This window comes from Benincasa hispida, chromosome 2 (genome assembly GCF_027475165.1).
Source record: "Benincasa hispida cultivar pf3 chromosome 2, pf3_genome.v1.1, whole genome shotgun sequence".
NCBI lineage: Eukaryota > Viridiplantae > Streptophyta > Magnoliopsida > Cucurbitales > Cucurbitaceae > Benincasa > Benincasa hispida.
The window spans coordinates 52,456,857-52,579,587 of NC_143479.1; the positions used below are offsets into that span (position 1 = coordinate 52,456,857).

Genomic DNA, 122,731 nt, shown 5'->3' on the forward strand with positions numbered 1-122,731 from the left:
TAAAGCTATGTTTTTATATGTGTTATACTTTACATGCTTTAAAGAAAGTTATTTATGACCAGTTTTACTTAAAATACGATACCGAAGGACGTTTGAGAAGGTATCCGCCCAACTAGATACTAAAGGACATTTGAGAAGGTATCTATTGGTACTGAAGGACGTTTGAGAAGGTACCAAACCAACCGGATACTAAAGGACGTTTGAAAAGGTATCCTAGTAGCTCGATACTGAAGAACATTTGAGAAAGTATCTGAGCAGAAGTACCTAAGGTATGATGGTACTTAGTATGGCCACGTGCACGTAGGTAGATAAAGTCAGAGATTGAGCAAAAGGGTTCTCTCTTGACTAGCAGTTGGTGTTGGGATTGTTTTTACCCACAGTGGGGTTATTCTCAACTGAGAAACAGTTTTACTGTTTTATGATTAAAACAGCTTTATATACTTTATGCTTGGAAAATGTTTATACTGCAATATAAGCTTATATTTCAGTTAAACTCTTTATTGAAATTTTGCATGAGAATCAATTATCTTTCTTAAGTCACTCACTGGGCGCAAGCTCACCCCATTTTCAAATGTTTTCCTTTCCCCCCCCCCCCCCCCTCCTCCATAGGTAGAGGTCAAATCTTCAGAAGATAAGCTCTGCATCTGCTCTACCACTAAAGGATAAAGATATTGTAACCCGTTTGTTAGGTGGTTACTATAACTATTGTACACATGTTAATGTTGTTCATATAGGGACTAGGGTTTTGGGCTTTGAGACTTGTGAATCTAGTGTTGTAATGACTCTAAACATGTTATGTTTTTTAATTAATAAATTTTTGGCCTATAGACATTCCACTGTATATGAGTTATATTTTGGTATCAGAGTTATTTCGCAAGAGTTATTAGGTAGTAAGTATCAGGCAAAGGGTTGATAACTACTGCAGTCACGCCCTTTCCTAGGCTAAGAGGGTGGGCTGGGGCGGGGTATGACATACAACCACCGTGAAGCAGCCACCATTGGAGCCAAGGAAGCAAGAAGTTGCAGCCGGTGGCTTCATACTCTCCACCCTTGTCTTTTATTTCATTCTTCTTATCATTAGTATTTGTATTATTCTGTAGAGATTGAAAAACTCTTATTATCAATATGAATGTCATTGCATTCTTCCATCCATCCATGTTTCTTCTTAGCATGAGCAACTAAATTCATAATGGGTTGGGAAGGATAAGACTAACATGTTACTAAGTAATACATAAGTAAGCATTCATCTTGTTTAGTGTATACTTCATAAACTATTTTAGATCAAATCGAGAGATTGCTCTAAATAGAATTAATCACTACTTGAGAAAGTAAGGGATTTTAGAACTCATTAAACAAGAGAAGAAGTAGCTTTGGAATTAAAAGTTAAGCTTCTGCATGAAATACTCATTGCATGCATCTGAGAGATAGGGTATTGTGGCTCAAAGCACTGAGAGGTGAAGTTTATAATTTATGAATAATTTGCATAAACGTGTGGCTTCAGCATTGCTCAGAAAATGTTAGTAGAAATATTTCTCAACCCTACTTTATTTATTGAAATCCCATCTTTTGACCCTCGTAAGCTGCTTCATTTCACGTTGTAATTGTCATCACATACCTACCATTGTCCATTGCATCTTCACTCACACGCCCACCATCATTCAGGCACTATAGTTGTAATTAATAAGGTAGATTAAGTAAATTCACGTCATCACATACTTGAAGAACAATTCGCGTTAAGATCGAAATAATTTCATCACAAAATAAGGTGTGATCCCTGTGCTCAATCCTAGACTATCCAAGACTCTGATTGAGCTTGCTCTTGGATTCAATTAGATAAAACAATGTGTTTATAAGTTTATAAGGTATGACTTAAGATTAATTTTTATCGCATCATTCCAAAACGCATCACTAGTAGAGAATGTGTGTGGTTGAGGTCAATGACTCATCATATTCGTGGAACATGTGGCTGGTCTTTCAGTAAAAATTTACCAAGGCATTATTTGAAGACAATACCGCATGTATGGCCTAAATTAAAGGAGGGTATATAAAAGGAGATGGAACAAACTCACCAAAAACTCTTCTACATGCATGACCTTGAAGAAAATGTCGACATTAGTGTTCAAAAAATTTCTTCAAAAGACAACTTGACAGACTTATTTACATAGGCATTACCCACACCAACATTCAAAAAGTTATTCACAATATTAGAATGCGACAACTCAGAGAACTCAAGTGATGTATTCATGAGGGGGAGTAGAAATACTGCACTATTTTTCAATGAGGCAGTCATTAACGTATATAAAATAATGTACTCTTTTTCATTCACTAGGATCGTGTGAGCTTGTCAACCGTGGGTATTCGCAAGTCGTCAAATGTTGTTGTTTTGAAGTTCGCCAAAATGTTTGTCAAGTTCCAAACTTACCAAAAATTTCTCTCCTTTTCTTTCCTTTACTCTCTCAGTCTTTCAATCTCCCCTCTCCCAATCTTTTAATCTCTACTCTCAACCTCTCATCCCCTTTCTTTATTTCCTCCTTTTTCAATCTTTGATTTTCCCCCACCTCTCCTATGTCAATCTTTTATCTCTCCCTTTATCCAATGTGTGAGTTCACAATTTTATGAGGGAAGTGTAGAGGTTGGAGTTGAGTGTTTTAAAGGAGATTTAAATGAAAAGAAGAGGAGAAATGGAGGAAGAAGTTTGAAGAAAAGGAGTGAATTGGGGAGGAAGGAAGAATAACGTTCAAAGAGTGGAAAGAGAAAATAATAATAATAATAAGAGAAATAAAATAACAAAAATAAAAAATAAAAAATAAACTAATAATAATAATAATAAGATAAATAAAATGACAAAAATAGAAAAATAGAAAATAAAAATATGGGATGTTTTAAATAGTAAAACTACTAAAAAAAATATTTTCAAATATAGAGAAATGTTACAGTCCATCAGTAATAGACACCAATAGACACTGATACACATCTATCAATATCTAACAACGATAGATGATAGTAGTCTATCGGTTTCTGTTAATGTCTATCACTGATAGACTATGACATTTTGCTATATTTGTAAATATTTTGGTTCATTTTACTATATTTGAAAACAAACCTAGTAATAAACTAATAATGATAAGAATAAGATAAAATAAAACAAATAAAATATAGAAAATAAAAAGAGATAATACAAAAATATATTAATATTGAGAATAAGAAGATAAATAAAACAAATAAAAAAATAATAAACATAAAATACAAAATAAAACAAAAATAAATAACAATAATAATAATGAAAATATAAATAAAACAAATAAAATAACATAAATAGAAAATAGAAAATAAAATAAGAATGAACTATTAAGAATAATAAGAAAAACTAATAGAAAATAGAAAATAGAAAATAAGAAAGAATAAGAATGATAAATAAATGCTAATAACAAAATTAAAATAATGAAACAAGTAAATAGATGACTAACTAATGCAAACCTTAAAAAAATAAAACTAAAATTAAAATTAAGAAGAAATTAAATTGTTAGAGTATCTTAACGTAAAATAGAATCAATAAGTACTCTAATTATACTTAATTTGAGTTTAAAACATGCTTCAAAGTAACAAAAGAAAGTTTGCTAAACACAATACCTTTGAAGAATCCTCTTCAATACCAGCTGAGTTCCACGTGAAAGAGCTTCAATCTTTAAGTAGACCACCATGAGGATCTTCTCTACTATTCTCTTACAAGGATTACGTGGTGGAAACAATAAATTGAGCTAGATGTATATAAGATATAAAGAGAGTTTAGAGGGTAATAGATTTCTGCAGAGTTCTTCAAGAAGTTCTTGTAAGCATGAATCAATTATTCAGCTAAGCACTTCAATTTATAGAACTTTCATGATGCAAATTCATAGCTTGTATAAAGGTCAGCTCCTCTTCATGGAGAAAATGGAATTAAGTGAATAGGTGGCTTATACCATAGTGGAGATTTCCACTCCACTTTGATTTTTTTATTTTCTAAATTAAACTTATTTAATTTCATTTATTAGTTTTATAAAAATTATTTTTTTAATAAAACTAATTAATTAATCCTTTTAATTAATTTTGTTAATTTAATATCTAGTATTAAATTAATAAATAAACAATTCCATCATAATGAAATTAATATTATACATTTAATATTTAAATCATATTTTAAACATTAATCATTTCTCCAATTTCGTTTAATTTCGATAAAATTAAACATTTTAATTGTATCAAATACAATAAATAGAAACCCTAATTGAATTTGAACATTTCAAATTCTAAACCTTAATTTCAAATCTTATTAAGATTACTCAATTTACTAATCCAAATTATGAGCTAGTAGAGGGACCTTATGAACCTTATGGACCTATAGATCATGAGCTCCAACGACTTGTAAATAATTGGTTTAAACTATTTAAACATAATTAATCACTATTCGTTAACTACCAAGACATTTCACTATAGCTCGATAATTGCACTCTCCTTACTGTAGATATATTTCTGTCCATTTTAACCATAATTGGTAAGTCAATCCTTCACAAGTCGTTAGTATTTACAGCTGGGTCAAAGATTACCATTTTACCCCTGTAAATACATCTTTCTCCTTAAGCTCCCACTAATCCCCCATTGAACAATTGATTTATAGTCCAACTTATAAATCATAACTCCCTCTTCCATGAAAGGGTGGATCTCGTTGTTCAAGACAAGACATCAATGCTTAAGAGAACAACCCGTCTGCTAATCCTAAATTAGGTAGGAGTGAATTCCATATTGCAAAGCTATGTTCCCAGCTATCTATCCGGTCTTATCCTCAAAATGGGAGGTTTATTGAGCAATGTTGTTGGACTATTCTCACCTATGCAGATCAAAGGATAATCTCGAATAAACAGATAGTTAATTCAGGATTAAGATCGAGTTACCCTAGGTCATTGAGTTTGAGATAGTCAGTTTTAACAGTAAACGGTTGTTATAAAGAAAAGTGACTATTTCGAGGTTCGGTCTTATGCAAACTCATTGTACAGGATGCCCCCACTCATTTGTCTCTACATGAATGATTTTTGGATTACATCATTTGTATCAGTATACAAAATGGGTCACATCCAATTGTGTCATCAGGATGAGGTACCTAATCTCATCTGTATACTTATAGATCATTTTGGCTACATACTAAAACTTGATCCATTTTTATGTACCACATAAAGTTAACATATTCATGTTATAGCCATGGATTCGTTTATTGGATTTTCATAGAATGATGCAATATCAATAGTAATTTATTGAATAAAAAATTCAACAACATTTTTATTGATAAATATAATATGTTAACAACATTTACGAACTACGAGTTTAGGTCATTCCCAATAAAATTTAAATAAATGGAATGGAAAGATAAAACAAAATAAAATAAATAATAAGTACATTGAAAGAAAGAAAGAAAAGATTAAATAAAAATTTCAGACCAAATATGATGTCTAAAGTTGCCCCCTTTGTGTATCCATTAATGATTGAAAGGATACACAAAGGAAAAAACAAAGTATTAGGAAGGCGAATGTTTAATTTGAAAAACAATGAAATGTTAGTGGAAAGCAACCAAATATAGTTTATTTGAACAACAGAATAAATAAATGGACCAAATTTGACTAGACTTCAACCACTTTATCTAGAATAGGGTTCAATTTAACTAACAATAAAGCAAATGACCTAACTTGACCAGGCTTCGACCTCAATTAAATAGCAATGTTCGATTTAACCAATAAAAAAATAAATAGATCTTACTCGACCAGGCTTCGATCTCAACTACATAGCAAAGTTCGATTTAACCAAGCAAAGAAAATGGACATGGCCTAACAAGGCTTCGACCTCAACTAAATAGCAAAGTTTGATTTGATAAAAAGTAAGCGGACTTGAATCGACCAAGCTTCAACCTCAGTTAAATAGCAAGGTTTGATTCAACCAACATTAAAGAAAATGGACATAGCTTAAAATAATTAATTACATTATGAAAATGATTTTTCAGAAATATGGAGCATCTTACTTGATTAAACCACTTTGTAACATTAGCCTCATAGTAGATTAGAAGATTGAGTAAGAATATGAATTTAGTTGGAAGCCAAGTGTTGGATAAGCCAATCGACGCATAACAAAAACTCTCTTTCTAAAGATGAACACGTGTATAAAAAATCTCTTGAATATAAGAGACTGGTTGTAATTTTCAACTTTTGAATGGGATAACAAAATATGATCAAGTGAATAAATCAAAGTGATCTAATTTCAACAATTATGAGAACTAAAAGTAGCTTCTCAAGAGTTCATCTCATACGTGCATCCTTTTTTTTAGTCCACTTAAGGTGTTTGATAAAATAACATCTTCCGAGCTTAATTTCTTTAGCATAATTCTTCGATGAAAATGTGGCTCAACTTTTCTTTGAATGTGAAAATCATTGAAAATTGAAGTCCCTTGCAAGAAAAATGTAATTCTTTCAACCATAACTTGGTCTTTAAATTTCATTTTAGCAGTGAAGGTCTTGTCCCAATTTCGTGACGGTGGTTTTACTTGTAAAATAATGAAGACTTTTTCCCTAATTTGATGATGATGGCTTCGCCATTAAAACCATGAAGGCTTTGCCTCGGTATAGTAGTGAAAGCTTTGCCCCAATACGATGACAATGACTTTGCTAATAAAATAATAAGGACGTTGCTCAATTGAAGCGGTGAAGGTGTTGCCTCAGTTTGAGGATGATGACTTTGGCAGTAAAATAATGAAGGCTTTGACCCAATGTAAAAATGAAGACTTTGCCTTAATTTGATGATTTGCAAAGCAGATCCTTTGAATAAAGTAGCTTCTTGCTCTACATTGACTGTTCCAATCTTGTAGTTTGACTTCATGGCCTTTTCATGATTTTTTTTTTAACTTTTTAGATAGCCAGTCTACTTTGATATGATTTGGTAAAATGGCTCAATCAGATATGAAAGATACTGATATTGTACAGATCTTCATTTGTAACATTAATCGTCATATTGTTGATGTTCCTTGGTACCATGCAAAGGTTGTCCCTTAAAAGAAACTCATTGAAGAGAACTGGGACTTTAAAGCTTATTCTCAAGTTACTAACTTCTTAGTTCTCAAAACCTTATCTTTGGTCTTGGAATTACTCTCTATTTGATGAAAGAGAGAAAGACAAGGATAGGAATTAATACAAGAATTTATATATGAATTAAATGAAGTGAAAAATGAAGAAATGTGGAAAATTACAAGTCATAGTTATGAAGCAACACATCGTAAGAATTCGATACACTAGAAGAAATTTGGGTTTTAATGTCGATTTTAAACCGATATTAAAGGGCTTTAATGTCGGTTGACAACCGACATTAAAGACCTTCAGTGAAATTTCCAACCGACATTAAAGCCTCTATTTTTTTTTTTAATTATTAACCGACATTGAAGCCCGAATCTATCCCTTTTTTTAAATTCCGTTGCCGAATCCATTTTTTGGTCAAAAAGTATAACATGGCACATCATCATTGAACGTTGTAGCTATGACATATTATTCATGTATGGATTGTAAATCTATTATATTTAATCCACAAATTCTGCTATAAAATTATAATTTAAAAGGCTGTACAATAATTCAGGTGTTGAAAATACAAATTACAAGTAATACAAACATTATGATTTTACAAACATTATGAGATTACTGTCTCTCTCCACTTGGTAAGTATGGATCCCTTCATAATTCTTCTTGAACCAACCCCCTAGCTTCAGCAGTGTCTGGTTATAGGCATCTTTGTCTGACCACTGTTGTTCAAAGGATCATAACAAAAAAGGTTTAAGACAAAGGATTGAAAGTGAAAATGTGATGAGAATTCATATTCAACTAACCGTGTTTATTGGGAATGTGCATAAATGGTACATTCAAGGCAAAATTCTTGTAGTGAATGTGTTGGATCTAAAGTTCCCCAAGAAAAAGCATAAAGAGGTTGCAATACCAAATATTTACTCCTTTGTTGCATCTGCAAAACAAGAAAACTCAATAGTTGAATAAATGAGAGAATCTTCTTTTTCAAGATCTTGAAGAAGAGAAGCTTGGTTACCTAGATATGAGATACGAAGACGATGGAAAATTTTTAAGAATACATACATCAATAAGCAAATTTAGCTCACAGTATACTTCAAACCTCAAAAGTTGTCACAAAGACTACCATAGTGCATGAATAACCCACAAACTACCATAGTGCGACCTACAAACTCGAGCACCTTGAATTTCTATTGTACTGAATTATTGGGAACTATGATAACTGTCCTAACAAGAAATCAATCTTTGTAATATCTCAAGCCAATAATTGGGGGGTGGGGATGCAATACCAATGGAAGAACAATAAAAATGAGTCTTTGAGAGAATAAATGATATATATATAATTTGTCTTTGAGAAAGAATAAATGATATATATATATTTTTTTTCCTTTTAAGATCTCCTTCCATGGAAAGTTTTCTATAAAATCTCGAGTAAAATTAATTCCTCCCCACGCCTCCCTGCACAGTGATTGAAAATATCTGAAGAGAGTATGAGAAATAACTCATCATGTGTAGAAGAAAGAAAACAAACTCATCTTGAGCAATTCATCTGCAAGTTGAAGTGGGAGACACCATCAAATGGAGAGCATAGTAGAACACGTTGGTTTTTTGTCTTTTTTTTTTATTTTTTTTAAAGTTTCAACATCCCATCACAGCACAGTTATACACAAAATTTGCAGATGGTTTCCTTGCAAGCAAATCCCACCTTGGAGGTCCTTCACTTGGAACCCATGAATTGAGTTCTATATAACCTTCCCCCATGGCCCTTGGTCCACCAATAACAATAAGCCTATCTCCACAAGCTCTAAATGCAAGCCCCCAACCATTAGTTGAAACTGCTCGTTCAGACAACCTCCCAACATTTCTATGAAGACTCGAAAAGCAACCAAAGGCTGTGAATTCTGAACATAACCAGTCACTAGAGTTGTCCATGCAATGATATTTCTTCTAGGCAAATTATCAAACACTTTGCAAGCAATTTCCATGACTCCACATTTCGCATAAACGTTAACAAGAAAAGTCATTACAAATAAGTCTTCATGAGTCCCAGTTTTTACGATATGTCCATGGATAATTTCCGCTTTTGCAGCTAAATTTCTATCTATACATTCTGAAAAGACAGAACATAAAGACTATTGAATTGTTTCAAATTATCTTGCTAATTAATTTGTTACCACTGATATCATCGTACTTCATGGCTCACCTAAAGTCCATATCCCTCACAGATTTATGCGCAATTGGTTCATCTAAAATGGGGCGCAAGCTTGGCCACTCCAAGATTCTGAGATGTCCATTTTATAGGTAATTTGATGTCAAAATAAATCCACAGTATTTTTGAGAAAGACAAGAATAAAAAAGAACCATGAATTCCCTGAACTAGATAACAGGTTTGTCCTTACGACCCCACAAGTAGCAAGTTTAGAACCATCAACACTGAAAATGAGGCAAGTCTGAGGACCGACATCTTGCCTGAGTATTCAAAATTTCAAGTGAATGGAAGTGATCATTTTATCAAAATTTCATGGCCAACACTAAAGTATTCAAACTACTATTTTTTCTGAAAAACTTACCTGAGCATAAAATTTATTAAAGTTTGTAAGATTTATAGGATTAGGCAATAAAAAAGTAATCATGGTTTGAGCACATACAACAGCCTTAGTACAATCCCACGAAAAATATGTTGTGAAGAAGCATGGTTCATTTCCTTCAGAGACTTTATATAACGGCACATTAGGAGACAATCCCTCTAGAGATGCAGCCATCTCCACATATTTCTGGGAAAAAAACGAAAATAGCATGAATGATAATTGAACTTTGAAGTGTACAAAATATAGTTCTCGACTCCTACTTGACCAATTTTCCAAGCATTTTGCTTTTCTTTGGGGTCAACGGATTGACCAATCCATATAAACACTTCAGCTTAAGTGTCAAGTATCAAGATATCCTCTATCAACAGATCATCTTGAGAGAAGGTGTTAATTTCCTCTACCTGCGCATGATAAATATAAGATCATCACACTGCATCTGGTTTAACTTCTTCATTAACAAGAATTTAAATATTCACCTGGAACTTTCCTGTAAGGACAAATGTGAAGATCAACCATCAAAATGGAAGCAGTCAAAATGGAAAGTCAGTAATGGTAATAGTTAAATGCCAAATGAGAACTTTTTTGTAACTTAAAAAGATAACACATGTCACCTCTAGTGAATGAAAATGCATACAAGTAGGGATCCCTGACAATATCCTGGGATACTTTTTTACTGTTGTAACTTTGTTTTCCTCTAGTGCAAATCAGAAGATTGAACTCTCTGTTCCTTCCTTTGCATGCTTCAAAGTAACACTTGGCTGTATTAGGGAGAAAATAACAGCTGTGTTAGCAAATATCAGTACACATATACAAAAAGAAGACTAAGACAAGATATCTTCAAACATTAAAAAACAATACTTATAACCTATAAACATCCAAAAAAGAAAGAAAAGTTATACAAGAAAATTTACCATTGTAACTATGGCTTGGCTCATTTTGAAAGGGGCAAGGAATGACTGAAACAGGGGAGGATCAGAACAACAGTGTATCTTCTATTCCTACCAATAATTGCAACATCGTACTTCCCCTCATGATTTTTATCCTTTAAGAATTGGACCACTTCCAAAGCTTTTGCCCTCTCTTGGATATTAGAATCCGCACCATTGAACTGAAATATCTTGCCTTTGGTGTCTAAGATGAACACATCATCATGATTTAGTGATGAACAAGCAAAAGGAACCTGGATAACCAAATGCAAAAATAAACATCAAAACTCCATGTCACTGGAAGAGACACTATTGGATACACAAACTCCTGGAAAGAAAAATTAAGTGTCTGTTTCATTCGGACAACTCACTTTCCTCTACAAACATATAATCGTGTTTCAAATTGTTCTTCCTCAGGTTTCTTAAATCCAAATGCAATACCTCCCTCCAATGGTATGATATAAGGTTTGAAGTATGACAAGAATTTTTCTGATTCGTGGCCTTGAATTTCTCTGTGTTGCACTGCACGTCCTCCAAGAGAAGCATCAAGCTCCACAGTTTTAATAGCTACAGTTCCTGCTTCATCCTAATATCATAGCCAGACTTATAAATTTGAAAATAAAAGATACATTTGAAAGCATAAGAAAATCAGGAAAGCAAACAAAACAATATGAACTATTTTTTAATATATTTTCTTGCATAATTCGAGTTTTTCCCCCTTTGTTAGACTTAACATTATCACTCAAAGAAACATGCTAGAGGTTCATTTGACATAATTTTCCACAGAAACTAAAGATCATGCTATATAAATTCAGGGAATTTGTAATACCATGGAAAATATTTACATTCAAGGTTACTTTGTATTTTTTCAAGTTCAGTCACTGATCTTCACCACATGGCTACACGTAAGAGCATTTCCATGAACCAAGATGCCCTTCTATTTCAGTTTCTCAATGTTGAGGCAAAAATCATTAAAACTTCTGACAAGAGATGGCTTCAAGATTGTATAGAAGCTTTACCGAGAGACAATCCATATTTTTTTTTACCAAGAATTAAGAGAAAAATACAATGCAATCTACTTGAACCTGGTGGCGCGTAGATATGGGTTGGCGGCAGCTAGCCAAGAACGGACCTGGTGGCGCCCACAGCAAAGACACGCGAACAACGAAGGAGACGTGGGCGATTGGGTGCGACGGCGCACAGTAGATCTAAGCGACTGATGAAACGCGGGCGATTGATGAGACGCAGAGCATATCTGAGCCAAGAATGGACCTGGTGGCACCCAGCAGATCCGGGCGACTAATGAGATGCAGAGCAGATTTGGGCCAAGAATGGACCTGGTGGCACGCAGCAGATCCGGGCGATTGATGAGACGCAGGCGATTGGGCAGTGTGGGTTGCACGATGCTGGGTTGCACGAAAAGGGACGGCGTGTGTCGAGCAGGAACGGCGAGCGGCGGCAGTCGATGATGGGAAAAATAGGGTTTAGAAAAGGGATAGATAGGGAAGTCTGGGAATGAAAGGGGGGAGCGGGAAATGAAAAAAAAATGGAGGGGAATGGGTTTTGTTTTTTAACAAAAAAAAAAAAAAAAAGAAAAGAAAAGCGGATCTTTAATGTCGGTTTTAAACCGACATTAAAGGTATACCTATAATGTCGGTTTAAAATTGACATTAAAGATTTATTTTTTTAAAAAAAAAAAATAAAACCGACATTATACATCCGGTTTCACTTTTTCCAACTGACATTAAAGTCCAAAATTTTTGTAGTGATACTATTTTATTATCCTTGAAGCCCTCTTGATTTGGGTGGATAATTGAAATATTTGCCCACATTTTATTGTCACATGCTAGCAAAAGAATTTCATTTAGAAAAATATAGAGGTTTACCATACAACTACATTTGATGAGAGTTGGCTAGGCACAAAGTTATATATAGTGCGTAATTTTTCACCTTTAAGAGGGATGTTTGTCCCAGTATGGTAATTAAAGCCTTGTTTGGAAGTGTGGTAGTAAGGCTTAACACATGAGAATTGTGAAGGTCAAGATTTTAAAATAATAATAATAATAATTAAAAAAAAATAAATAGGATTTTAGTTCAACGACGAAGTTTCAGAAAAAGGAATAAAATGTTGGTATTTGATTTTTTTCCTTTATACTCAGTAAGAGTACTAAAACATTTTTTTTTCTTTTTTCCTTTTTCTTCTTTTTTTCCTTTTTTTTTTCATATTTCTTCCAAATGACAACAAACCATGATTGCTCAAGACAATCTAACTAAGATTTTAAATGACAAAAATGATTAGAGTAAACTTAAAAACACTTCACTTTCAAAAATATTTAAAAGAAGTATGTAATTTCATTTTACTTCCAATGAAGAAAAAATTCAAAGAAACCTTTCCTAATGCAAGTGTTATGATATGAATAATGCTTGAATGCATAATGAAATTTTGACCTCTTTTAGAAAAACAAAATAGCTCAACTTCATATATTCTCACTATTTCAAGCATTTAGCTAAGACATGGTTTAATGTCACTCTATTGCTTTCTGAATTTTTATAAAGAATTCAAAGAAATCAACTTTATTAATAACGGAAGAGAATCAAAGATCTATATTGATTTTCATAATCAAATACACTAAATACTTCTAATTAAAATAAAGGCAAACTTCAAATTCCAGTGTTCGCCACTTGAAAAATTTAGCCAACATGCTTTAATCAAAGCTTGCATTTTATGTTTAAGGCTAAGACAGTTCCTATAGCTCCTACATGGTACTCGCAATTGGGTCATACCATAATGGATAGGGTGGTCGCTATGACTCCATAGGAGTTGGAGTTAATAGGCGATTTTGAAATAATGAGGGTAAAAGCTCGGTATAGGTTATTAGGATGGGATCATAGTTTTCCTCTTTTCTTTATTTCCTTGTTTCATGATTGTAAGGAGTAATTCGCTTCTTTGGTCTTGTATTCTATTGCACAACATATGGATACCCAGGAGCACATGTATTACACTTCATCTTGGGATGTGAAACGACTACTTGGGTTCTATCTATTTTCTTTGTTAAATCCTCATTGCTATTAGGGATTGATTAAATTGTGAGTTCCTTTAAAAGCATTGACACTTGCATAATTATATCTTTCCCTTTTAGGTCTTCTATGTTCTTCTCCATTTCGTGAAGGTTCAAATTGTCCCGATCTATGTTTCTATTATGCTCACGTCTTTGAAAGCAAATTTCTTCATTATCTTCAAGCTTCATTGGAAATAACTTTTTCAGAATACTCTTTTTTGTTCGATTTTGATAGCTCTACCTTATGCAATGAGTATCCGACTTAATAGTTTGTAGTTTTTTTAATATTCTCAAAATCATCGAAGAATTTTACCCCTTGATTTTGAATCTTGTCAATGTCTTGCCTCATTTTCATTATTTCTAAATTTTGAAATCTCAAGATTTTCTATCGAGTTTGGCTTAACTTCCAAGCTCCACATTTTGGATCATTATGACTCACTCTTGATCTGGTCAATAGCTCGTTTCATATTTTTAACTCATCATTTTATTCTTTCATTGTTTTGCCTTTTACCTTGTAAGAATAATAAGTGATTAATGCCTAGAATGATGAGTGACTTTGATTTTATAAGAATGGAACATGTGGTCGTTGAGCTATTTTGTTTTAAAAGAAAGGGTAAAGGAAATGTGTGTGTGTTTTTTTTTTTTTTTTTTTTTTTTTTTTTTTGACAAATGGCAACATGTTAAAGATTTGATAAAGAATGCAATAAATTTTGAATTATTTTTTAATGCATGTTTGAATATGCATGATTTTTTTTTTTTTTTTTTTTGGCAAAAAGGAGATGATTGTGCATATAAACAAAATGATAATGTCTTTTCAAATTTTGACTTCAAACCATGCATGTAGATGTGATGTCAGACCCTAAATGCAGCATGAGAGTTTTATGTGATAGTTGGAATTCATCTAAAATCATATATGAAATGAACATAGGTATACATGACCCTTTTTATTCTAAATGAATCTTGTGCTTACATGAGATACTAGAGACAATATCTTATTCTATAAGTACTCTAAACCTTAGATATGAATGGTGGAGAAAAACGTTGCAAGTGATTTGATTATTTTTTAGGAATGTCAGAAATGATATGAAGATAAATCCTAGAAAGATTAATGGTCTTAAATTAGTTTAATATTATGAAATAACCAATCAACTAACTGAATGAGGATATCATATGCTCACATATGTGCAATTATACTCTCCCAAAGGTCAACCCAACAAAATCTCCAAATTTTTATGTGTGATTCTAATCTAAGTGAGAAACTCGGTATTAAAAATGAGAGGATGCAATCAAGATCCAAACACAAAGATTATTTGAGATCATAGTATTATTTCTATTTCTTTGACAGAAACAAAATCTTATTTGATAAGTATTTCTTGTTTCTTGTAAGAGTCAATTAATGGTTTAAATATAATTTATTTGTGTAAAATAAAAAACATATAACATGTAATAAAATATTAAAAAAATTAAAATTTACATTATTGAATAGAAATCATTCTTAAAGCAAAACTAACGACAACAATACAACTATTGTTTTTATCTTTCAAATTTTGCTCAAATTTGATATGTAATATTATTTTTCGCCTGAATCATTCATCTTAAATGAAGTCGACTTTGTTGGAAACGGTGTCCTAATTCTCTTTGTAATCTCGTAGTTTGTAAATTTTGTATAAACATATTGTTGTTAATAAAATAAGTATTATTTTATCAGCATATACTCAATCCAATAAACTAAGATTTGAGATTATTTCATGTAATTTAAACAAGTGCGTAGAGACATACAAGTGGATCTTGTTTAAATAATAATCTAAATGGTCTGTAGTAGATGGATAAGGTTGGATACCTTATCCTAGTAACACTACGGATACAACCCGCTTTGTAAGTATTACAAATGTTGTAAAGTGCTTCAAATGATTTGATTCTGATCATTCATGTGGAGACATAAGAGCAGGGGTATCCTATACAAAGAGTTTGTATAAGATCAAACCACGAAATCATTAGTCTCTTTATATAACACCGTTAATAATAGAGACTTACATTTCATTAGGACGAACATAGGTGATATGGACCTGAATCCTGAGTGAGTTGTGAACTCCTGCTTATGGAGGTAATCCTTTGATTTGTATGACAAGTGGCTAAATTGTCAACTTAACAAGCCTACCATTTTGGGGATTCGTCTGACTGGGGAACTGGAACACAACTACACAAGACGGAATTCACTCAATCCCCGATGCAGGGGCAAGTAGATAAATTGCTCCCAGTTGATTTTGGGACTTGAACATAGTAGCCACACCCTCTCCTAGTCCGAAAGAAACTTGGTCATAGTTGGACTATAACTTATTGTTCATTAGAGGAATCAGTGGTACTTAAGGAGTTAGATGTAACTACAGGGGCAGGTATTTTGGCCTAGTTGTAATTACGACTAATTTGTGAAGGGTCATCGCATTGTTGATTGTTTATATCCAATGGACACATAAATTTATCTGTAGTGCGAAAAGTGCAACTTTCGATCTTTCGTGGAGTGACTGGCAGTTAACGGATGTTGGGTGATTTAATTAAAGAGTTTAATTAATTAAAGAGCTTCAATCTACAGGTTCATAAGGTCCCCTATATAGTTCAACAGGGATTTAATCTTTGTTAATTGAAGGAATTAATTATATATGATATAATTAATTAAACTGATTATATATGTGATATAATTAATATAATTTATTTGATACATTATATTTGAAGGTAATATGAGAAGAATTTGAATATGATTCAAATACCAATTATATGAATGAAATTTATGTAATTAAATATAAATATGATTTATATTGAGGGGAATTAAATATTTGAAATGATCCAAATATCATTTATATGGATGTGATTCATATAAGTGGATTTAATATAAATGTGATTTATATAAAATGTCATGTATAGTTGAGAGAGAATAAAATCTATAGTTTATGTTGTATTTGATGTAATATAAAACTATAGGTTGTATGTTATATTTGATATAACATATAGTGTATATAAAATTTAATTGGAATTAATAAAAAGGGAAGAAGTTATAACTCCCTCCCCATTCTCTCAAATTAACTTACATGGGATTAAGAAGTTGGATGAATCATCTTCTTCCTAAATTCTTTCAGAGAAATGTTCTCTCTAAGGAAAAACACACAGGGAAGAAAAGTTCTTCTCATCCCTCTCCTTCTCTCCATATCCTTCCCTCTTTAAAGAATTCAAGTAAAGCCCACAACTCTTGCTTGAATTCTTTATCCCAAGAGAATACAGATGGCTCTTAAGTGGTGGTGTCCATTCTTGAAGAAGGAGATCCGTGGAAGTTCCGTTCATGGCTTTTACGAGGGAATTCTTGAAGAAATGGTTCTTTAAAGGTAAGTGTTTCTGAAATCCTTTGTATTTGTTTTAAAGCATGTTGTAATTTTATGTAATTGTATATCTAGTTGTAGTTCTACCGTAAAACTTTATGTTTAATAAAAATGGAATTTGGGATGATCTCTACTTCCGCTCAAAGGATCTTTTTTTAAAATTTCCTTCAGACTCAAATGCAACTCAATTATATTATTACGTAAATATCGTAGTTAAAAAAATGTTTAAGTGAAGTTATATGAATGTTTAATATACAAAATTTATATATCGTAAAATTCTAATCAGTTTTAGGTATACTAGAATAAAAAACAAAAATTGAAATTGAAATTACATATTAACATGCATATTGTAAATTTTAAAGTTCAAAATTCAAAAAATATTTAAATATATATATTAAAATTTTGAAAATCAAAATAATACATAAATCTAAATATTGGAAATTTTAAATTTTAAAATTTAAGTAACATATAAATAACCAAAAATAAATAAATATAGAAGAAATATAACAAAATTAATATTTAAAAAATAGAAATATAAGAGAAAAATAGAAAAATAAAATAAAACCCTTTCCAAGAATCGAACTCCCATCCTTGAAGAGTGACGGATACCAGGCTCGCCTTCCTACCAGCTGACCAATGTTATAAAATTTACAAGAAATCATAAAAACTAAAAAACATAGAAAGACAAACTACCTTATAGCTTCTCTAATTTGTGGGAACATTTCTCAAATTTTAGGAAAAGAAAACGACAATTGTTATGGTCAGTTTTTTGAAAAATAAAAAAATGAAAATAAGAAACGAAAACGTTATCAAACAGACTCTAAGTGATCAATAATTAGTCAAAGATAGAATATGGTAAAAAAAGCAAATTAAAAAAATATTCAAAGATATCTTTAAGAAAATATAAAACATAGATCTTTTAGAAAGGTAAAATTAGATTAAAAAATAAAATAAGCGTAGAAATCGAAAAGACGAAGGAAAAAGGAATATATCATATATATATATAGTGAGACCCACCATATTTATTAATTAAATATAAATAATAATAATAATAAAATAGATGGGGTTGACTGCATTTATTAAATAAAAGGGAAAATATCTTTTTGATCCTTAGGTTTTGAATCTAGTTTATATTTAATTCATAGGTTTCAAAATGTTATTGGTTTCAATTTGGTTCCCAATTTTCAAAAGGTTACAATCTTTGACATTTGAGTTTTGCTTCAATTTGGTCTCTATGTTTCAAGATTTATATTTTTAACCTTGATTATTCACTTCATACTCATTTTCATCTTTACTAATAATTTATGTTAATAAATTAAAAATCACTAAAAGAAATATAATTAATTAAATTTCACTATTTTTTTTATCACTTTTAAATTTAAATTTAAAATTTTACTTCATATTTTTTTTAATTAATTTATAGAAATTAAAGTTAATGATTGAAAGTGAGTATTTTATAAAAAATTGAGGTTAAAAATGTAAAATCTTGAAACTCAATGATCAAATTAAAACAAAACTCAAATCTCAACAGTAAAATCACAATACTTTTTAAACTTGGAGACTAAATTGAAATAAAACTCAAAACTTATTGATCAAATGTGTAACATTTGAAAACCTAAGGACCAAATAAAAACTAAACCCAAAAGATATTTTTTTCCTTAAATAAATAATAATATAAAAATAAGTGGGTCCCACTACCTTTTTTTAAAAATCTTCTTCCCTTTTTCTCCTTGATTTTACCTTCCTTTTTCTTTCCTTTTTTTTTTTCCTTTATATTTCAAGTGGGTAACTAAGGATTTTCTGGGAGAAATTTCACAAAATGACCCAAAATCCAAAAATTTTTCTACCAATGACTTCTTCCTAAAAACTTTTCTACCACTAACCTTTTCTCTATGCGAAATATCAAAATTACCCTTATTTTTTAAAAAGCCTTCAGACCGCCATATTTCTTCTTCCTTCTACGATTCTCTCGGTCCTTCATTCAATATGCATTCAATACACCACTAACATTCCACCAAAACATTTATTCCCAACTAATATTCTGAAGAGAATGGAACGTCTCTCTCATTATTCACTTTCTGTCGTCGAGCTCCCCACGAAATTCTCTCGTTGTTCTCTCGTAGCTTTCTCTCAGAGTTTCAACCCAACATCTTCAGATTCCCTGGTAGCTTTCTCTCATAGCTTTCATCGTCGGATTCAGTCCACATTCTTCTTCCTTCAACGGTTTCTTCGGCTCTTCATTCAATGTACGATTTCTTCTCTCAGATCGCTTTCATAATAAGTGTCGTTTAGCATTAAATTACTACATGATCGTTTATAATTTACTACACAATCGTTATAATTTACTACATGATCGTTTATAATTTACTACACAATCATTTATAATTTACTACCAATTATATTTTGTACAACACCAAATACACTATACAATATGTAGTTTTAGCACAAATTTATCTAAAAGATTGCTTAGTTATTTATTTGCTTAGTTAAATGTACATCACCAATTGTATTCTACAAATTTAGCACAAATTTATCTAAACGAAAACTAAACGATCGCGTAATAGTTAGCTAAACGATCGCTTAGTATTATCTAAACGATCGCATAACAAAACCTAAACGATCACTTAGTATTAACCAAACGATCACTTTATAAATTATTACATGATCGCGTAACGGATATCTAAACGATCGCGTAATAGTTAGCTAAACGATCGCTTAGTAATATCTCTCTGATTGCTTAGTAATATCTATCTCATCGCTTAGTATTATCTAAACGATCGCATAACAAAACCTAAACGATCACTTAGTATTAGCCAAACGATCGCATAATGGAAATCTAAACGATCGGAACCATTAGCTAAACGATCGTTTAGTATTCTCTAAACAATCGTTTAATAAAAACTATAGTGGATAGCTACACGATCATTTAGTATTTTCTACACGATCGCTTAGTAATATCTCTCTGATCGCTTAGTAATATCTATTCGATCGCTTAATAATATCTAAATGCTCGCTTAAAGTATTCGTAGAGATGCGTTCACCGTACCGTCTGAAGGCTTTTTTTAAAACTGAGGGTAATTTTGAAATTTCGCATGGGAAACGGTAAGTGGTAGAAAATTTTTTAAGATGTCATTGGTAGAAAAGTTGTTGGATTTCGGGTCATTTAGTGAAATTTTCCATTTGCCAAAGGTTTGTCCGGAGGAGGTTGTGCTGTTCGCCAGACTGCTATGTTGTGGAAGGACGTCGGAATCGCTACTGTCGCCGGAGGAGTCATGAACCATGGGTACTCGAAAGTGGCCAGAGGTTGCGGTTTCGAAGTTCGCCAAAGCATTTGTCGAGTTCCAAACCTACCAAACCAAAACGATTTCTCTCCTTTTCTTTCTTTGCTCTCTCAATCTTTCGATCTGTACTCTCCCAATCTTTTAATCTTTATTTTCTCCTCTGTCAATCTTTCATTTTTCCCTTTTCTCCCCTATATCAATCTTTTATCTCTGTCTTTATCCACTGTATGAGTTCACAATTTTATAGGGGAAGTGTAGAGGTTGGAGTTGAGTGTTTTATAGGAATTCAAATGAAGAGAAGAGAGAAATGAAGGAAGAAGATTAAAGCTCATTTGGGGAGGAAGCAAGACTAACGTTGGGAGAAAAGAAACGAGAAACAAATAACAATAAATGAATAAACAAAATAACAAAATAAAAAGAAACTAATAAAAAGTAGGAGTATTCAAAAAAACCCGATGACCCGAAAAAATCGATCAACCCAACCCAACTCGTTCAGTTTGGGTTTAAATAAATGAAAATTTTATGGATTGGGTTGGTTCATGGGTCACCTAAAATAACTCAAACCAACCCGAACTTATTATTAACTTTAAAATGTAATTTTTTTTTTGCATGTACAATTAGATATACATGTATTTATTTTAATTTTTTTAATTTTATCAGATTTTTGGATAATTTTTTCTTCAACAACTCTTAAAAATAATTTTTTTTTTTGCACTTTGAAAAAAGATTATACATTGTATAAATTGAAATTGAGTTGTTAATCTTAATTAATATATGAAAATAGTTAAATCAAATTTTTACATATTAACATTTTACTTACTTTTATTAAAAAAATTAAATAAATGATCTGAGTAACCCGAACCAACCCAACTCAAATATTTCATGGTTGGGTTCATTTTTTAATGAAGGTTATTTGGATTAAAAAAATTTACAACCCAAATAATTTGGTTGGGTCTAAAATATTATTCAACCAAACCCAACCCACGAACATCTCTAATAAGAAGAAGAAAATAAAATCTAAAAAATAAAAATAAACTAATAATAAGAAGAAGATAAATAAACAAATAAAATAACAAAAGATGAAATATGAAATACAAAATAAATTAATAATAATAAATAAAAAAGATAAATAAAACAAATAAAATAATAAAAATAAAAAATAGAATAAAATAAAAAATAAACTAATAAGAATAATAATGATAAACAAATGTTAATAAACAAAATCAAAATAATGAAACGAGTGAATGGATAACTAACTGATGCAAACCTACAAAATAAATAATTAAAATTAAAATTAAGAAGAGGTTGAATTAAATTAAAATAAATGAAATGAAATATAAAATAAAATAAAATAAATAGTAAGTACATTCATATTTGAAAGAAAAAATAATTAAATAAAAATGTTGGATCAGATACCGTGTTTACAGCTGCATCCACTATGAATGTTGAATTTGTAGCATGCTTTGAGGCTACAATTAATGGTTTATAGTTGCATAACTTTATTTCGGGACTTGGAATTGTCGACAGTATTGTCAAGCAGTTGAAAATTTATCGTGATAATTCTGCAACAGTCTTCTTTTAAAAGAAGACAAATACTTAAAAGGTGCTAAATAAATGGAATTAAAATACTTTGTCATTAAAGAAGAAGGTCATAAACAAAAAGTGTCAATTAAACACATCTGTAACGACCCAACTCTCTATGACTTATACTAGGTCGTTACTATATGCATGCATACATTTCAAACCAACATATTTTCATGATTTGGCAAAAACCAACTAAATACTATGAAATAAGTAACTTTATAAAAATAAATAACTGAAATATATTTAATAGGGTACCCTTAAAACCATAAAACAAAACTAGGAAATTCTTATGAAAATTTAAAAGCACAAATATCAAAATTTCAAGTTCAAACATAAGACTAGAAATTTTGAAACATAAAATCTTGAAAACATTAGCAGAAACATATGACTGGTCCCAGTGGCTCGATCATAGATTTTGCATATCATTCGCCGGCGTATTCTTACCCTTACCTAAAGAAAAATAAACATAAAAAAGAATGAGTACAAAATACTCAGTAAGTAACTCCACTACAGAGGTCCGGTTAAACATCTATGTCCTTTAGATGCCACTTTCTAGTGGGACATGCATAAACCTCTATTTTCCATGGAATATCCATCAAGTGGATAATTGAACCAGCCCTACCGTAGGTTAGATGTACCTTTGGTAGGGTTGATTCAATTAATTAGTGAAATCCCGTAGGAAATCACAAACCTTTGGTGAATCCCGAAGGAAACACATAATTGGTGGATTCGAAGACGCACATAATCTGGTGGATCCGAAGACGCACAATAACTGGTAGACATGAAGGCGTACATAGTCTGGTGAACCCGAAGGTGCACAATAACTAGTAGACTCGAAGGCACACATAACTGAATATGAGGTGTACATAGCTATGGGTAGGAGGTAATTGTCGCTATCAAACGTAACCTACAACATAAACATAGTCCCACAAACATGAAATTAATTCATACACATATAACCTCTTAACAAACCATATAAGAATTTAATTCATGCTCGTACTCATACCATGCTTCAAACATAATTAAAATAAGCTTAATTATCGTCATACATCTCGATCATAACAGTCCTAGAATCCTCAAATTATTCTTAAATTTTTATCGTTCGGCTCAAAGGCGGTTTCAGTAGTTAGATTACTTACCTTGATATTAGGTCGAACCAAAAAGCAATTGAATCTTTATGGAATTTTTGAATCCTTAATCAAGCCTAAACATAAACCAAGCTTAAAAATTATAACTAAGACCTAATTCCAAACACCCAAATATTACCAAATATTTCTAAATAATCTTACCCAAGGCGTGGTCTGATTCGAAATCTCTCCAAACGTTGAATTTAAGCCCAAAACAATTATTCGAGCAACCAACCCCTTTCTAATCTCCACAATCTTTGAATTATATTCAAAATTCTTGCCGAAATCATCTTAACTTTGCTTGACAACATGCTAATGGCCTCTTAAAATCCTTCAATCTTTCAAATCCAACCCAAATCGATAGATCCTGTGATAACAAAAGCGAACGTCGCTTGAGCAGTGGCCAGAAGAATGTCATGAAGAAGAAACTGACGTGACGGCTTCGGACGGCATCGAACGAGGTGGCTGGATGGAGGAGTGAGCAACTAAGGTCACAACGCAGCTAGAATAGGGGCATAGGCGGCGCGAACAAAGGCGAGGGGAGGCAAGGTGGCACGACTTGAATCGAGGGAAGGGAAGGCTGAGCGGCGCACAACAATCGTGGGTTGTCGCCTGTTGGGGTTGATGCCCTAAATCTCGTAGAGTCCTATAGTTTGTAAACTTTGTATGAACAAACTCTTATGTGATTAATAATATATGATATTTTATTCACTTTGACTATAAAATATGTGATATTTTAGTTGCATTTAACCACAAACCAATAAACTAACATCTAAGATTATCATTGTAACTTAAACATGTATGTGGAGACATACAGGTGGATCATGTTTAAATGATAACCTAAATGATCTGTAGTAGATGGATAAGGCTGGGTAACTTATCCTGGTGATAATACGAGTATGGCTCGCTTTGTTGGTGTTACAATTGTTGTAAAGTACTACAAATGGATTTGATCTTGAACATTCATGTATTAGACATGCGAGCGGGGATATACTATACAAAGAAGTTTGTATAAGACTGGACCATGAAATGTTTAGTCTCATTATATAACACCATTCATAATAAAGTCTTACATTTCACTAAGATGACCATAGGTAATATGACTTGAATCCTGAGTGAGTTGTGAACTCCTGTTTATGAGGGCGGTCCTTTGATTTGTATGGGTAAGAGTGGCCAGATCGTCGACTCAATAAGGCTATCATTTTGGAAATTCAGCTGATTGTAGAGCTGGGAATATAGTTACATAAGATGAAATTCACTCCTCCAAAGCAGGGGTACGTAGATAAATTGCTCCCTTAAGGGCTGATTCTGGGTCTTCAACAATGTGGCGTTATACCCTCTCCTGGCTCGAAAGAGTTTAGTCATAGTGGGACTATGATCTATTGTTCGTTGGAGGGATCAGTGGTACTTAAGAAGTTAGATGTAACTACAGAGGAAAAATAGTAATTTGACCCAGTTTTACTTACGAGCGTTTGTGAAGAGTCATTGTATTGTTGATTGGTTATATCCAATGGACACAGAAATATATCTATGGTGCGATGAATGCATATGTTGGTCTTTAGTGGAGTGTCTGACAGTTAATGGATAATGAATAATGTAATTAAAGAGTTTAATTAATTATTCATGTACCGTTGGAGTTTCAAGCTATAAGTCCATAAGGTCCCCTTGGTAGCTCAGAACGATTTAGTTGAGAATCAGTTTTGGATTAATTTAAATTGTTCAAATTAATAAAAGGGTTTAATTATATATGATATAATTGTCATAATGTATTTCATACATTATAGTTTGATAAGAAGAAATAAATATTTGAATGAGATTCAAATATATTTTCTATGAATGTGATTCATAGTTGTTAGATTTAATATAAATATGATTTATATTAAATGTCATAAAATAGTGAAAAGAAACTATAGTTTATACAATATATGATACAATATTAAAACTATAGAGTATATGTTATATTTGATATAACATATAATTTAATATAAATATAATATGATAAGTTAGTCATCATATTTTTTTATATTTTTTTATTATTATTTGAATAATAACTCCCCTATTTTCTCTCCAACCACTTTAGTGGGTGGTTATTGATTTTGTGGCAAGAGGAATAAAAGAAAAGTGTTTTTCTTCTTCTTACTCAACGATTGAACAATTGCACGATTTGCTATTGAGAGTTTTACAGAAAAGTTCTGTGTTTTTCTTGAAAGCATCCTCAATCTACTTCCTCCACACTCAAACTATCCCTCCTAACCAAAATAGTCAAAGCCCACCACTCCCCCCGAGAATACCAAAGGCTCTTTGTGGTAGTGTCCCTGTTACTGTTCGAGGTATCTTAAAGAAGGTTTTCAAGAGTTGTTGTTTCTGTTTGAGGCTCGTGACTGTTCGAGGGAGTTTCACGAAGAAAGGTTCTTCAAGGGTAATGTATCTTGAACCCTTTATTTCTTGTAAAAGCATGTTGTATTTTAACTTTAAATGCATATCTACTGTATGTTTACTGTAAATTATATTTTCAATAATTAATGGAATTTGGATGATCCGCTTCCGCTCAAGGATCTCTTCAATACTAGTTCATTCAATTGGTATCAGAGTCAAGTTGTTGGTTTCTTATTCCAAATTCCATTTTTTGTATTGAATTCGTTTGCAGTACTGATGGGTTTTATTTTATGCATTGCATTTATATTATAAATGTTTGTGGATGAATTGTTGATGGATGTTTACGGGATAGAAATCTCTGTTTATGGTTTTCTGTTTAATTTACAAAGTTGTATTGTAAGGGCCCCTGCGTTTTTGGGCAATAAATTGCAATCGAGTATGTAAATTTGTTTAAGTTTTTGAGTCGCTCGCGAGGCTTCAGAAGGAGGGTTGCAGTGCGTTTCGATGGATAAGACAAAATGGAAAATTGGAGGTTGTCGCATCGTGTAGCTAGAGCTAAACGATCGTTTAGTTTTTGTTATGCAATCGTGTAGAGTTTGCTACATGATCGTGTAGCATTTGCTAAATGATCGCATAGCTAATGCTACGCGATTGTGTAGAGTTTGCTACACGATCGTGTTGTGTTGGTTGCATGATCGCACAGGCGCTCGCTTGGTAGACAAACGTGCGGTATATGATACTCAATGCATCCTTGCGTGCTACACGATCGTGTAGACTATCATACTCATCGCATAGTTGTCAGCTACACGATCGCATAGTATGTGATACTCGACGTATGGATGTTTACTACACGATCACATAGACTTTCATGCTCATCGCATAATAATAAGCTACACGATCGTATATACTCAACGCCTCACTGCTTGACGATTGGGCGTTTGCTACACGATCAGTTGTAAGGGTCCTTTATGGAGTGGTTTAAGGCGAGCGGTTCAGGACCCAGTTCACTTGTTCCGAACTAATGGACTCATTTTTGTAATAGATTAGCCTTTTAATTTCTTTTTAGAGATGTTCTATCCTGATCCATCAACTTTAATTTAAATATACATATGATGTATGTTTATTTTATATGCCATAATGTATGTCATATAGTTTTAAAACCTACCATAGGTTATACATTTATTTTCATGCATTATTTTATATTAGAAGTGTTATAATATATTAGTATGCATGATTTAAATTACATAAAGCATGCTCATGCATCATTAATATAAGAGTTATAGTATATGTATGCATGAATTATAGCATGTCCATGCATTATTTATATTATAAATGTTACAATATAAGGTTGAATGCTTGTATGGAATGTATCTATAGCATAGTTCATTACTTAATTATATAAAAGTTATATATATTAGTAATGAATGAACATTGCATGAAGCATGACACTATCTTAGGTTAATTTATAATTGTTATAAATAACTTATGTATGTCATTCATATAATGGTTGGTTTTAATTGTTTCATTTACTTATAATTGTTATAATAAATGAAATTAGAATTAAAATCAACAATAAAGAGTTGCATGCAAACCTTAGGCTATAATTATTTTTTAAAAATGTTTTAAAATTTGATTGAGATAGACCTAAGATCATGATTAGAAATCTAAGTTCAATATTTTAAATCGGTTTAATAAGATCAAATTGATTCCTAATAAAAGATTAAATATGTAACAAATGTACCTATAACGGACCTTTTGTCTAAGGTTAGTTCTGGCTAGGTTGGAGTACTTAAGTCAATAGAAACGTCACACCCCTACTTGGGAACTCTACCCAGAAAGATGAATTAGATAGATTTGTTACATGCATGTAAATTTGATGAAAATCTATTAAAGAATTTAATAAGATTTGAATCAAAGTTGTCTAATCATCAAAGACAAGTGTTGTTTTTTAGTAAATTAAACAAACACTTAGATAAAATCAGTAGTCGAATTTTCTAAGTTAATGAACCCTAGGTAGAACACTTAGTGAGAGGAAAATGGGGTATAAGATACTTCACTTTTACCTCTATATGTTTCTCCCTAAAAGTTCACACCGTGAGATCTACTCTCAGCCTTGAGGTACCATAGGTGTCACCCTATGGGTGGTATTTGGGTAGGTCAATACCAAGGTGAATTGAGAGATAAGTGGGAGCGGGACGTGTGACAACATATCCCTTGGTCTCTCTCATTAGGTTGGATAAAGTTTCACGCATCGCCTCGAGGCATCGTGGTATCCCTCTAAAGGATGACAGTATTGCATGGCGCTTTATTTGATCTCCAAAAATGGATAGGGTTGCTTTAGTCTTTTGTTCCAATCGACTTTTCCCTAAAGTTGACTCATTGACGCGGGACTCTAGATCCTAAAATGAGGAGTTACACTTACACATAATTGTTAAGGATATTAACAAATTCCGGACCGAACAATGGTGACTATTAGTTACAGTTACAAGGAGTTGTTTCTGTCTAATGGTTGAGAATGTCTCATTTTAGTGAAGGGGCACTTGATCACCCCACGGTGACTTTTGTCCTGCCTAATTGAACCATTATTGTAAAATAAATGTCACTTAGGGTACACTAGACTATTTTGCTAAAACTTGATTGGTTTTCTAAAAGTGGTTTAATGCAAGTAAACTAAATTAAGTTTGTTCTTTTTCAGCAATTTAATATGGCTACCGCTACTCTTAGTTTACTTGCCGCTAAAAAATTAACTGGCGAAATTACGCTAGTTGGAAAAACACGATCAACACGATTTTGATCATCGATGACCTACGTTTCGTCCTGATGGAGGAGTGTCCTCCCATTCCACCTTCTACTGCTCCTCGAAATGTTCAGAAAGCATACGAGCGCTGGACAAGGGCAAACGAGAAGGTTTAAGCGTATATCTTGGCAAGCCTTAACAAAGTCTTGGCCAAGAAGTATGAGCCATGCTCACTACCCGTGAGATCATGGAGCCCCTGGAGGGAATGTTCGGACAACCATCCACACAACTCAGACACGACGCTCTTAAGTATATTTTCAATGTCCGTATGCAAGGGGGGCATCTGTTCGAGAACATGTTCTCAACATGATGATCCACTTTAAGTGGTAGAGATGAACAGGTTAAGCATCGATGAGGCCAACAAGGTTAGCATCATACTGGAATATTTACCAGAAAGTTTTCTGCACTTCCATAGCCATGCTGTTCCGAACAGGATTGAATACAATCTGACTACCTTGCTCAATGAACTACAGACTTTCCAATCCTTGTTGAAAATCAAGGAGTAGAAGGGTGAAACAAATGTTGTTTCATCTTCTAAAAAGTTCCATAAAGATTCGACCTCAGGAACTAAGTCTGTACCTTCTTCCTTCGGCACCAAAAAGTGGAAGAAGAAGAAGGGTGGAAAAAGGAAGGTTGCTGCTAACCTAGGAGTTATTGCTCAAAGGGTTAGACAACCAGTGAGTGTTGACAAGGGAAAATGTTTCCATCGCAACCAGGATGGACACTGGAAAAGGAACTGCCCCAGATGTTTAGCAGAAAAGAAGAAGGCCAAATAAGGTAAGTGTGATTTGCTTGTCTTGGAAACTTGTTTAGTAGAAAATGGTAATTCTACCTAGATTCCAAGAAAACCTGTATTCCGAAGGAATCAGTTTCCCTCTCCGAGGACTCACTGGATGGGTCGAATGGTGATGGTAGAGGAAGCCCCTGCCCTGCTCTGATTTATAAGTAAGTATCTCTTGTAAAATATGAGCAACACCAAATCTTTCTAGAGCCCAAACCTCTATTTCTCCCACCCGTTTTCCACCTTGCTTGGTAGTTATTGATAGTTGTCTTGTCAGGTAAGTAAGGGTCCGAAGAAGGTAAGGCTAACCTCAGATTTTAGGTCAATAAGTGAGAAAGTTCTTTTTGCCATTAGGACCGGTCTGACGATGAATAAGGCATACGGCGTGACAATTTGTTGACATACAATTGATGAGGCTATCACATACATTTCCCTTGGTATACCTCTACAAAGATAAGAGATTCGAGAAAGAATTTCACCGATAGCAACTCTTCGACCCAAAACTTCCCAATCAAACACGAACAACGACTACCATTATCCGATCACATTTTTCCTTCTTCTTCTGAAACCTTGGGGAATTCGTCTCGCCTATGAGTAGTAAAATGACGTTACGGCTTCCTGCTTCAGTGCGCTCTGGCACCAACTAATTTAGCACCTTCTAAGATCTCATCTCGTTGAAGGGTTTCAGAGCTTAGTCTGTACTCTGACTAAGGGTTGTCATGATCTTAAGAAATTTGCTTAACTCTTTAGAATATTAGAAAAGGGAGAAAGATCCAAGTGCAAGCATTGAGTCAAATTCAGGTATAGCAATGTAGTTCTTGTCTCCCTCTCCTACCTAGAGCATTCAAATAGGTAGCATGGATTTGTCATTAAAAAGATAGTTGAGAGAATAGAAGATTCAAAGCCAAAGACAGCGAGTAACAGAGTGACTAAGGTTGAAGATGTAACATTAGCCGCTGTTTAAGCTTGAACTCTCTTTCTCGATTGCTACTATTAGTTGAGGCTACCTAATGGAGCAAGGCTGCCGAAGTCACGGAACGTACGAGACTATACTATTTTTATAATCGCAGAAAATTTTGTTCGATTAGATATTAAGGATTCGCCACACAGAAGCGTTCTCGACGTCACTTACTCTTATTTAGAAAATGTTATTATTAAGCAAACAAAGAAGAAAAAGAGATTTTTTTAACTAAAAAGGACCTATAGTCAGACTATTGACTGAAAATTGTGTATATAAAGTCTTGAACCTACTCTTACAAGAAAGTAAGTAATCTCAGGACCCGGGCATTTATCCAATGCTTAATTTTAGGCATTAGTCTATTTTCGCGAGTCTGAAAGCCTGATCCGTGTGCGGATCCTTCTTTGGACTTATCAACGAACGTTCATGTTAGAATTCCATGGTTGGAGTTATAATGCATGTTTCGAATCGTCTTTAGGCAAGAGCTATACTACCCCTCATGAATCTATTCTTCAGCCCAGTAACCAATGTACATAGGGCGTAGCCTTAACCAATAGGATACACCACTCACTGGCGGAGTGGGTTTAACAGCTTCGAAGGAAGGGTGAGCAGCTATGGCTACATTATTCAGCTTCCCCTCGCTATCTTTGTCTTTTCTTTTCTAGAATCCCCTTCTTTACTAGTAAAGTTTTAGGTTTGATTTTTTAAGAAGAAGAGTCATTCGATCATATTCCCTATACCCAACTCATGGGTCTTTCTTAGTAAAGGATCAAAACGAGGAAACGTCTTATGCCATATCGACCGAGTCATTTCTCGGAGGACATGGTCCCAAAATGACTTCTATATATTGAACGAAATCTGCTGCTACTAGAAGAGCGATGCCTTGGGACCAGGCTCGAAGGAAGGAGAAACTACCTAACTTAGAGAGCTAGTAGGGACTAGAAGGTAGGAGGCTTATTGCCACACATAAAGAAACGCCCTAAGGGCCTTTATATCATTCCTAGTCAGGAATGTAGGGCAGGGGAAGCAGAATGCCTTATGTAGCTAGGAGTGCAGGGACGGTAAATCCTTCGACCCCCCAAGTATCCCGCAACCCAACCATAACTCTAAAGGGTAAAATGTGAGTCCGTAGGCCTCATATATCGGTCAAGTGGGGTACCCTGATGGAGACATAAAGCTTAATTTAGCTGCCCCCCAGGAAAAGGGCGAGTTACTAAGTGGGCAAGTCCATTTCTTTTAGCGAGAGGAGATTCCTCACGTAACAAGGTAATAACCGATTTTCTATTAGATTAGACCATTGTTCCTCATTTTCTATATGTCCTATATGTAGATGGGAAGTACACACCGAATGTAGCATTAAACCAATGTTAGTAAGCACTTGGCTTTAGAGCCCTATCACGTAAGGGAGAAGAAAGACTGAATGTGTGAAGCATACGGGGGGTAAGAAGGGACCTACGAACGAAACAAAACAAAAAACATGAAAGAATTTCGTAGTGGCTAGGGGGAGGGGCGGCTGGGCTGCCTTTTCAATTAATCTCCGGCTGCCCCCTAATTACTAGACCAACCTGGTGCGAGTTGTAAGGAGTCTTGGTCTCGAGTCAAGCTGAGGCATCATTTCATTCTCGTAACGGGAGTAAGTGCACCGCAAGACCAGACAAGTGACTCCCTCGCCTCCCAGCGGCGGTTTTTAAAGTGAAGTCATTTCCTAAACTAAGAAAGACAAATCCTCTTATTCTACGATAATTCAAGCTGCAGCTTCATGAGTCTGCTCGGAACCAGTCGATTCTTGAGCCATTCGTTCTCCCCTCTCGGTTGGCGTTTGCCAGCCACTAGAGCAAGTAAGAGAACAATCAGTGAATGAACAACAAGAACCCCAGATCTTGACCGGATTGTACATCTTTGTGTCTAGCTATGTATATGGATGTGCATAAAGAAGGGACGAGACATCTTTCTCCTTTTCTTTTTTTTTTTGGGGGGGGGGGGGGGGGGGGGGTGGGGAAGGGGAGGGAGGAGGATCGGAATGGGAGCTCGAGAAGTAAGTGCCTTGCTCAATGCTTTTCTTCTTATCTGTAGCCCGAAGTTGATGCTACTTTAGTTGAGTAGCTCTACTTCTGCTATCTAGCTTTGAACCCGGAAGTAGTATCGCAAGCAGAGTTTTTTTTTTATATCCTAATGGATCTTTTTTAATGAAAGTCAAGCAGGAACTCTTGTCGTAGCTATTATTCTTATTATTCCTGTCAAATTTGTGCCTTTGTTGTCTATGATAGATACCTGAAGAAAGGAAGAAAGAAGTCGCACAATCGAGGAATTGTTAATTTGACTCGGTTAAGCTGTTTCGCCCCTCTTTCCTTTTTTGTTATTGAAAACGGGGCAACTTTCTCGCTTGTTGCTTTATAAAGATTGTAGGGGCGCGTTAGTGCCCTTCCTTCAGCTGCCCCCGCCCTATCCCGGCCCGAAAGTTCGCTTCTGGCGACTAGCTTCTACCGCTAACGCTTGGACTTGGAAGCAAGCTACAGCTACCTTGAATCAATCAATGAATGAAAAGAAAGAAAGCGCTTACCGAGGAATAGAAAGGGAGGATAGGTTGGTTCGAGGACTCGTTGGTCAAAGGAAAGGGGAGGTCCTGATGTCGGGACAGAGCCGTATGAGGCGAGAGTGTCATGTATGGTTCCTTTGAGAAGGGTATGATACCACCACCTACCAGGACCGACGAGCGGTCCACGGAGCTGCATCCCTACTCACTGGTCCATGCACATTGCTCTCTCTAGGAGGTTGGCCGCCTATCCTAGATCTTCCTATTTTCAAGAAGATCCCAGGCTCGATCTGGTTTAGTATCAAGGTGATTCTCTTTTTGTTTCTATATATATGGGTTCGTGCAACATTTCCACGATATCGTTATGATCAATTAATGGGACTTGGACGGAAAGTGTTCTTGTCTTTATCATTAGCTCGAGTAGTTGTCGTTTCTGGTGTTTCAGTCACCTTTCAATGGCTCCCTTAATTATGTGCGAGGAATTCTCAAGTTGCTTGAACTTGGTGAGAGGAATTTCCCTCGTCGAGTAATGGGAAGCGGGCTAGTCCCCGAAAATGCCCGTTCTTTTGTCGTTGGGGCCCAAAATCTTCCTTGCTTTCCTCACAAATCCCATCGCGCAGAAGCTATCCTTTGACGAATGCAAGTAAGGTCACTTGCTTAATCTCCGTTGGCGACAAGGAAGGAGGCATTGGAAAGAAGACTATACCATACTAAAGTAAAGAGGCATTCGAGAAGCGACTAGTCGCTTCTGGCCAAGTATCTCAAGCTGAGTTTTTTTTTTTTAATACCCTAATGGATCTTTTTGAATGAAAGTCAAACGGGAACTCTTGCTGATGTTGTAGCTTTTGTCGCAACTCTTATTCTTACTGAGAAAGGCGAAGTGAGAATAGCTTCTAACGTTCCCGTTGGAGATACAAGTATTGTCATAGCTGCTGTCGAAGGGAGATGCGAGCACTTCTGCCGAAGCAAGAACGGTTGGCGCTAATCTTGTGGAGTGTTCGACAGTTAACGGATGGTGAAGAATGTAATTAAAAAGTTTAATTAATTATTCATGTACCGTTAGAGCTTCAAGCTACAGGTTCATAAGGTCCCCTTGGTAGCTCAAAAGGATTTAGTTGAGAGTCGGTTTTTGGGTTAATTTGAATTATTCAAATTAATAAGAGGGATTTAATTATATATGATATAATTAAATTGTTTTAATTATATATGATATAATTATCATAATGTATTTAATACATTATAGTTTAATGGGAGAAAATAAATATTTGAATGAGATTCAAATATATTTTCTATGAATGTGATTCATATTCGTTAAATTTAATATAAATATGATTTATATTAAATGCCATAAAATAGAGAAAAGAAACTATAGTTTATATTGTATGTGATATAATATTAAAACTATAGGTTATATATTATATTTGATATACCATATAATTTAATATAATATAATATAATATAATAAGTTAGTTATCATATTTATTTATATTATTTTATTATTATTTGAATAATAAATTCTCTCTTTTCTCTCCAACCACCTTAGTGGTTGGTTATTGATTTTGTGGAAAGAGGAATAGAAAAAAGTGTTTTTCTTCTTCTTGCTCAACGATTGAACGATTGCATGATTTGCTATTGAGAGTTTTACAGAAAAGTTCTGTGTTTTTCTTAAGAGCATCCTCAATCTACTTCCTCCACATCCAAACTATTCTTCTTAATCAAAATAGTCAGAGCCCACCACTCTTGGGTTCTCACTCCGAGAATACCAAAAACACTTTGTGGTAGTGTCCTTGTTACTGTTCGAGGTATCTTGAAGAAGGTCTCCAAGGGTTGCTATTTCTGTTCGAGGCTCGTGACTATTCGAGAGAGTTTCACGAAAAAAGGTTCTTGAAGGGTAATGTATCTTGAACCCTTTATTTCTTGTAAAAACATGTTGTAGTTTAACTTTAAATGCATATCTACTGTATATTTATTGTAAATTATGTTTTCAATAATTAATGAAATTCGGACGATCCACTTCCACTCAAAGATCTCTTCAGTACGAGTTCCTTCATGGCTGGCTGGAGGAGAGGGGCAGCGGCTAGGGCTCTTGGGACGCACAATCGAAGAAAAAAAGAAAATAAAGGGGGAGGTTATGCATGTGGGTGAAGAAGAAGGGAGAGAGAGATTTTTGAAAGAAAAAAAAACAAAAGTTTATTTTATTTTATTCTATATACTTTATTTTATTCGATCTTATTTTATTATTTCCTTCAAGACACACATATATATATAAATATATATTTTTTAAAACCCTTTCCTTTTCCTCTAAAATTCAAATTTCAAAATCAAACCAATTTTTCTGATTTAAATTCAATTTTCGACATTAACTTAAAAATTAAATTAATTCGACATAAATTCCAACATTTTCTTTAAATAAAACTAAATTTCAAAATTAACAAAAATGTCCTCAATTATTACAAAATACTGAATCGAATTTACGAACACTTGGGATGTTTCAACATCAACATTAATCTTATGATTGTAGATCCACTAACTAAATGATTGCCATCAAAGATATTTAACGAACATGCAAATGTATGGGCATTAATGGATAGCATTATTGATATTATGATTATGTTATTTGATACTTTCATTTATTTATTGTTTCTGATTTATCTTACAGTTTCGTTTCTTATGATTTGTAAATGCATAAATGAATTACATAAATTAAACAAGACATTATCTTTGATAAAGATACTTATTGTTGGATTGTTATTGATTACCTTAATTATAGATCATGTTAGATGAAGAACTATTTCCGTGATACATAAAAAAGAGTATGTCAATACAATAGTGTGAGTATTTGCTTAGCTAAAAAACAAAAAGGTCATGCTTAGAATAAACAAAATGAAGATGAAAAACACATGCATACTTGATTTTATCACTAACTCTTCTAGTTAACATGATTGAATTTCGAGGATGAAATTCTCACAAAGGGGTTGTCTCTTAGTTTTTGGTACATTGTAAAAACACCGAGTTGTTTATTTTGAAATATTCTGGTTAGAGGAAGTTTAAAGATAATTGGAAATAATAAATTGAATAGATAACTAAGGGCAAAAGGGAGAATTCCACAATGTTAAGGATAAAACCGTCTTTTCACTATTTAATTAAAAGAGTTTTGATAAAATGGAACAAAATTGGTGGAATATTATTGTGTGTGTATGTATATATATATAGTAAAATTGTCTCTTCACTCTTTAATAATATAGTTTTGATAAAATGGAATAAAATTAGTGGAATATTGATGTAAGAATTAGTATATAAATAAATTGAGAATAATTTAAAGAAACTATGGTGATAGCTTGGAGTATTTATAGTGGAGCACTTGAACCAATGCCATATTCTTCCATGACAAAGTTCGTACTTAAGGTCGGTAGCTAGAGTGAACTTATTTGGTGGATGACAATGTGTTATATTTGTTATGATTTAACAATTAGGGCTTGTTCTAATGACGATTTGGCAATAATTGTTTTTTTGGTTTCTTGCTTCAAGTTTGTTATGTCTTGTATAGGTGAAGTGTGATTAAATTCTTAGCTGCCATCTCTGTCTTTTTTCACGATTTGTTTTGATCTAATATTTGTCTACTTTATATTTTTATTTGATTCAATAAGGTGTTTCATACTGTAGAAATATTATCATTTTCTGTTTTAAATTTTCTTCTTATTTCAATAGAGAATGACACGAGTTGAGGAGTTGTGGGAGCGCTTAGCTCGAGCAGCCTTAAGAAGGGATAGAATTGGTATTGATGCTTATGAATGCCCTGAAAGTGACATTACTGGGAATGTACCATCTTCACTTGCAAACAATAGATATATTGATGAAATCTTGAGAGCTGCAGATGAAATTCAAGATGAAGATCCTGATATCTCGAGAATATGTATGCTATCCTTTAATTTCAAATTTTTATTTATATGCTTTTAAACATTATTTTTTTTTGCTCATTAATATTGGGAAAAATAGATTCTACAAGTCATGAGACCTTGAAAAAAAAGTTCTTCCAGTTTAATCTTCTTCTTCGTTTTTTTAGTGGGACTAAATGCACGTTGGATTTTATGGACTATGATAACCTACTAGATAACATGCGGTTTCATATCTAAATCAATTGATAATTAGAGTAGTAACTCATTTATCTTATAAAATTTGTAAAGTCTCTTAATTTTTTCAGCGTGGGTCCTCATCAAAACATTATAAATGAAGAGAAGGATTTGGTAGAAAGTTTTTGAATGTCACATCACCATTACATTGTTCATTCCATTAAGTATTTTAAAAAGTCCTTCTAAGCATGCGCCTAGACTCAAGACATCTAGTGCATTGCCTCTTCAAGGAAAGATTCACAAAATAAGGTGCGTGCTTGTAAAATCCTAAGGCTCAAAGCCCAAAATTCTATTACGTTTTTTTTCTTCCATGAAACTGACTTCTGTTTTCCCTTTTTTTTTCCCTTTACCTTCACTTAAATAAAATCGAACTTTTGGCTCTTACTATTATTATTATTATTATTTTATATATCATCGTTAAAGGAAAATAAAACTTTAAATTTGCTTAGATATCCCAATTATCCATTTTCTATAAAATTAAATTGTTTCCTTCATAATTTTTTTCAATTATTCATCTAATTAAGACTACAAGGTGTCGATGGTTACACAAAATTTTTTAAGTCAGTTACGACAATTCTATTCCTGACATAAAAAATATAATAAAGATATAATAATAGTAAAAGCCAAAAGTTCGATTTGATCTTTCTTTTTAAGGAAAGTTTGATTTGACCTCTAGTTAACGTAATAAAATAAAAAAGCTGACCAAGTCAAATTAAATTTAAACAAACTTTCTGAATTTTAAATTTAGGAATATCTAAGCATGTTCAAATATTGTTTATTTAAATATGATAAAAAAAAATAGTAAAAGCCAAAAGGTTGATTTGATCCTCTATTTTTTTTTTTTTTTGAGGAAACTTTGATTTGATTTGATTTAAGGTAGAAAAAAAAGCACAGAATTCAGTTTCACGAATATAAAAATTGAAGCTTTGAACGTAGATTGTGCCACGTGGGGGGTCTGCATATACACATGTAGACCCTCTTCAGGAAAGCTTTTCTCTTTAGAAGGCTTTTCAAATTGGCTTGTTAAAGGATTATAGTTAAATAGGCTAGAGGACTCCTTAGAAGACGTTTGACATAAAGGATAATGTTAAGAATATGATAACCACATTTTGTTACCATAAATACTATTTATCCTCAATTAGTTATCGTTAATACTATTTCAAAATCCCAATTTGCTAACGTATTTATTATTTGCTACAATTTTCACTATTTTATATTAATCATTTTTTTACTTTTTGCTACCGTGTTTACTATTTCCTTCTCAAACTAAAATAGTTTACATCTCAAACATATAATATCATAACTCAAACTAAAATGATCTACACCCAAACACAAACTATTATAATCAAACTATAATAACTAACTCTTTGCCTCAAACACCCCCTTAAGAGTTGTTTGAGGGGTCTATAATGAAATATTTTAATTCCTTATTTTACTCTGTTCAACTCTATGTATTCGGTGGAGTAAGACTAAACTCATGAACTTATCATCCTAGGTTGGAATAAGTTGACAGGATCACTTTTGTACGTTCTTATATCCCACTAAATTTGTAATATAATATAATTTAAAATCCATATTTAAATTAAACATTTAAGATTTTATTTATAATAATGAGCTCATTCTATCACTACAGTTTTCAATTCAACTTCCTTTCCCATCATTTTTATTTTTATCCTTCCTTCAATTCTTCACACATTTTAATACTCTTGTAATTTTTAGTAATTGCGAGCTCATCATTTTTAAAAACGTTTTGAAACCGCTTAAGAAGTAAAAATAGGGTCGAATGAGAAGTTAATGAAACACTCTCACTCTCCATCTCTCCTTTCTGTCTTCGACATTCATTCTCTGCCCTGCATCTCTCTAGACCCCTTCGGATCTTTGATTCCACCACCTCCTTCACATTATTCAAGACAAAAAAGCTTCTCCAATGATGCCGTTGTGTTAATGCTTATATAGGGAGATTATTCTCCAAGCAGTCGGCAATTTTCGAATCACCCCTCTCAAGGAATCAAAGAAACAATCATCTCTTTGCCAGGTTCTTCTATTAACTTTAGACCAAACGTTCGGATTAATAATGTAAGGTTCTAGTCCTTTATCTACTGAACAAATCCCCTCAAGCCTTCACTCAACTGTGGAAATTTATCAGATTCTTCATTAGGTGAAGTGAGCTTATATTTCCTGATTTGAATCATGAAAAATTATTTCATGGGTTACCAGAGGGTTTAAGGGTCTTCTCAGAACCCTGATTTAAATCTTATTTAGGAGACCAAAAGGGAGGATTTTGACATTCTTTTTATCTAATCATTGTGGAGCTCAAGAGATTTTGGTTGCTAAATCAGGTGGTTTGTTAATCTTTTGGGGCCCTTCTCCTTCCGGCTTTTGTAACAGTTGGTTGCTACACAAAGAATGCTGCCTAAAGATGAATCTTCAGTTGCTGGATTGGGCAGGTTTTTGGCATTTTTTTTTGTAAACTCAGGTTAACCAAACAAGCTTTGAAGACATGGTTTTCTGAGTTTGGGGAAAAAGGTTGAACAAGGAAAAATACCTTCTTGCTGAGTGTGATTTCATCCACTTGAAATTATCATCTGAGCTGCAGTTAAAGGAGAGCTTTATTGAGTAAAGGAATTATATTCAGAGGAGTAAGTTAAATTAGCTTAGGCTGGGGGATGAAAATTGGCTTAATTGCTCAAAATTCTTCAAATAAATCTTCCAAGTCATTCATTATGCCCTCAGTTTGTCCTCTTTGTTTGATGGATTATGAAGATTCTCTTCATATTTTCTTTGAATGCTGTTATTCAATGGAATGTTGGAGCAGAACTTTTTGGGCTAATGCAGTGAAAGCTCTCCTTTCAGAAATTTGGTTTGAGAGAATCAACATATGTCAAGACAAGCCACTTCCTTTTTCTGTTCGTTATGTGATTGCTCAAGTCAAAGCCTCGTCATGGTGTTCTCTATCTAAACACTTTGCTGATTATTCAACTCAAGTTGTTTGTTTAAACTTGAATGCTTTTCAGGCTTCTTCAGAAGTTTAGTCTATGTTTTATATTATGGTTCTAGCCTTGTTTTGGCCAGTTCGTAGTTTTTATTTTTGTTTCCTCTAATGTACTTTGAGCATTAGACTCGTTCATTATTTCAATGAAAAGTCTGGTTTCCTTTAAAAAGCAAAAGAATAAAAGAACATTGGGTCGTCAGTGAACTGGAGGTGTAATAATGACATCTTCTCCTTCCTGACCTAAAAAGCCACGACAAAAGTCTTCTCTACTTCTCTTGAAATGAGCCTACTCAATTATAGGGAAAATGTTGTCTTTGTTTTATTGTAATTATTTATTGCTTATATATGTATTAATTGGACATCTTAGTTCTGTATTTTTTGTCTGCCAAAAAGTTATTTACCTCACAAGAAATAGATATTTGAAGTAATATTATCATGATAAATGACGAATGTCAACACTTTTCCATTGAATGACATGTACAACTGAACTAAATTCTTCTGAATGCCAATTTTATATGTCAAGTTTATCATTTTGTAACAATTGCAAAATAATATTCATGTATACTTTGAAGATTCTTAGGACTCCTTATATTCCCTTTGATATGATATTCTAATTAGTTTTATAAATGCATTTATAGATAATTCCTAAGCACTTCAAGTTTCTTTTGTTTCCTTTCATACAAGATTCTGTATTTTCTTTGCCTGTAGTATGTGAACATGCATGTTCACTTGCGCAAAACACGGATCCTAATAGTGAGGGAAGAGGTGTTTTGCAATTCAAAACTGGTTTGATGTCTACCATTAAGGTATGTTCATTTTCGTAAATTTTTTTGAGTATTGGTTGATCTATGGTGGTCAGATTTCTTGTCAACCTTATTATTTTCTTTTCACATTAAATTTAAAGCTCTTGCTTTTTTATTGTTTGAGAATTTAAGGCATCTACCTGCTTGCAACTTTGATTTTTATATGGTTGCTAATTTGGCTTATTTCATCCTTCGATTAAATCTTGATTGTTTGAGAGATATTTTTCAGCAAAAGCTAGCCAAGGGGGAGGGTGAAACCATAGATAGAAGCCAGGACATTACTCGGTTACAGGAGTTCTACAAACTATACCGAGAGAAAAATAATGTAGATAAGCTTTGGGAAGATGAAATGAAATTGAGGAAATCTGGTGCTTTCAGCGGTAATCTTGGAGAGTAAGTTCATTGACAAAAGTAGTTACCTCTTGTCATATCCTTCATGATGTCTTTTATTAGCTGCTCTTGTTTTCTTGAACATGTCTCTTTTTCTTAAAAAGAGACGGCATTTTTTTTTGGGTATAAAGATATACCAGCTTCACAGAGCTATAGTTTTTCTTTCTCACTACAAATTGGAAACGTCTATTGTACTACCTTTAATATGGGTCCTTTTGTATCTATGTATATTTTTGAATATTTCATTTAATCAATGAAATTGTTTCTTATCAACAAAAGAAATGATGAAAAGAGAATAATGCTCAAGGTATAAAAAAAAATTAAAAAAGGGCAACAAATCCTTATACAACAAAGCAAAATATCTACGCAGAAAATTGAAACAATCCAAATAAAGCAAGGAAGACAAAACTCTAAGTGATCTCAAACTAGAAACCAAGAAATCGGCTAATCTTGGAAGGCTAAAATTTTTTGTTAGGATACCTCCTAACAAGAGTATTAAAAAAACACCAAGAATAAACGAAGAACACTGGAATATGAAAACATATTGAAATATGTTATAATATCATAATAACATTATAAAGATAACCACTAGCCTTTTGAGAGGGCTAGACTCTCCCAAACTTCTCAAAGGAAATCCCACAAAATGCTTCGCACATTTCTTCTCAATCCACTCCTTCTATTTATAACTAAAGCCCTAATGAAAGACACCAACGAGCGTTTATGGATTGCATTGTTTGTGCAATTTTGTGAAAGATTTGGGACGAAAGAAATGCAAGAATCTTCCAAGAAAAAAGCAAGATCAAAGAGGACATCATTAATTCTGGCTGTCTTTAATACATTTTTTTTGGCGAAAAGATATACCAGCTTTAAAAAGCTATAGTTTTTCTTTGCTCACTACAAATTGGAAACATCTATTGTACTACTACTCCCTTTAATATTCGTCCTTTTGTAACCATGGATATTTTTGGTTATTTCATTTAATCAATGAAATTGTTTTTTTTCAAAAAAAAAAGAAAATTCAGATGACAATAACTGAAGAAGAGTGTGAAAAAAATATAAAAATCCCGGGAGACTTTTATTCTTTTCATTGGAACTTCTTAAATATCAACAAGAAGTTCTAGTGTCCTATTCAACTTATTTTTGATTATAATCCTGATGTGATAATTGTTTCTATTGCAGTGTCCAGTTAAAAATTCTACAAAATTTAATAGTGATGTAATCTGCTCCAAGAATGCAAAGAGTAATTCTTTATTAATGAATAGAAAGAATGGCCATAGGCCTATTTATACAAGAAAGGTGACTGATCACCTACACAACCGGTCACTGAGACTCATTACTTAACTGACCGGTTACTAACAAATTCTAACCAACTGGACTAAACTTATAAAACAACCAAATGCTTAACAATATATTTAATTAACCATTAACTTAAAAGAGTATAATTCTTCTTCTACATCAGCTCTATCCGCCCGAGAAGACCAAACTTGTACTTGAGTTTGGTTGTGTGAGCTCAAAGCCATCTGGTGGATGGTAATGATGTACATCTGAAACATTAAATGTTGAGCTAATCTTCATTGTAGGAGGTAGATCAATGCGATAGGCATTAGTTTCCAATTTTTTGATGATAGGAAAGGGTCCGATCTTCTTGTTTGTGAGCTTAGAGTGCTGTCCAGTTGGTAATCTGTTTTTCTTTAAGTGTACCATAACCAAGTCTCCACCTTAAATTCAATAGCTCTTTTGTGTTCATCAGCTTTGGTTTTGTAAAAATTAGTAGTTGCTTCTAAATGTTGGCAAACTTCTTCATGGATTTTCTTCACTCTTTCGGCCATAATATTCGCTTCAGCATTTAGGTCGACTGGAATAGGTAAGTTAGCAAGATCTAAAGTTAGTCTTGGTACTTGAGTGTAGACTATTTTGAATGGGCATTTCCCCATGGAACGATTTATCATGTTGTTGAAAGCAAATTCAGCCTGTGCTAGAGTTAGATCCCAATGTCGGGGTTCGTCTCCACTTAAACATCTTAGAAGGTTGCCAAGTGTTCTATTTGTAACCATGGTTTGCCTGTTCGTTTGATGATGACTCGTAGAGCTAAAAAGTAAGTCAGTGCTGAAACGTTTCCATAAAGATTTCCAGAGGTAGCTCATGAATTTGATGTCTCTATCGGATACAATGCTCGCTTTTCGGTATTCCATGTAGTCGAACAATTTCCCTAAAAAATAAGTTTGCAACATTCAAAGCGTCATTAGTATTTTTGCAAGCCAAAAAATGTGTCATTTTACAAAATCTATCAACAACGACTAAAACGGAATCATATCGTCTTTGAGTTCTAGGTAAACCAAGGACAAAATCCATTGAGAGGTCTTCCCGAAGTCCTTGGTTTGTGCTTGTACCTTTAGAACTTTGACAGATAAAACACCGTGTAACAAAATTAGTAACATCTTTTTGACAAGATGTCCAGCTAAACCATTGGAATGTGCTTCCTTTAAAAGTGATTCTCTAAGTGATGTGTATGGTATACAAAGAGTGTCATTTTTTAAAAGAAAACCATAAAAAATATGAAAATCTTTTGCTAGAAGGTGGTTAGAACAGTTATACCATGTCTTAAAATCTATATCAGTGGAGTATAAATCTTTTAAATGATTAAAAGCAATAATTTCACCTTGAAGGAGGGTGAGAAGTGTACCTTTTCTACTTAGTGTGTCTGCCACTTTGTTGATATTACTTGGAGTATGTTTTATAACAAATTGAATCGTTAAAGCCAAGGAATTGTAACCACCTAGCATGCATACGACTAATAGAATTTTGAGATTGTAGAAATTTTAAAAAAAAATGGTTAGTTAACAAAACGATTTTTTGCCTAGGAGATAATGTTCCCATTGTTTTAAAGCTCGAACTAAAGAGTAAAGCTCTTGTTCATAAGTGGACCATTTTTGTCTAGGCAAACTAAGTTTTTTACTAAAGAATTCAATAGGGTGTTTGTTTTGGCTAAGGACAGCTCCTATCCCAATATCTGAAGCATCTACGGAGACTTCGAAGGGTTTAGTAAAATCAAGAAAGCCCAAAACAGGGGTTGTACTAAGGGCTGTTTTAAGGTGACTAAAACTTGCAGCCTGTTCTTCTCCCCAAGAAAATGGAACTTTGTTCTTTAAACAAGAAGTTAAAGGCCCTGCAATAGTATTAAAATTTTAATGAATTTTTTGTAGAATGAAGCTAAGCCTATATGTCATCGAAATAGACTACTACAAAATTATTGAGATAGGAAAGAGAATTTGATTCATTAATCTCATGAAAGTGATCGGGGCATTGGATAGACCAAATGGCATGACTAACCATTCAAAAGGCCCCTCATTTGTTTTGAATGCTGTTTTCCACTCATCTCCGGGGCGTATTCTAGTTTTGATGGTACCCACTTCTAAGGTCTATTTTAGAAAAGATAGATGCTCCTCCTAATTCATCTAGTAAATCCGATCGTCTAGGAATAGGGCCATATTTGGTTGTTATTTTGTTAATTGCCCTACTATCAACACAAAGGTGTCATGAACCATCCTTTTTAGGTGTAAGTAAAGCTGGGACGGCACATGGGCTGATACTAGGTTGAATATGCCCTTTTTCTAAGTGTTTATGGATTTCATTATGTAAAATTTCATATTCTTTGGGGCTCATACGATAGTGGGTAAATCAGGTAAGGTACTACTTGGAGTTGAATCTATGTGATGCTGAATATTTCTGAGGGGAGGTAAGTGTGCTGGTTCCTCTAAAAGAGAAGGGAATTCTTTTAGTAGTTGAGAGATTTGGGGGTCTACTAGATCTGATTAGGAGACTCAAAAGGATCTGTTTTAACTATAAAGGCCAAAAGGGATTTGTCCTTAGAAGATAAAAGATCTTTGGCCTGAGATAAAGAAAAATTTGCTTACTTGTTGATGGAGTTACCTTGTTTGGAGTGACTTGTTTACTGAGGGGAAGGAGGACAACTTTCTTTCCCATCCAATTGAATTCGTATGTATTGTCCCTGCAATTATGAAGTTTTGTTGTCATATTGCCATAGGCACTCGAGGAGAATATGACACACGTCCATCTCGTGGACATCACAGAGGATTTGGCCTTGGTATAGATTCCCGATGGATAAAGGCACAGTACAAATCTCTTTTACATCCGTTTCCCCATTCTTTGTGATCCAATCGACTTTGTACGGGTTGGGGTGTGGTTCAGCTGTAAGATTGAGTGTATTGACCACTAGGTTAGAAGAATAATGGCATCAAGAGGAATTAGACAAGGAGACCCTCTTTCTCCTTTTCTTTTCCTTTTAGTAAGTGAAGTACTTTCACTTGGTCAATAGAATTCATGAAAAAGGTTTGTATAAAGGTTTTGTGGTAGGAAAGGATAATATCCATATTTCAATTCTCCAATTCGCAGACGACACCCTTTTATTTTGTAGAAACGATGATAGAATGTTAGAGATTCTCTGGAAAACTCTTACATTATATGAATGGTGCTCTGGGTAGAAAATAAATTGGGAAAAGTCAGCCATATGTGGAATTAATATTGAAGACTCCAAGCAAGAAGCTGTGGCATCAAGGTTAGGTTGTAAATCTTTACAGCTGCTTTTTTTATACCTATGTCTTCCTTTGGGCGGTTATCCAAAAAAATTAGACTTTTGGCAGCCGGTGTTAGACAAGTTTCAGGGTAAACTTGATAAATGGAGAAGGTACAACCTCTCAAGAGGTGGTAGGGCAATTCTATGCAATTTAGTGCTTTCAAATTTACCGACCTATTATATGTCTTCCTTCTTAATGCCAGAAAAGGTCATTTCTTCTATGAAAAGAATCATGAGAAATTTCTTTTTGGGAAGGACATAAAGGAGGGAAACTAAATCATTTGGTAAAATGGGAGATTGTATAAAAAAAAGTTGAGGATGGGGGACTGGCACTAGGAGGTTTAAAAAGCAGAAATTTGGCTCTTCTTGCCAAATGGGGGTGGCGTTTTTTCCATGAGAATTCTTCTCTATGGACACAAGTTATAAAGAGTATTCAGGGTAGAAATTTTGGTGATTGGCACACTTCGGGAAAGTCCTTTTGTAGTCTTCGTAGTCCTTGGATCAGCATATCAAAAATCTGGTTGAAAGTAGAAGCCTTGGCAGTCCTCAAACTTGGAAATGGAAGCAGAATTGCCTTCTGGCATGACTCTTGGGCTGGTAGTACACCCCTGAAATACCAGACTTTCAGACTTTGCTTCTCTTGATTTCCAACCTAAAGCCTTCTCTCAGACCTGACTATCGTTCTTGGTCCTTAGAAGCAAGTGGTTTATTCACGGTAAAATCTATGTCTAACCATCTTGCCTTGGCCTCACCTATTGACACCCACCTTTTAAAAGATTTGTGGAAGACCAATAGCCCTCGAAGGGTGAATATTACGGTCTGGATCTTGCTGTTTGGATCCCTAAACAGTGCATCAGTTCTGCAACACAAGCTGCCCTCCCATTTTATTTCTCCGGATCAATGTGTTTTATGTAAATCAGCTGGATAAGACTTGCAACACTTGTTCTTTGACTGCTTCTTTGCAAGAAATTATTGATTAGTCCTTTTTAAATCCTTCAACATCAGCTGGGTTTTCGACTTTACTTGTAAAAAGAATGTTCAGCAGTTACTCACTGGTCCTATCCTCAAAAAAGTCCCAAATCTGATTTGGTGCAATGCAGTAAAAGCAATATTAGTTGAAATTTGGTTCGAAAGAAATCAAAGAATCTTTCAAGATAGAGAACACACTTGGTTCTTCCACTATGAGGCCGCTAAACTTAATGCTTCTCAATGGTGTTCTCTTTCAAAGCACTTTGAAGCCTACTCACTTCAAGATTTATGTTTGAATTGGCAAGCATTCATCTATCCAAACTTGAAGACTCAAGTAGTTAGGTTCATTTTATGATTCTCTTGTTTTCCCTCTTGGTTTGTACTTTGGCCATATAAAGAGGGTGTTTTTTCTGTTTTTTCAATTCTCTTGTAAGTTTCATATTTTCTGTCTTTGTTTGAGTTCTATGGACATGATAAGGACAATAAGGGGGTGTCAACCTAGTTGAGATGTCCGGGTGCATCTCCTGATCCCGTATCTTGTATCGATCCTATTCAAGTGCACGTCTCTTGTACTTTCTTTTTATGAATTAATAAAAAGTTTGTTTCCTTTTCAAAAAAAAAAAAAAAAAAGAAAGAAAGAATGGCCATAGGCCTATTTATACCAGAAAGGTGACTGATCACCTACACAACCGGTCACCAAGACTAGTTACCTAACTGACCGGTTACTAACAAAGTCTAACCAACTGGACTAAACTTATAAAACAACCAAATGCTTAACAATATATTTAATTAATCAGCAACTTAAAAAGAGTATAATTCTTCTTCTCCATCAAATAATTTTCAACAGTTTATTTTTATGGGTAATGCAATTTAAGAAATTTATTAGATTTGATGGCATTAAATATTGTTTCTCTCTGTGATGGAATGATTGGAGGCAAGTCACTATAAAACTTTTGCAACAAAACTAGTGTTTTCGGTTGTCTGGACGCTAACTTTCATGCATTATATACTCTTATTGGTATTCCTGGGTTTTTAATGGTCTGGATTGAACATTTAATATTTCTGATGTTCGATGAGAGCATATTCCTCTTGTCAGAACTTTTTTGTTTCCTCTTGTTAGTGTTAAAGCAATGCACCTTTTTAGCTTCTCCTTGTATCTTAAGAATTATTTTATTTTATTTTTATTTTTCAATGAATCTTTTCAGTGTAAAGTTGCAATAGAAAACCTTCACATTAATTTTCTAACTTAGAGCAGAGAAACAACCTATATCTTCTAGGCTGTTTAATATATAAAAGCATCTTCTGCTTTTTTTGTCCTCCTGAGGTTTTCTTCTGTTTGATATTTAATATAAAGTTACCTGTTGCCTATCCAACATTTTATTAAAAAACAAAAATACAGATATGCCGATGAGAAACTAATATTAGAAAATACATCTATACAACCCCCAATGCTTTCATTTTTCCAGCTTAAGCTTTGTATTTTGATGTAATGATATCATTAGACTGCTTGTACCTTTGTTGTGTTTCTTTTGATTATTGGACTGTTTTGATTAGATTTTGTATGGACATAATGAAGGTGCTAAGGGGGTGTCAACCTAATTGAGATTCTCGGCTGCATCTCCCGATCCTTAGGATTCTTTTTGCTCATTTTGTATCATTATTGTACTTTAAGCATTAGTCTCATTTCATTAATTCAATGAAGAGGTTTGTTTTCGTTTCAAACCCTTCCCCCCAAATTTTCTTAGTTTATTTTGTTTACATCGGTTATTGGCTAACATGTGTCACTTGTGACCTATATATATTCCTATGAGTACTTAATTATCTTGTATCATGGATGGGTAATAAATTAGTTTTTACATAATTTTTAAGGTTGGAACGGAAAACGTTGAAGCGAACAAAAGTCTTTGCAACCCTGAAAGTATTGGCAATGGTACTGGAGCGACTCAGTGATGCAATTCCTAAAGAGGTTGGCCTTACAATTATCTTGTGGTATTATGCGTATATAGAAATGATTGGTGCAAGTATTTTAAGGATCATTATTTTGTAAATATAAAGTTGAACCTTTGTTTTTGTTTCTTATTTTAATATTTGTTTAAAAGAAGAAAACAAAAAGAAAGAAATAAGTATTTAATTGGTAAATGAAGTTACGGAAGAGAGGGTGAGATATGCTCACCTAAAGCAACGTTGTTTGATAGTCAAAATAGTGAAGGTAGATTATGTAGTTCCACTAGTGAACGTTTTTTTTTGTTGAAAAGAAAAAAAAAAAAAAAAAAAGAAAAGAAAAGGAAACAACATTTTTTGTTGAAAAATGTTGTTTTAGCCCTAAGTGTTTTTTTTTTTTTGTCTTTTACTTGGTGTCTATAGTTTTAGGGTTTCTGACTTGTGGCTATTTATATCTATGGCTGGGTGCTGTGTAAGATGTATCAAAATTAATAAAAATTCTCTATCGTGATTTTTTCTCCCTGACCTAGGGTTTTCCATGTAAATTTGGTTTTCTTTCTTCTACTCTTTATTTTTCAATATGGTATTAGAGCAAGGTGATGAAACCTTAGCTGTGATAGAAGAAATTCAATCATCAACCCTAGCAGGTGATGGGACTCCGGTGGAAAATTCACAGAATGCTGAAATTAGGGCGGTTGTCGATCGTTACCTTCGGTCCCTTCTTGGCCCGATGTAGATTCATCTGCAGCCATTTGGAGCAGAAGCAGCCGCCCAGCGGCCCAACCTTGGTTCATCCTCAGTCGCGCCCCAGCCAGTTGGCTCCTCGTTCGTGCAGCACCAACCAGTGTCGAGAATTCCAGTTGGCCCCATCCCTTCGATCATGCAGCAATATCAACTTGGACAGCCGATTGGGCGGTTTTCCTTCTCATCCGGTCATTCAAGCCTCGTCGATTGGGGTTTCGGTAGCCGATCAGCCGATCGTTCAAGCCTCATCGACGCTGGGACCAGCTACCAACTCTGTAGCAATTCTCGGTGGCTTCCAGGGTTCAGCGCTACCTCCTTCAACCTACCCAGCCATGTCTTTGCCTGGTTCATCAAGCCAACCGCCGGTCCAGCCGGTCCAGCCGGTCTAGTATTTTGTCCAGCCGGTTCATGCTTCTTCCATGTCTGCCGAAACATCTTTTCCAAGGGCCTATGGGCAGAAACATCCCATGCCTACTCTGTTTCAAGCTGAGTCAGTGGGTTATGGCGGGACCATTGGATTCCAACAACAGTTGGCTAATTTGCAACAACAGATTTTTGCACTCGGGGCAACCTTTAGATCCACGACAAGTTATCCGATTGATTCCCATCCAGATTTGTATTTTGGCCTTTCGTTCGGAAACCTCGGTAACTGCTTACCCTACTTTACTTATTCTGAATATTATGTCTGGTTCTGTGGGAAACTCTGCTGGGATAACCATTGGAGAAAAACTTAACGGCCAGAATTGTTTCTCTCAGTCTCAATCTGTTAGAATGGTCCTCAAGGGACGACATAAGTTTGGGTATCTGCCTGGGGAGATACCAAGACCGAACCCTGGGGACCCTTAGGAGCGTATATGGAAGGGGGAGGATTCCCTCCTCTGCTCAATTCTGATAAACAGCATGGAACCTCAGATTGGAAAGCCTCTGCTCGTGATATTTGGGAATCTGTCCAGAAACTATATTAAAAAAGACAGAATGCTTCACGACTTTATACGTTGCGGAAACAAGTGCATGAGTGCAAGCAAGGGACCATGGATGTAACATCCTATTTCAATAAACTGTCACTATTGTGGGAAGACATGAACCTGTGTCGTGAAGTTATCTGGAATTGCCTAGTTGACGGAGTCCAGTATTCGAAGATTGAGGAAGCTGACTGTGTCTATGATTTCCTGGTTGTTTTGAACTTGAGATTTGACACTGTCCGGAGTTGGATTTTTGGGACAAAGATCGATACCGTCTCTTATGGAGGTGTGCTCATAAGTTAGATTAGAAGAGGATAGAACAAGCGCTATGAATGGTACAGTTGCTTCTACTTTGGACTCTGCTGCGCCCTCCAAATGACAAGTCTAAGTCCAGCCGAACCCTCGTTATTGAAGCTGTTGATGGTGCTCACCAGGTGACTAGTTCTGTTGATCCAGGTACGGTTGGGACCAACAATATTGTTCAATCAGATACTTCTCAGTCCTTCAGTTTCTTTATTGAGGGGGATGAATCCTGGATTCTTGGCTTAGGAGCAGCTGATCACTTAACTGGATCATCTGATCAATTCATCTCCTATTATCCAAGCGCTGGAAATGAGAGAATACGAATTGCAGATGGGTTCTTTGCTCCCGTTTTTGGGAAAGGTCACTCGTCTCTGGTTCAGGGGTTGGTTTTACAGAATGTTTTGCATAGCAAGTAGAGTAAGCTCCAGCCCTTATAGAGCTTATTACCAAAATAGCCTTTCTTTTTTTCTTTCTTTCACTAATTCCTCTTAGCAAACCCCCAATCCGCTCTCGCTCGCCGCTACTAACGGGGTCTCGGTTGATTTTCCTTCCTTTAGCTACTCAGATGTTTCAGTTCGCTAAGTTTGAAAAGTCCAAAGAGCGTAGACTGGCCACGGAGCTTGGATACGGTTTCCCGATGTGCCGAAGATCTCTTACAATTTGCTATCGATTAGTAAAATAACCAGAGATTTGAACTGCAAAGTTGTTTTCTCACCAGATGATGTTTTCTTTCAGGACCTGAACTCGGGAAAGACAATTGGCACTGTCCGACTTAATAGGGGGCTCTATTTCCTTTCCGATGATGCTTCTTCTAGGAGTTTGTCTAGGGCTAACTGACTATTTATTATGGCACTTTCGTCTTGGACATCCAAGCTTTCAATATATGAAATACTTGTTTCCCCATTTATTTCGTAATGTGAATGTGTCTTATTTATCTTGTGATGTTTGTATTCATGCAAAGCAGCCTAGGGTCTCTTTTACTTCTCAACCTTATAAACCTTTCCAACCTTTCCATTTGATACATAGTGATGTTTGGGATCAGTCTAATGTCACAACTGTGTCTGGTAAACGGTGGTTTGTCACCTTTATTGATAATCACACTTGTCTTACATAGGTGTTTCTCCTTATTGACAAATCTGAAGTGACGATGGTGTTCCAACAATTCTACACTATCGTTGAAACTCAGTTCAATGCTAAAATCGCCGTTCTTCGATGTGGCAATGGACATGAGTTTGTTAATCAGTCCCTTCGTGAGTTTTTGACTTCAATCGTTCATCAGAATTCCTGTGCTTATACCCCTCAGCAGAATGGGGTGGCTGAACGGAAAAACCGCCACCTCATTGAAGTAGCCCGATCTCTCATGATCCCTGCGTCCTTATCTTCATATCTATGGGGGGATGCTGTACTTACTGCAGCTCATCACATCAATCAAATGCCCTCCCATGTGCTTAAATTCCACCCTTCGAGTGTTTTAAAGAGTCATTTTCATCCACTCGTCTTTTCCCGGATGTTCCCTTTAGGGTGTTTGGATGTACCGTCTTTGTTCATAATCATGGTTCTCACCAGAGTAAGTTTGCTCGGGCCCAAAAGTGTGTATTTGTTGGGTATCCCCTTCATCAACGGGGTTATAAGTGTTTTCAGCCTTCTTCTCGGAAGTACTTTGTCACCATGGATGCCAATTTTCTTGAGGACAAACCCTTTTTTTCCGTTAGTCCTCTTCAGGGAGAGACCGCTAGTGAAGAGGCTAACACATCATGCGAGTTATAGCAATCCTAGGGAATTTGTTCGGTGTCTTGGAGTTGTAATCTTCCTATTAATGATTGTGACAGCTTTTACAGGATACGTACTACCTTGGGGTTAGATGAGCTTTTGGGGAGCAAATCCACCTATTTTGTTTCTATAGATCTTCTTCCTAAGCCTATCCTCGAAACAAATGACTCTGTCCTTCCTACGAAACAGGTGCCCTGGATAACCTACTATAGGAAGAATCCTAGAAAGAAAATAGTTCCCTTGTTGCTCCATCAGAAGTTGTCCATGAGTCAGAACCGGAACCAGCTCAAGGTACCTCTGTTCTTGATGGTAATGAGCGTGTTGGGGTTGATGTGGTTGAAGGTGATCTAATGAACTCTGACGAAGTCAAGATTGGTGGTGATAATGAGTTATCAGGTGATACACAGGAAACTGAAAACGTGCAACAATCTAGTGTAGATAAACAGGTAAAAAAATCTGGTGAGTATGATGCTACCCTTGATTTGCTAATTGCCTTATGAAAAGGTACTAGATCTTGTACTAACATTCTATGAAAAACTTCTCATCCTACAATAATTTATCTTCGAGATTTAAGGCATTTCCTACCAACCTGGATACTGTGATGATACCAAGCAATGTGCATAAGGCCATGGAAGTTCCTGAATGGCAAGCCGCGGTTATGGAGGAAATGTGTGCACTTGAAACAAATAGAACTTGGGATCTGGTCGCTCTTCCTAAAGGCCATAAAACCGTCGGATGCAAGTGGGTGTTCACTGTCAAATACAAATCTGATGGGACTCTCGATAGATACAAGGCCAGGCTGGTTGCAAAAGGGTTTACTTAGACATATGGGGTGAATTACTCAGAAACCTTCCCGTCAGTGGCAAAACTTAATACGATTTGAGTTTTTCTCTCAGTTGCTGTTAACAAAGACTGACCCTTACATCAGCTGGATGTAAAAAATGCTTTTCTGAATGGTGAATTAGAAGAAGAGGTCTATATGAACTCGACTCTAGGTTTTGAAGCATGGTTTGATAATCGAGTTTGCAAATTAAAGAAATCTCTATATGGCCTAAAGTAGTCTCCTAGAGCTTGGTTCGATAGATTCACTACTTTCATTAAGTTTCAAGGGTTTGTTCAAGGGCATTCTAATCATACCTTGTTCACTAAAAGATCGACATCAGGGAAGATGGCTGTTCTGATTCTCTATGTTGATGATATCATCTTGTTGGGCGACGATTCAACTGAGATTGACAGGTTAAAACAGAGGATGGCAAATGAGTTTGAGATCAAAGATCTTGGCAACTTGAGATAATTTTCTTGGAATGGAAGTAGCAAGATCAAAAGAAGGGGTCTCCGTTTCTCAGAGGAAGTATACTCTGGACTTGTTGAAAGAAACAAGAATGACGGGGTGTAAACCTGTAGATATGCCTGTGGAAGTTAATAGCAATCTGGTAGAGTCTGTCGAAGATGTCCTTGTAAACAAGGAAAGGTATCAACGTTGGGGAAATTGATTTATCTTTCGCATACCAGACCTGATATATCATATGTATTCAATTTGGTCAGCCAATTTTTCTAGACTCCCTATGAGAGACACATGAAGGCTGTTACACGAATTCTGAGATATTTGAAGTCTACCCTTGGAAAAGGCTTGGTGTTCAGGAAGCATGACAAAATATGTATTGAGGCCTACATAGACTCAGATTGGGTAAGTTTTGTTATAGATAGAAAGTCCACTTCGGGACACTGTACGTTTATGTGGGAAAATTTAGTTACCTGGCGGAGTAAGAAGCAAGGTGTCGTTACTAGAAGTAGCGTCGAAGATGAATACAGAGCTATGAGATTAGGAATTTGTGAAGAAATTTGGTTGAAAAAGGTTATGACGGATCTTCATCAGGAAAGCCATGGTCCCATGAAACTTTACTGCGATAATAAGGCTGCTATTAATATCGCCAACAATCCTGTCCAACACGAAAAAACCAAACATGTGGAGATTGACCGACACTTCATCAAAGAGAAACTGCACAATGGTAGTATCTGTATTCCCTATGTTCCGTCGAGTCAATTGATTGTTGATGTTCTCACCAAAGGATTACCAAGATAGATTTTTGACACTTGTGTTAGCAAGTGGGGTCTTATTGATATCTATGACTTGAGGGGAAGTGTTGAAAAATGTTGTTTTAGTAGCCCAAAGGGTTTTTTTGTCTTTTATTTGGTGTCTACAGTTTTAGGGTTTATGACTTGTAGCTATTTATATCCATGGCTAGGTGCTGTGTAAGATTTATCAAAATTACTAAAAATTCTCTATCGTGGTTTTTTCTCCCTGGCCTAGGGTTTTCCACGTAAATTCGGTTTTCTTTCTTCACCCTTTATCTTTCAAGACTTTTCATTGATGAGATGAAAAGAGACTAATGCTCAAATTGCAAGAAACTATGAAATATTAAGAACTAGGGATCGGTAGATGCACCCGACCATCTCAACTAGGTTGACACACACATCCATAGCTACCTCATCACACCCCAAAACAAAATATGAAAAATACAAAAGAAAACTATGTCTTAAAGACATCAATGCATAGAATGGATGAAAGCATTCCAATTAAGATAAATATCTTGAACAGAATAACCCGAAAATTTCTTAAAGAGAAAACACCAAGAAGAAGCATTAACTCTTGGAATCTCATGAGATCAAACCATGGAAACGACTTTTCTGGAAAAATACGCTGATTTCTCTCAAACCAAATTTATGACAAAACTGCTTTAACTGCCTTAATCCATAATTGAATTGAATGAGCTTTTAGAGGACCAATGACAATCTGAGCCACATTCTCCTTAAAAACATGCTGAGTCACATTCTGCTTTAACCTTGTAGTTTCACTTCAAGGCTGTCAAAACACGTCTCTAACCATGTCGAAAGAAGAGAGGGTGAGATACCTGAAGTCAAAAGGATTACAAATAGATTCGCCAAAAGATTTTTCTAGACTGTAATTGGAAAAATGAGGATAAAATTTATGCTCATACAGAGCTAAAGTCAGAAATGACTTAAGAAGACTCGAAAGACTTGAAGGGCTTATTAAAGATGCAGTTGTTTCTCATTGACCGCTTCTGAAAAGAAAACTATGCTTATGTTGAGCTAAAGTGGTCATGGGGAATCATTGTACTTTTAAAGATAGAGAAACTGAATTTACACAATTCTTTGATCATCTTATGTTCGCTTCTCTGTCTTGATGTAAATTCACCCCGTTTTTTTTGTGATTACAACCTTACTTCCCTTATTGCACTATGAATCGTATCATGTAATCTCAATATCAATGAATTATGATCGACTGTTTCTCATAAAAAAAAGAAAGAGCTTTAAATTGGCTCAATAAAATGCACATTTGATGTCATGAAATCAAACTTACAACCTGAGTTGCGTTGCGTTAGAGATTTTCGATTCTTAAATGCACATTTGATGTCGGCTGTTCATTTCTAGATGCATCGTCGAAAAATAGGGAGGAAGATATATGTGTCTTCTTTGTTTGAAGAAATGAATTCCGTGTTTTGCATCTCTTCTTATAAGTTATATGATTTCCTTTTCTTGCAGAGGAAAAGACTCATGGAATTGGATGTGGCAATGACAGAGGACCTAATTGCGTATAATATTATTCCATTAGATGCCCCTTCTGTGACAAATGCTATTGGGTCCTTGGCTGAGGTCTTTTAGATGACAATTTTCTTGTTTGAAATGTGAAAGTTTTACCCGTTTCTTCTGTTGTTTACCTTGAAACTGAACTTTTTTGTTAGGTGCAAGCATCAGTGTCAGCTTTAAAGTATTTCAGTGGCCTTCCAAAGTTGCCCGCAGATTTTTCTATTCCGGAGACTAGGAGTCCTGATATACTTGACTTTCTACACTTCGTTTTTGGATTTCAGGTTTGGATTTCTATGTTGGGTGGTTATATAGAACCCTATCCAGTCCACTAATTGTATTGTATTGTATATGTATATATACACACACATATACTGATATACATATATATATATTCAAAATAAAACGTATTACTCAAAAAAGTAGAACAGCCTAATTCGAGGGATGGGCAAAGAAAGCCCTCCAATCTAAGTGATTTAGATAATGCTGCGTATTACAAAAAAAAGTGTGCAAAATACTCCACTTATTTGAGAACACCCGCGAATTTCTTTTGATGTATTTGTATTGTCTGTTATTGGGTTTCAACGATACTTGAGAACATATATGTACTTCCGTTTGTTTAGGAGTTATAGGAGTTATATTAACGGATTTAACTGTCAACAAGTGATTCTAGTTTTTATTCTTCACCTTTTGTGTTGACAAGGGTTCTTGAATAACATAAACCTTTTTCCTGGGGGTTCCTTTTTTCTTTCTCATCTATTGAGTATTTGTCTTTCTTTTCATTCTATCATCCAATCAATGAAAAGTTGTCTCGTGTTAAAAAAAAATGTATGTAGCCCTATCAGCATTCTCTAAGACTCTAACCTCTTTAGTCTTGTTGTCATGCCAAAACCGATTATTCTAGGTATTGATTGGTGCCCTACTTTGCCTAGGGATGGGGAGGAGTTGTGGTGGTCCCATTCCCTTGGAAGAAATCAAGAAAGCTGTTTTTGAGAGTGGCAGGAGTAAATCTCCAGGCTTGGATGGTTTCTCACTGGTTTTTTTCCAAGAGAACTGGAATCTTCTAAAGGGGGAGCTGGATATTGTTTTCAAAGAATTCTTTGAAAGAGGCATGTCAAACCATTCCTTCTCGAAAACCTTTTGTGTGCCATATTCCTAAGAAGGAGCGCACAGATAAGGTTAACGATTTCAAACCTATCAGTCTTATCACCAATGCTTATAAGATCCTTGTTAAAGGCCCTGCTAATCATTTAAGGAAGGTGCTTCCTTCCACCATTTTTGAGGCTCAAGGAGCTTTTATAGCTGGGAGAGAGATTCTTGATTAGGCCCTCATTGTGAATGAGGCTATAAGGACTATAGAGCCAAGAAAAAGGAGGGTGTGATCTTTAAAATTGACTTTGAGAAAGCTTATCTGATGTAGTAGGATTAGGATAAGTTAGGATATTATGATCAAATCTTTAATTGATTAGGATTGGGATTAGTTTCCATGATTGATTAGAATTAGGATTAGGATTAGTTTTCTTGGTTTATTAGGATTAGGATTAGTTTCTTTGACTAATTAGGATTAGGATTAGTTTCTTTGATTAATTAGAATTAGGATTAGTTTGCTTTCTAAATTCTCTATAAATAGAGAGATTGTCTTCTTGTATTAGCAAATTTTGATTCATAATAAAAAATTTGATTTTATTATAGGAGATCTCTCTCCTTTTATCTCTTAGGCTACATCAATTTGGTATCAGAGCAGCCGTATAGGCCAACGTTGATTGCCGCCGATGGAAGATCGGGAAACTCTCGTCATTGGCGATTGCAAAAGGGAACTTTATGAGCTGTGCTTGTTGTTGAACAGTCCACATCTATAATAGGGGAACCCTTTAAATTCTATTAAATAAAGAAGATAGTAATTTTTTTTTTTTTAAGATTTTGTAAGAATGGACTATTACCAATCCAGGAAGACGTTGAAGAAAAAATATAGTAGCTGGTATAGGCAAGAGAGTCAAATTTACTCCCAAAAGTAGCGTTGGAATTCTAAATATAATAACTTCGCTCATGCTTGATTTTCTCAAAGAACCTATCTTTATTCACATTTGAAATTCGATTATAATGATTCTAGCAATTTTGATGAAGAGCTTAATGCAGTTTGGAATGGAACAACAAGGCGACATTATTAACAAAGAGCCCGACGATCCAATCAAACCGGTTTATCAAGAAATCGACGTAAGAATTGGGAGTTAGATGATTAAGAAAATGATTCGGAGTGTGAAAGAAATTATTATCACCAACATCAAAGAACTTCCATGAATCATTACAACACAAATTTGGAGATCGAAACATTTTCAAGAAAACAGAAATATTCAAATAAAAACATCTATCAAGAGGACTTTCGAAAGAGAATGAATGAAATTTGGGTTCTTTTGGGAAAAATTCAAGAAAGGTATAATGTTCAAGATTTTTTCAAGAAACCATCAAGAATCATATTTAGTCACTCAAGATGATCAAGAACTCATCCAAATGGGTTGTGAAATTGTGCAAAAAAATGAATGGAATAGAAGAAAAGAAAAATCAATTGAAGACAAGTTGAATAAGAAAGGTAGAAAGATCGAAGAGGAGCTTACATTGGAAGAAGAAAAAATTGATGGGACTAATCAGAGGTTGCTCAATTCGAACCGGATGATGAGGAACTATTAATCGATGAAATCAACGAAGGAGGTGTTGAAAAAGATGAGACCACTGCAAAGAATGTGTCCATTTGGTCAGATCAATTAATTGAGCCACAGAACCAACCACTATTACCTCCACCGCAAGAGAATAGAGCATAAATTAGCCTTGACCGCCAAGAAACACAATAAAAGAATCAACAACACGTATGGTATGCAAAAAACGTCCAAGATTTATCAAGTATCGTTCAAGAACAACGAAGATCAAGGTTATATCAGACCAAATGCTAGGAGGATATGAATTCTTTAAGTGAGGAAGAAAAAAATACTCATGCGCAGCCTAATTCGAAGAAAATTGAAAATCTTTTTCCTCCATTCCTTGAGGAGTCTGCATATATTCTAACAACAAAGGATTTTTTGAACAACTTAATTCTTGGGATCATCGATGATGGTATTAATGGAAATAATTTTCCCTTTCAAGAATAAAATATTCGATATATTGGTGTGGCTCGTGAAAATTGGTTGTTATTGGTGCCCGGTGTTCAGAGATGTGTCCGTTCGAGTGACTTACTTTTTTTATTTTTATCTTCATTTTCGTTTTAAAACTCGAGGACGAGGTTTTTTTGGGAGGGATAGAATGAGGTAGTAGGATTAGGATAAGTTAGGGTATTATGGTCAAATCCTTAATTGATTAGGATTGAGATTAGTTTCCATGATTGATTAGAATTAGGATTAGTTTCCTTGGTTTATTAGGATTAGGATTAGTTTTTGTGACTAATTAAGATTAGGATTAGTTTCTTTGATTAATTAGGATTAGGATTAGTTTGTTTTCCAAATTCTCTATAAATAGAGAGATTGTCTTCTTGTATTAGCAACTTTCGATTCATAATAAAGACTTTAATTTTATTATTGGAGATTTCTCTTCTTTTATCTCCTAGGTTACATCATTATGACCATGTTGACTGGGACTTCTTGGATAGGGTGATGGAAAAGACAGGTTTTGGGTATAATTGAAGAATGTGGGTGTGGGGATGTGTCGGGAGGTAATCTGAGAGCTCTCTTTTTGGGATGCTCCCGTGGAGAAGATAAGGAAGAGGTTAGCTTTGTGGAAGAAAAGCTTCTTCCCCAAAGTTGGGAGGTTGATGCTTATCATATTAGTGTTGAGTGGAATCCCTATTTATTACTTTTCTTATCTTTTCTCTCTTTTTTTTTTCTTGTTTTGTGCGGCTGTCTCGGTTTTGTAAGAGCGTTGAGAAGTTTATGAGAGATTTCCCTTGGGATGGGGTGGAGGAAGGGAAAGGGTCCCATTTGGTAAGCTGTGAAGTTGTAGGGAAACTTGTGAACAGAGAGATTAAAGCTTGGAAATATAAGATTACACAACAAAGCTCTTTTGACTAAATGGCTTTGGCGTTTTGCCCTTGAGCCCAAATCCTTGTAACAGAGGATTATTAAGAGCAAACATGGTCCACACCTATGTGAGTGGGTGGTGAAAGGGGTTAAAGACACGTGTCGACACCTGTGGATAAATATTCTTATTCAACCCCCTTCTTTTTCCCATTTTTGGTTTTTTGAAAGGGAAACTAGTCTCTTCATTGATAAAATAAACGAGACAAAGCTCAAAGTACAAGAGAGTTATATCGAGAGCTTAAAATATGAGTCCTAAGGATCAAGAGGTGCACCCAGACATCTCAACTAGTTTGACACTTCCTTCGCGCCCTCATCATGTTCAACAACCTAAATTTAAATGAAAGAAAATCCCTTACAATGAAGAATTAATAACACAAAAAAGACGACGTCCACACAGGAATACAAAATAAACCATAAAAACAACCACAAGAACCAAAAATACAGCAAACGAAAGACAAAACAAAAATTTGTCTGTGACTCCTTTAATGAGCTGGGAAGATGAAGGATCTCCAATTTAAGCAAAAATCCTAAATAGAATAGTCTTCGAATTGTTTTGACAATACGCTCCATGAAGAGGCATTCCTTCGAGCAATCTCAAACCGATCCAACCAACATAGGGACCTATCATGAAACACTCTTTGATTTCTTTCAAACTGATGAAAAAGGAGTAAAGAGAGAGAGGGCACATAAAGAGTTATGTGGAAAACCCTAGTACATGGAGAAAAAACCACGGTATAAAGTTTTCTTATTAGAATTGATACACTGGATACACAGAGGCTATACATATAAATAGAAAAGTAGGAAATCCTCGGGTTAAAGTAAAAAGACATAAATGCCCCTAGGATTTAGACCCTACTTTCAACACTCCTCCTCAAGTTGGGGCGTAGATATCGGTGAGGCTCAATTTGCTAATACAAGAGTCAAAAAACTGTCTGGGAAGCCCTTTTGTAAGAATATCTGCTATTTGTTGACTGGAAGGAATATAGGGAATACAAATGTTTCCACTGTCAAGTCTCTCCTTGATGAAATATCTATCAATTTTCACATGCTTTGTTCTGTCATGCTGCACTGGGTTGTTTGCAATACTTATTGCGGCTTTATTATCACAATAGAGTTTCATTGGACACTCACTGTCTTGATCGAGATCAGTTAGGACCTTTTTCAGTCAAATTTCCTCACATATCCCTAGACCCTGTATTCTGTCTCGGCACTGCTTCTGGCAACAACACCTTGTTCCTTACTCCTCCAAGTAACAAGATTACTCCACACGAAGGTAGTACCCAGATGTTGACTTTCTGTCTACCACAGAACCTGCCCAATCAGCGTCCGTATACGCCTTGATGCACCGTTTGTCAGACTTCCTGAACATCAACCCTTTGCCAGGAGAGGTTTTCAAATATCTCAGGATGCGCTCCACTGCTCTCATATGTTCTTCGTAAGGAGCTTGCATAAATTGATTGACTACGTTGACTACATAAGATATGTCTGGTCTGATATGAGAAAGATAGATCAATTTCCCAACAAGCCGTTGATATCTCCCCTTGTTGACCAGAACACTGTTATTCAAGTTACTGAGTTTAGCATTAGCTTCCACAGAAGTATCCACTGGTTTACAGCCCGTCATACCTGTCTCCTTAAGTAAATCTAGAACATATTTTCGTTGAGAAACTGAAATCCCTTCTTTCGACCAAGCCACTTCCATTCCGAGAAAGTACCTTAATTTCAAATTCCTTAGCCATTTTCCTCTTCAATCTGGCAATTTTTGAAGCATTATCACCTGAAATGACAATGTCATCTACATACACAATCAAAACTGCAATTTTCCCTGATATTGATTTCTTCGTAAAGAGGGTGTGATCTGAATGTCCCTGACTGTACCCTTGTGATTTTACAAAGGTAGTGAATCTGCCAAACCAGGCTCTTGGAGACTGTTTCAACCCATACAAGGACTTTCTCAGTTTACATACTCGGTGACTAAACTGTTTCTCGAACTCTGGGGAGGACTCATGTAGACTTCTTCTTCTAACTCTCCATTAAGAAAGGCATTTTTCACGTCAAACTGGTGGAGTGGCCAGTCTTTGTTAAGTGCAACTGAGAGAACACGGACAGTATTTAACTTTGCTACCGGGGAGAAAGTCTCAGAGTAACCTATTCCGAAAGTCTGAGTAAAGCCTCTGACAACCAATCTTGTCTTGTACCTATCAATCGTTCCATCAGATTTGTATTTAATGGTGAACACCCATTTGTACCCAACCGTCTTGTGCCCTCTTGGAAGAGTAACCTGGTCCCAAGTGTTGTTTTTCTCAAGTGCCCCCATTTCCTCCATAACTGCAGTTATCCATTCAGGAATCTCCATCGCTGCATGTATACTACTTGGTATCGTAACTGTGTCCAGACTTGTAGTAAGGGCCTTGAACTCGGAAGACAGGTTGCTGTAAGATAAGTAACTTTGCAGTGGATACTTCGTGCAGGATCTCGTACCTTTTCTCAAGGTAATGGGAAGATCAAGAGAGGCATCATGGTTTTTCTTCTCCTCTGATTCTCCACTGCATTCAGCCTTCTACTTATACGTCTTACCTTCTAAAAGATCTTTTTCACCTTCATCAATGTTATCTGTTGGAATAGGTTTCTCACAACTGTCATCACTTGCGCATCAATAGCGTCCTCGATACGATTGTCGGTATCGTCACCATTTTCTCTGTCTTTACTTACATTATCTTCAACACAAGCATCATTTTCAACACAAATGTTACTATCATCAGGGGTAAGATTACTAGTACTTGGAACTGACACCGGTTCTGACTCATGGACTGGAGTCGGAGAAGTAACAGGCGACACTATTTCCTTTTTAAGATTCCTCTTATAGTATGTGATCCACGGGACTTGTTCAGTAGGAAGAATGGATTCGTTGACACTTATGACAGGTTCAGGAAGGGGTTCAGGTAATACTAGGGGTGATCATCGGCTGGTCGGAGTCGGTTTTCCGACCAGACCGACCTTGAACCGACCAGGATCGGTTTGGAATATATCCAAACCGGTCCCGCCCGGCAAATGAACTAACACATGACCGACCGACCGGTCGGTCGGTCGGTTGGTTTTGTCGGGTTAGAGGTATATATATATTTTTGTTTTTGCCTTTTTTCTTCCTTTAAAAGAAATTATATTTATTTATTAAAATTCTAAGAAAAATTGTAATTATAAATTATAAATCATTATAATTTTTTTTGGCTATTAGGTAGAAGTCGTTATAAATAATAGTTTTAATAATAATAAAAAAAACCAACTATTTATTAACTTTCTTATTAATCATGTTTAGTTTTCTCTTTTAATTTGTGATTATGAGTCAAAATTCAAGATACTATTTCATATTTTATTATTTTAATACTTATGGAATAGAGCTAGCCTAGAGGTATTAAAAATAAGATATTGTTGATATGATTTGATTTGACAACCTTTAATATTTAACAATTAACATGTACATTGTTTGGGATTGTGTTACTGCTCGCTTCGCTTAATTGCTTATAGAACCTTTAATACATATTACATATATAATTGAAAACAAAACTAATATGAGAGTCGAGAGTGTATGTCACAAATAGAAATGTCACATGACACATAGTCACACTCACATACAATACAATCAAACTAGAAATTACAACATAAAGTCAATTATCAAATACAAGCCAATTACAATAAAACATAAAGTCAATTGTCAAATACAACCCAATTACAATAAAATCAAATGATAAATGCTTAATCGTTAACGGACAACTTTGCAAAATCTGGAAGGTCTTAAATGTCTTTTTCATTGTCCATAACCGTTTTGAATCCTATATAATTAAGATTAAGAAGAGAAAGACAACCTCATTAAGATTTTAATCTAACAAGTTACAACTACAAAATACAAATGATGAATAAATACCTTCTTCAAATAATGAAGCTTCTTCCATGTCATGCTGAACTTCAAGATCTATTGGACCAGAATTTAGCCAATTTTGAGTACAAATGAGAGCCTCCACTGTTTTTGGAGCCAATGAACAATGTGATGAATCAACAACACGTCCTCCTGTACTAAAAGCCGACTTAGACGCTACAGTAGATACTGGAATTGCCAAAATATCTCTAGCCATACGACTAAGAACCTCAAACCGATGACTGTTCCTCTTCCACCATTGAAGTATGTCAAAATCACCTTCATTCTTAACATTCGCTTCCAACAAATAAATATCAATCTTTGACCCCTGTTCGAAAGGTGTAGTCTCATCGCCTTCAAAATCAAGATCAATTGTATCATAGACAAAGTCTTCACCCACTTTTTCAGTTGGATCATAATCAATTATGGTCTCCGAGGCTGGGACAATTGGTGTATTCGTATTAGTACTACCACTCCCACTCCCACTCTGAGTATCAGTAATACTGTACTCATGAAAGAGACGTCTACAACATTGTTCCACTACATTTCCCATAGATTTGGCAACCTCTGGCCCAAAAAAATTTTTAAGACAAAAAGATACAAACCTTAGCCTTTTTCGAGGATCTAGCACAATAGCAACATACAACAACAAATTATCTAATACGAAGACGACGAGCACGAAGACGGTTGCCTAAAATCGGAGGTTGGAAGAAGACGACGAGCAAGGAAAGGCCGAAGAGGAACGGAAGAAGGAAGAAGAAGAAGAAGCTTGATGAGCACGAAGACGCTTGCTTGCGGCGTGCGGAGCGGACGGAAATCGGAAGACCTAAATGTAAAAACCCTATACATTATCTAATATATTAAATTTAATATTGTTTTAATTTTTTTTAAAATATTGGTCGGACCCGACCCATTGGGTGCCCGACTGAAACCTAAATCGATGGTAAACTTTGAAACCGACCCCTGCCCGATTTGTTTGAATTTCCGACCAGCCGACCCTATTTCGGCTGGTTTAGGTCGGTCGTGTCGGTTATCGGTCTACCATGCTCGCCCCTAGGTAATATTGACGAACTCGGATCCTAATTAGTCTCTTCACTAGTACTCTTCCTCTGAAGATGACTAATGGGAAAGAAGGATTGATCTTCGAAGAAGGTCACATCCATTGAGACAAAATATTTTCGTGAGGAAGGATGGTAACATTTGTACCCACGTTGATGAAGAGGATATCCCACAAAGACACATTTATGAGCATGGGGGGTAAACTTGGTACGATTAGGACCATGGGTATGGACAAACACAACACACCCAAACACCCGAAGCGGAATATCAGGGATAAGCCGACTATCGAGATAGGACTCCTTGAAACAGTTTAGGGGGGTTTGAAATTTTAAGATCCGGGAAGACATTCGGTTTATCAAATGAGCTGCTGTTAAAACAACATCTCCCCATAAATAGGACGGAAGTGAGGTTGACAATATAAGGGAGCAAGCAACTTCGATAAGGTGACGGTTTTTCTGTTCAACTATCCCATTTTGTTGAGGAGTATACACACATGAACCCTGATGGACAATTCCCTTAGAGACTAAAAATTCCCGGAAAGAATTATTAAAAAACTCCCGACCATTATCACTTCGAAGGATAGCAATTTTTGTGTTAAACTGGGTTTCTGCAGTAGTGTAGAACTGTTGGAAAACCGACGAGACTTCAGACTTATTAGTGAGAAGGAAAACCCAAGTTAGTCTAGTGTGGTCATCAATGAAGGTTACAAACCAACGTTTGCCAGTGGCAGTAGTAACAGATGAAGGACCCTAAACATCGCTATGGAAGAGGGTGAATGGCTTGAAAGGCTTATAAGGCTGAGGTTTCAGCGAGACACGAAGTTGTTTAGCCCGAATACACACATCACAAGTCAAGTTAGAGAGATTAACATTGTGAAACAGATGGGGAAATAAATATTTCGTATAATGAAAACTAGGATGTCCGAGACGATAATGCCATAACATGTAATCAGTTTTAGAAGTAGAAAAACATGATGAAAGTAAATTAGTCCTATCACACATCCTAGAAGAAGCATCTTCAGTAAGGAAATAGAGCTCCCTATCATGCCAGACAGTGCCAATCGTTGTACCAGAGTTCAGGTCCTGGAAAACAATAGCATCAGGTGAGAAAATAACTTGACATTTCAAATCTCTTGTAATTTTGCTAACAGATAATAGATTATAAGAAATTTTGAATTCAACCCTCAAAGGAGGAAAGATGGCCTTTCCCAGCCATAGAAGCAAAAGATCCATTAGCAATTCTGATTCTCTCATTCCCAGCACTTGGATAGTAAGAAATAAATTGGTCGGAGGAACCAGTTAAGTGATCTGTTGCCCCTGAATCTAGAATCCACGGCTTGCTACCAATTGTACTAACAAGGCCAAAGGATTGAAGTGTACCTGATTGGGCAATTGCGCTCACACCCACTGCACTAGAGCTATTTTGGCTAGTTTCCTGACTCTGAGGTTGAGGACCTCCGTTTGCTAATTCACTTGTCAATGCTCGTCCAGAATCTGATTGACGCCGTTTACCATTAGGTGGATGACCATGCAGCTTCCAGAACTAGTCTTTGGTGTGCCCGGGCTTCTTGTAGTGTTCACATACTAGAGTCGATATGCCGTTCTGTTTGTCATTGACAGACCCTGACGTCTTAAACGCAGCAAAATCAGTTGGCGACATCAGTGTATTATTCATAGCACTGGACCTGTCTTCCTCGAGGCGGATTTCAGAGTAAACTTCTATTAGGGATGGTATTGGACGATGTCCCAGTATCCAACTCCGTACAACGTCAAACTTAGAATTCAGCCCCGCAAGGAAATCATAGACCTGGTCAGTTTCCTCAGACTCATAATATAAGACTCGTTCCAAGGAGGTTACCGAATTTCCAGAGTAAATAGGTAGATTTGAAAGGAGGTCTGATCGGATATTTGAGGTCGTTCCAAGGGGTTCTCTGAGAGCAGCAATCTGTTGTTGAACATACTTGTTCTGCTATTTAATCTGAAGTTGGAGTTGAGTAAATTGGTCTTGGATTGTAATGCCTTGACCTCGATTGGTGAGATGATGACTCCCCAATTTCGAATCCACCAATCCTAGGAGATGACTGACCCAGGCTACTATTCAAATCCGGCTGGAACGGAAGGCTACTATTGGTCGGCACTAGGTGGCAGCCACGGATTGGATCTACTTCAGCAGGGTCGAAGGTATGGGTTCATCGGCTGGAATAGCGAATCTTGGCTGGGTCTAACTCATCGGAATGATTGTGCTGGCTGGAGGTTGTCGATCGAAGGGCTGCATGGGTTTCGTCTCCACTCCGGCTGGAGGCACAGGTTGGATCGCGTCGATCTGTGGCCGCACGGCTTGGATCGCGCCGATCGGCTGCGTGGGTTGCTGCGCGCTGATCTGTGAGGTTGCGTTGGTTTGTGGTTATTGTGTGGCTTGGATTGCACCGATTGGTGGCACGCCATGAGTTTCTGCTCCGGTTGGCTGCTGTTCGGTCGGCTGGTCACTTCGGTGGAGATGTGGGAAAGCCGTCTAAAAATAACGTTCTATGGCGTTCTGCATGATAATGGCTATATCTGTGTAATTGTTGTCAACTACTGTCCATTGTGACTCTTCTGTTGGGTTTTTCTCAATGGTGGCTAGGGTTTCTTCTCCATGCTTTGATACCATGATGAAAAAGGAGTAAAGAGAGAAAGAGGGCACACATAGAGTTACGTGGAAAACCCTAGTAGAGGGAGAAAAAATCACAGTGTAAAGTTTTCTTATTAGAATTGATACACTGGATACACAGAGGTTATACGTATAAATAGAAAAGTAGGAAACCCTAGAGTTTAGTAAAAAGACATAAATGTCCCTAGGGTTTAGACCCTACTTTCAACACAAACCATATCTCATTCAGTAAAGCCTTGACCGTGTTAAGCCAAATCAAACTAGAATTTTTATTCAAGTGTAAACCCAAAAGGACTTGTTGTAAGTTTTCTTTAAAATCATTGCTTAAAGCCCACGATAAGTTGAAAGTCGTGAACAATTTCTCCCAACAATTTTAAAGTGCACCTTGTCCTCAAGGTGGAAAGATGGGAATTGCTGCCTTATGTTCAATACTGACTCCCAAGTGGCCTCACTATCCGGAAGGCTCTTCCATTTAATAAGCCATTCTTGTGTATTCAGCTCTCCATTCCATCTTACTCCTAGTACCACTTCAGGGGCAACTTGTAACTCAAAATCTTCAGTTAACATTGGAGGTAATTGTTGTATTTGTTGCGATTTACCTAACTTCTTCTTAAGTTGAGAGACATGAAATACATCGTGTATAGCCGCTTCTGGTGGTAAGTTCAAACGATATGCTACTTCTCCTATCTTGTCAGATACTTGATATGGACCATAAAATCTTGGGGACAATTTCTCACTTTTTCTTTTTGCTAGTGAGCATTGTCTGTATGGTCTTAGTTTGAGGAAGACTTCGTCCCCTATCTCAAATGTCAACTCATGCCTATGCTGGTCCGCTTGCTTCTTCATTCTATTTTGCGCAATCACTAAGTTCTCTTTGAGTGCATTCAAGGCCAAGTCCCACTCTTTTAAGAGACTGTCTACACTGTCATTGCTTGACTTTGTTTTTCTCCATAATGAATTAGCGGTGGGGGGTCCGTCCATAAATGGCCTGGAAAGGTGTGGTCCTTATAGAAGCGGTGGTGTTATACCAATACTCTGCCCAGGCCAGCCATTTATTCCATCTAGTAGGTTGTTCATTGCAGAAACACCTAAGGTATGTCTCTAGGCAGTGATTTACTCGCTCAGTTTGACCATCTATTTGAGGATGGAAGGCCGTACTTCTCCTTAATTTGGTTCCCAAGGCTGCAAAGACCTCTCTCCAGAAATTACTCAAGAATATTTTGTCTCTATCGGTAGTGATCGACTTGGAAATGCCATGGAGCTTGATAATCTCTTGAATGAAGATTTCTGTCACTTGCTTCGCTGAAAATGGATGTCTCAAAGGAATGAAGTGCCCATATTTACTCAGTCTATCGACCACTACTAATATGGAGTCATAACCCCCTGCTCTCGGCAATCCCTCAATAAAATCCATTGTCCATTCTTCTAAGGTCAATTCGAGAATGGGTAGAGGTTGCAGTAGCCCTGCGGGGGTTAGAGATTCTGATTTGTTCCTTTGGAAAATATCACACCCTTCCACATATTTCTTTATATCATTCTTCATTCCCGGCCAATATAACTCCCCACTCATGCGTTTGTAGGTCCTTAAGAACCCCGAATGACCCCCAAGTATGAAATCATGAAAGGTGTGCAATAGGGACGGTATTAAGGTTGCTTGTTTAGGAATTACTAACCTCCCTTTATAGAGTAGCCTTCCATTTGACCATCTGTAGTTTGGTTTGCCATCCGGATTGTCTTTCAACAAGGATATGACCTGTTGTAGTTCCTCATCCTTCTCCATCTCTTTTAGTATGAGCTCCACATCTACCACGGCTGATGAGTACAAACTAAGGAGTTCGGAAGGTAGCTGTACTCGGGACAGGGCATCTGCTGCCTTATTCATCAATCCTGGCTGGTAAAGTATCTCAAAATCATATCCGAGAAGCTTGGTTAACCAACGCTGAAATTGTGGCTGCACCTCCCTCTGCTCTACCAAAAACTTCAATGCCTTTTGATCTGAAATCATTATGAATCTTCCTCCTAATAAGTAATGTCGCCACCTTTGGACAGCCAACACACTGCCATTAATTCTCTCTCATATATGGACTTGTTTTGTGCTCGTTGTGAGAGCTTTTGACTGTAAAAAGCTATTGGTTTGTCTCTTTGTGTCAACACAGCTCCAACCCCTGTTCCTGAAGCATCTGTTTCAATGATGAAAGGTTGATTGAAGTCCGGTAATGCGAGAACAGGGCACGACATCATCTGTTGCTTCAGATCCTCAAATGCTCGGGTGGTAGCTTCATCCCATTTGAAGCTATTTTTCTTGAGTAATCTTGTTAAGGGAGCTGCCCTGGTGTTGTACCCTTTGACAAAACGGCAGTAGTAACCGGTTAAGCCGAAAAAGCCTCTCAATTCAGTTACGTTTGTGGGGCATGGCCAGTTCACCATAGCTTAGATCTTTTTCCCATCAGCTTCCACCCCTTGATGCGATATCCAGTGCCCTAAATACTGAATCCTCTCTTGGTAAAACACACATTTCTTTTGGTTAGCAAAGAGCTGGTTATCTCTTAGCACATTGAACACAACCCTTAAATGAGTCTCATGAGTGGAAATATCTGGACTATAAACCAAAATATCATCAAAGAATACAAATATAAAACAACGTAGGAATGGTTTAAAGACCTAGTTCATGAGTGATTGGAATGTGGCAGGCGCATTAGTGAGCCCAAAAGGCATGACTAAGAATTCGTAGTACCCCTCGTGTGTCCTGAATGCTGTCTTCTCAATGTCTTCCTCCCTCATACGGATTTGGTGGTACCCTGACTTTAAATCAAGCTTGGAGAAAACCATAGCCTTATGTAACACATCAAGTAGTTCTTCAATTACAGGGATAGGAAACTTATCTGCTATTGTAGCTTGGTTCAACCTTCTGTAGTCTACACAAAAACGCCATCCTCCATCCTTCTTTTTCACCAGCAACACCGGACTTGAATAGGGACTCCTGCTGGGCCGAATAAAACCAGCTTGTAACATCTCCTGAACTAACTTTTCTATTTCCTCTTTCTAAGCATGTCCATACTTATAAGGTCGCACATTGATTGGATTGGTACCCTCCTTGATGGTTATTCGATGGTCAACTGCCCTTTTAGGAGGAAGGGAGGTGGGTAGGCTAAAGACATCTTGGTTTTGGTTCAATAATTCCTGAATCATGAGAGGTAATGCATGCTGGGTTTGTTCTTTCCTTCCTTCCTTTGTTCCTTCAAGGCCTTCAATCTTAAGGTGCTGGAAATCCACTAAGAAGCCCATATCTTCTTCATCCCATTGTTGACTCAACATTTTGAAGGATACTTCAGCTTTAGTGAGGGAGGGATTCCCTTTCAACATGATTTGTGCTCCTTTTGACCAGAAAGCTATAGTTAACGAGGGCCAATGAATCCTCATGAAACCCGTGGTACACAGCCAAGGCATTCCAAGTACCACATTCATCCTTCCTAACTCCATAGCCAAGAAATCAGTCTTCACTGTTAAGTTTGGAAGTGTGAGCTTTACCCCCTTACATATCCCTTTCCTTTCGATTTCACTTCCATTTCCTATAACCACTCCAAACTTTTTTTTTGTTCCATCGGTATCCCAAGCTCCATGATGGATAAAGTTGTGAGTAGCTCCCGAGTCAATGAGTACTACCACCTCCTTGCCTTTGATTTTTCCTTTAAGTTTCATTGTTCCCTTCACTGAGAATCCAAGTAGGGAGTTCAACGATAGTTCAGCCTTCTCCTGCACCTTAACATTCTTCATTTCAGCCGGTTCTTCTCTCTCGGTCACCTCTTCTTCCTCCATTTCCTCTTCTTCGTTGGTTATAAACAGCATTAATTGCCTATTTTCCTTGAATTTACATCGATGCCCGGGTGCATACTTTTCATTACAACGAAAGCAAAGCCCCTTGTCTAGGTGATCTCTGAACTCCACGTCACTCAGCCTCTTCATTGGAGCCTCCTTCTTGTTGGGAACATTGTTTTTCGCCGGAATGGGGACTAACGGTTTCACCGGCAGAGCGATCTGCTTCATGGGCGGGTTGTCCGTAATCTTTCCTTGGGTTTTTTTCACTCATTTCCTTTTTATCATTTAGGCCCATTCTTTGGTTCAGCCCACTTCGGCCCAACTCCTTCAATGCCAACTTAAGCGCGATGTTCCGATCATTGATTAACTGGGCTTCCTTCATACAATCGTCTAAGGTTTTAGGATTTCGGCTGATGACTTCGGCTTGCGACTCCGGTTCCAGTCCGTTCATGAACGCATTCCTCAAGACTTCCTCTGATAGGTCCAGCAATGGCGCCGAGTAGTTGACGAACCACTTCACATACTCTTGGTAAGATCCTTCTTGCCGAATTTTAAGTAATCGCGCGCATAGACTTCCTTCTCCAACCTTCCGATAGTGTTCAAACAACCTCCGTTTTAATTCATCCCAAGTGGTAATGGCTCTTCGGTTGTTACTCCGACGGAACCAGTCGATTTCATCAGGGGCGAAACTAATCACTGCTACCTTCACTTTCTCTGCATCGGAGAGTTCGTGTATCTCGAAGAAGTGCTCCGCTCGATAAACCCATGACTCCGGGTTGTCAGCTGTAAAAAAAGGCATTTCCAAACGTTTGTACTTACCTCTGTCCAAGCTGCCACCTCCTGAAATTTGAGAGGACTCTGCTTCATCTACCTTCCCTTTTGATTTGAGGTTGCTCCCCTCCGTTAATGTCGACTCCTCCTTCTTTCGAACTACATTGTTCTCCCATACCTCCTCAGTGAGTTTCTCTAGATTCTTGCACAGACCAAGCAACAAGTCCTTCAGCCTTGCCATCTCTTTCTCCGTGGTATCCATCCTCTCTTCCAATTGTTTTTGAGCCATGGTGCACGTTTTCCCAGGGTTGTGGCTCTAATACCAAAATGTTAGGCTACTGGCCTTTTTCCTACTCCCTTACCAGCTTCCGATCAAGATAGAAATGGATATTAAGATAAAAGATCAAACAGTGAACGACAAATTCCTCAACCTTTTATTTATTAACCTTTTGACAGCAACCAGATTCCAGAAAGAAATTTCAGACAGAACAGGAAATAAAGTGTGCAAAAATAAACACAGAAGGAATTAAGAAAAACTAAGATATCCCAGCCTGGATTTCGAGAGATGCTGGAAACCTCTCCTGAAGAATGTATCTCCTTTCTCAGCAAATTCTTCCTTGCCCTCCTTCCCCCCGTTCTCTCCTTTTTGTTTAGCCTTTTGTGGTCCCTCCCCCAACGGCCTCCTCTAACATTTTGCACCTTGCAACCATATCTTCATATTCCACTATCCCCCTAACTGATTCTTGGTGTGATTTTCCCTTTTTGTCCCTCCTCTTATAGATAAATACAATGGGGTGTTTTACAGTTTCTTTTTGTTTTGCTTTGTTCTTGTATTTGAGCATTAGACTCATTTCATTAATTCAATGAAGAAGTCTGGTTTTCGTTTCCAAAAAAAAAAAAAATCATTTGTCTATTCTGAAAAATTGTTTCGTGTCGGACTTTTTGGTCTAGTCAGGGAATTATGTTTCTTTCTCCTTCAGTTTCTATTGGCCGTTGTCCGGTAGTGAAACGACGGAGGTGAACTCTCTTCTTTCCTTGATTGAGGATTTTGACTTTAGGCTTGGGAGAAGGGATGTTCGTGTTTGGAGTCCTAACCCTTTGGAGGGATTTTCTTGTAAGCCATTCTTTAGGATTTTATTGGATCCTCTCCTGTTGTTGAGTCGGTCTTTGATATTTTATGGAGGATTAAGATTTCAAAGAAAGTTAAGTTCTTCAATTGGCAAGTTTTGCTCGGTCATGTGAATACGATGTATAGGCTTTTGAGAAAGATGCCTTTGTTAATGCATCCTTTTTGTTGTATCCTTCCTCGAAAGGCAGAGGAAAATTTGGATCACCTTCTTTGGAATTGTCAATTTGTGATATCTGAGTGGAACGGTTTCTTAGGTTTCTTCCTCTTCAAAACTTCCACAAAAAGCTTTAGTGGCACACCACCAAACTATCTTCTGTTTTCTTTTAAAGCATTAGCATCATCAACAACTTCTTGAAGATGACCAACCACCCTTTAGCAAGCAACCCTAATCTCCTGAAGATGACTCACCGCCCTTTATTAGCAAACAAACAATGAGGAAAGACATGGTAGAGCAGTTCTTACAATTTTCTCTTATACTTGATGTTATGCTCTTTCTTTGGGCTATTCTTTTATTTGCCTGGACCTCACTTTGTACTTTCATTTAATTAAGAGGCATCTCTTATAAAAAAATAATGGATGAATTCCAAGGCTCATCTTGGATTTTGCTTTCTATTTCTTTTTGTAGTCATACCTCATCAGTCGTAGTTCTTTTTGAAAATTTAATGGGATTTTTCTTTCTTTCTTCCTTTATATATAAATTTATTTATTTATTAATGAAACATATTTTTTCATTGAAAAATGAAGAGAGACTATTGCTCAAAGATACAATAACCCTCTGGAGAGTTTTTGTTGGAAAAAACCTCTCACTTCTACCGCAAGAATAAGTAGAAAAATTACAGAGAAATTCAAAGAAAGCAATAAAATTGAAAATACAAGAATTTACGTGGAAAACTCCCAACTCGGAGAAAAACCACGACCTATAAAAAAGAAATTCACTGTGTGAAATTTTTTTTTTTTTTGTTTTTTGAACAAGAAACAAACCACTTCATTAAGATAATGAAAGATGTTATAAGTGAATGAAAGGAAACAAACATAAAGAGCAAAACAATCCAACACACTAAAAAACGCAAAAAACGTAAAAAGAATCAGCAAATGCACCAGGACATCTCAACTAGGTTGACACCTCCCTAGCATTCTCATCATCTCCTAGAAGGACTAGAATTCCATAGCTAAGTACAATATAAAGAAGACCTTGCATATGACAAGGCTTACAACCGAAAGATAAACTGAAAATTAATAACCATCTCTAGGCTGTTAGAAAATGAAGAGAGCGGGAAAATGAAGGCATTCCAATTGAGGTTGATGTCTGGTATAGAGAAGTCTTGAAAAGCTTTGGAAAGAGAGCACCAGGAGGAGGCATTGATGTAGGCGATATCGAATTTAAAGGAGCTAAGAGAAGCTTTGTCTTGAAACACTCTTTGATTCCTTTCGAACCAAAATTCTGATAATAAAGCTTTAACTGCGTTGATCCAAAGTAATCTTGGCTTCTTCTTCAAATAAGAACAATTCTCTCTCCCGATCCTAATTACAAGAACACTCTCTCAAAGCTTTTATACTACTCACACCCTTTTCCCACTCTCAAACTAGAGAATACATAAAGGGAATTTAACTAGAGTTAATACACCAAAGCTTAAAGTGTTTCTAACTGGGACACGGACAACTGAAAACCAAAGGCATGGACTCCTTTTATAGGTTTGGAGCCCATGACTTTCCTAAACCTTTTTGAGGTAGGACATGCCCTTGACTTTCCTAAACCTTTTCAATGTAGGACAAACCCATGACTTTCCTAAATCTTTTTGATGTGGAACAATTGCATTTCTAATATTTTGCCAAAACCCCAACAAATTCCACCTTGGCAAGATATTTGAAGAATCCACAACTGCTGCAATATCCATTATCTTCACTGACAATCATAATTCTCATCTCATAGAATTATGACTTACTCCACCATAAAAAGTAGACCACTTGGAATACCACCTTCCAAAATTTTCCTTTTTCGTCATATGCTGATAAATCTTGTTGAAATTTATGGTGCAACTTCCACCTACTTGGCTCACCTGGAAGCCCTTCGGCCATCGGCATAACTTCCACCACACACCTTGCATAACCGCCAAGTCAATGCGCATGTGCAAACTTATGAAACCGCTAACATTACATCCTTTATCATGGTAAGGTGGACATACCACGAGGATGATTTTCCTCTTCTTTAGAGGAAGTCACCGTCTCTCTTGACGTGAAAGACACCGTCAACATCCGATCCAGAGCCATTTGACGAACCTGCTCTATTTTTCATGTGTCCAAACTGCCTGCATTCCTAGCAACCTATCTTCTACTTGAAGATTCTCTTCTTGAAACCTTTGCTGAAATCACTCTTGAATTGCATTGGAACACCATTACCGCTTAACTTGCACTTGTGTAATCCATATTGCATCAACACACCTTGACTTACACTTGCTACGAGCCAAAATTGATCATTCCATCAAAATTCTCCACATCAAACTTTACTTAACTCATAAAGCTTGACACACATCTGCTTCACTCTTAGCAAATCAGAAAATAGCGAACAACTCACACTATTTACAAAACATCGGAGCTCGTTTAAAAAATTATTTTCTGACGTGGAAGCTCAGACAAAGCTGCAACCAAAGAGCATAATCAGACATTCAAAAAACTACAAACCTGATGCTCTGATACCACTTGTTGGGAAAAACTTCCCACTTCTTCCGTATGAATAAGCAGAAAAATTACAGAGAAATTAATAGAAAATAATAAAACTGGAAACACACGAATTTACGTGGAAAACTCACAACTCGGATAAAAACCACGACCCATTAAAAAGAAATCCACTATGTGAAAAATTGTTACAATCACACATAACAATTCTCTCTCCCGACCCAATTACAAGAGCACTCTCTCAAAGCTTTTATACTACTTACACCCTTTTCCCACTCTCAAACTGGGGAATACATAAAGGGAATTTAACTAGAGTTAGTACACTCAAGTCTAAAGTGTTTCTAACTGGGACAACTGAAAACCAAAGACATGGATTCCTTTTATAGGTTTAGAGCCCATGACTTTCCTAAACCTTTTTGATGTAGGACAAGCCCATGACTTTCCTAAACATTTTCAATGTAGGATAAACCCATGACTTTCCTAAATCTTTTTGATGTGGGCAACTGCACTTCTAATATTTTGTCAAAAACCCAACAGTTTTCTGTTCATATAACTTTTTCTCTAGTTAATGTGACAGTGATCCTTTATAAGTTGATTTTATTGTAAGCTTGACTTTCCTTCTGTCCAACTATTTTTTGTTTATCTCCCAGGAATTTAGTATTGTTTACAACTGCAATTATGATGATTGCAAGAAACATTTACTTTGCCTTTTTGTGTACGCTTATATTTTGTTGTATCCTTTTGTATTTCAGAACATTATTCTCTTTCACTTAATGAAATTCGTATCTTTTTCTAAAATGCTTCTTTGAATTATAGTTCCCTGGTTCTGAATCTAGTTGCTTTTCCACCTTTGCTATTGGAATGGAGTAACGTTTATTTACCCCTTATGGTCTATTCGTTACTATTGGTAACCATTGTTGTATCTGTTAGATGTTTAATTTAAAATGTTTAACTTAGAAATTGCAGGGCTTGGTTATTTCTTTTATTTGTTAATTTAATTTATCTAATGTTGAAATTTGATGGCTTTTAGAGAGACAATGTGTCTAATCAACGCGAACATGTAGTGCACCTACTTGCCAATGAACAATCTCGACTTCGTATACCTGAAGAAACTGAACCAGTAAGTGCTATATTCTCATCACTGAACATTGACGGATGGTTTAGCATAATTTTAATCATTAACAATTGGAGCTGCTTCTTGTAATTTGGCTGTGGTTGGTGGTTTGGGCCAATCTCTTTCTATCATACCGTTTTATGGAAGATCGTTTCCTATCATAAATAATTGATGTTGCAATTGTTGGCTAATTGTATATTACGTTTATTGGGTACTTGATATCTAATTTGTAGTTCATTATTCCTTCGTCAGTGTCAAAGCTTGGTGACAAATTTGTCATGCAAAGCCTATTAATTTCTCTGCCTTCAGCAATGAATTCATGTTCATTGGTTCTACTTCCACCAAAAGTTCTTCATGCAAAACACCAAATAAAACCCACTATCTCCCATGACACAGAATGAAGTTCACTGATTAAAACCCCACCCCCCACTGACGGCAACTCATGCAAATTTGCCAAGAAATTCTCAACCTCGACCAACGGTCATTAAAACTGCAATAGGTTGCCAAATCTTCTAAAGACTTTGAAGGCTAATGTTTTAGAAATTTCTTCAATGAAAGCCTTTTGTTAGCATTTCCTAAACCACGGCTGTATTCCTTGTTTTTGGAATAAATCTATTCCTTGTCGACTATCACCCATCCTGTACCCGAGACTATCAATCTGGCACAAACAAGAGCAAGGAACCGATTTGTTTCTTGTAAATGCACAAATCTTTCCCATTTGCTGACACTCAGAAGCCAGGGGACAGGTTGGTTGTAGTACAATATGTGGGGAATGTGCACAGGAGATAAGCTGGGAAGACCTCAACAGAGATGGCAAGTTAGGAAAGTGAATAACAACTTCTTCCATTTTGTCTATTTTATGCTTTGCTATTGCAGCCTCTGTAAGTCCAGTTCTTCTAACAGAGCATAGCCATTCCTTTCCCCACCCTCATTCTCATTTATAATTGGCATGTCTGCAGCCCTCATGCCTTTTTCTTTTTCAAAAAAAAAAAAAAAAAAAAAAAAAAAAGGAAAAAATCTATTCCGTTGTTGTTTCTTATTAGAAAAAAAAAGTAATCATCGTGAAGAATAACAGAGCACCTGTGCCTCACCGCAGGGATCCATAAGCACCCATGCTCTGTGTTCAAACTAATATCCTCCATAAATTTATTTCCTGAATTATTAATGTATTGATGCTCATATATGAAATATACATCTATATTCTAGAGCTCTCATTTTAGGTGAATTTTTTTTGTGTTTCTATAGAAATTGGATGCAGCTGCTGTGGAGGGTGTTTTTAAGAAGTCTCTGGAAAACTACGTGAAATGGTGTGAATATTTATGCATTCAACCTGTTTGGAGCAGGTTTGGTTTTTGTAACTTATTCTTGTTATTTTCTGAATGGAGTTTTAGTTCCATCTATATTTTTATTTCCAACAATAATTTATTTTTATTTTTTTATTTTTTTTAAAAATTTTATAATTTGATTCCTCAGCAGAAAATTTAATTTGATTATTATAAGTGTTCTATGTTTTTACAGTTTGTCTGCTGTTAGCAAGGAAAAGAAGCTATTATTTATTTCCTTATACTTTCTTATATGGGGGGAAGCATCCAACGTCAGATTTCTTCCAGAATGCCTATGCTACATATTTCACCATGTATGTGACTATGGACTTCATTTGTAATTTTATTGGATTATATTAATCTCTTTTATGTTTGATCTTGAAGTTGATCCAATATACGGCTTGAAAGAAATTTTTTTAATCTTTATTTTCTTGCTTTTGTAATTACAACTTACATTTAAGGACTCTGAAAAAAGGTAAGTTCTCTCTGCTCTCTGCTCTCTCCTCTCCTCTCCTCCATCTTACATCTTCTTTCCGACCACTCTCCAGCGTCTTTCTCTCTCCCCTGCCATCATCTTCCTCCTCTAGAGATTTACTTCTATTTGTGCCACTCGATGGAAGTTGAAAGTTGCAAAATGAATGGGTATTTCTTCTGTATTTGGTCCGAATCTGACCGGTTCTACATTGAGGATATGGAAGCTCGTAAGGTTCTTCCCCTCTCAAGGTCCCAACTGAGCTGGTTTGTGGAGCAAGCCTCAAAGCTTTTATTAGATCCAAGTAAACTCTTTTTTCTCAACAATGGCAGAGTTTGTGATGGAGTCACAAGGCTATCCAAGTTCAGGGATATTTCCGGTTGGGTTTTGAGATTTTTTGTTTGGCCTTCTACTGGAGGTCGCTTTTATATTCATGTTCCGGAAGGCCCTAAGCAGAATGGATGGCATTCTTTCATTGAAATGCTTAAAAGTTTTTTTTTTTTTTTTTTTTAAAAAAAGGTGAGGAGGTACGTCAGTTATCAAAGGAGCCATTAACAGCTCTTGCTCATTCCACCAAAGTTATACCTGAGCCAAATTCCCAAAGAAAACATGGAACAAGTTTCACAGATGTGGTAAAAGGAAAAGGAGGTATCAAGCTCATTGCCCCAGAACCATCAAATAAGAGCAATAACAAGCAGATGCAGTCTCCAGTTCCACTGATGGTAAAACAGAGCAAGAAGACCTTTTGGGTTCTGAAGAATTATGATGTTTTCAAGGAAGATTTTAATAACTTATGGATCATTTCGAGCTATTTGTGTTCAATGAATGGAAGGAGATAGCAAAAGTATTGAAAGAGGCCTTTCGTTCATTCTTCAGGCAGCTCAAGTTTCAAGTTGGTTCAGTTTTCATCGCTGTGCATGAAGTTGAAGCTTTTATTCTCCTCGTTTATTAAAAATTCTCTTTGTTCAAGGTTGCATTACTATGCCTAGTAGGAGTGAAGCCATTAGGTTAAAGTTTTTAGGGCATTTCCTTTTTCAAGAAAACTTGTGATTGTCTTCTTTCAAGTGGTGCTGCTGCTGTTTTTGCACTAATTCCATGGAAGTCTACAGGTCATTCATCCAAAAATTTAGTATCATTTGTCAATTTTTGGTTTATTTTGTTGTTCTCTTCTCCACTAAAGGTAATTGTATCTTTGATCATTAGTCTCCTTTCATTATATCAATGAAATGTTTCGGTTTTGTGAATCCTTCAATAAAATTTTCACTAGAATAAAAGACCATGTTCCTTGGTATTCTCAAGATTCAAATATCTCCCAACTTAATGATGATTTCGTTGAAGAAGCTTGTACAACCTTGCTGCTTCATACAGTCAACTCAAAGGAAGAAGTTCTTTCTAAGGATTCATCTCAGAACTTAAGTGGGGAACACTGTAATATTGGGCTCAGTGGTTCACTATTTAATAAAGTTTTAATATCTAAAACGAACTCATGACACAATGATCACTTTTCTCTCTATATTGAGGTTATGGTTTGTTTGTATGATGTTAGTGTAAGTAGTGTGGAAATTGGCTTTCAGCATCAGAATAGTCTCTGTGAAGTAGACATAGCTGATGATTTTGTTTTAGATGACTTAAACTGTTTCCGACACACACATCAAGCCTGACTTCCTTACACATGCGGTTTCTGATAGAATTCGACCATCAAGTAGTTATGTTTTGGTAACAGAAAAGTTTTCCTCTCTAATGAAGGGATGTAGGCTGCAATTTAAAGAGATTCCCTCCTTTCTCAAGCAGTAGGCAGAAAGCTTAATTATTCTTTTCTGCTTATTATATTCCAATTCAGAAAATGTCCTGGCATTCAAAAAGATTGGGGTGATTCATGGACCAAGTTCTGTGGGTCGAGTTTTGAGTTCTATTTTGTTCTGGTCATTTTTGGAGATTTGGTTTGGCTTTTTTCTGTCATTACCATGTTTGGTGTGTGTGGTGTTGTTGATTGATGTTTGAGGAGATTTAGATGTTTCTAGCTTGGTTTTGTCTTGCCCTTTACTTTTGAGTTTGATTAAAGTCATCCTTCTTAGTATGGCTAGCATGATGGATGTTATGGTTTTTTAGATTCTACGAAGGCTTGAGTCAGTGGGATTCGTTTGCAATTACTCACTTCTTCATAGTTTATGTTGGATGCACAACTCTTCAATCTTGAGGCCTTTGATTCCAAACCTTGAATTGGTTGTTTTAGATTTACGATTGATTGGTATGTTTCAGCTTATCTTATGAAGAGTTTGGTTTGATTCAGTTGGTCTTAAGGCTTCGCAATGGAGCTCTCTTTCCAAATTTTTGTTGGCTTTTACATACAGGATATGTGTCTTTTAACTTTTCATTGTAATCTTGTTCCATTATTTATTTATTTCTTCTATTGGTTTTCTTACTCACTCCCTTGCAAATTATGTATCTTTTGAGACTAATATTTTTGTATCTTGTTGATAGCATTTACTTTGTTGTTTTCTTGTTCTTCTCAGTAAAACTCTTATTTTTGAGAGAGAATTAGAGTCCTCTATTCATTCACCAAAGGTATGAATATATACAAGTGTACAAAGTATAGAAAAGGAAAAAATAACATAACAAGATATTTACAATAATGGAAAATTCTAACAATAAAATTATAACACTCTCCCTTCAAGTTGGAGCATATATGTTAATCATGCCCAACTTGTTACATAGATAATCTATATGTGTTCCATTCAATGTCTTTGTGAAGATATCTCCTAATTGTTCTCCAGTCTTCACATATCTTGTAGATACCAATCCTTGTTGAATTTTCTCATGTACAAAATGACATGTTTAGTCCTTTCGTGAAATACTGGATTAGATGCAATATGAAGTGCTGCTTGATTATCACATCACAACTTTGTCGATGTGGTAATTTCAAATCCCAACTCAACAAGAACTTGATATATCCAAATCAATTCACACAAAGACTGTGCCATTGCTCTATATTCTGATTCCGCACTTGAACGTGACATTACATTTTGCTTCTTACTCTTCCAAGAAATCAAATTACCACCAACAAAAACACAATACCTTGAAGTTGATCTTCCGTCTTCTTTAGATCCTGCCCAATTGGCGTCTGAGAGACATTCAATATTAGTATGACCATAATTCTTATATAACAAACCACGTCCGAGAGCAGCCTTTAGATAACACAGAATCTATTCCAATGCAGTCCAATGATCAATTGTAGAGAATGACATGTATTGACTAACAATACTCACTGAATAGGCTATGTCGGGTCGAGTCACTGTAAGGTAATTAAAATTTTCCACTAACCTCTTATATCTTTCAGGATCTTTTAGTAATCTTCCATCTTCTATGAGCTGTAAGTTGGGTATCATCAGGGTACTACATGGCTTAGCCCCTAGCTTCCCTGTTTCAGTCAACAAGTCAAGTACATATTTTCTCTGTGATAATAGTATTCCTTTCTTGCTTCTTATTACTTCAATTCCTAGAAGTATTTCAACATGCCCAAATCTTTTGTATGGAATTGACTATGAAGAAAGATCTTTAGGGACTGAATACCTAAAGCATCATCACCAATAATCACAATATCATCCACATATACGACTAACAAGATGACACCACCCTCAGATCTCTTAAAAAAGACCAAATGATCTGACGTGCCCTTCTGCATTCCAAAGCTTTCAATCACCTGACTAAATTTACCAAACCAAGCTTGTGGACTCTACTTTAATCCATTCAAAGATTTATGAAGGCGACACACCGTTCCATTCTCCCCCTGAGCAATAAACCCTGGTGGTTGCTCCATATACACCTTTTCTTGAAGATCACCATGAAGAAATGCATTTTTAATATCAAGCTGATGTAAAGGACAATGAATGATTGAAGCAAATGAAATAAACAACCTCACAGGTGCTAGTTTTGCTATAGGAGAAAAAGTATCAACATAGTCAACGCCATAAGTTTGTGCATAGCCTTTTGCTACAAGGCGTGCTTTTGACCGAGCAACAGAACCATTATGATTGACTTTAATCGCAAACACCCATTTGCAACCGATAGTCTTCTTTCCTGTAGGAGAGAAACTAAATCCCAAGTACAATTATCATCTAAGGCAGTCATCTCCTCCACGATTGCGGCACACCAACCAGGATGAGACAAAGCTTCATGAACAATTTTAGGGATGGATACAGACTCTAAAGATGCAATGAATGAACATGTGGAAGACGACAAATGGTTATATGAAACAAAAGAGGAAATAGAGTAAGCACATGTACGTTTACCTTTACGAAGAGAAATAGGAAGATCATCACTCGTTTTTGGATTTGTTATTCTATAATTAGGATTTTCCATTCTTGTAAATATTTTGTAATATTTTCCTTTTCTATGCTTTGTACACTTGTATATATTCATATTTTTGGTGAATGAATAAAGCATTCTAATTCTTTCTCAAACCTAAGAGTTTTACATGGTATCAGAGCTCTCTAAATAAACTTAGGGTTTTTGTGAACCTTAGGGTTTGAGAATTTAGAACCCATTTGTGATACGTTTAGGGTTTTGTGGAGAGGTGAGTTTACTCACAGTTGCCGTCTTCGGTTTGTTTGCTGTCGTTAGTCGTTACCGCTGCAGTCATCAGCCGTCGCCGCCACGGGACAAAAAAAGGGCTGTTTTTTCGACACCGCCCATTCCAAAGAGAAGCCCAGCCGCTGATCTACAAAACCCCCAAAGTCCGGTTGCCATCTGACCAGCACGTGAGGCTCACGCACCGCCTGTTCCAGCCTGCTGTCCGTCCACGCGCCGGCGCGTGTAGGCGCGTGCGCCACCGTTTTTCGTCCGTCTTCAGTGAGGTTTCCTCAGTATTGTTGGCTCTTCTTAGTGGTGTGTTTGTTTGGGATATATAGATATACTCATTGCTTGTGTAGACATCTCTTCGGTAAATTAGGGTTTGATTCTTTGCTGTCTGGTGTTTACTTTTTGAGGTAATGGCTGATAAGAAACCAGTAATGTCTGAGATTGTTCCTATGGTGTCAAAAGTAACTGAACACAAGTTGAATGGATCCAACTACTATTCATGGAGATCAAATCCAGGAGGTGTTGTTTGCTATTATTGTCATAAACCTGGCCATACAAAACGTGAATGCAGAAGATTGCTGAATAAGGGTCAGAGGATGTCATCACCCTTTGCACATGTCGCCTCTACTCCTGATAATCTTGACAAGTCAATTACGATTTCTGCAGGGCAGTTTGCTAAATTTCAGCAGTATCAAGAGTCATTGAGGGCATGATCTTCTACTCCCAGTACGGCCATCTCTGAGACAGGTAACATTTCTAAATGCCTTCTTTCCTCCACGTCAAAATGGGTCATTGACTCTGGCGCTACAGACCATATGTCAGGTAACCCCAATTTATTCTCTATCCTTTGTACATCTACCTTGTCATCTAATGTCACTATAGCTGATGGAACCTCCACTCCTGTTTTAGGATCAGGAACTGTCCATCTCACTGAATCAATTTCTTTGTCATCAGTTTTAAATTTAACAAATTCCTCGTTTAATTTGATTTCGGTCAGTAAACTCACTCGTGATCTTCATTGTTGTGTCTCCTTTTTTTCCTGGTTATTACTTATTTTAGGATCTTACGACGAAACAGACTATTGATAAAGGGCGGGAAGTTGGAGGTCTTTACATCTTTGAACCACAAACACCTACGACCATCACATGCTCTAGCGTGTCGTCTCCATTTGAAGAGCATTGTCATTTGGGTCATCCGTCTATCTCTGTGTTGAAGAGTCTTCGTCCACAACTTCAACATTTGTCTTCTTTCGATTGTGAGTCATGTCAGTTTGCTAAATTTCATCGTTTGAGTTCGTATCCTCGAGTTGAGACTTGAGTGCATGTGAGAAATATTCCTTAGCATTATCGCTCCGTAGGATTTTAAGAGCACCACTAAACTGAGTTTGAATTTCGGCATGGAAGTTACGAAAGTGAGAAAGTAACTCAGAACGACTTTTCATTAAATATAACCACGTAACACGAGAATAGTCATCGACAAATGTAACTGTAAAACTCTTAGGTTTGAGAAAGAATTAGAATGCTTTATTCATTCACCAAGGATATGAATATATACAAGAGTACAAAGCATAGCAAAGGAAAATATCACAAAATATTTACAAGAATGGAAAACCCTAACTATAGAATTATAACACTCCCCCTCAAGTTGAAGCATATATGTTAATCATGCCCAACTTGTTACATAGATATTCTATACGTCTTCCATCCAATGCTTTCGTGAAGATATCTCCTAATTGTTCTCGAGTCTGCACATATCCTGTAGATACCAACCCTTGTTGAATTTTCTCACATACAAAATGACAATCAACTTTAATATGTTTAGTCCTTTCATGAAAAATTGGATTAGAAGCAATATGAAGTGTTGCTTGATTATCACACCACAACTTTGTCGGTGTGGTGATTTCAAATTCCAACTCAACAAGAAGTTCATATATCCAAATCAATTCACACACAGATTGTGCCATTGCTCTATATTCCGATTCTGCACTTCAACGTGACACCACATTTTGCTTCTTACTCTTCTAAGAAATCAAATTGCCACCAACAAAAATACAATAACGTGAGGTTGATCTTCTGTCTTCTTTAGATCCTGCCCAATCGGCATCTGAGAAACATTCAATATTAGTATGACCATAATCCTTATATAATAAACCGCGCCCGGGAGCAGCCTTCAAATAACAAAGAATCTGTTCCAATGCAGCCCAATGATCAACTGTAGGGCATGATATGTACTGACTCACAAGACTTACTGAATAGGCTATGTCAGGTCGAGTAACTGTAAGGTAATTAAGTTTTCCTACTAACCTCCTATATCTTTCAGGATCTTTTAGCAATTCTCCATCTTTTGTGAGCTGTAAGTTGGGCATCATTGGGGTAGTACATGGCTTAGCCCCTAGCTTTCCTGTTTCAGTCAACAAGTCAAGTACATATTTTCTTTGTGATAATAGAATTCCTTTCATGCTTCTTATTACCTCAATTCCTAAGAAGTATTTCAACATGCCCAAATCTTTTGTATGAAATTGACTATGAAGAAAGGTCTTTAGAGACTGGATACCTAAAGCATCATCACCAGTAATCACAATATCATCCACATATACGACTAACAAGATGACACCACCCTCAGATCTCTTAAAAAAGACTGAATGATCTGACCTGCTCTTCCGCATTCCAAAGCTTTCAATCTTTCAATCACCTGATTAAATTTACCAAACCAAGCTCGTGGGCTCTACTTTAATCCATACAAGGATTTACAAAGGTGACACACTGTTCCATTTTCCCCCTGAGCAACAAACCCTGGTGGTTGCTCCATATACACATCTTCTTGAAGATCACCATGAAGAAATGCATTTTTAATATCAAGCTGATGTAAAGGGCAATGAATGATTGAAGCTAATGAAATAAACAACCTCACAGATGCCATTTTTGCTACAGGAGAAAAAGTATCAGCATACTCAACGCCATAAGTTTGTGCGTAGCCTTTTGCTACAAGGCGCTCTTTTAACCGAGCAACAGAACCATCAGGATTGACTTTAACTGCAAACACCCATTTGCAACCGATAGGCTTCTTTCCTGCAGGGAGAGAAACTAAATCTTTAAGTACAATTATCATCTAAGGCAATCATCTCCTCCACCATTGTGGCACACCAACCAGGATGAGACAAAGCCTCATGAATAGTTTTGGGGATGGATACAGACTCTAAGGATGCAATGAATGAACATGTGGAAGGCGACAAATGGCTATATGAAACAAAAGAAGAAATAGGATGAGCACATGTATATTTACCTTTACGAAGAGCAATAGGAAGATCATCACTCATTTCTGGATCCAATGGCAAAGAAGACTCTGGTACAGGGCATGGAACTGAAGGAGGTTGTCGTTCAGTATAGACCTTAACGGTGGGTGGAAGAGTAGGGGTAGCCATAGGTAAAGATGAATCATGAAGAGGATCAGAAGGATAAATAACTGTGTAGACAAGGAAATTATCCTCTAATTCCTTATGCTCCCCCTGACTCTTATTCGAAGAGAAAGACGGTGATGAAAAAAATGGGGTAAGTTCAAAAAACGTGATATCAGGAGAGACTAAATATTTATTAAGACTAGGACAATAACACCGATACCCCTTTTGGATATGGGAATAACCAAGGAAAATACATTTTAAGGACTTTGGATCCAACTTGGTATGTTGAGGCCGAACATCCCGAACAAAGCAGGTACAACCAAATATTTTGGGTTGAATGGGAAACAAATGTTGCTTGGGGTATAAAGTACGAAAAGGTATCTCACCCTTAAGAATGTAAGAGGGCATGCGATTTATTAAGAAACAAGCTGTGGAAACAACATCAGCCCAAAAGGATTTTGGAACATGCATTTGAAATATTAAAGCTCTAGTTGTCTCAAGGCGATGACGATTCTTTTGTTCTGCAACCCCATTTTGAGATGGAGTATCAACATAAGAAGATTGATTAAGAATGCCATGGGCATCTAAATAAGACTTGAGTGTATGAGAGAAATATTCCTTAGCATTATCACTCCGCAGTATTTTAGGAATACCACTAAACTGAGTTTGAATTTCAGAATGGAAGTTACGAAAATGAGAAAGTAACTCATAACGACTTTTCATTAAATATAACCACGTAACACGAGAATAGTCATCGACAAATGTAACAAAATACCTAAACCCTCCTTTGGACTCAACAGGACATGGACCCCAAACATCAGAATGGACTAATTCAGAAGGAGCACTAGCTCGTTTATTGACTCAAGGATACGAACTCAAACGATGAAATTTAGCAAACTGACATGACTCACAATCGAAAGAAGACAAATGTTGAAGTTGTGGACGAAGACTCTTCAACACAGAGATAAATGGATGACCCAAACGATAATGCTCTTCGAAGGGAGACGACATGCTAGAGCATGTGATGGCTGTAGGTGTTTGTGGTTCAAAGATGTAAAGACCTCTAAATTCACGCCCTTTACCAATAGTCTGCTTCGTCATAAGATCCTGAAATAAGCAATAACCAGAAGAAAAGGAGACAACTATGAAGATCATGAGTGAGTTTACTGACTGAAATCAAATTAAACGAGAAATTTGGTAAATTTAAAACTGATGACAAAGAAATTGATTTAGTGAGATGGACAGTTCCTGATCCTAAAACAGGAGTGGAGGTTCCATCAGCTATAGTGACATTAGGTGAAGAGGTAGATGTACAAAGGGTAGAGAATAAACTGGGGTTACCTGACATATGGTCTGTAGCGCCAGAGTCAATGACCCATTTTGACGTGGAGGAAAGAAGGTTGTTAGAAATGTTACTTGTCTCTGTGATGGTCGTAATGGGAGTAGAAGATGATGCTCTCAATGACTCTTGATACTGCTGAAATTTAGCAAACTCCCCTGCAGAAATCGTAATTGACTTGTCAAGATTATCAGGAGTAGAGGTGACATGTGCAGAGGGTGATGGCATCCTCTGACCCTTATTCAACAATCTTCTACATTCACGTTTTGTATGGCCAGGTTTATGACAATAATAGCAAACAACACCTCCTGGATTTGATCTCCATGAATAGTAGTTGGATCCATTCAACTTGTGTTCAGTTACTTTTGACACCATAGGAACAATCTCAGACATTACTGGTTTCTTATCATCTATTACCTCAAAAAGTAGACACCGGACAGCAAAGAATCAAACCCTAATTTATCGAAGAGATGTCTACACAAGCAATGAATATATCTATATATCCCAAACAAACACACCACCAAGAAGAGCCAACAACACTGAGGATACCCACTGAAGACGGATGAAAAACGGCGGTGCACGCGCCTACACGCGGCGGCGCATGGACGGACAGCAGGCTGGAACAGGCGGCGCGTGAGCCTCATGCGCTGATCAAATGGCAACCAGACTTTGGGGGTTTTGTAGATCGGCGGCTGGGCTTCCCTTTGGAATGGGCAGTGTCGAAAAAACAACTTTATCTTTTTCCCGCGGCGGACAGCTGATGACTGCGGCGGCGGCGACTAACGACGGCGAACGAACCGAAGAAGGCGACTATGAGTAAACTCACCTCTCCACAAAATCCTAAACGTATCACAAATGGGTTCTAAATTCTCAAACTCTAAGGTTCACAAAAACCCTAAGTTTATTTAGAGAGCTCTGATACCATGTAAAACTCTTAGGTTTGAGAAAGAATCAGAATGCTTTATTCATTCACCAAAGATATGAATATATACAAGAGTACAAAGCATAGAAAAGGAAAATATCACAAAATATTTACAAGAATGGAAAACCCTAATTAAAGAATTATAACAGTAACAAAATACCTAAACTTTCCTTTGGACTTAATAGGACATGGACCCCAAACATCAGAATGGACTAATCCAAATGGAGCACTAGCTCATTTATTGACTCGAGGATACAAACTCAAACGATGAAATTTAGCAAACTGACATGACTCACAATCTAAAGAAGACAAATGTTGAAGTTGTGGACGAAGACTCTTCAACACAGAGATAGACGGATGACTCAAACAACAATGCTCTTCAAAGGGAGACGACACGCTAGAGCATGTGATGGCTGTAGGTGTTTGTGGTTCAAAGATGTAAAGACCTCTAAATTCACTCCTTTTACCAATTGTCAGCTTCGTCATAAGATCCTGAAATAAGCAATAACCAAAAGAAAAGGAGACACAATAATGAAGATCATGAGTGAGTTTACTGACTAAAATCAAATTAAACGAGAAATTTGGTAAATTTAAAACCGATGACAGAAATTGATTCAGTAAGATGGACGGTTCCTGATCCTAAAACAGGAGTGGAGGTTACATCAGCTATAGTGACATTAGGTGAAGAGGTAGATGTACAAAGGTTAGAGAATAGACTGAGGTTACCTGTCATATGGTCTGTAGTGCCAGACTCAATGACCCATTTTGACGTGGAGGAAAGAAGGCATTTAGAGATGTTACCTGTCTGTGCGATGGCCGTAATGGGAGTAGAAGATGATGCCCTTAATGACTTTTGATATTGTTGAAATTTAGCAAACTCCTTTGCACAAATTGTAATTGACTTGTCAAGATTATCAGGAGTAGAAGTGACATGTGCAGATGTTACCCTTTGATCCTTATTCATCAATCTTCTGCATTCACGTTTCATATGACCAGGCTTATGACAGTAATAGCAAACAACACCTCCTGAATTTGATCTTTGGTTATTGGGATGACCTTTGGAGCTATTTGATTCAATCTCCTTATTATCTCTATAATCATTTGTACACCCCATCAAAGCACTACTAGAATCAGATGACATAACTGTTTGTAGCTTCTCTGTACGAAGTTTTCGAGTATAAGCTTCTTCCAACGATGAAATATTTGAGCTTGACAACACTTGATCTTTGGCCATCTCATATTTAGGTGCAAGACCTACTAAAAAACTCATGGTAAACAACTTTTCACATTGAGCCATTAGAACTTTTAGATTCGTGTTGATTGGCATCAAGGCATTGAATTCTGCACATGTACTTTTAACCTCCATAAAGTAGCTTGTAAGAGATTTTTCTCCTTGATCAGGTTGATATAGAGTCTTACAAACATCAAACACTCTATTAATATTCTCTTTCTCATAATAAAGAAAATCCAAATATTCCAATAGTTTCTTGACTAATTCGCAGTGATTTATTAGTTCAACGATTTCACGATAAATAAAATTCTTGATTTGTAGAAGCATTCTTGAATCGTTTGGCCACCAAATCTTTTTATTAGCATCAATCGGTGGCTCTTCTGTGATGTGATTATCCATCTCCATGCTCCTAATAAAGTGGTGAACATTTAATCTCCATGAATAGTAATTGGATCCATTCAACCTGTGTCCACTTACTTTTGACACCATAGGAACCATCTCAGACATGGCTATTGGTTTCTTATCAGCCATTACCTAAAAAATAAACATCGGACAGAAAAGAAGCAAACCCTAATTTACCAAAGAGATGATCTCTCTCCCCCACCCCCCCCCCCCCTCGATGAACCACAACGGTGAGGCGGTTCACGCGTTGGTCGGATGGATGCCGGACTTTAGGGTTCTGTAGATCGGCGGCTAGGCTCCTTGTCGAACTGGGCGGTGTTGAAAAAATACCATTTTCTCTCTCTCTCTTTCTCTCTCTGTCTCTATCTCTGTCTCCCCTTCTGGCAGCGGCAACGGCTGACGGTGGCGAACGAACTGAAGACGGCGGCCGTGAGTAAAAGTGTAAACTCACCCCTCCACAAAACCCTAGATGTAACACAAACGGATTCTTAATTCTCAAACCCTAAGGTTCACAAAACCCTAATTTTGTTTAGAGGGCTCTATTACCATGTAAAAGTCTTAGTTTTGAGAGAGAATCGGAGTCCTCTCAAAGGTATGAATATATACAAGTGTATAAATCATAGAAAAGGAAAAAATAACATAACAAGATGTTTACGATAATGGAAAATCCTAACAATAGAACTATAACATTCTCTAAGCTTTTTGTTTTGAATAAATTTTTGGTTAAGTTACGAATTGAATCCCTAACCTCTCAGTATTGTGTCTAATAGGTTCCTACATTTGGAGTGTCGAATAGAATTTTTAATTTTAAATTTCATGTTTAATGTTTAATAGGTTGACTTTATAAGTGTTCCCGAACTTTCAATTTTGCATATAATATTTGAACGTGTAAATTTAGCAAAAATTGAAAATGAAAAAAAAAAAAAAAGAAATGTGAAGCTTTGTATGAAAATTATATTTTTCTCTAAATTTATTTAGTGGAGGAATTGGATTTACACAGGAAAATAAAATAAAACTCTGCAATTAATCAACATACTAAAATTCTTGACTCAATCTAAACCAATAAGGAAAAGAGAAAGTAGAACAATAAATATATACAAGAAGACAACTACATTCATATACAAGGAAACAATCGCTGTCTAAGATCTCTAGATTACAGCTCGATTTTCTACAAAATGTTCTTGTAGGAGAGTGGAGAGTAGTGAGGTAAGAAATGGGCTAGCTTGATTTTGTAAAATATGTGCTTGTTTTTCTCTCGTCAACTTTGTTTCAGGTTGATGTGTCCACGTGCCTCCCTGTTCTGAACTTATTCAAAACGTTAAAAAATATAAACATGAAAACCATTTTTGTGTGCTAGAAACGAATCTGGATGTATCCATTTCCACACCTGTTTCCTAGATGATTTTTGTTTATTTGTAGTATTTTAATGTTTATCTTTTCCCATGAGCTTCATTGTCTTACCCTTGCACCTTAAATTTGCATGCAGATGGTTCGAGAAATGGATGAAGTATTGAGGCATCAGATTGCGCAGCCGGCCAAGAGCTGCGAATCGAAAGATGGTGTTTCTTTCCTTAATCAAATTATCTGTCCTCTTTATGAGGTTCTGGCTGCGGTATGTCCTTTCTGTTTCTTGTGTCTTCTAAAGGTTTTTTTTTTTTGGAAAGGAAACCAGCCTCTTCATTTTTTTTTTTTTTGAAAAGGAAACCGCCTTTATTAATCATTAAGATTTAGTACAAGAGATGTGTACTTGAAAATAAAGGCGAATACAAATAACCAAAATTGAAACCAAAGGATCAGCAGGCGCACCCAGGCATCTCAACTAGGTTGACACCCCATAGCGCCCTCATCATATCTAACAAAACTGATGAACCCTTATAAACTAGGGAAAAGGTTAACAATAATGAAAAGAAGACAAATAAAAGCTTCACAAGCTGAAGCTGCACAAAACTAAGAATACAGCGAAGTTAATAATCACAATGAGAATGACAAAAAAAAAAAAAAACTAAATCTGCTGTCATGTCGAGCCACTGACTATGGGAGCCGTCAGCTAAGCTTCCATTTAGATGAATGCCTGCCAATTTGAACTTTTGTAAGGAGTAAGCTTCAAAACATTTAGATAGGGAGCACCAAAGAGAAGCATTGAGCTTTGCCACCTCAAATCGAGCAAACTAAGGAGTTTCCTTACCGTTGAACACTCTTTGGTTTCTTTCAAACCAAATTTCAACCAGCACTGCTTTTGTCCCATTAATCCAAAGTAAATTTGAGTTTTTCTTACATTGATATAATGAAACGAGACTATTGCTCAAAGTACGAAAAAGATAAACAATGAGCGAAAGTAAGCTAAGGATCAGGAGATGCACCACAAAATCTCAACTAGGTTAACACCCCATTAGCATCCTCATCATCTCCATAAAAGATCTAAAAAAAAATTCCAAAAACCATAGGGAACAAAAACACAAACAGTCCCACAAAATCAATAAATCACAATTACAAACTTAAATTGAAAAAATAAAAGCGTGCCAATTAAAACATAAGCCTTGGATGGAAAAGTCTTTAGAAAGCTTGGATAAGGTGCACCAAGATGAAACATTCAAGCAAGCCACTTCAAAACGATCCAACCACCCAAGTATTTTTTTCTTTTTGAACACAATACCACTTTCATTGGTTGAATAAAAAGAGAAACTAATGCTCAGTAGATACAGAACTCCCAAGTTGTTTGTCATGGAACACCCTTTGGTTTCTTTCAAACCAAATTTCAGCAAGTATCGCCTTAACCGCATTAGCCCAAATCAGTCGAGGGCCCACTTTAAAAGTTGGATCGATTAGAAATTGTCGAACATTGTCACGAAAAACATCTCCAAACACCCAAGCAACTTTGAAGAAGGAAAATAATATCCACCAGCATCGGGGCAGCATTAGAGCAATCGAAAAATAGGTGCTGTAGGTCTTCTCCTTCACTTCACATAGAGGGTGAATAGATGGAGACATGCAGTGAGAGGGGAACTTCCTTTGCAGGATTGAGGAGCAGTTTAGTTGACCCAAAACTAAAATCCACACAAGGATGTTAACTCGGCGCAGATTTTTTGTCTTCCATAAGGCCTTAAAGAACAGCTTATCTAATGGGAAGGAGGGGACGAATGTGCTGAAAGGGATTTGACTGAGAAGGTCCCAGATGCTTTTAAGGACCACACTTTCCTATCAAAGTTCTCGGACACCCTCTTGTCAGAAATTTGCCCAAGCAAATTTTGGAATTCAATGATCTCATTATTCTTTAGCAACCGATGGAAGATAATGGACCATGGGGATGAATTCTCATCCCAATGATCTGTCACTAACCCCTTTCTTCTAAGGAGCCCTTCTTTCGTTTATATATGGAGCTCTTCAAACTCGGCATGCCAAACCTTTAGAGTAGACTTCACATTTCTCAACTTTGCACTAAGAACAAAGCCAACCCATCCATTTACTCTACTTCCACGCAATGCTCTTTCAATAAGCCGAACACAATCTTTATTTAACAGCCATCTGTTGCAAAATTAAAAGGGTGATCGACCCTGTTATAATTCTATAGTTAGGATTTTTCATTCTTGTAAATATTTTGTGATATTTTCCTTTTCTATGCTTTGTACACTTGTATATATTCATATCTTTGGTGAATGAACAGAGCATTCTAACTCTTTCTCAAACCTAAGAGTTTTACATGGTATCAGAGCTCTCTAAAGAAACTTAGGGTTTTGTGAACCTTAGGGTTTGAGAATTTAGAACCCGTTTGTGATACGTTTAGGGTTTTGTGGAGAGGTGAGTTTACACTTTTGCTCACAGTCATCAGCTTGTTTCTTAATAAATCGCATGCCCTCTTCCATTCTTAAGGGTGAGATACCTTTTCGTACTTTATACCCCAAACAACATTTGTTTCCCATTCCACCCAAAATATTTGGTTGTACCTGCTTTGTTCGGGATGTTCGGCCTCAGCATACCAAGCTAGATTCAAAGTCCTTAAAATGTATTTTCCTTGGTTATTCTCATGTCCAAAAGGGGTATCGGTGTTATTGTCCTAGTCTAAATATATATTTCGTCTCTCCTGATATCACTTTTTTTGAACATACCCCATTTTTTTCATCACCGTTTTTCTCTTCGAATAAGAGTCAGGGGGAGCATAAGGAATTAGAGGATGATTTCCTTGTCAACACAGTTATTTCTCCTTCCGATCCTCTTCCTGATTCATCTCTACTTGTGACTACCTCTACTCTTCCTCCCATGGTTAAGGTCTATACTCGACGACAACCTCCTCCAGTTCCATGCCTTGTACCAGAGTCTTCTTCGTCATTGGATCCAAAAACGAGTGATGATCTTCCTATTGCTCTTCGTAAAGGTAAACGTACATGTGCTCATCCTATTTCCTCTTTTGTTTCATATAACCATTTGTCGCCTTCCACATTTTCATTTATTGCATCCTTAGAGTTTGTATCTATCCCAGAAATTGTTCATGAGGCTTTGTCTCATCCTGGTTGGTGTGCGCAATGGTGGAGGAGATGACTACCTTAGATGATAATTGTACTTGGGATTTAGTTTCTCTCCCTGCAGGAAAGAAGGCTATTGGTTGCAAATGGGTGTTTGCAGTTAAAGTCAATCCTGATGGTTCTGTTGCTCGGTTAAAAGCGCGCCTCGTAGTGAAAGGCTACGTACAAACTTATGGCGTTGACTATGCTGATACTTTTTCTCCTGTAGCAAAAATGGCATCTGTGAGGTTGTTTATTTCATTAGCTTCAATCAATCATTGGCCTTTACATCAGCTTGATATTAAAAATGCATTTCTTTATGGTGATCTTCAAGAAGAGATGTATATGGAGCAACCACCAGGGTTTGTTGCTCAGGGAGAGAATGGAACGGTGTGTCACCTTCGTAAATCCCTGTATGGATTAAAGCAGAGCCCACGAGCTTGGTTTGGTAAATTTAGTCAGGTGATTGAAAGTTTTGGAATGCGGAAGAGCAGGCCAGATCATTCAGTCTTTTTTAAGAGATCTGAGGGTGGTGTCATCTTGTTAGTCGTATATGTGGATGATATTGTGATTACTGGTGATGATGCTTTAGGTATCCAGTCTCTAAAGACCTTTCTTCATAGTCAATTCCATACAAAAGATTTGGGCATGTTGAAATACTTCTTAGGAATTGGGGTAATAAGAAGCAAGAAAGGAATTTTATTATCACAGAGAGAATATGTACTTGACTTGTTGACTAAAACGGGAAAGCTAGGGGCTAAGTCATGTAGTACCCTAATGATGCCCAACTTACAGCTCACATGCTTTAGTCCACTGCCCCATTCAGAAGTTCCTGCACATTTAAAGTCCATTGTTGAAGATTGTGGGCTAACATTGGGCTGATTCTTCCTTACTTGTCAAAAATTAATTGAGTTCTTTTGTCTCTTGGTCTTGATATGAAAATTGAATCTTCGAACACAAAGGGGCTCGGGGATGCATCCAAACGATTGGCCCTCGATAGATTTCTTAAAAAACATAATCCAGATTTAGTTCTAATTCAAGAATCAAAGAGAGATGAGCTTGATATAGTCTTCATTAAGTCTTTGTGGAGTTCTAAAGACATTGGATGGGAGGTTGAATCATTTGGCAAGTCAAGTGGCATCTTGACAATGTGGGATGAGAGAAGACTTTCGGTTACTGAAATTCTCAAAGGTGGCTACTACATATCAGTTAAATGCACAACGGTTTGCAAGAAGATATGTTGGGTCTCTAATGTGTATGGTCCAAATGACTATAAAGAAAGAAGATTCGTTCGGCCAGAATTATCATCTCTTTCCGATTATTGTTTGAAGTAGTGGTGTATTGAAGGGGATTTCGACCATGAACGCTTCCTTACGGGAAGAATCATAAAAGGAATGAAGTTTAATAGCTTTGTAGATTAAGCTAATCTTATGGCCGTGCCTTTCTCAAATGGAAGGTATACTTGGTCACATGAAGGTCTTTCGGTCTCTTGATCACTTATCGACCGTTTTTTTGTTACTAAGGAATAGGATGAAGTGTTTGAAAACACAAGAGTCAGTTGGCAAGCTTGCACACTTTGTATCGCTTCACATTGCTACTTGAGGCAGGTTCGGTGTGTTGGGGTCTGTAAAACTCTTAGGTTTGAGAAAGAATCAAAATGCTCTATTCATTCACCAAAGATATGAATATATAGAAGTGTACAAAGCATAGAAAAGGAAAATATCACAAATATTTACAAGAATGGAAAACCCTAACTATAGAATTATAACACCCCCCTCAAGTTGGAGCATATATGTTAATCATGCCCAACTTGTTACATAGATAATCTATACGTCTTCCATCCAATGCTTTCGTGAAGATATCTCCTAATTGTTCTCCAGTCTTCACATATCCTGTAAATACCAACCCTTGTTGAATTTTCTCACGTACAAAATGCCAATCAACTTCAATATGTTTAGTCCTTTCATGAAATACTGGATTAGATGTAATATGAACTACTGCTTGATTATCACACCACAACTTTGTCGGTGTGGTGATTTCAAATCCCAACTCAACAAGAAGTTCATATATCCAAATCAATTCACACACAAATTGTGCCATTGCTCTATATTCTGATTCTACACTTCAATGTGACACCACATTTTGCTTCTTACTCTTCCAAGAAATCAAATTACCACCAACAAAAACACAATACCCTGAGGTTGATCTTCTGTCTTCTTTAGATCCTGCCCAATCGACGTCTAAGAAACATTCAATATTAGTATGACTATAATCCTTATATAATAAACCACGCCTGGGAGCAGCCTTCAAATAATAAAGAATCTGTTCCAATGCAGCCCAATGATCAACTGTAGGGCATGACATGTATTGACTCACAATACTTACTGAATAGGCTATGTCGGGTCGAGTCACTGTAAGGTAATTAAGTTTTCTCACTAACCTCCTATATCTTTCAGGATCTTTTAGCAATTCTCCATCTTAAGCGCCCACCTCGTTTCTTTTCAAATCAACTTCATTATGAAATAGAGCATTGTGTCCCCTAAAGGTTCTAAAGGAAGAGTAGGTTCTAAGAGGCACAGACACTGGTACACGACATGAATATGACACGACACTGACATGGCGACACGCCAATTTATGAAAAAGTAGGATATGACACGACACAAAGGAAAAAGGAAACAGTAAGAGAAATCACATAAGTTGTCGGCAGTCGTGGGTCATAAAGTTGAAGTCACCGTTGTCGATGAAGTTAGAAAGAAGAATCGGGTAGCATAGTGAGTTTTTTATTTTTTATACAAGGTTGTGGGTCAAGTCTTGAGATTGAAGTGCGTTAGTATGGTGAAAGTGTGTAAAAACTCTAGCATTTTGGAAAAAAATTGGGCTGAATAGTTAATTTTAATCGGCTTAAAATGCCCCTTAAATGGGCTGCCGATAGTGGGTCTTGTTTCATTATTTATTTATTACTTATTATTTATTTTATTCATTTGCATATGGAGTGTCCTTGGCATGTCTTGGCATGTCCGAAAGCAAAAATAAATAATCATAAAATAATAGACACGTGTGCGTGTCAGTGTCCGACATATGTCTAACACTGACACTTTACCAGTTTAGAAGTGTTGGTGCTTTATAGAGTAGGTTTTATTATTATCTTTTTTCTCCTGATAAGAGTAGGAGAGAATGTGTCCATATGAGTAGTTGAGCTCAAGTTGCATCAGGAAGTCTTCTGCTAAAATTTGAGAAATGGAGTTCCAATGTGTGAAATTTTTTGTTAGGATCCCTCCTAACAAGAACAATACTCAAGAATATAGAAGAAACTCAAGACAGTTCAACTATAGAAATATAGGAAAATGTATTGAAATATGGTATAAACTCATAAGCAAAGTAACAAGATAACCCTAGCCTTTCAAGAGGGCTAATCTCTCCCTAAATTCCCCAAAGGAAATTCCTTACAAAATACTTCTCCCCCTCCTCCTCAACCCACTCCCTTTGTTTATAACCAAAAGCCCTAACCAACTTACTATCAAATTACTAATATGCCCCTTCTAATACTCGTCCTAATTTTTACTAATAATCCTACTATTCCCATGACTAGGGGACTTATAATACTCGTCCCTTAATAATGCACCTTGTCCTCAAGGTGTGGGTTGTAACAAAACCATTACAAGTATTCACAAAATATCCCAAACCTAAAGAGAAAGAGAGAGAAAAAGAACATAAACTTAAAAGAAATTACAATCTTGGAAAAGACAGAACCCAGTAGCCTTTTCTTCAATCTTTGAAAAACAAAATTGCTGGGTAAGATTGACGTCGTCCAACAACTCATCGAACTCGACCAGACAGTTTTCTAACAAGGTTTTCCTTCTCTATTCTGATGGCTGCTAGTCTTCTTTCTTCTTTTTCTCTCTCTCTGTCTTCACATCCTTGCAGGTAATCCTTCCATGTTTGTTGCATTGGTTCCAGGGTCTCAAACACCTCTGTAGCCTATCACACATTGCATATGAATCCATAGCGATATTCCCAGAATGAACTGTTAGGTTCTTAAGCACCTTGGAAAACCACACCCCAAAAGCTAGCTATTGGGATGGGAGAGCCAAGCCACTTAAGTACCACAGTGGTCATTCCATTCTAACCAATGTAGGATAAAGGCATCCCATACTACCTTGGTTCCTAACACGAATGTGCTTTGATACCAATTTGTTAGGATCCCTCCTAACAAGAACAATACTCAAGAATACAGAAGAAACTCAAGAACAGTTCAGCTAAAGAAATATAGAAAAGTGTATTGAAATATGGTATAAACTCATAAGCAAAAGTAACAAGATAACCCTAGCTTTTCGAGAGGGCTAGTCTCTCCTTAAACTCCCCAACTTACTATCAAATTACTAATATGTCCCTTCTAATACTCATCCTAATTTTTACTAATAATCCTACTATTCCCATGACTAGGGGTCTTACATTTTTCTGATAGGTGCGGTTCAGCTACAGTTTCTTTAAGTCCTTGGGGGTTTTCTCTTGGTTTTATTTTTTCTTCGTGGGTGATCTTTCATGTATGGACGGGCTTTTTGGGTTCTTTTTAATCCATTTTGGTCTTTGGTTTGGTGCTCTGGCTCTCCTTTTTTTTTTTTTTTTTTTTGGGGCAAGTTGTTGCACCTACCATTGTACTTTTTAATTTAAAGAAGTTTCTGTTTTCTTCAAAACATGGAAAATGGAATTGAAAGGTTAGTTTCAAGGTGCTAAGTTTACAGAACATAAAGAACTAGTTTCCAATTTCATGGAGCTGTCCTCTGTTTATTGTTGAATTATTGCATTTGAGCTAGATTTCACAAAATCACAGAAAAGACTATTGAATTTTCCATTTAAAGTACGTTCCTGGAATATTGAGCTGCCAATTGATAAGTCCAGATAATTAAATGCTCAGGAAGCTGCAAACAATAATAATGGGCAGGCACCACATTCTGCATGGAGAAATTATGATGATTTTAACGAGTATTTCTGGTTAGTTGGAAAATGCTGTATGTTTGATTTGTAATGAACAGTTCTGAAGAAGTTTTTAACGCTGTTCATTTTCTTATCAGGTCGCTTAGATGCTTTGACCTCAGTTGGCCGTGGCATGAAGGCAAATCTTTTTTGCAAAAGCCAACATCAAAATCAAAGGTTGTCTGCATGCTTTTTTTGTGATGTGCTCATACGGGTTTGTTGAGTAATTTTCCCTTTTTTTTCTTCTTCAGGACATGCTTGGTAGAAGTCACCATCAGGGGAAAACGTTGTTTGTTGAGCATCGGACTTTTCTTCATCTTTATCATAGTTTCCATCGTTTATGGATATTTTTGGTTATGACGTTCCAGGTATATCCATGTATGGCCTTTTTAAATGCTCTTTATTATCCTAGTCCTATTAACTAAAATTTGCCAACCTGGTCTTCATGCTTGGGAAAGTTGTTTTGTTTTTGTATATGTGGTGTAGCCTAAATGACAAAAGAGATGATGCTCCCAGAAATCTAACCCAAAGGATTTTATTACAATTCAGTGTTCAATACAAGAGACTAGGATTTCTGCATTTTCATCTATTTAATTATTATTTGTCAAATTGTTGATCTTACAGGCTTTGACCATTGTTGCATTTAACAATGGAAGCTTTAATCTGAAGACACTGCTGGAAGTTCTGAGTCTCGGTCCGACATTTGTTGTAATGAAGTTTATTGAGAGTATGTGCCCTTCTAGTCATTTCTACTGAAAGTGTTTGAAGCTGATTTGTTCTATTATCTTGTGTGAAATAGATTGAAATATTTATCTTTGTTGTTCCAACAATTTTCTATTTAACTGCATGGACTTCATCCAGGTGTTCTAAATATCCTAATTATGTATGGTGCATACTCTACTTCAAGGCGTCTTGCTGTTTCTCAAATTTTTCTTCGCCTTCTTTGGTTCAGTATTGCATCAGCTTCTATAACATTTCTTTATGTGTATGTATTCTTGCTTTAATGTTCTTGCCGTCTTGTTTTATCCACAAGACGTTTAGTGTTGTTTTATCAATTCCCTTACAGGAAAGCTCTTCAGGAGGAGAGTAAACCAAATGCAGAAAGAGTGATGTTCAGACTATATGTAATTGTGATTGGAATATATGGTGGTGTACAGCTTTGTCTCAGTATCCTCATGCATATGCCGGCTTGCCGTCTTTTAATGAATCAATGTGATCGGTGGCCTCTTGTTCGCTTTTTCAAGTGGATGCGTCAGGTTTCACCCTCTTATACTTGCTTTATTTCTTCTTTTCTGCTTGGGTAATGTGGCTTTCTCAATTTCAGTTGGCACATGTTATTTTGTTAAATCTGTACTTTCTTTTGCTGCTGAATTTTTTTTTAATAGGAACAGTACTATGTTGGACGTGGGATGTATGAGAGGACTACTGACTTTATCAAGTAAGTATTTGAATTTATTTGATCTGCATCCACTAATTATTTGAATCCCAAACAAAAAGAACACGAAACACAAATATAAAATTATTCTTAAATTACCAATTGACCCAAAAGCTTAAGCTGATAGGTGAAGGTGAATTTAATTTTATATTATCTAATAATTATATTACAATATCAAGAGAAATTATAAAAGAGGGGCGAGACAATATTGATCAAAATCTATTATCTCAGCACGAAGAAGGGTTAGAAAAGTACCTTTCTTAATCAATGCATCGGCAACTTTATTAGCCTTACTTCTGGCGTGTCTTGTGACAAAATCAAATCTATGAAGGAATGGAGCCAACAAGCATACGTACGGCTGATGTTCTTTTGTGAGTGAAGAAACTTCAAGGATAAATGATATGTTAATAAAAAAAAAGAAAAAACCTTCTTGAGTAAATAATGTTCCCATTGCTCAAGGACCATAACTAAAGAGTATAGTTGTTTATATTTGCTCTAGTGAGCAGTGGATAGTTTTTCAGAGCAGTGGTTAGTTTTTCTGAAATAATTCAATAGGGTGGCCTTCTTGAGATAAAACTACCACAATGGCTATTCTCGAGGCATCGACCAAAACTTCAAATATGTTTTGTAAAGTTGGGAAGTACTAGGCTGGACAACCAAACTGCAAAAACTGAACCGAATTGAAAATTCAGTGTCTTGCATTGGGAAGGGGAGCTTGTCTGCATCAATCAACCCATCAATGTCAAGGTCCATGGTCAAGTCTCACTAGTCAACTTTTTCAAATTTCATAATTTCACCTTTTTAGTTCTTTTTTCAAAGAATTTTTTTTTTCTTTTAGTATATTTTTGTAAAAGCTGAAAAGTTTTATTTATTTATTATTTTATCACTTTTGGTATTTTATTTTTGTAACTTTAGGCCTTCTTTCATTTCTTTCTCTCTCTTTCTCTACTCTTCTCTTCTCTTTAGCAAAGTTCCTACTTCCCACTACATCTAGCCGTACCCCTTCTTAATTTATCGATTGACCCAAAAACTTAAGCTAGTGGGTAAAGGCAAATTTAATTATATCATCTAACACCCATGTTACCAAGGCCTCCACCACTATCGCATCGCCATCGCCATTGTTCGTTTTTCTGTTGTCAACAAGGTCCAAAACATCGATATGCTCTATTGTCATGCCTAATGGCTTGACAAAGTTCTTTTAGAGGCGAAAATGGTTTAACAAAGGTTAGATGAGATGAAGATGGAGTTGCCGAAGACACATAAACAAGGGAGAAAGAGAGAAGAATGAGGATACTTCATGTTTTGAAGAGCTTCTTGGAGGGGGGAGGTTTAGAGAAAAGAAAAAAACAAGGGAGAAATGTTTTGTAAAGTTTAGATTTTGTGAGTGTTTTTTGGGATAAACCAATCTATCATTGCTACAGTCTTTCTTGGGTCAATTGCAACCCCTTTACGCTCCTAGAAAACCCCAAATATAACTTTTTAGACAAAAAAGTAGTGTTGTTGAAATTTATAGAAATTTCGTTTTAAGTATGAATAATGAAGATGACGTTATCTTGTGGATGTTAGAAAATCATGGCTCTTTTACGGTTAAGTTTTCCTCTCTCAAGCTTGTTATGAAGGAATCTTCCTTGAACAGACAAAGTTTTGATTTTATATGGAAAGACATTTGTCTTAAGAAGGTCCAAGTCTTCTTATAGATATTCTTTTTTGAAAGGCTGAATACTTATTGTAGAATCCAAAGAAACCTGCAGAATTATGCTCTCTCCCCGTATTGGTGTGTTCTTTGTAGAAGAAGTGTGGAGTCTTTGATGCATCTCTAATTTTTTTGCCCCGTTACTACGAGTTCTTAGGGAAGGTTGTTTAGTTTGTTCAACTTGCAATGGTGTTGGGGCAAGTCCTTCTTGTTCTCCAGGACCTACAGTTTATGGATGTTCACCTTGTTCGTTTAGAGCTATTTGCATTTTTATGGATTGTTCAAGAGCATGCATAAACTAACTAACCTTGCTCACGGCATATGCAATATCAAGATATGTATGTGAGTCATGTGACAAATAAATTAATCTTCCAACAAGTCTCTAGTACGTTCCTTGTCCTTTAGTTCTTCAGCTTTTGCTACTTGTAGCTTTAGATTAGGTTCAATACGGGTTCGCAACCCTGCAACTATGTAGCCGGTTTCTTTAAGCAAGTCAAGGACATACTTCCTTTACTCAGCAAAGATAACCTTCTTTGATCTTGCGAATTTCATTTCTAGGAAATATTTTTACGTTCCCATGTCCTTGATTTAAAACTCACATGCAAGAAGTAGTTCTTTGTTGTGAGTTAAGACGTTAAGTTGAAGAGTGGAGTGATCCAAGAAAGGCGCTGGATTGTACTCTCTGATAGCACTTGATCTGAGGGCTTTGTTTAGAATCGAAACAAGTGCTGCAAAGTACAAGATGGTTGGCTTAAATACAAGAGAGAAGTGCAGCCAACAAACTATTTAACAGCCAAGAATCAGCTGAGAGAGAGTAAACTAACTGACAAATTTGTAACTGAATATGGTTTGAATAAGTAATACAAAGACAAAGGTAAATATGCCCCTACATTAAATTCGTCCTTTAACTGCTCAAGTAAATATTATAGAGCAATGAAATTTTGTTTGTGTATATGAGGACATTCCCAATCTCATTTTGCAGATACATGCTTTTGTGGATTATCATTCTGGGTGGAAAATTTGCATTTGCCTATTTTCTTCAGGTTAGTTATGGTATTTATGCAATGATATCTATCTTTAGGCATGGATCTAAAGACTTGATACGTCTCTTGCAGATCAAGCCTCTTGTTGGACCTACAAGGCTTATTGTAAATATGAGAGAGAGAAGATATTTGTGGCATGACTTCGTGTCTAAAAGTGAGTTTTCATTTCATTTCGAGTCGTAGGTCATAGGTTTGTGTTGTGTTTATTTTGATAAAATCACGTTGCTTTGTTATTTAGTGCAAGTATCTTATCTGTTATTGTTTGTGATATTTGCTGTTTGATCTCAAGTCTACATTTTTTTATTTGGTTTCTTTATGTTCTGCAAGGATGCTGCCGTGCTGGCCATCTTTTTGTGTAATGTTATCTTATCTTGTAAAATATCTAGAATTTGTAGGGAATAATATTATTTTCCTGTTGAATATGTATAATTTAGGTCTTCTCATATAGGGTAAAGATCTCTTACAAATATGGAAAGAATAAAGACAATAATTAATAAATATTTGACAATTAACATTTATATATAAATATAGAAATTTCAACACTCCCCATCAAGCTGGTTTGAAGATGTCTTCTATAGTCAGCTTGTCAATCAATCTTTCAAATTGTTGCTTTGAAAGGCCTTTAGTTAGCACATCAATAATTTGATCTGTTATAGGAAGATAAAGAATATATATTGTTCCTGCTTCAATCTTCTCTTTAATAAAATGTTTATCAACCTTGATATTTTGTTCTATCATGTAGAACTGGGTTATGGGCAGTGGAAATGGCGGCTTTATTGTCACAATAAATTTGTATAAACGTAGTCAAAGAAATCTTCAACTTTTCAGTATCCTTTTAATCCATATGCCCTCACAAATTCCATGAGCTAAGGCTTTAAACTCTGCTTTAGCACTATTTCTGGCCACCACATTCTGTTTTTTACTTCTCCTAGTAACCAAATTTCCTCCGACAAATGAACAATAACCAGAGGTAGATCTTTTATTTGTGGCACTTCCTTCGCAATCTGCATCAATGTAGACTTCTATTTGGAAGTGATTATTCCTTTTGAATGGAATACCTTCTCCAGGAGCCCTTTTCAAATACCTCAAAATTTTGTAGGCAACTTCAAAATGAGTTGGTCCAGGAGCATGCATAAATTGACTAACCATGCTCACAACATATGCAATATCAGGGCATGTATGAGACAGATAATATCACAACATATGCAATACCAACAAGTTTCTGATATCGTTCCTTATCTTATATTTCTTCTACTTTCATTACTAGCAACTTTAGATTAGGTTGAATAGGAGTTTCTGCAATCTTGCAATCAAGTAAACTTGTTTCTTCAAGTAAGTTAAGATCATAATTTCTTTGGTCAACAAAGGTCCCCTTCTTTGATCTTGCAAATTCCATTTCTAGGAAATATTTCAACGGTCACAGGTCCTTAATTTGAAACTCACATGCCAATTTTTTCTTCAGATCAGTTAAACTTGCTTTATCATCACCTGGGAGAATAATATCATCTACATAAACTGTTAAAAATAAAGAATAGGGAAGAGAAGAACAACAAGATTACGTGGAAACCCTAGTACAGGGAGAAAAACCACGATATAAAGACTTTTTCTTATTCTTTTTAAATCTGAGACGCTGAATACACAGGCGGTTCCTAAGTTCTATTCTTTTCTAGAGCTCTTATTTCTTCCATAATAGCATACTGCCATCCTGGTTTTTTCATTGCAACACTTATATCATCTGGAACCACCTCAGTGTCCAAACTAGTAGTGAATGCTTTGAACTCGGATGCCAGATTACTATACGTCATGTAACTATGCATAGGGTATTTAGTACATGAGCGAGTACCTTTCCTCAAAGCTATAGGAAGATCAAGCGATGCATCACGTTCTTTCACCTCTCCGGGCTCTTCACCATGATCGATTATCTGTGTATCAGAAACTTTAGTAGTATCTTCCACATCATCATTAGCAAGAATCATTTCATTCTCTGCAGTTTCAATCATTTCATCCTCTGCAGTTTCCCCTTCTGTCACTCTTTCAGCATTACTGCTTCCTTCTCCCTTATCTTGCCTGCCTTCATCAGTCTCCATACATATATCAACATCATTAATTTTAGGAATATATGTACCTGGATCTGATGGCGGGTCCGACTCCTTCACTGGAGCCGACAGTTCTGGTTCAACAGGTGACACTACTTCCTTCCTGAAATTTTTCCTGTAGTAAGTTTTCCAAGGAACTTGATTGGTAGGAAGGACCAGACTATCATGCTCAGAACTAGGGTTAGACAAGGTTTGAATGGACGCTGACTCTTAAAGGAATAGCATAAGATGACTAGTTAGTCTCTTCATTTATTTTCTCCTCCTGAAGATGACTAACAGGAAAAAACAATTGATCCTCGAGAAAGGTGACATCCATGGAGTCATAGTATTTACGAGACGACGGGTGATAGCACTTATATCCACGTTGATGGAGTGGATATCCAACAAAGACACTTTTGAGCATGAGGAGTAAAATTCGTGCGGTTTGGACCATGGGAGTGAACAAAAGCAACACAACCAAAAACCCGAAGAGGAACATCAGAGATTAATCGAGTAGTTGGAAAGGACTCTTTAAATAATTCTAAAGGAGTATGAAGATTAAGAATACGAGAGGGCATCCGATTGATGAGGTGGGTAGTAGTGAGAAATGCATCTCCCCAGAGGTAGGACGGAAGAGTAGCAGATAACATAAGAGACCGGGCTACTTCAACCAGATGCCGATTTTTACGCTCAGCTACTCCATTTTGTTGCGGAGTGTAAGCACACGAACTATGGTGGACAATAACCTTAGAAACAAGAAAATCCCTGAAGGAGGCATTGAAAAATTCTCGCCCATTATCACTCCTTAAAATCCCAATCTTTGTTTTAAACTGAGTTTCGACAGTTGTATAAAACTGTTGGAAAACAGAGGACACTTCAGATTTGCCAGTAAGAAGAAAAACTCAGGTAAGGCAGGTGTGATCATCTATAAAAGTGACAAACCACCGTTTTCCAGTGGAAGTAGTAACTGGTGAGGGACCCCATACATCATTATAAACAAGAGAAAACGGACTCGAGGGTTTGTAAGGCTGAGAACGGAAAGAAACACGATGTTGCTTAGCACGAAATCACAATTAAAAGAAGAAGTATTAACATTGCGAAATAAATGTGGAAATAAATATTTCATATATTGAAAATTCGGATGTCCTAAACGGAAATGCCATAACATAACATCATGTCCAGAAACAGAGAAATTTAAAAACATAAACCCAGTTTGATGATCATTCCTAGAGGAAGCTTCGTCAGAAAGGAAGTATAGTCCCCTATCGTGCCGGGCAGTGCCAATCGTCATCCCCGATTTTAGATCCTGAAAAAAAATGGAATCCGGTGAGAAAATTGCCTTACACTTCAAATCTCTTGTTATTTTACTGACAGATAACAAATTATACGATATTTTAGGCACATGTAAGGTATCACGCAGAATTAAACCATTAAACAGAGAGATATTGCCTTTTCCCGCAACAGGGGCAAAAGACTTGTCTGCAATGCGAATACACTCATTACCAGCACTTGGGTTATATGACATAAATAGCTTTGAGGAACTTGTAAGATGATTTGTGGCCCCTGAATCCACAATCTATGGTTTTTTTACCATTTATACTAATCAGGCCAAAAGAAGGGAAATTACCTGACTGTGCAATCGCACTCACTCCAACTGTACTCAAGTTGTGCTTATTGTCACCAGAAGATTGCTTCTGAGTCTGTTCATCTACTGAGTCACTTACCAGGGCACGACTAGTATTAGATTTGTCATGAGACCGTCGTCAACTCCTATTTGGGGGTTTCCTGTGCAATTTCCAACACGGGTCCTTTGTATGCCAGAGCTTCTTACAATGTTCACAAATAGGTGGGGGTTTTTTATCACCATCAGCACTGGACGACTTTGCGACGAAAGCGACTGCGTTAGTAGTATGAATGAGATTATTCATGGCACACGATCGATCCTCTTCCAGCTGTATTTCAGAGCAGACTTCTCTGAGTGAAGGAGTTGAGCGTTGGCCCAATATCCGACTACGAACACCATTAAATTTAGGGTTTAATCCAGCCAAGAACACGTAAACACAATCTGCCTCCTCAATCTTCAAGTATTGGGCCCCATCTTGTGGACAGTTCTAGACAATCTTTCTACACAAGTCCATCTCTTTCCACAGCATTAATAGTTTGTTAAAATAAGAAGTAACATCCATGGACCCTTGCTTGCATTCATGGACCTGTTTGTGGAGCGTATATAGCCGAGAGGCATTCTGTCTTTTAGAGTATAGATCTTGCGCTACCTCCTAGATATCCTTAGTGGTTGCAGCATATAACAGTGGTCTTCCTATCTGGGGTTCCATACTATTCACCAAAACAAAACGTAACAACGAGTCTTCTCCTTTCCAAATTCGTTCTTGTGGATCACCTGGAGCCGGCTTTGGAATTTCTCCCGTCAAGTATCCAAACTTGTGACGCCCTTCCAAGGCCATTCGGATTGATTGGGACCAGGAGAAATAATTTTGGCTATTTAATTTTTTCCCTGCAATAAATCCTGCAGAATTACCCATCGAACCAGATAAGTAGGAAACATTTGGCAGAACAGGTAACGAGTTTACCGGATTTTCTAAATAAACTGGTTAGGGATTTGCACCGAACATTGTATCCAAATCAGAAATCTGTTGTTGCAAGTTAGCCAACCGTTGTCTCGTCTGGGTAATGGCTTGAACTACAAGCGGCTGGGAATGGTGCTGTCACTGTCGGCTAGAAGGATGCCGCCGGCTGGAAGGAGGTCGCCGGTTGGCTGGGTTGTTCAAGAGAGCCGGCTCGTTCTCTGCCCGACGTCACTCCTTGCAGAACCGAAGGGTTTGTCGTGGACGGGTTGGCCGACACAAAACCCATTGGACCGGAGCGGAAGTCGAAGGGTCGGGTTTGTCCATCGCGGATCTGCCATTGTTCAGCCCGGAATGACCCGGTCTGTCAATCGCGGAAGTCGAAGGGCCTGGTTTGCTCCAGATCGAACCGATATGCCTGTTCTTCATGGCCAAGGTGGCCGATTTTGCCCAGATCGTGGTCGACTCTGCCCAGGTTGTAGTTCGTCTGTTCTTCGCGGCCAGCCCCGACCGCAATCGGGAGATTCATTTGCTGGTCGATTCTGCCTAGATCTTGATTCGTCTGTTCTTCGTGGCCAGCCTCGATCGCGCCCGAACGATCCATCTGCTGTTCGTGGGTTTGGCTTGTTTCTGCATGGAGAAGCCCGACCGGCGCAGTCTAATGTGGTGGCTCCCACTGACGGCCACTCTTCGATGACTGCAATTGGACGACAGAAAGTAACTCTGGTAGGGCTGCCTGAAAACACTCCTTTACAGTTGCTCGGATAGCCGTTTTCATGTCAAAACTCGAAGACCCATCAGCAGAAGAAGATTGGGGTTGATTCTCTTCCATAACGGCTAGGGTTTCGTCACATAGCTCTGATACCATGTTAAAAATAAAGAATAGGGAAGAGAAGAACAACAAGATTACGTGGAAATCCTAGTACAGGGAGAAAAACCACGATATAAAGACTTTTTCTTATTTTTTTTAAATCTGATACACTGAATACACAGGGAACCACTGTATAAATAGACAGTAGAAAACCCTAGGGGTCTACACAATTACATATACGCCCCTAGGTTAATAATCCTATTTTCAACATAAACAATAAAAAATTGAGATTTTATTATTCTCTGAGTGTTTATAAAATAATGTATGATCTGTTTGACTTTGAAGAAATCCATAACCGGACACAACTTTTTCAAAACGTTCAAACCAAGTTCTTAGGGATTGTTTAAGGCCATAAAGAAGTTTCTTTAATTTGCAAATTTTACTACAGCCAAACTCCTTTCCAAAACCTGGTGGTAAGTCATAAAGACTTCTTCCTCAAGATCACCATTCAGAAAGGCATTTTTCACGTCAAGTTGGTAAAGAGGTCAATCTAAATTATCTGCAAGAGATAAAAAAAAAACTCTGATAGAGTTTATTTTAGTAACATGAGTAAATGTTTCTTGATAATCAATTTCTTATGTTTGAGTGAATCCTTTAGCTATCAGTCTGACCTCGTATCTATCAACACTACCATTAACATTATATTTTATGGTAAACACCCATTTACAACCCATTGGTTTCTTATTTTTAGGCAACTCTACTATTTCCCAAGTTCCATTTTGTTTTAGAGCATTCATATCCTCTATGACTGCTAATTTCCAATTTGGATCATCTAAAGCCTCATGTATATTCTTTGAAACTAACAAGTCATCTATCCTGGATATGAAAACTCTATGACTATGAGACAATTTTTGATATGACAAAAAATTTGCAACAAGATATTTGGCACAACTTCGAATACCTTTTTTAAGGGCAATGGGAACATCGAGACTAGACACAATTGGCAAAGTACTTTGAATAGTTGAAGGAGTAGAAATGGAAGAAGGATTACCAGTTTCATTCATCAGAGTCTCAGATTGGCTATGTGATGGATCAACTATCTTGTCTTGGTTCCTTTGATTGAATGTTCTTCTAGTATAAAATTTAAATTTAGGAACTTGATAAATATAACTATTTTATAGTATATCTCCCTTTGATTGAGAAGTTTTTTTGCTTGGCATCATGGAACTAGTAACATCTGGTAATTAGGACTGAAAAAGGGAATACAAACATCCTAAAAATTTTCTTCCAAAATTGGTTTCTCCTTCTGAAGAGAATTTTGGGGAAAATAGGGTTGGTTTTTTAAAAAAGATACATCCATAGTTATGAAAAACTTTTTTGTCAGAGGATCAAAACATTTATAACCTTTTTTTACTTGAAGAGTAACCAATGAAAATGCACTTAACAGCCCGATGATCAAGTTTGGACTGAAAGTGATTAGGCATGTGAACATAAGTAGTACACCCAAAAACTTTAAGTGTATATGCGGGATGTTGGAAAAACAGTTTTATGGCAGTCCATAGTGGTTTAAATTCAAGATCTTACTAGGCATTCTATTTATTAGCTACGTAGCTGTGAGAATTGCTTCCCCCGATAGATATTTTGGAATATGCATGGAAAACATTATAGCACGTGCCACTTCAAGTAAATGTCTATTTTTTCTTTCAACAAATCCCATTTTGTTGAGGAGTATCCCAACATATAGACTGATGAATAATTCTTTTTTGTTTCAAGAATTCACTAAAAAACCATTAAAGTACTCGGTTTCATTATCAGAGTGTAAAATGCAACTTTGGTTTGAAATTGAGTTTCAATCGTTTTGTAAAAATATTTTAAAATATCTTTCACCTTAATTTTTTTCTCCAGACCCAAGATAAATAATGTGGGATCCTCAACATGTCCCCTCAAAATGTTGATGGATGGCCTTGCCAAGTTAGGTTCTATTAGAGAAGCAAAGGCCTCCCCACCCACCCCCCTCCCCGAGGTGAAAAGCTGCAACATTGGAGAACACTTTGGTAGGTTGTGATGTTAGTCTTCTCACCTTGTGATCCTTTTAGGCTACAACCTTTGGTATGTCTGCTTTTAGCCTTTTAGGATCCTTCAGGAGAAAAGATTCGAAGGCTACTTGGAGCTTGTAAAAAGGCTTCTTTCTCGAATAGAGGACCTAGTTTGCTTTCTTTCATGGTGTGTTTACCACGTATTAGGGAGTGTTGTCTTTTATGATAGATAAGGTTTTGCTCCACTTTTCTTCTGAGTGAAGGGAAGCATTCTTTGAAGGGTCTTTTTATGTGTGTGAATCATTTGTGGTATTTGGTTTGAGAAGAATAATAGAGATTTTAGGGGTGGAGATGACTTAGGAGAAGGTTTGGTCCTAGGTAGGTTACACGCCTTGCTATGGGCTATTGTGTCTATGGACTTTTGTAGTTATTTAGGGGGTGTTTGGGACCCCAAGTTGAATTGGGTAGAGTGGACTATTATAATCCACTCAGTGTTTGAGCCTCCTATTATTATAGTTGAAGCCAATGAGTATTGTAACCCACAATTAGCTACAATAAAGACTATTCGAAACCCTCTTTAGCTATAGTGAACACTAGTTGGAAATCCTCTTTAACTACAATGAACACATAATGTGTTTTTTCCCCCAGATGGTGCCTTGTTTAATTCTTGTTTGGTTTTTCTATGTTCAAGTACTTAGAAATACATTCAAATAGTTTTGATTGGTCTTTGTATTCTCATTTAAATATAAAATAATAGAGAACCAATATATTACAAAATAATGTTTTCTTAAATTAAAGTATGAAAAAGGATTGTTTTCAAATATAGAAAAATGAACCAAAATATTTTTAAATATAGCAAAATATCATTGGGTACCACTGATATACACTGATAGACTGCTATCATCCATCACTGATAGACATTGATAGACGCTGATAGACTGTAACATTTTATTATGTTTGAAAATATTTTCAACAGTTTAACATTTAAAACAATTCCCCTAAAAAAAAATGTAATTGCAAAAAATGAATAAATAAATAAAAGAAGCTTCAACCTTGACTTTTTTTTTTCAGCTTTAGTATAGTCATAAAAAATGAAGTATAAAAAAATGTAATCAAATTTCTTTCTTAAATTAAATTATAGAAAGATGTAATTGCATCAAAAATTGAAAACGTTTCAACTTTGATTTATTTATTATTATTATTATTATTGTAGTTTTAGTATAGTTATAAATAATGAAACATAAAAAATGTAATAAAAATTCTTTCTTAAAATAAAGTACAAAAAATAGTGCGGTTTTCAAATGTAGAAAAATGAATCAAAATATTTACAAAATATAGCAAAATTTAAAAACTATTAATGATAGATGTTGATAGATACTGATAGACTTCTATTAGTAGTTATCAATCAATTTTAAAATTTTTCTATATCTTGTAAATATTTTCAACAGTTTTATTATTTGAAATAATTTCTGAAAAATATAATTACAAAAAAATTGAAAAATAGTAGAAAAAGCCTAAACACTAACTAGAATAACCTGCAACCCGAACACACAAATTAACATAACCCAGACTATTTTACTCAGCACCCCAAACACAAACTATTATACTTCACAAACTATTATAACCCATAGACTATAATAATCACTGACGATAATAACCAACCTAGCGCCCCCAAGCAACCTCTTAATATTCTTTTAGATTATAGTTCCTTCTTTGTTAATTTGGATCCTTTTTTATTTTTCTTTTTATATAGATGGTTTCCCAATCTCCTTTGTATTCTTCATTTTTATCCTAATGAAAGTTTGGTTTCTCAATAAAAGAATTAAAAGAAAACTTTTTTGGTTCCTGACATGGATCTCATCAATAAATATGAACTTTGATCCATTATCCTTGCATCCTCTGTCATTTGTATTTATAACGGGATATCCTAAGGGAAGTCCTTGATATATCTTACGTCTTCAATCTCTTATTTTTTCTCTTTATAAGGAAAAGCCTTTACAGAATCTACAAAAATTTATTCATTACAATCATCTTTTACACTGTTTCGAATGTTATTCCCTTTCTTTTGTCTGACTTCTCATATCTTATATCCTATTTGCAGATAGTCCTAATGCTTTGACTATTCTTAGCTTATGGGTCCCCGTGGTTGCTGTAAGTTTAAATTTGCATACATCAATATTGCCCATGTACTGATATATTTGGTAGAACTGTCATTTCCCTTTTCAATTTGATTAGCCTACGAATTGTTCAATTATCATTTTTTTGTAAAATGTTGAATGCTTAGAATCATGATTGTCTGATTTACATAATTGGTATGATTTTAAAATAAAATAGATAAACTTGCTTTAATTAAGATGAGCAAGAGCAAGCCACACAAGAAGTTAGGTTAAGTCAAAAGATGGTTGATCGAGTCATCAGATGTAACAACTCAACTTGCTAAGATCTCTATCCAGAGTCATTAAGAAATAAAGGGAAAAGACCACCATAAATAACTTAATGAAAAAAATCAAATAATTTTGTTTCGAGATCCCTGCTAAAACAATAAACCAAAGCATTCAAAAGAGAAAACAAGCTGTACTTCTAGGAAGAAAACTCTAAAAGAGCACTGAAAAAAAAAATCGAAGTCTAAAGAATGGCATAAGTGGAACATACATCTCTCATCCTATGGCACTATCAATGGATCACCTCGTCACATGCCCTTTACGTTCTGATTATTACCCGGAAAATTTTAAAAGAAAAGGTCGAGTATTTTGATATCATTAATCAATGAGTTGATAAAAATCATTTTGTTACATCGTTGACAATGAGCTGATGTAATAATAAAAATCATCTTGTTACATTGTTGTCAATCAGCTGATGTAAATCAATTATTATAAACAGATAGAAGTTGTTCTCAATATTTTTGGAGAGAATAATGATCTTATTCATTAATCAGGCTGAAGATACATATATATATATATAGGCAACTAAGAAACCCTAATCTAGGAGATGTAAAATTACAATAAAGGACAACTAATCATAATTACAATATAAATACATATTGTAACACTCTCCCTCAAACTGGAGCAAATATGTCAATCATGCCCAGCTTGTTGCATAGATAACTTATTCTTGCTCCATTTACTGCTTTAGGATATTTCCCAATTATTCTCCTGTCTTCACATTTCCTATAGATATCAACCCTTGTATTTTCTCATGAATAAAATAACAATCCACTTCAAAATATTTAGTTCGTTCATGAAATATTGGGTCAGATGCAATGTGGAGAGCAGCTTGATTATCAAACCATAGTTTAGCTGGCACATTAACACTGAAGCCCACCTCAGATAAAAGTTGATGTATTTACACTATTTCTCACATAGATTGTGCCATAGCTCTATATTTTGACTCAACACTTGAACGTGAAACTACGTTCTGTTTCTTACTTTTCCACGACACCAAGTTTCCTCCTACAAAAATACAATATCCAAAGGTCGATCGCTATCTTCTTAAGATCTAGCCCAATCAGCATCTGAAAAACATTCAACCCTTGTATGACCATGATCTTTATATAAGATCCCACGTCCAGGTGCATCTTTTAGATAACATAAGATTTGTTCAACTGCAACCCAATGATCCATAGTCGGGGAAGACATAAACTGACTCACAATACTTATAGAATAAGCAATGTTAGGTCGTATCACTGTTAAATAGTTCAACTTTCCAACTAATGTTCTATATATCTCGAGATATTTAAACAATTTTCCTTCCTTAGCAAGTTGCAAATTTGGTATCATTGGAGTGCTCGACTAAATTTATCAAACCATTCATGAGGACTTTGTCTCGATCCACACAAAGATTTTCGAAGGCGACACACCTTATCATTCTCCCCCTGAGCAACAAACCTAGGTGGTTGCTCCATATAAACTTCCTCTTGAAGATCACCATGAAGAAAAGCATTCTTAATATCAAGTTGATGCAAAGGTCAATTGTGAGTAGCAGCCATCGATATAAATAGTTGAATGTAAGTTAATTTGGCAACAAGAGAAAATGTATCAGAATAATCAATCCCATAGATTTGGGCATAAGCTTTGGCAACAAGACGAGCTTTCAATCGAGCCATTGTTCCATCGGGATTGACCTTTATAGCAAACACCCATTTACACCCAATGGCCTTCTTTCCAGCCGGATGCGAAACGAGATCCCAAGTACCATTATCATCCAAAGCAGTCATATCCTCAATCATTACACTACGCCACTCGGGATGAGATAAAGCTTCATGAATAGAGTTAGGGATAGAGGTGGAATCAAGAGATGTAATAAAAGAATAAGTGGGATGAGACAACTGGTTATATGAAACAAACGAAGAAATAGGGTAAGTAAAAGTGCATTTACCTTTTTGAAAGGCAATGGGAAGATCATCACTTGGTCCTGGGTAAAATGTCGAAGAAGGCAGTGATGGAGGACATGGGTTTGAAAGTGGCTGTGGAGGACGCCTGAAGTAGAATAACCGGAGGTTCGGAAGGAAGAGACACAGAGGAAGGTGGAGGAGAGGATGATGTAGAAGAGGTAATCTCATAGATAAAAAGATCATCATCCTCCCTCTGACACAGACTTGATGGTGATGGACTAAAGGGCATATCTTCGAAAAATGTAACATCAGGAGATATGAGATGCCTGTTTAGAGTAGGATAATAACAACGATACCCCTTTTGAATGCTCGAATTGCCTAAGAAAATGCATTTCAAAGATTTCGGATCTAATTTGGTATGATCTGGACGAGTATCCCGAACAAAACAAATACAGCCAAAGATCTTAGGGGCAATAGGAAACAAAGATTTCGTAGGAAAAAGAGTACGATAAGGAATCTCTCCATTGAGGACAGAGGAAGACATTCTATCAATCAAGAAGCAAGCAGTGGACACAGCATCAACCCAAAATTGCTTTGGAACATGCATTTGAAAGGATAAGGCGTAGGCTATTTCAAGGAGGTATCTGTTCTTTCTTTTAGCAACTCCATTTTGATATGGAGTGTCTGTGGAAGAGGACTGAGAATGATGCCATGACCACATAAGTAAGATCCAAGTGCATGAGTGAAATATTCACCAGTATTATCAGTTCGCAAGGTTTTGATAGAGACATTAAATTGATTTTGAATCTCAACATGAAAAGCACAAAAATGAGACAATAACTCTAAACAATTTTTCATTAAATCTAATCAAGTAACACAAGAATAATCAACAACAAAAGTAACAAAGTAATGAAAACTTGTTTAGGACATGACTGGACAAGGACCCCAAATATCAGAATGGACTAACTCAAAAGGAGCACTTACTCGTTTATGAACTCTAGGACTAGAACTAAGACGATGAAATTGAGAAAACTGACACGAATCACAATTCAAAGACGACAAGGAACAAAATTTTGGATAAAGTTTCTTCAACACGAACAACAATGGATCACCCAAGTGACAATGGACTTCAAATGGGGATGTAACTCCAGAGCAAGCCACAACTTTCGGTATTTGATGGTAAAAAATGTAAAGGCCCTCTGACTCAGGCACTTTACCAATAATCTTCTTCGTCATACGATCCTGAAACAAGCAATAACCAGGTAAAAACGGGACAAAACAATTAAGGTCACTAGTAAGCTAGCTAATAGAAATTAAATTAAAAGAAAATTGAGGCAAATGTAATACAGAGGACAAAGAAAGTGATGGAGTGAGAGAAATGGTGCCGGATCTAAGAACAAAAGAGGTTGATCCATTTGCCAAAGTGACAGATGGAGATGAGATAGGGGACAAAGGCGTAGAAAATAAGTTAGAATTACTTGTCATATGAGCGGTGGCACCCGAGTCTATGACCCATTTGGTAGATGATGTAAGAAGACATTTCGAATTACTTGTCTCGGCAATGGTGGCAATAGGATTCGATGACGAAGATGCTTGCAAGAATTCCTGGAACACTTGAAATTGAGCAAAGTTGTCAGCAGAGATGGTAACAGACTTCTCAGCCATATCATTAGTGGAAGTTATTTAAGCATGTTGAGATTGTTGAGTCTTATACAACTACTTTCAACAATCACGTTTCAGATGTCCTGGCTTACGTCAATAATGACAGATGATCTCTTGGGAATTTGATTTTCGATTTTCATAACTAGGCTTCTGAAAATTGTTAGTCGTCCTTGAAGTACCCCGGGAGTTATTATTATTCTTAGCATTGTTAGGTTGAGAAACAAACGAATCGGATTGAGAACTCTCAATATGAAGAACACGATTGAAGGCTTCCTCTAATGACGAAATTTCAGAATCAGAAAGAATCTGTGTTTTAGCCATTCCAAACTCAGATAAAAGTCCATTAAAAAATATCAGAACATCCATCTTTTCTCGCTAAGCTTGTTGAACTTTGACATCGGGGCTAAACGGTAATAGTAAAGCAAGTTCTATAGCTGTCTTCTCAAGTCTCATAAAGTAACTTATAATAGATTCTACTTTCTGTTCAGCTCGAAAGAATTGCATACAGACATCAAACATTCGATGTACGTGTTCTTTTCTAGAGAATAGAAATTCTAAGAGTTCTAAGAGTTCCTTCACAAAATCACAATGATCTACCAAACCAATAACCTCACTTTCAATAGAATTCTTTATCTGAAGATAAAGTCGAGCATCATCGCAAAGTCAAGCCTTTTTCTTATCATCTTTTGGTGGCTCCTTAGTCACATGGTCATCCATATCTGTGCTAAGCAAATAAATTAAACCGTCCGACGCTATTCATAGTAATTAGATCCATTTAATTTATGTTCAATTATTTTCGATGCTAGGGGAATTACATTAAATACTACTATATGCTTCACTTCATCCCTTATGGCTTAACAAACAATTTGTAGATCTCACGAGTGGAAAGAGAAAATAAGAATAGAAATTAAAGATGAACCAAAGAGCAAAACAGCTCCAAATTGAAACAAAACAGCAACGAACCCCAAGCACAAAAAGGGTATTTTTTTCAAATAACTCACAACCAAGTAGATTTCAATAAAACCAAATGCAGGAACAATCAGAAAATATGAACCGAGAACCCAACTGACGGAATGTGGAACGGTGGGCCCATGCGTTGGCGCATGGCAACGGATGAAACTCTTGGTGGCGGCACGTGAACCTCACGTGTGGCCTTTCCCGGCGATTGACGATTGCAGACTGGAACGGACGGTGATGGCGCTTCTCCTGGGATGGGAGGTGTAGACAAACGACCACTCAAACTTGATGACTCAACTCAAACCCTAACCTTGTGAGAAGCGTCAACTCTAACATATCCTAAACCGCTATGATACCATGTTCACAATACTTTTAGAGAGAATAATGATCTTATTCATTAATTAGGCTGAAGATACATACATACACACACACATATATAGGCAACTAAGAAACCCTAATCTAGGAGATGTAAAATTACAATATAAATACATGTTATAACAGAAGTTACCTTGTTGTGATCCTTTTCTTGAATATCATATGCTTGAAATTAGCAGTACATAGCTATCGTTGGGTTGGGGGAATTCAAATTTGTATATATTTTTTTTTGTCTGTAATGGGTGTGCTGTTTACTTATCTCGATTTAATTTATGGTTGTAGATTTACATCTTGGACGTTCATGTTTTCTATACTGTTATAATGGCCATTTGGAGTTCCTTAATTGGGGAAAGAGACCGTCTTGGAGAGGTACTGGTCAATTCTTATTGATTTCTTGTATTTCCTCCTTTATATGAAATGAATTAGGAAAATAGTCATGTTTCACCTTGCACTTGACTATGTGGATCAATTTTAGTTCTAAAGTTTTATTTGGTCAAATTGAATTGTAAATTTGATTATAAATTATTAAATTAATACTTTGTAAACCCATTAAATAATTAAACAAAGACATCAAATAAATTACATAAATGCTTGCAAACAAAACTTTTCAAATCTAGCTGGAATACCATAATGTTAAAAAAAATCCAAATGCAACCATAATGGATCACACATGAATCCAAATCGAATCATAATTGACTATAAGTAAAAGGGAAAAAAAAAACTTTCGGCGATGTGAATCTCTCTGTTCGCTCTCCTCCTAACCCTTCCATAAAGCCTTATAAAGACATTTGTCCGAAGGGGATGAAGGGGAGAGATGAGTAGTAAGGGATTTTACTGAAAAATTGCCATATGCTTCTAGGGGCCATGTTCTCGTATCAGAATTTTTCAAAATTCTTACCTAAAATTAGAGTTAGCAAATCCTGAAACTCTATTTCTCGTCGTCTTTAAGCAATCGACGAAAGACAATAGACCAAGAAGCCAGCATATGATCCCAATGAGATGGTATGGATCCCTTTTTTTTTTTTGAAAATGAAACAACCTTTATTAATCAATATAATTAGTACAAGAGATGAGTACTTTGATAATAAAGGAAAATACAAGGAAATCAATCAGGAAACCAAAGGATCAGTAGGTGCACCCCGGCATCTCAACTAGGTTGACACCCCCATAGCACCCTCATCATATCCAACAATTTGAGAATGCCAACAAAGGCTAAAATAAGAGTAGTCTAATGAAGCAATACAATTTGAATGTTGCAACCGAACAAAATATAGAACTAGGCTATAGAAATCTAAATTACATCAAGAAGCTAAGACAAATAAGAGTACTAAAGAAAGCGAAGCTGCTGTCTCTATTTCTGATGCTTCGATTAATCTTCCAATTGACAAAAAGATTGCCAATTTAAACTTATGTCTTGCAAGGAGTAGGCTTCAAAGCAATTAGAAATGGAGTACCAAAGCGAGGCATTGAGCTTTGCTGCCTCAAAGCGATTATACCAAGGAGTTTCAATCCCATTGAACATTCTTTGATTTCTTTCAAACCAGATTTCAACCAGCATTGCTTTTACTCCATTAGTCCATAGTAAATTGGAGTATTTCTTCAGAATAGGACTTGAAAGTAGCTGCTGAACATTGCATCTAAAGGAAAAATCAAAGACCCAAGAAGTGTTGAAGCACTTAAGGAATTTCTTCCAGCAGTTGAAGGCAAAACAGCAGTCAAAAAATAAATGTTGGAGGTCTTCTTCGGCTGATTTACAAAGGACACACCAATTGGGGGAAATAGAAAAGCAAGGCAGCTTTTTTTGCAGCACCGATGAACAATTTAGGGTTCCAAACAGCGTTATCCAAACAGTTATATTAACCCTTCGAGGGCTGTTAGACTTCCATAGACTCTTGTGAAGGCTGGTTGATAATGGGGTGGTCTCGGAAAGAAGGTTAAATAGGGATTTTACTGAGAAAGAGCTATGTTTTTCAAGGGACCAAATACGAATGTCTTCCTTATTGGATAATCTTTGCTCAGCCAATAATGCTAGTAAGGCTTGGAACTCTAAAATCTCATCATCTTTTAGGTCTCTTCTGAAGTTTAGAGTCCAAGAAGAGGTGTGATAGTCCATATACTGTGATAATGAACCATTTGGAAGCAATGTTAGTCTGAAAAGGGAAGGAAATCTGTCTTTTAACTGAAAAGAGTCCAGCCAAGGGTCATGCCAAAATGCAATTTTGGTTCCATTCCCTACTTTAAAGACGGCCAACTTCTCAATAATCAACCAAGATCTTGAAATACTTATCCAAGGGCTTCGAAGACTACAATGAACCTTGCCGGAAGTATGCCAACCAAAAAGACGGCTACCATGTATACTCAAAATAACTTGGCTCCAAAGGGAAGGTTGCTCTTTTAGGAATCTCCAACCCCATTTGGCTAATAAGGCCACATTTTTAGCTTTTAAACCTCCAATTCTGAGTCCCCCATCAGCTTGATTCTTAGAAACTAGCTCCCATTTTGCTAGATGATTTATCTTTCCCCTTTTAAAACCTTCCCAAAAGAAGTTTCTGATAATTTTTTCGATGGATGAAATCACTTTTTTAGGCATCAAGAAGGAGGACATATAGTAAGTTGGGAGGTTGGCAAGGACTGAGTTGCATAAGGTAGCTCTTCCCCCTCTTGATAAGTTATATCTTCTCCACTTGTCAAGTTTTTTGTGAACTTTATCAGTGACCGGTTGCCAAAACAATAATTTCTTTGGGTGCCCCCAAGAGAAAGGCCTAAATATATGAACGGTAGGTGTGTTAATTGGCAACACAGTCTTGAAGCCACTGCCCTTAACTTAGAATCTTCAATATTTATCCCACAAATGGCAGATTTTTCCTAATTAACTTTCTGCCCCGAACACCACTCATACAAAGTAATAGATTTTTTGAGATTGTCTAGCGTGTCATCATCATACTTGCAAAAGAGTAAAGTGTCATTAGCAAACTGGAGAATAGAGAGATGTACCTTGTTTTTTCCAACCACAAAGCCTTCAAACAGCCATTTTTCATGAATTCTGTCAACCAAAACACTAAGCAAGTCACTTACCAAGAGGAAGAGGAAGGAGGATAGGGCGTCCCCTTGCCTAATTCCCCTTGTAGCCTTAATCCTTCCTTTTGGTCTTCCATTAATGAAGATGGAGAACATTGGGTTAGTGATGCAGCCCAAAATCCAAGTTATCCACTTGGGGTGGAAGTTCCTTTCCTTAAGGGTTTTTTTCAAGAAAATCCCAATCCACTCTATCAAAAGCCTTTTCAAGATCAAGCTTTAAAATCCAACCCTTCTTCTTCTTAATTCTGTAGTGTTCTACGACCTCATTAGCTATTAAGACCGGATCAAAGATTTGTCTCCCTTCAATGAAAGCACTTTGAGTTTGACTTGTAAGGCTAGGCATTACTTTCTTGAGCATTTTTGCAAGTGCTTTAGCTATAATCTTATAGATTATTGTAGATAGGCTAATGGGTCTGAAATCTTTCACTAAAACTGCCTCTGATTTTTTCTGAATTAAGCAAATAAAATTTTCTTTGATGCAAGAATTGAGCTTCCCATTTCGGTAGAAATCATCAAAAATACTCTTTATATTGTCCTTTAGAAGCTCCCAAAATTTTAGTATGAATTCAATTGTGAAGCCATCCAGTCCTGGAGCTTTGTTTCTTCCCAACATCTTTACTGCTTCTTTAATTTCTGTCAAATTAAATCTGGAAATCAACCCCAAATTCTGAT

At 36.2% G+C, this 122,731-nt stretch overlaps 1 protein-coding gene across 1 annotated transcript; it reads left to right on the plus strand.

Annotated features, from left to right (window-relative positions):
* Positions 1-35,796: 35,796 nt before the first annotated feature.
* On the plus strand, positions 35,797-119,702 carry LOC150037989 (callose synthase 9-like). Its single transcript, XM_090310866.1, has 22 exons — positions 35,797-35,865; positions 36,169-36,373; positions 40,291-40,388; positions 40,615-40,778; positions 48,208-48,304; positions 55,623-55,733; positions 55,823-55,948; positions 76,766-76,855; positions 78,095-78,192; positions 78,368-78,485; positions 91,999-92,124; positions 99,924-100,000; positions 100,081-100,159; positions 100,234-100,350; positions 100,607-100,709; positions 100,844-100,967; positions 101,049-101,238; positions 101,368-101,420; positions 104,093-104,153; positions 104,226-104,307; positions 113,759-113,808; positions 119,264-119,702. The coding sequence occupies exons 1-22, from the start codon at positions 35,830-35,832 to the stop codon at positions 119,369-119,371; spliced, it is 2,313 nt and encodes a 770-aa protein (XP_090166992.1). The 5' UTR covers positions 35,797-35,829; the 3' UTR covers positions 119,372-119,702.
* Positions 119,703-122,731: the final 3,029 nt, after the last annotated feature.

Bases quoted from the DNA above. Each gene is read 5' to 3' on its own strand.
- LOC150037989 (XM_090310866.1), top strand. From the start codon at position 35,830: ATGCCATATTCTTCCATGACAAAGTTCGTACTTAAG. The intron at 35,866-36,168 runs GTCGGTAGCTAG...TTATTTCAATAG, and splicing joins TGACAAAGTTCGTACTTAAG to AGAATGACACGAGTTGAGGA. The intron at 55,949-76,765 runs GTTTGGATTTCT...GATGGCTTTTAG, and splicing joins ACTTCGTTTTTGGATTTCAG to AGAGACAATGTGTCTAATCA.